At 43.6% G+C, this 144179-nt stretch overlaps 2 protein-coding genes across 2 annotated transcripts; one reads left to right on the top strand and one right to left on the bottom strand.

The window, feature by feature from the left end:
• Positions 1-31522: 31522 nt before the first annotated feature.
• On the top strand, positions 31523-50365 carry galr2b (galanin receptor 2b). The gene is made up of 2 exons (XM_056288603.1): positions 31523-31896; positions 49606-50365. The coding sequence occupies exons 1-2, from the start codon at positions 31523-31525 to the stop codon at positions 50363-50365; spliced, it is 1134 nt and encodes a 377-aa protein (XP_056144578.1).
• A 20881-nt stretch (positions 50366-71246) lies between these two features.
• On the bottom strand, positions 71247-114943 carry axin1 (axin 1). Its single transcript, XM_056288176.1, has 12 exons — positions 114743-114943; positions 110048-111028; positions 94677-94817; positions 92502-92598; positions 88712-88849; positions 82252-82796; positions 81973-82137; positions 81639-81884; positions 79452-79563; positions 76776-76811; positions 75720-75847; positions 71247-71399 (listed from the first exon to the last, which is right to left on the bottom strand). Exons 2-12 carry the CDS (start codon positions 110947-110949, stop codon positions 71273-71275), a joined length of 2637 nt encoding a protein of 878 aa, XP_056144151.1. The 5' UTR covers positions 110950-111028; positions 114743-114943; the 3' UTR covers positions 71247-71272.
• Between the last annotated feature and the right edge of the window lie 29236 nt (positions 114944-144179).

Raw genomic sequence — 144179 nt, 5'->3', positions numbered from 1 at the left:
TTTTGCCCCTTATCTGTTGAGCGCTATCCCTACCGTTGAGTGTTTCTTTTAACAAAGTTATATACACACACACACACACACACACACACACACACACACACACACACACACACACACACACACACACACACACACACACACACACACACACACAGGGTCGACTGGACTCGTTAGCCTTGGTTGGCAGCCAATCTAAGAGTAGGACAACTCTGATTTCAAACCCGGGTAGATGAAGCTCCTTAGCCTTGTCAGGCAGTTCATCTAGGAGAAGGAAAACTGATTTAAAACCTCCGCTGCCTTGCGGGTATACTCGTCTACAGGAAAGGCTTCAGGAAGAAACCCTGAGGAAAAAATCTGCATCCTTCTCCATTGCCAGTCGTCTCACTTAGTCTTGCCACTGGTAATAGGTGGTCTCGGACAAGAGAGTGGGGTTAATGATGCGCAAGTCTTCCTCACTTTAATCATCGTGCAAGTCATCAGTCATTCATCACAGGATGACTAGATGGTCCTCATCGCTGCGACGGATGAATAACAGAATAACAGACACACATGGATAGAGCCATTCGGTCAATAACTATGTTTACAGCAGAAAGATATTTATAAGCGCTGCTTCTGTATGGTGAAGTCCAGAGTTTGTGCAATCTGATGGGAGTCTTAGGAGAGGTGTGGTATAGATCAATACATCACAGGGTCTTGGTTTTATTCTAAATGTTACCAAATATGTTATATTCTGAATGGCATTACATAGGATCTAATCTATCAGATTTACTTGTAGAGACCAATAACTGTACAGTAATGACAAATTTTGAAGGCATTAATGTTGGTGTGCTTCAAACATTTCCCTACCCTTGCAAGAACATTTTAAACAACTTTCTTTACTAATAGCTTGAAAATAAAAAAAACATCACAGATGTTTAGATAGATAGATAGATAGATAGATAGATAGATAGATAGATAGATAGATAGATAGATAGATAGATAGATAGATAGATAGATAGATAGATAGATAGATAGATAGATAGATAGATAGATAGATAGATAGATAGATAGATAGATAGATAGATAGATAGATAGATAGATAGGGCAGCACAGTGGCCCAGTGATTAGCACTGTTGCCTCACAGCAAGAAGGTTCTAGTTCTTGGTGGAGTTTGCATGTTCTCACCGTGTCTGCGTGGGTTTCCTCCGGGTGCTCCAGTTTCCTCCCACCATCAAAAAGACATGCACGTTAGGGTTAAGACTCCTGTCTGTGCCCCTGAGCAAGGCAATGGAAATAAGGACTGGAGTTGGTCCCCAGGTGCTATAGCTGCCCACTTCTCCTATAAAATAGGATGGGTGAAATGCAGAAAACAAATTTCATTGTAACCTACAATGACAAAATCAATGTGCTTTGTTCTTCTTTCTTCAGAATAAAATCTTGTCAATGTCTCTTGGAGAAAACCAAATGTATATAAGCAATACCTTCCTGATAATGACTTCCACTTGCTGTAAAGTGCCATCACGTGTTCAAAGGTAGACAGGAGTTCATCAAAATTAATCAGGCAGCATAAATCAGGCAAAATGGGGTCAGGCATCTTAAACGGGTGTTCAGGGGAAAAAAAACTCAAGAGGACTGGGTTGATGGTGTCCAAAAGGATGGATTTACTGAACAATATATGTCTGAAAATATGTACCAAAAAAAAAAGAAAGAAAAGGAAACAGTTCAGAATAGAAAAAGAAATAAAGTGCACTAGATAAGCAGGCTCAGAATGGTACTATTTACAACGGGTTACAAAGTGCTTCTCACTCAGATGAGACAGCATAGGAAGACACAGGGGCATTTCTAGGCATAGGCAACCTAGGCAGTCGCCTAGGGCACCGCCTGCCCCCCACCCCACCCCTTAAAAAAAAAAAAAAAAAAAAATATATATATATATATATATATATATTAGGGCTGGGACTTTAACGCGTTAATTCGATAATTATTTATAGGAAAAATAACGGCGTTAAAAAAATTAACGCATTTTATCGCATTTTATTTTTACACTCCAGTCAACACGGAACGCTTCTCAGTGCACTCGTGTCTGGCATACGGATTATACCGATGCACCGAGTGACGTCAGTCAAGCGGAAGGCGGAGTAGGTTAGGCTAACAAGTTAGTATGCCAACAACCGATGTGATGGACGACAAGGAAGATACCGCGTTGCTTAGCTCTGTGGATGGGAAATGTACGTTTAAAAAACGGTCGGATGGAAGCCTAGATAAGAGCACTGTTGTGTGCAGACTCTGCAACAAAGACTTTGCATTCCACCGCAGTTATTCAAGCCTCCGGTACCACCTAAATGCGAAACACGTTGCAGCTAGTACGAACACCGGAGCTAATGCTAACGCTAGTGCTCCTAGTACAACCAAGCAGAGTCGCCAACCGACTCTCCACCAGGTGACGGGTTTCAAAGCCAAGATGAGTAAGTCCACGTCTGATAAATTAACAAACTCACTGGCGAAATGGATTGCTGTGGACTGTAGACCACTTTCAGTGGTAGAAGATCAGGGGTTACAAAAAGTACTGTGTTTACAAAACAAACTTTTTTTGAGCAAAATAAACAGGATTTTGTTATTTAAACGTATGTATGTGTCTATTCATTGATTTAGTCATCTACCAAGACCTGTTTGAATTGAAAAATGTTGCTTCTGGTGTCAAATATCGATATGCGATTAAAATGCGATTAATTCATAACAAAGCCCATAATTAATTCGATTAATTTTTTTAATCAAGTCCCACCACTAACATATAAATATATATATGTTAAAAGAAACACTCGATGGTAGGGAAAGTGCTCAACAAATAAGGAGCAAAATAATCCAGTGAGTCAGGTAAATTGTTTATGAGACAGTACAAGCCTGTTTCATGCCATAAGCAATCATCTGTCAACTGATGCATTGCAGTGTATTACTGAGCTTCATGTATGTGCCATTTCTAAGGTCTAATGAGATGTCGAGGAAGTCAATTTGGTTTTTGTTAGCCTCAATTGAAATGTTTAGTCCATTGCTTGCTAATATACTACACTGTGGTGACCCACATCTATATAACTAGAGACATTCACCTAAGAGGTCAGATAATGCACTTCCGCTTCCGGTACACAGTTCGGTGTCGTTGTCAGATTATGACATGCTAAGTTGGAGCTAGTAAACTACCTCGACTACGTCTACTCTCACGTCTCCTGTCTCGTTGTTTTCTAACTCCACAACACACTCTTTTTTTATTCTCTCGACTTCTCTTGCCAGGTTGTTGCAGACTGCCTGCCCGTTGTCCCTATATAGCCTGACATTGATGTCTAGGACCTGTAGATGTGACAACAAGTACAAGCCCACTAGCTCACAAGTCTGTGCCCCATCGAAACTGCCATGGTAACATCGGATTTACTGCTACCTTGCTTTTGCCATGGGTTTCCCTTGTGATATAAAATTGACTCTGGCATGGGCCATTATGTCACTGTCTTGGTTGGATATTGTGGTATATGCTGAGGCAAAATCGATGGCGTTGTCTAGTAGCTCTTTAGTTATTGAGGGGTAAAACTCGCAAATATCAAAGCATATAAACATATAACTGCTCCCAATGGGGCAGAGACTTGAGCTGGTGGGCTTGTACTTGTCGTCGTTCACTTTTTTAGAGTGAATGTTTTTTTTTCCTGACCTTTTTAAAGTCAACAAGAAGATGTATAAAAAGACAAACCAAGTCTTTCTCTTAGATTATAACCAAACTGCTTTTTTTTTTTTTTTAGGGAGTTGTTCCTTATCCGATGAGAGGGTCTAAGGACAGGATGGTTTGTTGCTGTAAAGCCCCCTGAGGTAAATTTGTAATGTGTGATATTGACTTGACTCTTCATCCATCATCTGTCTCCAGCACACTGACTGACGAGGTGGTTTTGAGTGATTCTGTTCATGCGCAGTAAGCCTACCCTACAGTGTGCGCTAAACCAAATTGTACGGACCATTAACCCGCTCTGACTTGAGTATGACGCGTGCGACAGTGCCCAAAGGTACAAATAAAAAAAAGTCTGTTTTAGCCGCGACGACAGGTCTAAATGTTGGTAAGGATATTTCAGCTTTTCTAAAAGTTAGTAGGGACATCCCTACCTAAATCTACGCCTATAGAAGGGAATGATAGAGAAGGTTGATAGCTATCAGATGGAGGCTGCTGAAGTGATGGGCAGGCTGGGTCTTGTTGCAACAGTACCGACACCGAAGATCGTGCGTTACCGTACAAACATTGAGGACTTCACCGACTCCGCCCACATTGCACACGTCACAGCCAACGTTGAAGACGTCGCCGATCTGCAGGCTGCAGTCAGGCGCTTCTCGAACTCGCCACTGCAGGAGCACAACGTGAAATGAACAGAGAAAACCGAACACAGAGCTGATCTGGAAATAGAGGCGAGTAAACTGGCAGCTATGCTTACCGTCACTGCAGCCGGGAGCCTGTTCGGGACTCCCCGCGAGGACGTCTCCTCTCAGTGCTCCGAAGAATGCTGAATCCCAGCTCCCGTGAGCGGCCAGTCCTGTTCGTTGTAGATGGTGTTCAAGTCTTGTTTTTAGTAGAGAGAGAGAGGTGTGTAGAAAAATGCTGTTCCTTCCGCCAAGACTGTGCCATACAGTTCCCTCACTTCTTATTCCCGCAGGTGGTGACCAATTACCAATCAGCCATTCCCGCCAAACGAATGGGCAGGACGTGACGTCATACTCAGGAAACCTGCTGCACTTGGATGTGTAGTTATTTTCCCCTTTTTATCTCCCAGACGTCACACAGCATACAAAACATCATAATAAGTATAGATGTGGAAGCTCATGTTTAAAATCAGCTCTGCACAAAAAATAGACCGGAAGGGGAAAGAAATACCCCCAAAATATATCCGTAACACCGCCCTCGGTGTTTCCCCTTCTGGCGCAGCTCCAGGCAGGGGCCATGGTCCTTGGGCCCATCGGACGCAGCAGACCAGGCTCCCTCAGCCGAGCCAATGCCAGCTCTCCCTGCCAGACACCCTCTACACACCTCCCCGCACTCCACATGAAGACACCAAAAACACCACAGTAAACTCAAGGCGAGGCCGCCGCCAGACCACCCTCGGTGTTATCGGAACTGCCAGTCTGCATGGACAAGCAGTTAGCTTAGCCTGCCCTGCTTCCGCTTCCTGTCAGCCCGCCCTTGGTGTTACCTCCCCTGGCGCAACTCTGGACAGGGCTATAGTCCCTCGGCCCACAGAACACAGCAGACGAAGCTCTCCCAGCCATCAAAAGAAGACAAACCTCAGACGCAGACATGGACAAAGACACTGCATGGATGGTACTGTTCTTCTGTTGAAAAAAAAACACACTTTAAAATCTTATTTTAGCTTTATAGTACAATCATACCTTCCAAACCAGGAAATGTACCCTGTCACATCCCATACTGTTGTTCCTGTGTGCAGTTCCATAGCAGTGGGACATGATAGTACAGGGCCAACTCCCTCCTCTCATTTCTGCCTGTGGGAGATGATGCTTCATGTTGACTTGCTATAGACTAAATTGTTTTAAGTCATGGGAGTAATACAATCAAGGTGTTCTCCTGCAAACTGTTATGAGATAGCTTTATTATTGTGTCCTGGAACACAGCTTCATCTTGAAAATAACCTGAGGATGAGGCGCTTCATCAGTATGGCCAAAGTCTGGTGGGGTTTCATTAAGGTGCTGCACTTTAATATAAGATTCTCCCAGAGCACCCTCCCCTGGTTTCTTGAAGAGATAAGAGATTGATCGCGTGCTTAATAAATGCTTTTGGAGACCATTAATAATGTAGCGTGTGTGTGTGTGTGTGTGGGTGTGTGGGTGTGAGTGTGTTTTCATTTTTCTTATTTATAACACAATGATTATGATAAAGGTGCAGTTTGGTACATGACACAACAGGCTATATTAAGAAAAGTGTGTTCCCATTTCGAGTTTCAGGCTTTATCAGGAAGGGTCATTGAACGGAGGTTGTTGAATGATATTTGACTTTGGTAGGGTATTTCAACTTTTTAGGAAATTTACTTCTACACGAGTTCATTAATACATGAACACCAAGATTGGCTGTCCCAGGCATTGATAGTGTCATAAATGCTGGCTCGAATCTTAAAATCCTGAGGTTGAACGCCAATATTCCATACCCATATAGCAATGTGGCAGTATTTCTTTTGCGTTTCCCTTCTCTACCCTCACTTATTAGTTACAGCAAATGAGGGGCCACCGTAGTAAGACATTGGACCCAACATTTAATGTGTCATGTTGAGGATGGATGTAGATGTGAAAAGGTCATCGCCTGTCACCGGGACATGCTGATTTAGGGCGTGTGTTGATCCTTTAGTGGAGGGATCAATGCTGCGAGATTATTTGTCAGTGCATCACCTGATTATGCACTAACCGAGAACTGATTGTCCAGGCACCGCAGTATCTCCCCATACCATCGCTTTGCAACCCGTCTCTGCAGTGAAGTATGAGCATACGAGTGAATGTGGAGGAGGAGCCCCTAGAGGAGGAGGAGGAGGGGGGGTGTGCGGAGAGTGAGATGCCAGCAGCGCAGGCAGATATCAATGTACAAAGGATCCCTCCTTGGAGGCTGGAGACTGAAGAATAGTATGACCACCTACCACCTTCACACAGCATCTTGTCTGTAACCGTAGCTCGCCCGAACAGGACACTGAATCATCAAAGAACCATCTCCTGATCGGCGTGGTAGGTTGGCTGTTGTATTTCTCCGCCTCATCTGCATGCTGTCTGTGTCATGTATAAACAGAAATCTTTTTAGAGGATCTTATATAATGTTCACTATGCTATTTTCTTAACCCATTACAGTACATTTTCCTTTTGGGGTTTTTTTTCTCACATGCATCGTATTTGAGTATAAGAATTGGAGATGCAAGAGAAAAATGTCACAGAGGGCTCTCCTGGTATCTGAAAGTTGGTGGTCATCAGACTGTTGGGAGTCCCTGCTCGTGTACATCTGACAATCTATTGGAGCTCATTGAAAACAATGCTGAATAGAGTTTTTTTTTATTGATATGTTGCCTCCTTAACTGCCCTTTCATTGTTTTTTTAATTTTGGTTATCTGCTAGGAATATTAAGAGAAATCCTCAGGCATTATCTGTTTCTGTACAAGCTGAGCTGTATCCCAATTACCCATCCCCCTGAGAAACTGTTGTTACTAATCGCCTGTATCACCCTTATCCATTAATGCTAATGATACCTCAACACTCATTACTCCAAACTGGGCTGATTTCCCCAAATCTCACCATGTATTAAGGTATCAGGTCCCTTTGACTGAAGGACAGGTGAGTCGGTCCCGCACATCTGTGCCTGTTTTCTCTGATCACTTGTAGACAATTATTCACTGAATTCCTAATCACGTTCTCTACTGAGAAGAGTCTTGCCCCCTGAAATGTTACCACAGTTTAAAATGAATATAGATGCCTGTTTTTTTTTAGTTGTGGGTATTTTATTTTATTTTATTTTATTTTTGCTTCGTGAGCCAGCTCAAAGGAAGCAGAGCCCATATAAACAAATGTGATGGCTATATCACAGAGCTGTTGTTTCACTGGCAAAATTCCTTCGCTGTCGGAGCCAATGCCATGACCATGATATTACTCTGCCTCCTAAAAGGTTCATTTGCAATGTCAAGGCTTCGTCATCTCAGATTTCAATTGGCAGTATTTTCCCACAGAGCAAGGCATATTTTGTTGTTATGTGTCATTTGTTGGTCCACATTTAAGATTATATACGGATGAGATATTTGCAGGATTTGTACCTTGAGGGATGTTGGATATTTTAACACATTACACATGTTTATATTATGCGGTCAAAATGATTATCAGGATTTGGTTAATTGGTGTCTAATTGTGGTAGTATTAGTATGTTAAAATAACTCACTAAGACAATCAAATCACCTCTAAATGTTGTTATTACTATCAGATAAATATAATTAAGTATATTTTATCTTATAATAATAACAATAATACTAATAAAACTATTACCAATAATGATAATAATTAATGATATAATCCTCATCATCATCATTATTTTTAGCATTGTTGTTTGATATTGGTGCTGTTTTCTTACATCCCCTGGCACACTTAGGACAGCAAATTCTATAATAAAAATGGTGTTTACTCAGTGCAGTCATAAATATTTTTTTTCTGTAGTAATAATTACTTTATAAATAATGTAGTGACAATAAGAGCTATACGAATCACTTTTACTTTTGTTAAGTGATCGTAATAAACAATTGTAATGCACTTGATGCAGGTATAAATTATTGATGTGTTTCACTTGAAGACTTTTAACTGGTATCACAATGAACTTCAGTTCTTCCTTTTTCATCTCAAATGAAATCTTATTTTATAAATTGCTTTAATATTAAGTTATTGCCAACTTTAGCAATTTTCATTGGAAACTTGAAAAAATTTGGTGGATTGACAGAATACCTACGCCTTGCTGCAAAGCTGGCCCTGCCTCAGAGGTGGAAAGAATGAATGTGATTGGTGAGTTAAAATAAAGGCAGCAAAAAGAGCTTGATTGTCAACATGCTAATGGCTTAGCAGCTTGTTCCTATGCCTTCTAATCTGACTTCCTAGCAACTACAGTAGTACGTTTTGTAACACTGTATTGCACAAGTAAGCTAGTTAAATCATAGCCCCATTTAGGACTAGCATAAACCACTACATGGTTGATAGTGCCATGGAAATACATCGAGAATTTCATGGAAAACTCATTTTATGCACTTTGCTGCATTTGTGACAAGGGTTGGGCAAAGCTTCCTTGTCAAAATTTGCCAATAATAACATTTCTGAAATCCTTGAACCCCTTCCTGTTTGCTGAATAAACATAATGTATGAAAATATTTAGAATACAAAATGACATCCCACCTTTGTGTGGCATGTCCAAATACACTTTCAAATGCATCTGTCAATATGGACGCTCCTGTTCCTGTGTACCTCTCGTGTGTCTGGAATGCATTCACCTGAGCTTTCTTGTTCATTATCACCATGGACATCGTACTGGATAAATAAAACGATTTCCTTTAAAAGAGAAACAAGGGACAATAATAAAATGCCTCTCTATGGGAAAGAATGTGTTTGGTGTTCTTCCTGCAGATTTCAGAAAAGAGGTGTAGAAGAACAGGAGCATCCATAATGAGAGATGTAGATTTGGACAAGCCATACAAAGGTGAGATTTTATATATTATTACAAATATGTTTAAACAATATGCTTCAACTGGGTAACAAAGGGGTTCAAAGATTTCAGAAAGCTTAGCAGATTGGCAAATTTCAGTCATGAAACCATACCCAACCCAAGTCAAAAATCCTACAGAATAAAAAAAAAGAGTTTTCCAGGAAATTGTCAATGCATTTCCACAAGACTAGCACCCACACCATAGTACTCCCAAACAGATAGCTAGGTAGCACTTAAGTCTAAAAGAACTTAAGTCTAGCAGTAACCTCTGTCTGCAGTCAGCAGCAGGTCTTAACCTTAACTAGAGCTGTCTCGGTACTACGAAATGCTCTAAAACCAAATCTAAAACTGTTAAAAACACAAAAAGTGTTCATAAAAGAAATCAATTGAGATAAAATTACTCCCTCCAGAATCTTAGATAAAAAAGACAATTTGGAGATTGGTCTGGGGATCTAAATTGGGTTTCCTCAGCAATGGGTGAACAATGGCATGCTTAAAACTGGAAAAGAACCAGATGCAAGAGAATTATTCAAGGGTGAAAATATATCTCCTTGAGCAGCTTAGTAGGAATGATGTCTAAGATGCAGGAGGAGTTCATATTGGAGACTACTCTCTAACACTGAAATAGTAATTGGTTGAAACTACTGGGTAAAAGTGTCTTGATGCATGCTCCATTAATCCAGGTAAGAAAATCAAAGAAGGTTGAATCAGTTCATCTAGATACAATGTTTACTGACATACATTTCATCACTCAATTAAGTGATATCTTCAGTCTAAACTGACTGCAGGTATCCCCACCCCTTATAAACAACACAGTACAATACAGTCCTTAACGACCGAAACCAAGGAGCAGTTTTATATGCAAATATGGGTGTGACCACTGATCATGTGTACTATTTACAGAGGATTAGGGATTGTGGCAATCAAAGCCTTGTACTCACCATATTTGATCATGAACTGGTCATTGGTTTCGGTCGTTATACATCTGTCACCATCTTACAATGCTGTAAGAAAAGGTCAACAAAATCCTTTTCGGTTAATTCAGACTGCTGACAAACTGCATCATTTGTCCCCATATAATAATAATGACAATGGACTTTATTTAGATCGCACCTTTCTGAACAGTGCACAAGGTGCTTTACACAACAGGATAAAATAATGCACATAGTCACGATAAAACAACAAAATACAATAAAAAATATAGGACATAATGCCAGATCCATTCCACAGAACAAGGTAAAATACAGTAAGGATAAAGTCAAAAGTACATAATTAAAATGAAGAGAATTAGAGCCGATAAAACAAAGATTATGTTAAAAACAATTAAAATAAAGTGATGAAAGAAAAATATAAAAATATAAAGAAATACAAATGTAGAATTATAAAAGAATACGATATAAACAATATAAAAATACATAAAAATTGGGCAACAACGGATTTACTATAAAAAAGCCTTCCTGTAAAAGTAAGTTTTAAGAAGTGATTTAAAAGAAGGCATTGAGTTTGCTAGCCTAATGTCCTCAGGTAAGGAGTTCCACAGCTGTGGGGCTCTTACAGAAAATGCCCGGTCGCCTTTAGTAACAAGGCTGGCTGAAGGAATAGTTAAAAAAGACCTGCCCGAGGAGAGCAGGCAGTGACCAGGTCCATGGGGTGTAAGTAAATCAGTGATATGAAGGAGCAAGGCCATATAGGGCTTTAAAAGTAATTAGTAAAAGTTTAAAATCAATCCTTTACCTAAACGGTAGCCAGTGAAGCATAGCAAGAATGGGTGTGATGTGTTCATGTCTCTTGGCATTTGTTAACAGTCTGGCAGCTGAGGTTTGGATGAGCTGGAGGTGGGAGATGGACTTCTGACTGAGCCCTGAATACAGGGCATTACCATAATCCAAAAATCATGAAATGAATGCATGGATGACTTTTTCAAGGTCCGTTCAAGAGATACAATTTTTACCTTTTGGGATGTTCCTAATTTGGCGGAAGCAAGACTGTACTACCTTGGCGGTCTGCATGTCAAAACGGAGCTTGGAGTAAAAAAAAAGACACTCAGATTGTGGGCAGAGTGCCTAACATTGGAGGACAGGTTCCCCAGACTATTTTTCATTTCAGCAGTTAGATTGGGGGGGCCAAATAAAAGGACCTCAAATTTGGACTCATTGAGACGGAGGAAGTTTTGTGACATCCAGCACTTAATATCGGCAAGACAAGCCATAACACGAGAAAGATCATGTGTGTCATTACCAAAAAGCGGGACATAAAGCTGGGTGTTGTCCGCATAACAGTGAAAATTAATATTATGACGATGGATGATCTGACCCAGGAGGAGCATGTAAATGGAAAATAGTAATTGAACAAAAATGGATCCCTGGGGGACACCACATGCTTGGGGGGGATGGGGATGAGGAGAATTCTCCCATTATAACAGAGAAAAATCTGTCAGATAGGTGGGATTGAAACCAGGCAGGAGCAGTATCCTTAATCCCAACATAGTTTTCCAGGCTATTTAAAAGGATATCGTGGTCGACTGTATCAAAAACGGAATTCAGGTCAAGCAGAATTAATGAGCAATAAGTCGTTGGTAACTTTAATGAGAGCTGTTTCTGTACTGTGGTGGATATGGAATTGTGATTGAAACTGCTCGAAAATACTACACCTATTCGTGTGTGATTAGTTGAAGAGCAACAGAGTAAGATTTTAGATAAAAAAGGTAGATTTAAAATTGGTCTAAAATTGATTAAAACAAGAGGGTCGAGAGTATGCTTCTTCAGGAGAGGTCGGACTATTGCATGTTTAAAACTAGGTGGGAACAAACCGGTAGACAGGGAGCAGTTGGTAATGAAGAGAATTCATGGGCCAACAGTGTGAAATACCTCTTTCAGAAATCTAGTGGGGATTGTGTCCAGTTGACGAGAGGAGGCGTTCAAGTGGGAGATTAACTCTTCTAAAAGGGCCCTTTCACACTTATGTTGTTTAGTCCGGACTTTCAGACTTTCCAGAAAAGTCCGAACCAGATTGCCAGGTGTGAAACCTCTTGGACCAGGGTACAGGGATCAAAGACTCGGTCTTTGGTCCAAGCTCAGGAGGTAGTCTCGGTTCAGACCAAGGTTCATGAATGTCTAATGTGAAATCAAAGGTTCGGACTTTCGGATCAATCATAGGAAGTGATAAAACAAACACAAACAGTAACACCTAGCAACAGCGAGCGCGCCTGGCAATAACGAGCGCACCTGGCAACAACGAGCGCACCTGGCGGCAACAATGAGCCAAAAGTTCAAGTCAAGGTCCACTGGTATGAAAGCAAAAGTCCTGAACCTAATGACTACAAAATAACAGATGTGAAAGCACCAGAACCAGACTCTGGTTCAGACCTTGGTTTGGACTTTCAAGTGTGAAAGGGACATAAGTCTAATTGTCATGGTTGTGTGGTCTGGGTCAGCTATGCTCACCTGTCCCTCATTACATGATTGGCTTGCCATGTCTGTTCCTGCGCCTGTGTTGCTCTCGTGAGCCCCATTCCCTTATTTGGCTTGCCATTTGGGTTGCTGCCCCTGATTGCCCCATGATTGTGCAGTGACCTACTTGCAGGTTAGATATTCACCATGCGGGCCAGAGACAGTCCCTTTAAGACAGTGGGCGGGGGTTAGCAAGGGGTATTGTGGGTAGACACGAGGCTGGGGTTTTTAGCAGAAGGAACTGTTGACTTGAGAGTTTTGTTGGAGGAAATAAACGACCCCACGGCTGTGTGGTCAAAAGGAGAAGTGGTATCGTCTCCTTTCTTTCATCCTCCACAATTGCCCTATTTATCTGTTGGCCCCTCTTTTACTCACATGTTCCCCTTTCCCTGATTGGCTTTTCTGTTCCTGCCCTGTCCTGCTCACCTGCGCACAATCTCCCTGATTGGCTCCCCAATGTTATATATTCCCCTTGGTTACCCTGGCTCATTGTTGGTTCGTAAACGTCACATATGTTGACTCTTGGTTGCCGGATGCTTCATGCCCTGTCCCGAGTCCTCCTTGCTGTCTGTAAGTCGTTTGTGTTAATGAAATATTGTTCTAGCCCAGTTTGTCTCCGGTGTCTGCATTTGGGTCCTCTCTTCCTGCTCCCGGTGTAACAAGTACAGACTGACCAACTATGGACCCAGCGAATCTGCTCAGCCTGCCGTTTACTTGGGGGGGGGGGGATTTCAGTGTGTCGAGGGACACTTTCCTGAACGAGGCATCAGGATTCCTTAAGCTCCTCACTGCCATGTAGAAGAGGGACCCTGAGTTTGCCTGGAAACAGCGTTTTTCAGGTGGTGGTACTTTAGTGACCCGGTTCCTGATCCTTCCAGGCCTGGCATCTCAGCCTCCCAGGTTTCCCCAGCATCTCAGCTTCCCAGCATCCGAGAGTGTCCGCTGCCTAGCATCCCAGAATGTCAGCTATCCAGCACCACGCTACGGAGACCCTTCCAATTCCAGTGTGGTGGGCCAGTCCCTGCCCACGCCCAGTCTGCTCCCGAGCTGTCGGCCGCCTTTGCAGATGCCCAGTCTGTTCCTGAGCCATCTTCCGCCTTTGCCGATGCCCAGTGTCTTTGCCGAGCCGTCGGCCACCTTTGCCGATGCCCAGTCAGTGCCCGAGCTGTCGGCCACCTTTGCCGATGCCCTGTCTGTTCCCAAGCCATCGGCTGCCTTTGCCGACGTCCCGCCTGTTCCCGAAACGTCGTCCATCTTTACCAACACCCAGTCTGTTCCCAAGCCATCGGCCACATCTGATACCTGTACCCCGAGCAGTCGCGTCGCCTCTGATGCTTGTACCCTGTGCCCCGACCAGCTGTCCTGCCGCCTCTGGTACCTGTACCCCGAGAGGCGGTCCTGCCTCTGCCCTGTTTCCGTCGCCGACCTCCCAAGCGGCGGTGCTGTCTACGTCACCGACCTCCCAACTAGCTGACCCGTCCACATCACCAGCCTTCAGGTCATCCACCTGCCCGTCCGCTAGAGCTGCTCCGCCCCTAAGTCCTGCATCCTGGTCGCTCTCCAGATCAGTTGCATCCATCGGTCCAGCCCTCAGGCCATCCGCCTGAGATTCCTGGCCTGATTCATCCGCTCCCGGACCCTCCCACAGACCCTCTGTCCACCCTGCTTGGTGCTCCCAGTCCGTTTGTTTGGGACATCTGGAATCCGTCCCTTGGGGGGGGGGGTTCTTTCATGGTTGTCTGGTTTGGGTCAGCTATGCTCACCTGTCCCCTGTTACATGATTTGCTTGCCATGTCTGTTACTGCACCTGTGTTGCCCTCGTGATCTCTATCCCCTTATTTGGCTTGCCATTTGGGTTGCTGCCCGATTGCCCCATTTACCTGATTGCCCCTGCTTTACTCACCTGTTCCGCTTTCCCTGATTGGTTTTTCTTTTCCTGCCCTCACCTGCGGCTAATCTTCCTTATTGGCTCCCCAACGTTATATATTCCTGCCCTGGCTCACTGTCGGTTCATAAACATCATATATGTTGACTCTTGGTGGCCTGACGCTTCATGCCCTATCCTGAGTCTTCCATGCCATCTGTCTCCACTGTCTGCATTTGGGTCCTCTGTCCCTGCTCACAAGAGAAATTTTCTTAAAGCGAGTCAGACTGGCGGAGGGTTCAATGCAAGTGGGGATAATTGCTCATCACCAGTGTAATGTGGCGCCTAATGTCATCTATATTCTTAAAGTGGTGGAGAAACTGCTGGCATTTTTCAATGGATGCATCCAAAAGTTGGCTGGAGGGGGGGTAACCACTGAATTTATAGCCTGATTAGAGCAGCTACCAGCAGTTAAATTAAAAAAGTAGGAATGCCTTGCTTCCTTAACTGCGTTCTGATAAGCCAGCATCACACTATTCGGTCTATTGAGAGATGCCTTGGATTTGTCCTTCTTCAATTTTCCCTCAGCTTTCCTGTACTGCCTCTTTCAATCCCTTGTCTGGTCATTAAGCCAGGGGAGAGTGTTATGTTTGACACGTTTAACTCTGATAGGGGCAATGCCATCGGGGATCGTCTGACAGGTATTATCGAAATTATCCAATAAATCATTTACAGAGAGATCCCTCTGGTTAAGGGTATTACTAGCCGGCGCCAATAACCTTTTTTTTCCTAAAACTACTAGCTGACTTGAAATTAAAAAACCGAGAGCAGATGCAGGTAGATGGCTTGTGAGCAGGGAGCATGAGCAGGGTGTGAAAAATCACAGCTTTGTGATCAGAGACATTAAAATCTAGCAGTTCGGTATTAAGAGAAACATAAGACAACACCAGAACAAGGGTATGGCCCCTTATTGAGTTGGCTCCTTAGCAGATTGTTCAGGATTAAGACTCAAAGAGGTTAATAAAATCAGTGATAAAGCAAGACGTGGAGGAGCAGCAAACATGTATTTTAAAATCACCAATGATAAGAACTCTGTTATATTTGCCCATAATAAAAGAAAGAAGTTCAGAAAATTCTTGAATAAAACTAATGCTAGTCTTAGGTGGTCTATAGATTAGAATACAGAGTATCGGATGGTGGCCATTTAAAAGAAAACCCAGAGATTACCCCACCTCCACGGCCAGACAGCCTTGGTTGATTGAAACAGGAGTAATCGGGGGGCATGTCTCAGTTAGTGGGATAGAGTATCCAGGGCTTAACCAGGACTTAGTAATTAAAAAAAAAAATCAATATTATTGGTCATGATCAAACCTTATTTTTGAACCAAATAATATAGATTACATTTGCAAACCGATTTTATGTCATTTACCATCTATAACAGATCAAAGGACCTAGGACACTTCCCTGTGGCACACCATAGTTGATTTCTCTAGCCTCTGCTAAAGTGCTGTATATGACCAAATCCCCTCACAAACCATTCAGTTGAAGCCCAAAGCTTTTAGTGTATTAGCAGAATCTGATGGTCAACAGATTGGGTTCAGTTATATTATATAACTGGGCCCAGTCTGTTGATTAGGTTCATTATATTATATACTGTTATAACATTATTTTCTTCCATCATTAATCTATTGCATCATAATGTATGTATTCTGTTGAATTTATGACATAATCCACATTACATTTAATTTTGTTGCATTATTTGAAACTAATGTTTGACGTGTTGTTACCAGCTACTACAAAGAAAAAGTTAGATTGTGTGAAAAAATTACTTAAGCTTGTCCAGTATAAACAAATACGCACTTGTAGAAATGTACTGTTGCATATATATTACTTTCTAACATAAATAAAAACTGACTCTTATTTTGAGGTCTTATGTGAGCAGGCTGTCACTACATCTTATAAATTAAAACTAATGCATGCAGTGTACATATAATTGGTGTAACATGTTAGCCTAACATTAAAAAAGTGACATGATTCAGTGCTTGCCAGCCACCTAAACCAATATTGTAAATCCACAATCTCTCTATACCAAAAGAGAATTATGAACAACAAGTTGTATTATGAACAACAAACTAAACAGATTACACATTTGGTTAAAATGTGTAAATGTGTAAAAACACACCAACAAGCTATTTTTAAACTCAAGTGCCTTGAAGTTCAGGGATTTAATAGAATTTAACACAGCACAAATAATGTTCAAAGCAAGCAACAATCTACTACCAAGAAATATACAAAAAATATTCTCAGATAGAGAAGAGGAATATAATTTGAGAGGGAAATCAAACTAAGGAATTACGTGTTCGAATTACTTTGTAGAGCATGGACATTTCAATCTGTGGGGTAAAATTGTGGAACAGTTTGAGCATGGATCTGAAAGTACAAACATTACGTAGTTCAAGAAGAAATACAAAGGTCTGTGTGGGTACCCCTTGTGCTGCCTAAACAGTTCTGACCTGTTGAGGTATGAACTCCACAAGACCTCTGAAGGTGTCCTCTGGTATCTGGCACCAATACATTAGCAGCAGATCCTTTAAGTCCTTTAAACTATGAGGTTGGGCCTCCATGGGTTGACTTGTTTTTTGTTTTTTTTTGTTGTTGTTTTTTCCCAGCACATCCCACAAATGCTTGATCAGATTGAGATCTGGGGAATTTGGAGGCCAAGGTAACACCTTGAACTCTTTGTTATATTCCTTAAATCATTTCTGAACAATTTTTGTAGTGTGGCAGGGCACATTATCCTGCTGAAAGAGGCTACTGCCATCAGGGAATACCATTGCCATGAAGGAGTGTACTTGATCTGCAAAAATGTTTAGGTATCTGGCATGCATCAAAGTGACATCCACATGAATGCCAGGACCCAAGGTTTCCCAGCAGAACATTGCCCAGAGTATCACACTGCTTCCACCGGCTTGCCTTCTTCCCATAGTGCATCCTGGTGCCATCTCTTCCCCAGGTAAATGATTCATAAGCATCCAGCCATCCACATGATGTAAAAGAAAATGTGATTCATCAGATCAGGCCACCTTCTTCCATTGCTCCATGGTCATGTTCTGATGCTCATGTGCCCATTGTAGGCGCTTTCAGTGGTGGACAGAGATACTCATGGGCATTCTAACCGGTCTGCAGCTATGCGCCCCCATACACAGTAAGCTGTGATGAACTGTGTGTTCTGACATCTGTCTATCATAGCAAGCATTAATGTTTTCAGCAATTTGAGCTAGAGTAGCTCTTCTGTGGGTGTAATGAGATAATGTTATTCACCTGTTAGTGGTTTTAAGGTTTTGGCTAATTGGTGTGTATTATAATTTAGGAAGAATGACAGCATTACCTTCACTAAATGAAGGTAATGTGAAACAAGCAAAAATATTAAAATGTGTCAAATTTAATTTAACAAACACCATTTGTTTGTCCAAAAACTCTTAACAGTTTACTTTGGCATAATATGCTAAAAAGAAGACTGCATCTTTAGAACATTTGGCATGGTGGGCATGTCTGGCAAATTGCTTATTTTCTGACACACATATTGATTAAATTATTCTAGTCAGGACTGCAGAAGGAAATGAGTTTGTAAACATTGGCAATACAATAAGCTAGTATAATCTTGCATGACTAGAGTTGTATTAGTTTGTTATATAGCGAATTGTCATTTGGTGAAAATGTCACAGAGGTGACTTTTACCAATTGGCCCAATATAATACAATGATAATATAATATAATGTTCTGCCATACTCCCAAGAGAACATTCAAAAGTCAGACCATCTTAGACAAGATGATGTATTAATCCATGCTAACATTCTGGGGCATTAAGCTGAGGTGTCATTAATCTTTCTGCTCATCTACCAAACTAGCCATTAAAGAGTTCAGTGTGTGAATGCAGGTATGTCAGGGTTATGAAGTGTCACCCTTCATCCCTCAAAAGGGCCATGAAACTCTGGAAAGGCTCAACATCTAGGGAAGTCAGTGGCCTCAGTGAAGATATTTTTCCAGAATTTCTATACAGTATTTCTACTGTATAATGATGTTATCAGTATTTTGGTACTGTATTTAACATATCTGTCACCATTATACCAGTATGCAATTACTACTACTACTCAGTGATGTGCGGCGAGGTCAGTGGGTGGGTAGGCAGTGGGCATTCAGAATCCAAATTCATCCTTTTGTACTCTCTAATGTTTTATAACAATCTGATCTTTCTTTATTCTGTAATGGAAAAATACAAGCTTATACAGGTTCTGCTGTAACCTTTGTACTGAGACAAACAGAGCTAATTGTTTCTAGTTAGACATCATGTACTACTCATGTTTTTGCATATGACTTATGTTTTGACTACAACTGACCCCTTCCGCTGTTGTCGGCATGTCCTTGGTGCTGAGACAGTGGTTGCTTTCTCCATGTTTACCTTAGTCAAGAAGTGCTCTTCCCCACAATAAAGATGGCTGGTACATGGCCTTCCTATGGCAGAAGGGGGAGCAGCTTGCACCTGCAGATGGGGGGGCTGCTCCCTTTGTCTGGTGTCAGCAGAAAACCACATTCCATCCTGATATGCAAGTTGTTTGTCTGACCTTATAAAAAATCATCTATCTAATGCTCTGTCTTATTCCGGCCTTGGCGAGACTGAGACCACGTATATGCAATTTTCTGTGAATTAAACTTAGACAAGACTGACTATTTTCTTTTTATCACAAAGTTTGCCGTGGTAATAATTGCCATTCATAACAGTATAGTGGTGTCCCCGGATTGCATTTCACAGCCTGTATGCTACATGGTTCCGTGTAGACCTCACTTCTACGCCCTTGTCTGTGGACACCAATCCTACATTCAGGCTACACATCAGATCGCGCCCCATTAAATTTATTGAACAGCGGTTGGAGACGAGAAATTAGTGTTTAGGCTCGAGTTTCTGTGAGAACACGTTAGGGGAACCGTGTATGATTCCACCATAGGGATTCCCCCTGCCTCAACCGTCTTAGCATATCTTCCGCTGAGTTTTGGTTTTTTCTTTAACGTTTTTTTCCTGTAATACAGAGATGGTTGCCCCTGAATCTACCAGCATTTCTACTGTCTCTCCTCCGTCTGTAAGAGTTATCATTGGTAAATCCATGTAACTTTTCCCTTTATACATTTCATATGTGGGAATTACATTATCACTCCCAGCCTTATTTTCCACATAGTTCATAGCATTCATTATCTCAAATTGAATTTGGTGTAGGGCTTTACCATCGTGATGTGTAGGCTGATTTTCAGGCATCCAGTCTCAGTGGCTGCCAGCAAGGCTCTCCGTCTCCTTTCTCGACCCTGCCGCTGTTTCACCCCCACCTGTCAATCAGTCCGACACCCCTGGTACTGCGTAGGCATTGGGCTGTTGCCCTTCTCTGTTTGGACAGTCTCTCGCCCAGTGTCCTCTTTGTCCGCAACAGTAGCATTGATCACCATCTGTTCTTCATCTCCCCAGACCTCTGCCATGACCCCCTCGTCCTCGTTCTCACCACCTTCCTCTTCTCCCCCCTCCTGCCTGTGCTTGGTAGGCAGCCAATTGCACCAGCTGGAGTTTGGTGCTCATCAGTTCTTCTTTTTTCACCTTTTTATCTCGCAGGAGTTTTTCTGCATGGACAACATATCACTCTATCTCAAAGAGTCGATTAGTGTCCCATGTAATCCATCTTTACTTCACCTGGTCAGCCAATTCTGCTTTGATACTATTTATGAAGTAATTTCACAAGTGTGCTTCCCATGGTGAGAGTGGGGCATCTCGTCCCATATCATCTGGTCTGGCAATGTGCGGTGTAAGGTGTACAGCTCTGTCAGTCTACACAGGTAATCTCTGACCATTTTGTCATGCTTTTGCCTGTACCCAGAGATCTTTTCCATGTTCATACACACTGGAAACGCAACACAGATGCGCTCGCACAGATCATCAACAGCTCGTCGGTAATCATTATTATCTGCATGAGTGTAGTCTGCATTGGTGGTCCTCAGGTTTCCCTCAGGGTAGCCAGCAGACACCCTCGCCCAGTTGGTGCCCATTTGCGCCATGAGTAAACGATGTAACTCAGTTGTTGTTGGCTTAAATTCTCAACAGAATATCTGGAGCTGTGTTGCAGTTTTTTCTCCACTGTCCGTGACTATGGGGAGATGCACTGCTGCGTCTTTGACATCATTGAATGTCCATGGTCTGTGGATCAGCTGGACTCCTCATTTGTCTCCCGCTAACTCTATCATGGGCATAGTCAGCAAATCATGAAGTTCTACTTTTCTGTCCAGCCAGACTGGAGAGGCGGATTTTGACAGGTTTGGGTAGTAGAATGTTCCTGCCCTCATCTTTGGGGTTGAGCTGGAGGGGTTTGTGGATGAGTTAGTGGGTGGTGGTGCCAAGACAGGTGTTGGCTGAGGTGGGTGTCGGTCTGGGAGGTTGTATGGCGGTGGTGAACCTTCTGCTGCTGGTGGGTTGTCTTGCATAGGGCGGTTGTTCTGAGGGCGTTGCCTTGGCGGGGCCGAGTCCAGATCAGGATCGCACATTTTGGCACACTGAGAGACTGGATTAGTGGCCCCTGCCTGTCGCTGTCTTTCCCTACGTTCAGCTTCTCTTGCCCAACAGTGTAAGGCCTTCCGGTCAAATTTGAACGGGATACATTTATAATTCTTTGATCCCTTCAACCTAGCTTGCATTTCCCTGTCTGCTTTTTCCTTCTCGTCTAATCTTTCTCTTAACAGCCATATTTGATTCAAACTGAATGATCCCTTTTCTTGGAATCTACACTCTTTCCGCATTTGAGCTTGGCTCACCGATCTTTCACTGTAATTCCTTTTCATAAAAATATAATTAAGATGAGCAGGTGGTCGTGGGCTTGGGTTAGTCGATGCCTCGTCTTTTGACTGTCTGGTACCCATTCTGTCTCTTCTTTTCTCTCTCTTTATTTCACACTCTTGCTTAGTGAGGATTCTCTTTTTTTCACACTCCTGCTTGGTGAGGAGTCTCTGTCTCTCTTTTTCCCCCTCTTTTCACTCCTGCTTGTTAATCCTCACCTTATTATTCCTTACTTTTTTCTCTCTCTCTTAAGTGCTTGTTCGATTCACTAGCGGTGATCAGCCCTGATAACGATTAACCCTTGTGTTCTGTTTGGGTCAAAATGACCCATTTGAAATTGCAACTACTAACCATAAACGATATTGGGTATTTCTAGATAAATATTACAATTTTATCGCTATAAAATCCAAAGGTGGCTTGGGTCAATATGACCGGTGAACAATACATCCATTGCTAATTAGTGAACAGAACATGAGGATTAATTAATCAGTATCTACCTGCCCTAGTAATCTTAAATCTCTAGCGGTGATTCAGCCCTGATTATCAGCCCTGATAATCAACGTCTACCTGCCCTAGTAACTTGTCAGTTATACAAAGTTGAACACAATGTAAGAATTTTGTGCATTCTCTCTTTCTCAATTTCTCAATTTTCTGTAAAATAAAATGATCTTACCAGAAAGACAGATCGTAGTTTACCACCTTGTTTTTTTTGTTGTTTTTTGTTTGTTTCTTTCTTTCTTTGAATCAAAGCAGTTAGTGAGTCTGGTCCTCAGGCATCAGGCCCTCACTTCTCTACCCTCTTTGACGGGGAGGTCTCAGACTTCAGGGTACACATGCTCTGTTACCTGCCATGCTGAGTCCCAGAAGCCCCCCTCCACACGAGTGATCCTGCCGACAACGCCAAGTTTGTGGTGGCAAACTTTGTGATAAAAATAAAATAGTCAATCTTGTCTCTATGAGTAAGTTTAATTCACAGAAAATTTCACGTATGTGGTCTCAGTCTCGCCAAGGCCAGAATGAGTTCACAGCATTAGATACAGGATTTTTTATAGGGTCAGACAAACAACTTGCATATCAGGATGGAATGTGGTTTTCTGCTGACACCAGACAAAGGGAACTGCCCCCCCCCCCCATCTTCAGGTGCAAGCTACTCCCCCTTCTGCCTTAGGAAAGCCATGTACCAGCCATCTTTGTTGTGAGGAAGAACACTTCTAGACTAAGGTAAACATGGAGAAAGCAGTCACTGTCTCAGCACCAAGGACATGCTGACAGTAGCAGAAGGGTCAGTTGTAGGCAAAACATAAGTCACATGCAAAACCATGTGAGTAGTACGTGACGGTTTAACTAGAAACAATTGCCTCTGTTTACTGCAGAACCTGTATAAGCTTGTATTTTTCTATTACAATTCCTCCAACAGCCACAGAATTCTAGAATATTGTGCCCCCCTGGCTGAACTACATTCCAAATGAAAACCTAAACAAAACTATTGTCAAAGTATATATGAAGTACTTTTTTCTTATTTTATATGTTTTTTGATAGCTGTGAGATGACTAAGTAACACTACTGCCTCACATCATTACATTACACAGCATTACATCACTAAATCTCAAAAGTGCAGACTGGAGTATTTTTGCACATTCAGCTACCCATGACTCCCATATAGACATTAATGAACAGACATCTGCCATGCTAGCCTACATTAACTTTTTCACTGAGAGTGTCACAACAAAAAAATCCGTCCGCACCTTTCCAAACCTGAAACCTGGATGACCAGTGAGGTCTGGCAGCTGCTGAAAGTCCAGGATGCAGCGTTCAAGTCGGGTAACTGCGAGGCCTATAGCACAGCCAGATCCAACCTCAAAAAGGCCATCAGAACATTCAAACATAACTATTCCCTACGAATAGAGGACCACTTTCATATTAACTCCGATCCCCGGCGAATGTGGCAAGGCATTCGGTCTATCACAGACTACAAAAACTCCAATAGTAGTCCCACTGTCCATGATGCCTCCCTGCTAGATGAGCTAAATCGTTTCTATGCCCGCTTCGACAAGGACAATAATGACCCAGCCACAAAAATCCCCAGCCATCCAGAAAACCAGGTGCTCACTCTATCAATCACAGAGGTCAGAGAATCACTGCACAGAGTCAACACAAGGAAGGCCGCCGGACCGGACAGCATACCTGGTCGGGTCCTCGGGAATGCTCCAACTGGCTGGCTGAGATCTTCACAACTATATTTAACCTCTCACTGTCCCAATCCATAGTCCCGGCATGCTTTAAGACCACCTCTATCATTCCTGTCCCGAAGAAATCAACACCTACATGTCTGAATGACTACTGACCCATACCACTCACCCCTACTGCCATGAAGTGCTGTGTGAGTCTGGTTGTGGCTCACATCAAAAACACTATCCTCCCCACATTCAACCCACATCAGTTTGCCTACCTTCCCAAAAGGTCTACGGTGGATGCCATTGCCACTGCCCTGCACTTTGCTCTGACCCACCTTGAACTTAACAACACATACATCCGGACGCTGTTCATAGATTATAGCTCTGCCTTAAACACTATCATCCCCGCCAAACTAACCACCAAACTCCTCTCCCTTGGCATCAACCCCTCCCTCTGTAACTGGACCCTGGACTTCCTGACCAACAGACCTCAGTCCGTTAGGTTAGGTGACCACACCTCCTCCCACACTGATCCTCAGCACAGGTGCCCTCACGGCTGTGTTCTGAGCCCCCTCCTTTTCTCCCTCTTTACCCACGACTGCCTGCCAATTCATCCTTCAAATGTAATAGTTAAGTTTGCGGATGACACTACAGTCATTGGCCGTATCACCAACAATGATGAGACGGCCTACAGGGACGAGATTCAGCACCTCACATCATGGTGTACCACCAACAATCGGTTCTCAATGTGCAGAAGATGAAGGAGCTGATTGTGGACTTCAGGAGGTGTAGAAGATGCAGCCACTCCCCCATACGCGTCAGTGGGGTGGAAGTGGAGCGTGTCTCCAGTTTTAAATTCCTTGAAGTCCACATCAATAAGGAACTCAAACACGCAGCCCCTTGTGAAAAAGGCCCAACAATGCCTGCATTTCCTTAGGAGGCTGAGTAGCGCCCATCTATCCCTTAAAATTCTCACCAACTTCTACCACTGCACCATAGAGAGCATCCTGACCAGCTGCATCTCAGTGTGGTACGGCAACTACACATCAGTAGACCAGAAAGCTCTGTCACTGGTCATCAAGGTAGCCCAGCATATCACCGGTACCCAGCTCCCAGCCATAAAAGACATTTATCACCAATGCTGCCTTTGAAGGGGTCTCAGCATCAGCAGAGATCCCTCCCACCCCAACCATGGACTGTTCTCCCCCCTGCACTCTGGGAGGCACTAAAGGAGCCTCAGAGCCCACACTACCAGGCTCAAAAACAGCTTCTTTCTCCAAGCTGTTGTTGCTCACCTGAATCTGGCTACCCACTGAATGTCTGTGGATATTGTTGAATATTTTTGTACTCGGGTTCTTTTTTAACTTATTTTTACCTTTTGGTCTTCATCTGTGTATACCTTATACTGTGTTTGCTGTGTTTGTCTATGTCTGTCTTGCACTATTTGGCGAAGCCGCAGACCTTATTTCATTTTTGACATGTGCCTGCACATTGTTTCTAATGACAATAAATTGAAATTGAAATTGAATTGAATTGAATTAACTCCATTTTGGCAGACATACCGCAATACAATATAGCTGTGCTTTGTTGGTTGTGTCAGTGGTCTCACTGACTTGTACAAACACGAAAGGGGCTGCATTTACCTCATCTTGAATGGTTTGTTGAAGAGTATTACTTACTGCAAAGATAAGGTCGTTTTGAATACGGTTCCATGTTCTGGAAAACACTGAGGAAACTTCAAAATGTGTCGCCAACCACTGGTCTTTCTCCACAATGAGGTTTAAGAGCACCACATAGTTTCCCCGGTTTGATGAGTTGGTGCTTTCCTTGTTTCCGCTAAAGGCTAATTCCTGTTTCCCTAAGTAGCATGTATCAAGTCCTTCAGAATCTCACAATTCTTCCTCACCTTCGCATTGTGCGTGGAGACTTGCTGTTTGTTAGCCTCATTTAAAGCTATGTAGATCAGAGTGTAGTTTCCAAAGGTTTTCAGTGCTATTTGATGTTGAATGTGTGAACTGGACCACTCGTGCTTGACTAGCATTGCAGGCAGGTTGTTCAGGTCACAGTAGCTGGGACCTACCCATAAATTGTCCCGCTCTTTGGAAAACAGCAAACAAGGGTGCAGTACAGCCTGTTGGTGGTAGCGCCGGAGCTGCATAGCCACTCTTTCCTTATGTATCACTTGGCTGGAATGATTGGATGATTTTCTGCCCATTACACTGGTGGAGTTCAGGGAGAGCTGGTGTAGGCCTGCCTTGCTTCATGACAAGTCATTTTTGCTGGTAATCCAGTTTATTAAAACTTCGAAGACATACGATGGTCAACATTACTGGTTTCGCTCTGAAGTGTAGCTAAGCTGCTCAAATTCAAATGAGCTAGCTTACTTTATTGATAACACAAATATCTGACATTGTAGCAATTTAGCACTTTGATGGCTCTGATTGGCTCACACTCCTGCTGTAAGCAGTGCTTTTCCTCGTCCGCCGATTTTGCCTTAAGCTACGCAATATGCATGCGCAAAATCCGAAATTCACAATGTTAAAGACAATCCTGAAAAAAGCAGAGCCTACCCTTCCCATTGAAAAAGAATGTGAGCTTGTGTGCAATACACCGTTTCACTCCTAGAACTTTAAGGACTTAAAAAGGGCAAGGGCATAAAAACATCATTAAAAATAAGTTATAATACAGGATACTTGTAACTAGAGTGAGATTTTGATATGTTGTGAATTTGTTGTATGGTTATTTTGATTAAATTATCACAGGATAGACATTGCCTACCCTGACCGCACATCATTGCGTACTACTACTTTCGGCTGCTCCGGTTAGGGGTCGCCACAGCGGATCATCTGTTTCCATCTCTTCCAGTCCTCTGCATCTTCCTCTGTCACACCAGCCACCTGCATGTCTTCCCTCACCACATCCACAAACCTCTTCTTTGGCCTTCCTCTTTTCCTTTTCCCTGGCAGCTCCATATTCAGCATCCTTCTCCCAATATACCCAACATCTCTCCTCCGCACATGTCCAAACTATCTCAATCTTGCCTCTCTTGCTTTGTCTCCAAGCCGTCCAACCTCAGCTGTCCCTCTAATATACGCATTCCTAATCCTGTCCTTCTTCATCACTCCCAAAGAAAATCTTAGCATCTTCAACTCTGCTACCTCCAGCTCCGCCTCCTGTCTTTTCGTCAGTGCCACCGTCTCCAAACCATATAACATAGCTGGTCTCACTACCATCTTTTAAACATTCCCTTTAACTCTTGCTGGTACCCTTCTGTCGCAAATCACTCCTGACACTCTTCTCCACCCACTCCACCTTGCCTGCACTCTCTTCTTCACCTCTCTTCCACACTCCCCGTTATTTTGAAAAGTTGACCCCAAGTATTTAAACTCATATGCCTTCATCACCTCTACTCCTGCATCCTCATCATTCCACTGTCCTCCTTCTGGTTCATACATATGTATTCAGTCTTACTCCTACTGACTTTCATTCCTCTTCTCTCCAGTGCATACCTCCACTTCTCCAGGCTCTCCTCAACCTGCACCCTACTCTCGCTACAGATCACACTGTCATCGGCGAACATCATAGTCCATGGAGACTTCTGCCTGATCTCATCCGTCAACCTGTCCATCACCATTGCAAACAAGAAAGGGCTCAGAGCCGATCCTTGATGTAACCCCACCTCCACCTTGAACCCATCTGTCATTCCAACTGCACACCTCACCACTGTCACACTGCCCTCATACATATCCTGCACCATGCCTACATACTTCTCTGCCACTCCTGACTTCCTCATACAATACCACAACTCCTCTCTCGGCACCCTGTCATATGCTTTCTCTAAATCCACATAGACACAATGTAATTCCTTCTGACCTTCTCCATCAACATTCTCAAAGCAGACATCACATCTGTAGTGATCTTTCGTGGCATGAAACCATACTGCTGCTCACTAATCATCATCTCTCCTCTTAACCTAACTTTTATCACTCTTTCCCATATCTTCATGCTGTGGTCTGATCAACTTTATACCTATGTACTTACTACAGCTCTGCACATCACCCTTGTTCTTGAAAATCGGAACAAGTATGCTTCTTCTCCACTCCTCAGGCATCCTCTCACTTTCCAAGATTGTGTAAAACAGTCTAGTTAAAAACTCCACTGCCATCTCTCCTAATCACTTCCATGCCTCCACAGGTATGTCACCTGGACCAACTTCCTTTCCACTCTTCATCCTCTTCATAGCTGCCCTCACGTCCTCCTTCGAGGGTTTTTCCTGGCTCAAATAAAGGCGGAGGTGGTACCATCCTGATCATGTGCACAAATGTGCATGTGTACCGTGCCTTCAACTGGCTCAAGCAAACACTTTTTCTTTTACAAGCGACGTATTTTATGAATTCTAACAATCTTATGATTGAAGAAAATGACAATTATCACGTTAAAGCATATTTTATTAAAAAAAAAAGCAAAGGTGTCCTGTTCAACATTAAATTAAGTACAACGTAAATGCTAATGTGTAAATTTACACACTTAACAGCAAAGTTGTTTGAAATTGAATCAAATATAACATAAGCTATTGTTTTCATTTAAAGTCCACATGGGCCCTCTTGCAGTGTAATTGAACACACATATAACATAAAAGCCATTACTTTCATTTACACTTTTCACAACTGGAAACTTCTGGAAAATTGCAGCTCTTTCGTCCTCTTTGGCCGTGCCTTTCTGGGTGCACTGTGCTGATTACGATACAGCGCCACCACATTGGTGACGGCATAATGCCACAATGGAAAATTAAAAACATCCACCATGTGCAACGCTCATTCCAAAATAGTGTTTTTCATTAAGACACCCATTGAGAGCTGGAGGCGGGACGGAATTTCACAGAGGCCTCATAATTCTCTATTCAGGAAAAACCCTGTCATCCAACATCATCCAACCTTCTCTCTCTTTTTCTTCATTCATTAGCCCCTCAAAGTACTCCTTCCGCCTTCTCAACACACTCTCCTTAGTGGCTAAACTCTCATACAACTCACTATATGCCTTTTCCTTTGCCACCTCTCTCTTCACTTTATGCTGCGTCTCCTTGTACTCCTGTCTACTTTCTTCATCTCTCTATTCCATATCTTCGGTGCCAACCTCTTCCTCTGTATACTTTGCTGTACTTCTTCATTCCACCACCAAGTCTCCTTGTTTTCCTTCCTCTGTCCAGATGACACAAGTACCTTCCTAGCTGTCACCCTCACTATTTCTGCAGTGGTTGCCCAGCCATCCAGCAACTCTTCACTACCACCTAGAGCCTGCCTTAACTCCTCCCTGAACTCTACACAACAGTCTTCCTTCTTCAACTTCCACCATTTGATCCTTGGCTCTGCCTTCACTCTCTTCCTTTTCTTGGTATACAAAGTCATCCTACAGGCCACCATCCGATGCTGCCTAGTTACATTATCCCGTCACCACCTTGCAGTCTTCAATCCGTTTCAAATCGTGCCTCCTACGTAAGATATAGTCCAACTGTGTACACTTTCCTCCACTTATGTGTCACACTGTATTCCTCCCTTTTCTTGAAATATGTATTCACCACAGCCATTTTCATCCTTTTTGCAAAATCCACCACAATCTGTCCTTCCACATTCCTCTCCTTGACACCATACCTACCCATCACCTCCTCATCACCTCTGTTCGCTTCACCAACATGCCCAATGAAGTCCATTCCAATCACCACTCTCTCCTCCTTAGGTACACTCTCCACCTCTTCATGTAACTTCACTCCTGAATTTTTCTTTCTCTTCCATCTGACACCCAACTTGAGGGGCATATGCGCTGATAACATTCATCAACACACCTTCGATTTCCAGTTTCATACTCATCAATCTGTCCGACACTCTCTTCACCTCCAGCACACTCTTGACATACTCTTCCTTCAGAATTACCCCTACCCCATTTCTCCTCCCATTCGCACCATGGTAGAAGTTTGAACCCTCCTCGGATGCTTCTGGCCTTATTCCCCTTCCACCTGGTCTCTTGCACACACAACAGTGGCAGCTGGCCAGTACAGGGCGCTGGGGCACCGTCCCCTTCAAATATCAAGAGATGAAAATCTACTTAAACATTTTAAATATAATGTTTTTCAGTCTGTAAGCGCCTGTCATCAGCCATTAAATATTGGTTCCAAATGGTATTTGGTTGATTTCTGTCTGAATACATATACTTCCTGGGTGAGGGGCACTGGCCAAACGATACCTTATGTAAGATCTCAAACTTTTGGCGAGCAGGTGACCTGAGGCTGCTGTCTAATTGGTTTCTTCAGATTCTCCATGGGACACAGTTCTGTGCACCCCAGACACTCACACTTTTATTGGCAGTGAATTGGTATTGTTTTAATGCTTTTTGATCTAATGTGATTGGACAATTCTCGTGGTTGTCAATCATGTTCACACCCACCATGATGCCTCATCTTGACTGTCAATCATCCACAGTCTACGAACCCTGATAAAATCCATAGGTTACATTGTCCTTCTTAATAACTCTTGTGATTGTGTGGACATTAAAGCAGCTGTCATGTGTGCTGCGCCAAAGTAAATTGCGCCCCCCCCCCCTAACATTTCTGGCACCAGCCACCACTGACACACAGTATACCTACCTTTCTTCTCTCTATTATATCAGCCAGCTTTACCATAGTGCCAACATTCACAGTCCAGACTCTCACCTCCACACTCTTACTCTTCCGCCTCTCCCGCTGCCTCTGCACATGCCTGCCCCCTCTCCTTCTCCTTCGCCCAACAGTAACATAGTTTACATATGCCAGTATGCAATGGTATCATAATAAATGAAATCACATCAAAATCATTGCATCATTATGTAAAATACAAAAATTATTTTAATTACTATTTTTGCAACAGTGGCTGACAATCTAATAACAAACTTTTGGGGAAAGATTTTATCATACTTGTCATTTTTCACACAGAAAGAGAATTTCAAAATCTGTCAAAAGCTAAAAAACAACCTGTGTATAAAAGTATGGCAAGTTACTGGTCTCCCTGATAAAAATGTATGCAAGTAGAAATTTGAATGACAATTTAAACTAAGATTGTATGCCTTCCTTCAAATCAACAAGTGTAAAAAAAAGCTTAGATTACGGTTTATTCACAATGCAACACTGAGAGTCACCTTAGGACTCTAAAAGCAGACCCATTAGAAATTAGTTTCTACTATTAGTCTACACAGAGAGTCTAAAGTCTAAAATCCTGTTTTTTTAAAAAGCAAATTAAAAACTAACCAGCTTGTGTAATTCTGTGCCTAAAAATATATATAAACACCATACAGTAGTGTCATATAGTATATATAATACAATACTCTAAGTTGAACTGATTCAAGACTTTCTCCAAGATATTGTGTTGAAAAAAATCAACTAACTCTTTAGTGTCTTGATGCATGCTCAATAATCCAGGTAACAGAGTACATCTGTTGCCATTTTATAATGCTCTGATTGCAACTATTTCCCAATCCTCTGTGAATAGTACACATGGCCATCGAAACTCTACTTAATGAGTACACCCATATTTGCACATGAAACTGGTCATTGGTTTCAGTCGTTTACATCTGTCGCCATTTTACAATGCTTGCATTGCAACAGTCCCTAATCCTCTGTGAATAGTACACATGGCCTTTGGAACTCTAGTTATAAAGGTCACACCTGTATTTGCATTTGAAACTGATCGTTGGTTTCGGTCGTTAGGCACTGTATGGTACTGTATTGTTTATAAGGGGTGGGGATACCTGCAGTCAGTGGAGACTGAAGTGTCACTTAGCTGAGTGATGAAATATATCTGTCAATAAACGTATCCAGGTGAAGTGATTCAACCTTCTTTGACTAACCCTTTAGGATAAGTCATAATTTGTCTCCAAGATCTTCACTCATGTGCTTTTTTTAAAATTTTTCTGTTTCAGATTTGCAAAATGTCTGATCTGGAGGAGTTCAGCAAAGTCGTTGGGCAGTCTAATGTATCTGACAGTTACCAGCTGAACCCCACCAGTGTGATTGTGTCCGTGGTGTTCTCCCTCATCTTCCTGCTCGGGACAGTCGGCAACAGCCTTGTGCTTGCTGTGCTGCTGCGCAGCGGCCAGGTTGGCTACAACACCACCAATCTCTTCATACTCAACCTCAGCGTAGCCGATTTCTTCTTCATCATCTTCTGTGTACCTTTCCAAGCCACCATCTACTCTCTGGAGGGTTGGGTGTTTGGCTGCTTCATGTGCAAGGCGGTCCACTTTTTCATCAACCTCACCATGTATGCCAGCAGCTTCACACTCGCTGCAGTGTCAGTTGACAGGTGGGCTTATTTTCAAGTTTTAATCACTAGTTTGAAAATTACAACTAGAATCACGACTCAGTCAGATTCGTCTTCGTGGGAAACATCTAGTTACTTCTGCTGTTATATCTTATTTGCTATTTTTATTTTGTTTAATATCAATCTAATTTTGCCAGACATATAAAAGGTACAGTCCTTAAAGGATAATCCCGTTTTACAAACTAAGTCTTATTTGTGTAGTTTTTGTCTTCATGCACATCAGTTCTGACATCATTTTACTCACCAGCTTCATTGTGGAGATCTTGGACATGAGACCACCGCTGAACACAGCTTTACAATGGCATCTTATGGTGCCATGAAATACAATGTCTGTTCTCATTCACGGACAAGCTAAAGTACTGAAGTCAAGGAATGCTACCTCCTCTCTCTTAGATAAGTTGCAGGTCCTAAGTATGTTATTAATACACAGACTGTAGATTAGTGCGATCACAGTTTGTACAATCAGAGTGTGATTTTGCTCTGTAGTTGTGCTTACATGTTTGATAATATAAGTGACAGAATTACAAGGTCATAGTGATATTTGACAGTGCAAATATTAACTTTTCTCAATAAATGTTTATTTATTCTCATAAATGAGGATATATTAAGGGGATGAAATTTCTACAAATACGGAAGAAATCAAAACCCAGTCCATCCCCAGCCAGAGGACAATAGGGTTGTTAGTCAAAAAGCACCAACAAAAAAGCATATGCATAAGATGGCAGTATACATGGCAGTGTACATGCTGGGTTGTTTTGAAATCACCATCTTTCAACGTTCAACTTGCTGACTTCACTTCACAGTGTAGTATGGTTTACATTGGCTCACATTATTCAATTCAATCAATTCAATTCAATTCAATTCAATTTATTGTCATTAAAACAATGTGTAGGCATACATTAAAAATGAAATGAGGGCTGTGGCTTCACCAAACCGTGCAAGACAGACAGAGACAAACACAGCAAACACGGTATAAGATATACACAAATGAAGACCAAAAGCTAAAAATAAGTTAAAAAAAGAGCAACAGTACAAAATATTTAAAAATATCTACAGACATTCAGTGGGTAGCCAGGTTCGGGTGGGCAACAGCTTGTGGAAAGAAGCTGTTTTTGAGCCTGGTAGTGTGGGCTCTGAGGATCTTGTAGCGCCTCTCAGAGCGCAGGGAGGAGAACAGTCCATGGTTGGGGTGGGTGGGATCTCTGCTGATGCTTAGATCCCTTCGAAGGCAGCGTTTGTGATAAATGTCTTTTATGACTGGGAGCTGGGTACCAGTGATCTGCTGGGCCGCCTTGACAACCCGCTGCAGAGCTTTCTGGTCTACTGAGGTGTAGTTGCCATACCACACTGAGATGCAGCTGGTCAGGATGCTCTCTATGGTGCAGAGGTAGAAGTTGGTGAGAATTTTGGGGATAGACGGGCACTCCTCAGCCTCCTCAGGAAATGTAGGCATTGTTGGACCTTTTCACAAGGGCCTGTGTGTTTAATGTCCAGGAAAGTACCTCGGTGATGTGGACTCCAAGGAATTTAAAGCTGGAGACACGCTCCACTTCCATCCCATTGATGTGTATGGGGGAGTGGCTGCAGCTTCTAGATCTCCTGAAGTCCACAATCAGCTCCTTCGTCTTGTGCACATTGAGGACAAGATTGTTGGTAGTACACCATGATGTGAGGTGCTGAATCTCGTCCCTGTAGGCCATCTTATCATTGTTGGTGATACAGCCAATGACTGTGGTGTCATCTGCAAACTTAACTATAACATTTGAAGGGTGAGTTAACAGGCAGTCATGGGTAAAGAGGGAGAAAAGGAGGGGGCTCAGAACACAGCCTTGAGGGGCACCTGTGCTGAGGGTCAGGGTGGGAGGAGGTGTGGTCACCTAACCTAACTGTTGGTCAGGAAGTCCAGGGTCCAGTTACAGAGGGAGGGGTTGAGGCCAAGGGAGAGGAGTTTGGTGGTTAGTTTGGCAGGGATGATAGTGTTGAAGGCAGAGCTATAATCTGTAAACAGCATCCGGATGTATGTGTTGTTAAGTTCAAGGTGGGTCAGAAAAAAGTGCAGGGCAGTGGCAATGGCATCCTCAGTAGACCTTTTGGGAAGGTAGGCAAACTGATGTGGGTCGAATGTAGGGGAGTAGTGCTTTTGATGTGAGCCAGAACCAGTCTCTCAAAGCACTTCATAGCAATGGGGGTGAGTGCTATGGGTCGGTAGTTATTCAGACATGTAGGTGTTGATTTATTGAATAATAGAGGTGGTCTTAAAGCATGCCGGGACTATGGATTGGGACAGTGAGAGGTTAAATATAGTTGTGAAGATCTCAGCCAGCTGGTCGGCACATTCCCGGAGGACCTGACCTGGTATGCCGTCCGGTCCGGCAGCCTTCCATGTGTTCAATCTGCGCAGTGATTTTCTGACCTCTGCAATCGATAGAGTGAGCACCTGGTTTTCTGGATGGCTGGGGATTTTTGTGGCTGGGTCAGTATGGTCCTTGTCGAAGCGGGCATAGAAATTATTTAACTTGTCTGGCAGGGAGGCATCATGGACAGTGGGACCACTATTGGAGCTTTTGTAGTCTGTGATAGATTGAACGCCTTGCCACATTCGCCAGGGATCGGAGTTATTGTGAAAGTGGTCCTTTATTTGTCGGGAATGTTTATGTTTGGCTGTTCTGATGCCCTTTTTGAGGTTGGATCTGGCTGCGCTGTAGGCCTTACAGTTACCTGACTTGAACGCTGCATCCCGGACATTCAGCAGCTGCCGGACCTCACTGGTCATCCAGGGTTTCTGGTTTGGAAAGGTGCGGACGGATTTTTTTGTTGTGACACTCTCAGTGCAAGAGTTAATGTAGGCTAGTATGGCAGATGTCTGTTCATGAATGTCTATATGGGAGGCATGGGTAGCTGAATGTGCAAAGATACTCCAGTTTGTGTTGTCAAAACAGTCCTGGAGTTCAGACTTCTCCGTCTGGCCAGACAGTTATTGTCTTTACTGCTGGCTTGACCCATTTTATAAGGGGTTTGTAGGCTGGGACCAGGAACAGGCAGAGGTGGTCAGAATGCCCCAGGTGGGGGCAGGGAGTAGTAGCTTTGTATTAGTCCTTAATGCTTGTATAGAGATGATCCAGGGTGTTTTGTCCCCTAGTGGGGCAGGAGACATGCTGATGGAATTTGGCTACAGTGTTAAGATTATGTAACATTTTTGATGTTTTTTATGGAAATTGTTATTATGAGATACCTGGACATGGAACTCTTTAACATGTGAGTGAGTTTTCCATGGAAAATATTTTCTACAACCATGCAAAGCCACACTCAAACAGTAGACAGTGGATCATGCATAACATATTTCATGAAATAGACAATATTCAGAATGCAGAATATAGGATGGTTTGTGACTGAACAGAGGTTTTGCACTTGAACTGACCTCATAGTACTAAATACAAGGAAAAACACAATGGAATGAATGAATGAAGATCAGATGGAAAGGAATTTTAATGGACAGATTTATGTAACCCTTTTCAGTAACTATTTCATTTACTGAAACTGAAAAGCTGCTATTCATAGAGAGACTATTTTGTGGTTGGCAGCATCAAAGAATATCTTCTGTTTTTGAAGGTGGCAAACCGGTCTATGATTCTGTTGTGACCCAGCAGTCCTAGTGTTTTGCTCTCAATTGACATGGCTGCAAGATTGTGAAGCCTCTTCTACCCCATTGTTTTACGCAGCCAGGAGTGCAGCCGGTGCAGTGAAAAAAATCTTTCACAAGAGCAGCTGCTCACAGGTGTTGTTAGGGCAACTTGAATGATTGCCTTTAGAGAGGGAAACATATCTGGATCTAGGAGGTTGTGCACAGCTAACATGTCTTGGGGTGGACATCCAGCCTCTGTTTTGTGGGCAAGAAAGTTTCTGGCCACCAGTACCTCTTCTGCTTTGAGATCACTGTTGTAGTGATTGACAAGCTCAGTTAAATATGACTCACTCAAGAAGTGCTCTGAATTAGGGCTGCATGCCTGGATGCCTTTTAGTAGGCTTGCATCTACACTAGAAAATTGTTGTTCAAGCTCACCAACCATCCTATCCAAGCAGGGGAACAGCAACTCTGTTTTCAAGGTTTCTGAGCTGAACCAATCTGTGCCTGAACCCAAGGTTGTCTCCAACACAAAATCACAAATTTTCCTCTGTTTATGCCTTATTTAGCATCTGGTTCAGGAATATTGTGAGTGTTGCACCGGGCCTTGGTTCTCTCATACAGCTCTGTGGCAAATGCGTCTGTGCGTTTGCCTCTCAGTGTCAGACACAGCTTGTTTGCAGATGACAGCTTCTGCCAGGTCTAAAGTCTCTTTCTGCAGGAACTTGTGAAGTCCCTCAATCACAAAAAGTAGGGACTGAAACATCAGTAGTAAATACACTGTTGAGAACTTGTAAAGCTTCTTTCTCAGACCAACAGCTGTGGGGGATCAAATGGCAGACAGATATTCAAAAATAGCAGGTAAAGTGTCAAGAACTACATTAAGGGTGTGGAGGATTCAAAGCATTTCTGAAGTGGATTCTAGAGCAATGTGTGGTTAACGGAAAAGGCAAAACACAAACTAATTTTTTTCAAAGTATTTACTGAACATTGTACAATTACAAACTAAACTGACACCAGCTGGAAAGTCTGTCTGACAAATTCAATGATGCTTTGTCTGATCACAGTATAAATAGTGTCACTTGAAGAAGATATCCCATGATTTAAGATCCCAGTGTAAGTACAAACATCTGGAACGTTTCAAGGGTCCCATTGACTTCAAATCATGTGTACATGTATGTGCATGTGTGTGCATGTGATGTGTATGTACGTGTACATGTCTATGCATGTGTAGGAGTGTGCATCTGAAACCTGTTACAGCTGGCACCTTGTGTAACCTATGTGTATGTATGGATGTACAAACCCCAATTCCAATGAAGTTGGGACGTTGTATAAAACGTAAATAAAAACAGAATACAATGATTTGCAAATCCTTTTCGACCTATATTCAATTGAATACACTACAAAGACAAGATATTTAATATTCAAACTGAAAAACTTTGTTTTTTTTGCAAATATTCACTCATTTTGAATTTGATGCCTGCAACACGTTCCAAAGAAGCTGGGACAGGGGCATGTTTACCAGTGTTACATCACCTTTCCTTTTAACAACACTCAATAAGCGTTTGGGAACTGAGGACACTAATGTTGAAGCTTTGTAGGTGGAATTCTTTCCCATTCTTGCTTGATGTACGACTTCAGTTGCTCAACAGTCCGGGGTCTCCATTGTTGTATTTTGTGCTTCATAATGCGCCACACATTTTCAATGGGAGACAGGTCTGGACTGCAGGCAGGCCAGTCTAGTACCCGTACTCTTTTACTATGAAGCCATGCTGTTGTAACACGTGCAGAATGTGGCTTGGCATTGTCTTGCTGAAATAAGCAGGGACGTCCCTGAAAAAGACGTCGCTTGAATGGCAGCAAATGTTGCTCCAAAACCTGTATGTACCTTTCAGCATTAATGGTGCCTTCACAGATGTGCAAGTTACCCATGATGCCATGGGCACTAACACACCCCCATACCATCACAGATGCTGGCTTTTGAACTTGGCGCTGATAACAATCTGGATGGTCCTTTTCCTCTTTAGCCCGCAGGACATGACGTCCATGATTTCCAAAAACAATCTGAAATGTGGACTCGTCAGACCACAGCACACTTTTCCACTTTGTGTCAGTCCATCTCAGATGAGCTCGGGGCCCAGAGAAGCCGGCGGCGTTTCTGGGTGTTGTTGATATATGGCTTTCGCTTTGCATGGTAGTTTTAACTTGCACTTGTAGATGTAGCGACGAACTGTGTTAACTGACGATGGTTTTCCGAAGTGCTCCTGAGCCAACGTGGTAGTATCCTTTACAGAATGATGTTGGTTTTAATGCAGTGCCACCTGAGGGATCGAAGGTCACGGGCATTCAATGTTGGTTTTCGGCCTTGCCGCTTACGCGCAGAGATTTCTCCGGATTCTCTGAATCTTTTGATGATATTATGGACTGTAGATGATGAAATCCCTAAATTCCTTGCAGTTGTACTTTGAGAAACGTTGTTCTTAAACTGTTGGACTATTTGCTCACGCAGTTGTTCACAAAGTGGTGAACCTCACCCCATCCTTGCTTGTGAACGACTGAGCCTTTCGGGAATGCTCGTTTTATACCCAATCATGACACTCACCTGTTTCCAATTAACCTGTTCACCTGTGGAATGTTCCAAACAGGTGTTTTTTGAGCATTCCTCAACTTTCCCAGTCTTTTGTTGCCCCTGTCCCAGCTTCTTTGGAACGTGTTGCAGGCATCAAATTCAAAATGAGTGAATATTTGCAAAAAACAATAAACTTTATCAGTTTAACATTAAATATCTTGTCTTTGTAGTGTATTCAATTGATTATAGGTCGAAAAGGATTTGCAAATAATTTTATTCTGTTTTATTCACGTTTTACACAACATCCCGACTTCATTGGAATTGGGGTTTGTATCTATGTATGTATGTATGTATGTATGTATGTATGTATGTATGTATGTATGTATGTATGTATGTATGTATGTATGTATGTATGTATTTATGTATGTATGTATGTATATGTGTGTATGAGAGATGAGAGATGAGAGAGATACTTAATTGATCCCGTGGGGAAATAGGCTCTGCATTTAACCCATCCCACCTATGTAGCTAGGAGCAGTGGGCAGCCACCGTGCAGCACCTGGGTACCAACTCGTTATTTCTTCCCGTTGCCTTGGTCAGGGGCACAGACAGGAGTATAAAGTTTTGTAATTTTTTCAGACTAGGAAAAAAATTCCCCTATGGCCCTTTACCATACCATCCACACACATTGAGAGAGTGTGTGCGGAGCGCACATACACAGAACACCCACCCCAGTATTTAAAAACAGTGAAATTAATATGTTTAATGTGTCCTATTAATCGTATTTATACGAGTATTATTATAATGATCAAGATTTTCATATGAATGCAGTATTATTATTATCAGTATTATTTTCCCATCTTTTTTAAGTTTCCCAAAAACACAGACAAACACACAGACAGAACAAAAACCACTAACACAGACACAGACAAGCACAGACAAAGGCACAGCTGGCACACTGAACCTCAAGTCTCACACCCCATTTACACTTGGTTTTAAAATGTGTTTTTTGCGATGGGATCACAAGTGGACAGCAGTAAATACAAGTGTAAACGACCACCAAAACGTTTTGTGAACCGGTCACTCAAACCACTTGCCGAGGTGGTCTGGGACGCATTTGACCACAGGTTTTTTGTAGTGTAAGCGCTAATGCGTCCCGATGCGTCCCCAACAAGGACGTAACAGGAAAATATGTCATCAATGCAGGATGTGGTGGTTGTTTTGGTAACAGCGCACCACCTTTCAAAAAAATGGAGAGAGAGAGGAGAGTGTACGTGGTTGGGGTACAAGTGAGACGAGATGCCTAATCTCCATTTGGGAAGAAGAATCAGTCCTGTCAGTCGTGCTTGAAACATCTTCACACATTAGCTATTGTTTTCACAGCTAGTCGGCAAATCTGGCACTTGACTAAGGCCCTTTCACCTTGTAGCGGAAGTGACGTAGACAGTAACGAAATCTTCTTTTTCTTCTTCTTCTTCTTCTTCTTCGGAGTAACGAAATCTGATCACAAGTGGTCAGCAGGAAGCATTTGGAGATGCATGATAGACACAGGTGTAAACGGCGATGTATCTTGCTGTCCACTTGTGATCCGATCGCCCAAAACACATTTTAAAACCAAGTGTAAACAGGGTGTCAAATACCATGTTGCAACAGAAAAATCATGTCAAATCTCATTTCTCATTTCTCATTTCTTTGTTGTGTTGCAACAGAAAAACCATGTCGAATCTCAAATACCGTCTCAAATACCGTGTTGCAACACAACCCTAAACTAGTTAATACTCACTACTAGGGCCTAATGATATCTAATCACTGCTGTCATTTGTTACCAGCATCCATAATTAAACAAACTTCATAATCTAATTTGGTTATGCAAATCACCGCTGTTACCAGCATCCATAATTAAACAAACTTAATACAACTATTACAGGTATATTAATCACCGCTGTCCTCTGTTACCAGCATGCATAATTGAAAACGTTCAGTAACACCAAAACACTCTGTAATACACAGTTTTGCAATTTAACCACAAACCACACAGCTCAAATGTCGTCACACAGAGAGAGCACCACAGAGCCCCACAGAGAAATACACACACGACCACAGGAGATTTGTCAAATTAGAGGCTAAAGTCGCCTCTTTTACCTCAATTTAGAGCCAGCAACCTGGGTCGAAGTGCATCATTCCCTGAGGAGACAGCGAGGCCTCTCTGAAGATATTGACGTTTTCACGCTGGGCGCCAATTAATTGTGGAGGATTCAAAGCCTCTCTAAAGTGGACTCTAGAGTAATGCATGGTTAATGGAGAAGGCACAAACTAATTATTTTCAAAGTATTTACTAAACATTGTACAAATACAAACTAAACTGATGCCAGCTGGAAAGTCTGTCTGACAGAAATTCAATGATGCTTTGTCTGATCACGGTATAAATAGTGTCACTTGAAGACGATATCCCATGATTTAAGATCCCGGTGTAAGTACAAACATCTGGAACGTTTCAAGGGTCCCATTGACTTCAAATCATGTGTGCATGTATGTGCATGTGCATGTGTGTGTGTGTGTGTGTGTGAATATACTTGTATGTACGTATGCATGCACACATACATACAAGTATATTCACATGCATGTGCATGAGTGTGCATGTGAATCCTGGTACAACCTTGTGTAACCTATGTGTATGTATGCATGTATGCCTGTATGTGTCTATGTAGGTATGTATGTGCATGTGTATGTGTATGAAGAGAAAAAGAGAGGAGAGAAGATTAGAACTTATATGTGTATCATACAATACATTAAATGAAACCTATAAATCCTCTTCAAGGGATCGCAGCTGGCACGCCCAGCGAGTGGTTGAAAGTTGTACAAGTTCAGCTGATGTCAATCCAAGTTTGGACTGAGCTTCTTTGAACTTGTGGTGGTTAATTAGGGAGGTGCTGAAAAAGGAATAGACACTCTCCAACAAACTGAAAAACTCTGCAGCCTCCAAAACAGCCCTGCAAGTATGGCACAATACCAAGTTCAACTCATGAGCATAACAATGCACATAAATTGCCTCTGGATGCAGCATTCGGAAATTTGCTTGCACACCCCCAGTGGACCCATTCATAATGGCTGCACTATCACATGTTTGTGCGACACATTTAGGTCTGCTAGCCCATTGATTTGGAGCTGCTGCTGCTGCTGCAACTCAGTTGCTATGGACTGGGCATCAAATGACTTCATTTCTTTTAGTGCTAGAAAATGCTCCTTAACTGCCCCCTCTGTAATGTACCTAACACACACAGCCAACTGCTCTGACTGCCCATCCCTGGCCTCATCTACCATAATGGCATACATTGTGGACTTTGTCATCTCAGAGATTATGACATTAGTAATTTCTTGAGCACAACACTCAATCATCTCATTCTGGCATGTTGGGGAGAGATAAGTGGTGTTCGATGGAGGATTGTACTTTTGTAGGAAAGGGTCAAATTCATTCAAAAGTTCCATACATGCAACAAAGTTGCCTCTGATTGTGCTTTCATTAGCTTCATTACGGGCACGAAAAGGGAGTCCCTATCTTCCTAACATGGAGGTGACTGCAACAATTCGCCTAAGATATTCCCTTCTCTCTGCTATCTCGCTTACATGTGCAGATGCTATAATCTGAGCAATGTTTCTCTGACTGCCAGTTGCCTGGTAACTTTGCCATGCTACAACACTGTCTTTATGGGTTTGTGCCATCTCATGCTTTTCAAAGATAAACAGGCCTTTCTTCCAGTTTTTACAGCCATTACTGACCAAAGCATCATGTTTTATGTTTTTGCCAAATATTCGACATGGAAAGCAGAAAGCTGCATTTTGGTTGACAGAGTATTTATCAAACCACCAGTACTGAAATGCCCTGTTCTGTGCACCAAAACTGTCTTGTGGGTAGCTATTCAACTTTACATGTCTGGACCCAGTGTCTTTGTCACCTAAATCATCCCTGTAACTTTTGGAAGGAGTTGCTGCAGCTGCTTGATCACGTTCCCTCTCTATGTCGGTTTCTGTCTCTGGATCCGTTTTCTCGCTTTCATTCAAACAGCTTGCTTCTTGACCCTTTTTTTTCTCAGCCTCTCCTTCTGCATGACCATTTAAGATAAGTCCAAACATTTGATAAAATAATCATTTAATGAATGAAACCATAAAGCCTACTCCATTTTTGCTAAATCACCAAGTTAGTAGATTTCTAAGGCGTAAAGAAAAAGTATCATGGAAGTTTGATTTGTGAACCTCTAAAACAAAAAATGTCATGTAAAATCATTTAGGCTAGTTTATACCTAGTATGAGTAATAGGCATATGTCATAAAATTTAGTATTAATTTTTAACTGAAAGCTTAAACAACTCCCACTCATTTTCTTCTTGATCAATAACCTCCATCAGACCTGCTCCTTCAGCCCTGTCAGTCTCCTCCATCTTCCTTCTCTCCCTCTCCTTGCCTGTTTTTAGTAACACGTTATTGTATTAAACTCAGATTTGCAACAATTCAAGGCTTGATGAGTGATCAATCAGTTTAAATTTGTATTTGCCTGAACTGGCAAAATCTTTTCATCTGACTGGCTTTTAGCGGAGCTGCCTCCTTTTTTGAAGACATTTCGTATATCCTTCTACATGTTGAGGAATTGAGGGATTTTAAATTGCGTTATGATCAACACAATGTGACCTTTTCATTGACGTTAACTGATTATAAACAACAATCTATACCTACTGATATGATTGTTTCGAAATACTTAAGGGGCATGTAAAAGCAAAGAATGTAAAAGCTGTCAGTAACATTATTTCTATCTCTTTCGCCCATTCACACTTTGGCTGGCTGGCTCGTCAGCTAGTTAGTATGTCGTTAATGTTATAAAGCCGATCCCTTTATCTTTTCCTCACTTAAACCTAAATTTAGCTAACGTTAAGCAGGTAACAAATGAGTAACAACTTGATAGCTAGCTACTACTGACCATCATTTGTAACAAATTAATATTGGAGCTAGGTATCTTCACCTGTAACTACTTACTATTTCACTCTGTATATTATGTTTATCTTGGTAAAGTTTTAGCCAACGTCTTGTCACTACTTCAGTGATTTCCCACTACCATTACAGTCTCTACCAAAGATGGTACAGGAATTGCACAGTGGGTAGCACAGCCAATGGAAACACTGGATTAGAGCATCAGAAGCCTCTCCCAGGTCCTAGCGCCCAGTTGGCTAGATACATTGTGAATTTGGAGATGCAATCGCACAATTCGATTGATTTAAAGAAAAATTAATGAGAAAAAAACTTTTGATGATTTAAACTAATAATGTACATTCATTTCGGGGGAGCTAAAGAACTTGGGGGGGGGGGCTTTAGGCTTAGTGACGCCCCTGGCTGTACAAATAAGCTATTTAAAATAAACATAATGAATGGACAAGAAAACTATGAATTAAAAACTGTATGGGGGGTCATAGGATTAGCAGACTGAAAATTAAAATATTGATCTTATAAACCTGGCACCACATAAAGTTTAGTCTCAGTGATGGTCTCATGTCCAAGATCTCCACAATGAACTTAAGTAAAATGATATCATACCTGATATGGATGATTTCAAAAACTACAACAACAAAAAAGATCCACTTTGTAAAAATTTGGAATGATACTTTAAAATCTTTTTTTTAATTATTATTATTTACCAACACCATACTGTTTAGCTACTGTGGTGTTTGACCACTTAATCCTAGAGATCCTTTCAAAATGAAACTGATACTAGTGCAGTGTTTCAGCAGCTTCCCCCACCACTAAGCAAAGAGAAAAGGCTGTGCCTGAGAAGCTACCAATGTAGTATCTGTTGTTCTGTTTGTTAGCCACAATTCCTTTTTAAACTCCCCACCATCTTTCTGGCTGTTATGGTAAGGAAATTAAAGACTGTGCGCTGTCTTCCCAGTAAAGTCTGACCCAACAGCAACTATTAAAATGTTGAACTACAAAAGTCTTCATGGTTTAGATAGCCATTGTCTTAAAGAATCAGTCCTATGAAAATCATGTTTTTCAATCTTGTATTTTTCATCAGAAGGTTTGCTCATGAAAAGTTAGCCAAAATGTCAGAGTTGCCGGTGTTGGGACAGAATGATTTAAGTCCCTTGAGAGACTCTCCTCCTGGTTGGCAACATAATTAGACCGTTAACCAATCTGCTTCTGGCAATAAATTACATAATTTTATACTCTAATTTGATTGGACAATAAATGAACTGTCATCATTAGTGTCAGCTGGTCTGTTTTCAGATAGCTGCCTGGGTAGTAGCAACATCATCCTAATAGCAAGTTAGCTAACTATCAATAAAGAGTCCTTTGAACTCAGGGCGACACCCTCTCAATCTCCTAAGAATTGTCTGTGTTCAGTGATGGGGCAATAAAACAATTATAACAAATCAAATCATACTTCTGAAGCTGAAAATTCAGCAAAAAAAACCATTCCTTACTGAATTAGAATCATTGGACTGGAACTTTAAGCACTAGAAAGTATCAAAGAGAGCGTTTGCTTGCATTAAAATCTTCAGGGCTGTGACTTTAAAAGGTGCTGTGTAAATTTCAAGCTGCTGTGGGTAAATGAACAATTCTGACACACACACACACACACACACACACCCGCTTCCTCCTTCCTTCCCGTCGTAACTGGCAAAATTCATATTGCCGTTGATCATCTATGCATGTAAAAAAAACACACAAAAAAACAAACAAACAATCTCTTAGTCACACCAACACTGCTGTGAAACAATGTTTTTTTTATAGTTGAAAAGCACCAGCATGGTATGTAAGGATATCTGCCCCACATCTGTATGCTGTGGAGAGTAAAATGAATCGCAGTTGTTTATATGTGCATGTAAAAATTAGTTATTTTTCAGTAAATCTCTTAGTTACACCTTACACCAACACTGTTGTCGTGAACTTCGATGGTGTTTTAAGCCCCCAACGTACTCTTCCAGGCAGCACTGCATGGAAGGCACTCCCCGCCCCCAACCGTTTCATCCAGTCACAGCACTGGTTAGGGTTAGGGTTAGCGCCAGTGCTGTGATTGGCTGAAACTGTAGGGGGTGGGGAGTGCCTTCCATGCAGCGTTGCCTTGAAGAGTACGTTGGGGACTTAAAACGCCTTCGAGCTGTCGTGAAGCAACCCCCCCCCTTTTTTTCCCCTCCCCAATTGTGTCCGGCCAATTACCTCACTCTTCCGAGCCGCCCCGGTCGCTGCTCCACCCGCTCTGGGGAGGGTTGCAGACTACCACATGCTTCATCAGATACATCTAGAGTCGCCAGCTGGTTCTTTTCACCTGATAGTGAGGAGTTTCGCCAGGGGGATGTAGCGCATGGGAGGATCATGCTATAAAAAAAATCACGCTATCCCCCCGAACAGGCGCCCCGACCAACCCGAGGAGGCGCTAGTGCGGCGACCAGGACAAATACGCACATCCAGCTTCCCACCCGCAGACATGGCCATTCGTGTCTGTAGGCAATACGGGGATTGGAACCGACGATAGCCGTATTCGTAGGCAACGGAATAGACCACTACGATACCGGGACGCCTGTTGTGAAACACTTTTGTATTTACAAACTAATTATTTATTAAGATGAATGTTATCCAAAGGAGTTGAATCAAGTGCAACTGGACTTGGTATATATCCGTCAAGACGTTTCGCCTCTCATCCAAGAGGCTTCCTCAGTTCGTGCCTGTCTGACTAGACCAAGCTAGTCTGACGGGCTGGTGATGAGACTCAGATACCCGCACCGGATGTGGGTATTTGTCCTGGTCGTTTCACTAGCGCCTCCTTTGGTCGGTAGGGGGACTGTTCAGGAGGGAGGGGTAACTGGGGCTAATAGCGTGATCCTCCCACGTGCTACGTCCCCCTGGTGAAACTCCTCACTGTCAGTGAAAAAGAGACGGCTGGCGAATCTACATGTATCGGAGGAGACATGTGGTAGTCTGAAGCTCTCCCTGGGTCGGCAGAGGGGGTGGAGCAGCGACCGGGCTCGAAAGAGTGGGGTAATTGGCCAGGTAAAATTGGGGAGAAAAAAGGGGGAAATTTTTCAAAATTTTAATTAATTAAAAATAAAAATAAATAAATAAAACGAGGAATTCATCTTAAGTATAACTTTTGAGGGAAATAAATTATTTTATTTTGCACCTTTCAACAAGTTCTGCTGTCATTTTAGTCTTAAATAATTATACATTTTAGTAGTGGTCTTCCCAGTGGCTCCTCTAAAAAACATCTTTAATTAATATCCAGTTTTAAAAGGTCGAAGCCAACATGTTTTTCTTTGAGAAAAAAAAAGTCTGTTCATTCCTTCATTCCACTTATTGCACTGTTATAATTTCTTCAGGCATTGAAGTCGTTGAATCCAGGGCGGTCATGAACACGGTGAACCAGTAGGGGGCAGTAAGCTCCTATGCCCTCTCTATAATACATCTGATGTTTTCATACATCAGATGTATTTTCTTGACAAGATACTTTTTTTTCATTAAAAAAATGTTTTTTTCCATCAGCAGCTATAATGATAAAAGCTCTGCTGGCTAAATAAATAACAACCCATGGGCCTATGTTAAAAGAAGAACTTTAAAGGATAGGCTAACTTTTTTTAAACCCAAAAACTTTGTCAGGCATAATCTAGAATTGTACGGGCAAAACCTCCACCCATCGTTTTCATTATCGAGAAACTCACTACTTTGCTCAATCTTCTTGCTGGCCTTCAAAAAAAAGTCCACTGGGACAATCCTTTAAGCCTTAAGAAACCACGCGGTATCTCCTGTACAGGAGTGCGGAAAAGAGTGAGCATACCCTTTGAAGCCAATTGAATACATTGGGGGCGGCGCAGTGGTTAGAGCGGTCGCCTCACAGTAAGAATGGTAGAGGCTAGTTCCCATCGATGCAGAGAACGGTCAACTGAGCATGCGCAAGTACTCGTTGCCTCCGTTGTTTGGGTAGGTTAAGGTTAAGGTTAGGGCGGGGTTAAAGTTAGCTAATCAGACGCAGAGTAGGGGTGGGTCTTCCTAGAATTCTAGCGCCTGGATGCTACAATGCCTCTACATGGCAGAGGCATTTCGCGCCTGCTCAGTTGACCATTCTCTACTCCATTTCCGTTCTCTGCATCGATGGGAACTAGCCTCTACCCAGTAAGAAGGTCCTGGGTTTGAGCCCTGGGGTAGTTCAACCTTGGGGAATTCATCCCGGGTCGTCCTCTGTGTGGAGTTTGCATGTTCTCCCCGTGTCTGCGTGGGTTTCCTCCAGGGGCTCCGGTTTCCTCCCAAAGACATGTAGGTCAGGTGAATTGGCCAAACTAAATTGTCCCTACGTATAAATGTGTGTGTGATAGTCTGGCGGCCTGTCCAGGATGTCTCCCCGCCTGCTGCCCAAACTGCTGGGATAGGCTCCAGCGACCCTGAGAGCAGGATAAGCAGTTTGGAAAATGGATGGATGGATGAATACATTGAGTCTCATTCATCGTATGTACAAATGTGTTCTTACACACCCATGGGAATTTTTTTTTAGCCCTGAACTTTGTCTCAGAGGCCAGTTCGAACCCGGGTAACCCCTGGATTTAGACACCAACTGGCTAACCCTGATGTCTTTGCAAGCCTGGGTGATGGCTCGTTGCAAGAGGTAGACTATAGACGTTAGGGGGAAGGAATTATAAAATACGGCTTTGCTCTGACTGTCAGACAATCTTGAGAGCTAAAAAATTCCATGGGTGTGTAAGAACAAATATGTAGTATAAACAATCGATGACTGAGGCCCCATGCTTGGTAAGTCACGTGTTACTTGTTCTTAAATTATATTCCTCATCATATGAAATGAAACCCCTCAATATGGTGGCAAGGTAACCAAACCAGCCAATTGCGGTTAATGTGGCTGGCCTTAGCTTGCAGTGGAAATATTTACCTTTTCAAAGATGACAAATACATTTCTAATCTCACAAGCCAGTCAGTGTCATGACTCCCTTTTCACTCTGGAGGGAACAACATCATCTGACTTTCAGGGTTAATGGATTTCCTGTTTAAAAAACGAGCACCAGCTTAACGTGCAGTTAAAACCTCAAGCAGCAACCATAGCACAAGTAGCCAGTGCATAGTGCACACGTCCATTCCTTCAATGGAAATCATTTGCTGCCACAGTGTGCTTTTGGTACTGGTGCTGTAGCAATAGTCATAAAACAACAGACGGTTGTCTGTTATTAAACAAGTGTGGCTAATTAAAGGGAACACTGCAAAACTGTCTTGTAGATGCAGTGTCAGGAGAAGAAAAACAAAACAAGTGTGTCTGGTGCACACACAACCAAGGCTAGTTAGCTGCAGTGTTCTGCAAGCTAGCATAAAGAGGATTTGTTTTCACCCGTTTGAGAGGTGGAAGATGAACAGTAAATCCCAATTCTTGTGCAGTGTGGGCTGCAAGCTGAGACAGTCACTGATAAATAATCCAATACAAAAATGAATAAACAACTCAGGGAATTTCAGCATTATTCATGAAGCCCCACACATCCATGTTAATATTTTTTTTCTGATACTAAAACACAGTTGTGATAAAGTTTGATGAATCATTGACTTCTGTGCGCAAAATAAAGAATTTAAGCAGTCTTTACAAGGTTTCCACCAATGATGAAATGAAAGCACCTGATATATAGAATTTGGCCCAGCTGAGTCTGGTTGACTACAACCTGTGTGCTGTCGCCACAAGCTTGCATTTAAATGGTAAGGGAATGGAAATGCATAATACCCCAGTCTTAGAAATGGCTATAATGTGTTATGTTGATTACAACAAATAAATTTGAAGCTGTCTGTTGCGATGTGGAGATTTCACAATAATGCCCCCCTCACCTTTTTTTCTCCCTGATTGTACCCCGGCCAATTACCCCACTCTTCCGAGCCGTCCCGGTTGCTGCTGCACCCCCTCTGCCGATCCGGGGGGGGCTGCAGACTACTACATGCCTCCTCCGATACATGTGGAGTCGCCAGCCGCTTCTTTTTACCTGACAGTGAGAAGTTTCGCCAGGGGGACATAGCGCGTGGGAGGATCACGCTATTTCCGCCAGTTCCCCCTCCCCCCCACCGAACAGGCGCCTCGCCCGACCAGAGGAGGCGCTAGTGCAGCGACCAGGACACATACCCACATCCGGCTTCCCACCCGCAGACACGGCCAGTTGTGCCTGTAGGGACGCCCGACCACGGGGACACGGTAACATTGGGGATTTGAACCGGCGATCCCTGTGTTGGCAGGCAATGGAATAGACCGCCATACGCTGCCCGGACACCCCCCAATAATGATTTTCTTTTTCAGCACTGTTTCTTCTTGGTTCTTAATGTTAGACATGTTGGCATAGTATGTTGCCTGGGTTGCAACTCAGCACTGAATTCTTTGTCAGTTTGGCATCATTTTCTCTTCTCGTGCTCTGTTAACTTAATCAATAATCAGTTCTTTATCTATTCTTTCTCTCAAGTTGCTAATTCCTTCTTCTTCTTCTTCTTTGTAGGTACCTGGCCATTCGATACCCACTGCGCTCCAGAGAGCTGAGGACCCCTTGTAACGCGGTGGTTGCCATGGGGGTCATCTGGGGTCTTTCTCTAGTGTTTGCAGGCCCTTACCTCAGCTACTATGATCTGATCGAGTTTGACAACAGCATTGTTTGTATCCCAGGATGGGAGGAACAAAACCGCAAAGTGCTGGACACGTGTACCTTCATGTTCGGCTACGTCATCCCTGTACTCATTGTCAGCCTGTCCTACACCAGAACCATCAAGTACCTTTGGACCGCCGTGGACCCTTTAGACGGCATGTCCGAGTCCAAGAGGGCCAAACGCAAAGTCACGAAAATGATCATCATTGTCACCGTGCTCTTTTGTCTCTGCTGGCTGCCGTACCACGTGGTGATCTTGTGCTACCTATACGGAGACTTTCCATTTAACCAGACCACGTATGCTTTCCGGATCCTCTCCCATTGCATGGCTTATGCCAACTCCTGCCTCAACCCTATCGTGTACGCCCTGGTGTCCAAGCACTTCCGCAAGGGTTTCAAGAAGGTGTTCAGCTGCATCCTCAGTAAAAACGGCAGGAACAAGGTTCACGTAGTTCACGTGGCCAACACTGTGCCCGGATTTGAAGCCGGCTCCACAGAGGTTTCCCAGATGCATGAGAACGCGCGACAGAACGATTGTGAAATGATCAACAGGCCAATCGTGGAGCCGAGAGAAGCCGTGGTGACGTTGAACCTGCCATTTCAGAGGCAGCCCTGACAACTGATTCAGCACTGTGAAAGGATTCGGTTCAGGTTGCCTTATGAGAAAAGACGTTGCGGCTCAGACGCCAAAAGCAATTCTACACAGCACATCAAAATGTATCGCACCTTTCTGTGGCAAATTGTGAGAGGAGATGGAAAGATTAAGAGTGTGTATATATATATATATATGTAAAGGAGTGAGTTATATGTTTGCCAACAGATGGCGTTCGTGTGGTTTATTCTCTTCTTTCATTCTCTGTCGTAGTCGTGAGGTATGTTTTTGGTCCTCCGCAGACACCGTAGTTTAGTTTTGTTGGCGTTTCTAAGGGGATAAATAAGAGCAATCAGTTCTGCCTCAACGGCCACCTGGAGTCTCGTTCCCTGTCTGTTTTTCCGGCCCTGGTACGCATCACCTAACACAACAGAACCCTTACTGGGGCTCACCGCCTGAAAGACAGGATTACGTCTTTGGTGCCGTGACCCGGATGGTGGTTTACAAGAGAAGGAGCAGACGATTTGTAGACTGCACCACCATCGGCTATATCCTTTTTTGTTTTTTTGTTTTTGTTTGTTTGTTTTTTGTGGGTTTGTGTTTTTTTTGTTTTTTTTTGTTTGTTTTTTTTTGTTTTAGTATTGAAGCACTCGGTGTTGCAATTGTTTTTAAAGAATTATACTGTGAAAAAAAATATTTTGCGCTTTGAAAACTATACTCAATTCAAAGTTGAATTAATTGTGCACATACTGTGGTGCTTGTGTTGGTGCTTTTACTGTATTGTTTGTATCCCTCCCAGCCAGCTCATAACACAACACTAATATATCCTCTCACACTCCTCCATCTCTACATTACCTCAAAATTCAAACATGCATCCCTGCTGCCCCTTGTCAACTATTCCTGCTGCAGTGAGGCAGAACCTATACCACTCGACAGCACTGAGGGCTGACCCTGATGAGATAATTCATGTTCCAGACCAAATAATAATTAGCATAGAGGAGGAGTACAGTCCCCATGAGTCCTTGCAACATCACCTTCAGCACCCTCAGTTAAGCCAGACACCATGAGATGGCCCCCTCAAGTAAACAACCTGCATGAACCACTGGGGGTCTTTTACATCCTAGTATACTCATCCCGCCAGCAACCGATCATGTCCCCACAACCCCCAGCCATACCTCCATTCCCACTAACAATGTAAGTGTTCAAGGCCCAGCCACAACAATACATGCACCCGGGGTCAATGAGTATGCCTCTCTGACTCCATCAGTCCCCCTTCATATTCATCCAGCCACCACAGCCATGACATCCAGTTCTATAATTCCTGATGATCCCAGGCTGTGGCAGCCACCACAAGCTTATATGCCCCCAGGAATTGACTCATTACCTGCCCTTGTGCCTTCAACAAATGCCCTACAACTTAATAGGCATGGCCCCCTAGTGAGCATCCAGAGCACTACAGAAACAGTGCCTATCCAAGCTGCAAACCACGACTCCCATCCCACAGATCCCATACTCCCTCACCTATCATATGGGATGCCCACCCCGTCGTCCTCAGTATGCCATCCACAGGTAGTAGGGCAACCTTCTCCAGCCTTTGTCCCCCATTGTGTCCCAATACACAAGCAAACCAGCACATCCCTCAAATGCAGATCAACCATTTGCTTTCCCCTTCAGCCACCTTGAACCGTGTCCAAGCTGACTGTTTTGGATCACAAGCTGTTCAACCACTCCCTTATCACAGGCAGGCCATGATGCAATCCCTCTCCTTCCCCCACATGGCTTCTGATAGGCCGACTACATTTTCCCTGTCCAACCCATGTATGGTGGTTTCCTCCAGACACATCGGGTAACAAATATTCACGTGTTCAGTGGGGGCTCTGAGTGCAAAATCTTGATTGAAGACCGGATCTGAGACATGCAGTATCTTCTTGACGCTTGGGGGGGGGGGGGGGCTACCACCACCACACCTCAGTTTTGCAACTGTTGTGCAGCACCTGAGTGGTGAGGCTAGGAGATGGGTCTTAAATCTCTCTCCACCTGAAAAAATTCCCGAGATGGCTTTCAATGAGCTGAGAGCAGAATACGGTGACATGATACGATTCCTTGACCCCCTAGCTTACTTTTATGAGAGGAGCCAACGCACAGGGGAGTCAGCGTGTTCCTATGCAATTATTTTGGAAGTAACACTGGGCGAGGTGGAAGAGGCTCACAATGATAGCCAGCCTTTTCCAGACTGTGATGCTAAATTGAATAGGCAGTGCATGAGAGGGCTGACTGATGAGGAAGTATAATATGAGAATTGCCCCCATGAAACCAAGACTATTGAGTTTTACAGAACTGCAAGTTGAGCTTAGGAAACCTGTCAGAGAAACAGAAAGATTTAATCTCCAACACCAACAGAAGAAGGCGTTCAGCCAGGTCCAGGTTACTGGGAGGAAACATCAAAGTGGACCAAGGGACAGAGCTGATACAGGAAAGCAGAAGAAAGAATATCTGGAATGGCTCCAGTTGGTATTTGACAGGCTGTGTGAACATGGTCTAAAGCTGAAGCCTTCAAATTGCCACCTCATGAGGAAGGAGGTCCAGTATCTGGGACACCTGGTGTCCTCGGAGGGAATTCATACAGACCCAGCAAAAATAAGCAAGGTGAAGAACTGGCCGCAACCCACTAGCCATAAGGAGATCTTGCTGTTTTTGGGTTTTGCATGATACTACATGCGGTTTGTGGAAGGTTATGCTAAGCTTGCTGCACCCCTGTATCGTCTCAACTCTGGCGACCCCAAAAAGAAAAAAAGGGGGGGTTACCTTCTGCTCCTGAGCCCCCCTTTCTCTGGACTGAGGAATGCATGGAGGCATTTTGCATTCTCAAAGATAAACTCACATTGGCTCCGTTGTTGGGCTACCCCAACTACAATTTGCCATTCTTGTTTCAGACAGATGCCTCTGGAGAAGCTTTCGGTGCTGTCCTGGCACAGGTTCAATGTGGGACTGAGAAGGTGATAGCATATGCCAGTAGCAGATTGAGCCTAGCAGAAACTTGTTACCGAGCTGACAAGCTAGAATTTTTAGCACTTAACCAGGATGTGTGTAAAACACTTCAGTCATGCCCTCAGAGAGTAAGGTTGAGACAAGCAAAAGGGCTGCTGGTGGAACCGGACCAGATGCAGGATGGTGACGCATTGTGTCAAGCTGGGGCAGCTACCCAAACCTCTGGACCCAAACATCAACATGAACCGTATGCAGGTGTCGGAACGGAATCGCTTCCTTCAATGACCAAACAGGAAATCAGAGCAGGACAGAAAGATGATCCCATCATAGGGCCAGTTCTGCACTACAGAACATTGAGCGCCAAGCCTGGTAGGAAAGAAAGAGAGAACTGGGGAGAGTGAGCCTCTCTCCTCCTAAAAGAGTGGAAGAGGTTGATGGTAAAAGATGGTACCCTATATAGCAGAGTCCAGGATGGTCTGAAGGGAGTCACTGAACAGTTAGTGCTGCCTCAGAAGATACAGAGGATGGTAAATATAGCTCTACATGATGAATCAGGCTACCTTGGATTCGAGCGGACATTCACTCTGATTCGAGAACGTTTTTACTTGCCCGGGATGTTTCAAGATATTAAAGTGTGGTGCGAGCAGTGTGAGCATTGCTGCCTCAGGAAGACCCCCACAGCAGGCCTCAGAGCTCCCTTTGTCAGCATACATACCAATGCCCCCGTGGAGCCCGTTTGTATTGATTTCCTGACACCTGGAAAAGTCTGTTGGCGGGGTTGAAAATTTGCTGGTAGTCACCGACCATTTTTCCCGTTTTGCCCAGGCCTACCTGACTAAGGACCAGAAGGCAACGACAGTGGCCAGGGTGTTGTGGAGAAATTTCTTCTGCCATTTGGGATTTCCAGCAAAGCTCCATGCTGATCAGGGGCGAAACTGTGAGAGCACAGTGGTAAGAGATCTTTACAAGATCACTGGCATCACCAAAACACGTACCAGTCCATACCACCCTCAGGGAAATGGAACCACTGAGAGGTTCAGTCATCCTCTGCTGAACATGCTGGGCACCTTGGACCCCCACTTGAAGCCTCGCTGGCATGAGCATGTCGATGCACTGACACAAGCCTATAACTGTACCCAACATGACTCCATTGGCTACAGCCATACTATCTGATGTATGACAAACATCCTAGACTTCCAGTCGATCTCGTGTTTGATCTGACATTAAATGACCCTCTGTGTGAGTACAACAACTATTTTCAAATTCTTCAAGACTGCCTGAAATATGCTCATGATCAGGCTAACAAGAGCTCTAGACATGCGAAGGAACAACAAAAGAAACACTATGACCACAGTGTAAAGAACCACACCTTTGAACCAGGGGACTGAGTCCTGATTAAAGTTTGCCAAGTTGAAGGCAGACATAATTTGGAGGACAGGTGGGAATCACAGCCCTATGTCATACTTAAGAAACAGCCTGGTGTCCCAGTATATGTGGTTCAGTCAAAGAATTGGGAGAAAGAAAGGGTGGTCCATCGAAATTTCTCACCCAGTGCATGTTTCTTCCAATGGGGTCCGAGCAGACAGGTGAAAGGGGAGAGTCTGATAAGGAGGCCAGGGCATCGGGCAGTGAGTCAGATGGAGAAAACGTGGAAAAAGGGAATGGGGATGAGGATGAGGATCATGACACGGAATAGCTGGAGGAAACGGTTGAGAAAGACAGTGAAGGAGAACAGGGGGACGGGAACCTAGGGAGTTTATTACCGAGGCACAGAAGGAAAATGACTCCCCTCGGTTTAGGGGTGTCCCACCATCAGAACCAGTGCATGCCAGTAGAAACCCCCCTAGGGCTAGGCACCCACCTAAAAGACTGTCCTATCAATTGAGAGCCATGGAACATGAATCAGTTCAGCAGAAGAATGATCGGGGTCGGAAGATATGACAGAGAAGCAAACGGAAGCTGAGCTCCAGTGGCAGAGAGTGACAAGCACCCACTCAGTCATTCATATTCACTCATTCACACAGTGACAAGCATTCACTCACACATTTGCTGCCACGCTAGTACTATTGTTTATGGTTATGATTTCATAATGTATAGTTATGGTAATTGTGGACTTTTAATATCTGATGTCTGAGACGCCATCAAACAAAGAGGGGGTAGATGTAAAAGAGTGAGTGATGTGTTTGCCAGCAGATGGAGTTCGTGCCCCCGTGTATTTCTTTTATGCTATGCCGTAGGCTTTGAGTATTTTTTGTTTTGTTTTGTTCCTCCGCAGACACCGTAGAGTAGTTGTATTCGGTGTTTTTAAGAAAATAAAATGAGAGCAATCTCTTCTGCCACAACCTGGAGTCATGTTCCCTGTTCGGGGGGCAGCCTGGGAACCGCCTCAACCAGGACACGAACTTGGATCTTGCGCACCACGGGCGACAACGTTAACCAGTCGACTAGAGGGTCCGACCCGCTAACCAAGAGCTCGCGAGTCTATTTATCCGTGCACGTTACTTTATATACTTTATATATATATATATATATATATATATATATATATATATATATATATATATATGCGGAATATCAATATAGATGTAGGGGAAAAAAACTTTAGCAGCTGATGAGTGCGCAGTGCACGAAACAAGCTTGTATTGCTATGTATTAACGTTTTTTTTCCTGCATCTATCTATATATATATATAGCAATGGAAAAATGCTGTTGCTGTATCTGTATTTTGCATCATTTGTATTCAGTGCATGTTTCTCTTCAGTGTTAAAAGTATATTTGAAAAGAAATGATCTATCAGAGTGCTCTTTATCATTCCAGAGTTGTTTAAATACGATCCCTTACAAAGTAACTTTAGTCAAAACCACATATAATCCTGAATATCGTCCTCTGTTTTGCTATGAGCTTGTGTCCTACCTCAATCCCCTGAGAACTAATTTTAGAAAATAATATTTCTATTCACACCGAACAATTTTCTTCTAATGCGTTTACTGTGGTTTTGCCCTATGCTTTTGTGTGGCTATTGTATTGTCTCTATTGCTTTTTGTTCTGTGTCTTGATGTAGACTTTTCAAGCATAAAGGGAAAAAGCCTGTACAACTAATAAGCTATATTTCCAGAGGATGTGAAAGGGGGGGGGGATCATATGTATTTAACTATATATTTACCAAATGTTTTTGAAAACGATGTAATGCACATTTAAATTACTATATTAAATATTTTCTGCTCTGACATTTAGTGGACATTCACACATTTTATTTATCATTAAATTCATCTTTAAGAGCGTGACCGGGCTTTCAGTCCTACCTAAAACGACCATAGGTGGTCACAATGACTGCCCACGGTTTTTAAACTCTATATTCTGTTGTGATAAATACCCAGTTGAGATATTAATGCGTTGCATATGTTAGTATGTCTGTTATGAAACTAACGGACACCAAAGTTCACATTTTAACAAGTATAATACTATTTCTAAACAATTTAAACTTCAGAGAGACATGGTCGAACTTGAATAAAAAATTTGAAAAAGTGTAAATAAACCTGGACAACAAAACGGAAAACACATATAGTTAATCTAACAAACGTAACTGAAAATAAATATTAAAACAGTCCCAAACAACGACCCGAACTTAAAAACTACGAGAACGACCATGGGCGGTCATTTGGACCGCCACGGTTTTAGTATGTCTGTTAAGAAACTTACTGACACCAAAATTAACATTTTAACCACTTTAATACTATTTTTCAATCAATTTAAAATTGCTGCTGTCCAACACCTGTAAATAAATACTGCAACGCGTCAGTGGTAGTCATGGTGTGTCTGTAACGGCGTCTGTACCCAGACATGTTGGCAATAATAAAAAATCAAATTTAGACTATTTCTCTGCACTGGAGATAGCTAGTTTTTTTTCTGGGACAGAGCAATGAACTTCGCGAAAGAAATGACGCGACCAAAACACGTCATGAATTGCATGACGCACGCGATCACGCGCAAATTACGAGACGGTCATGTTGACCGTTCATTGTCGTTTTAGCTATATCTTATCATAACTTTTTTGGGGGGCGATTGATCTAAACTCATTTTAATGCAATTATATGCACTTTTGGGAGAATTCAGGGAGCGGCAGGTCTGCACCTTTTTTTCCCTTCTATTCACCCCCCCCTCCCCCACCCCCACAGTTATTAAACTTTGAAAACCCAAAACGGCCATGATGACCGTCTTGGTCATTCTAGTGTTAAGGGCTACTATTTTATGATTTTACCAAAAAAAAATCAAAACAAAATTTAATGATACCAAAGATCTATTGTTAACAGAGTCTGTAGTAATTTGAACTCGTTTTCTCATAAGGCTAAAGGGTTTCTTTTGACCACCAGCTGTTCAATAACATGGCACAACATAATCTACACAAACTGTGATGGGTCCTTAGGGTAATGAACTCACCGGACAACACAAAATTCTATTTTGGGGTTTTTATTCTGAATGCTGCCTCACTTCAATAGGAGGACAGCGGTCGATAGGAGAATAGAAAGAAATGGATCACGACTGCATGAAAATAAAATACAAAAAAATGTACCCAAAGGAAAAAATATACAAATGAAAAATATACAAATGAAATACAGTACTGGGCTTTTGCAGCCACGTTTCAAGATGGTCTCCTCGGCGTGGCTGGCCAAGAACAGCTACAGCAAAACTGTCTACCCCGATGCAGACTGCTATGCATCTCTGTCCACCATGCTTCACCCCGTCCTCGCTCTGACTGACACTAGGCGTCGCTCGTGTGACGTTATAACCCTGAGTCGAGCTTAATCTCTTAAAGGGGCAGTACAGAATTACATTTCACTGCAGGAAGAAAGATCGGTTCTTTACCACCCAGCTACAAAACTATAATCTAATCTAATCTAATCTATTTTCTACTACTACTACTACTACTACTACTACTTTCACCTCGTCCCATTAGGAGTCGCCACAGCGGATCATCCGTTTCCATTTCTTCCTGTCTTCTGCATCTTCCTCTGTCACAACAGCCACCTGCATGTCTTCCCTCGCCACATCCATAAACCTCCTCTTTGGCCTTCCTCTTTTCCTCTTTCCTGGCAGCATTCTTCTCCCAATATACCCAGCATCTCTCCTCCACACATTTCCAAGCCATCTCAATCTTGCCTCTCTCGCTTTGTCTCCAAACCGTCCAACCTGAGCTGTCCCTCTAATATAATCGTTCCTAATCCTGTCCTTCTTCGTCACGCCCAGTGAAAATCTTAGCATCTTCAACTCTGCCACCTCCAGCTCCGCCTCCTGTCTTTTCGTCAGCACCACTGTCTCCAAACCAAAAATCATAGCTGGTCTCACAACCATCTTGTAAACCTTCCCTTTAATTATTGCTGGTACCCTTCTGTCGCAAATCACTCCTGACACTCTTCTCCACCCACTCCACCCTGCCTGCATTCTCTTCTTCAGCTCTCTCCTGCACTCTCTGTTACTTTGGACAGTTGACCCCAACTATTTAAACTCGTATGCCTTTGTCATCTCCACTCCTTGCATCTTCACCATTCCACTGTCCTCCCTTTCATTCATGCGTATTCCGTCTTGCTCCTATTGATTTTCATTCCTCTTCTCTCCAGTGCATACTTCCACCTCTCCAGGCTCTCCTCAACCTGCACCCTACTCTCGCTACAGATCACAATGTCATCCGCGAACATCATCGTCCACGGAGACTCCTGCCTGATCTTGTCCGTCAACCTGTCCATCACCATTGCAAACAAGAAAGGGCTCAGAGCTGAGCCTTGACGTAATCCCACCTCCACCTTGAACCCATCTGTCATTCCAATCGCACACCTCACCATTGTCACACTTCCCTCATACATGTCCTGCACCACTCCTTCATACTTCTCTGCAACTACCGACCTCCTCCTCAGCACCCTGTCATAGGCTTTCTCTAAATCCAAAAAGACAATGTACCTCCTTCTGGCCCTCTCTATACTTCTCAATCAACATTCTCAAAGCAAACATCGCATCAGTGGTGCTCTTTCGTGGCATGAAACCATACTGCTGCTAGCTAATTGTCACCTCTCCTCTTACCCTAGCTTCTATTACTCTATCCCATATCTTCATGCTGTGGCTGATCAACTTTATACCTCTATAATTGCTCACTCGAATCTACTCTAAATACGCCGTCCAAAAAAACAAATCCTCGTTCTCTTGGCTAAGCTACATTTCCGGGGGTGGAAATGACGTCCCCACAACATTAGCACAGAGGATTTCATGGACGACAATAAATCAAACTTATAACATTCAAAGTCGCTTTACAATAAACGGGGTGAAACAAGACAACAGATAAACATAACACAGACCTACAGGGGTGGATGGGAAGGGGGGGCTACGAGAGGGAGAAGCAGCAGCCACACAAGATGCCAGCAGTACTCACCGACTTAAACAGATACAAAAGGGCAAGAAAACAAAAACAAAAACAACAGCACTGTAGACGTTGATTTTCTGTAGGGGTTTACTCCCATAGCCTATTCCTCTCCCGAGGTATCCACTAGGCAGTGGCACTAGTTAACCCATAGCTGGGGGCTGGTTCTTGGGCATTAGGGAATATCCACACACCGGTGGGCCTGCGTACCGCACATCTAGGGGCCAGACCTCCTCCGAGTCCCTTGTAGTTCAGCCAGGGTCCAATGTGTACCCAGTTACCGTGTGTCACCACGAGGAGACGCTACATAGGGCTCGCTGTTGGAGAGGCTATGTACTGGCAGGGAGAGACTTAGGCGCTTGGCTCTCCTGTTCACATTTCTGATAGCCAGCAGTGAAGGTTGAGAGTGAGACGTGACAGACACACAACACTACACGAACACACTAGATGCTTCACAGCAACCCCACTTCTTACACAAGAATGTCAGACACAATACAGAAGCTAGCATGCAGCAATGTGTTGTGTTACACGTAGGCGCTGTGGGAAAGACTTTATTGCTTCAAATCCCCTACGTTACTCATCAGAACTGTTTGCAGTGATCATGTTTTTCATGCATCTTGTATGAAGCACCCGGTAATCTCTGCTTTTATGTGAAGGGCTATGTCAATCAGGATCATCCTTATTATTATTAGGAGTAGTAGGTGGGTTAGTGTTTTTTGGTCCACTTTGTTTTCGTGGGGTAATTTTGTGTTACCAACATTATGGAAAAAGCAAGCTCGAATGAAACATAAATAGTGGATCCAATGGGATACCATCTCAGAGGGTTCCCCTTACATTTTGGTCAAGACTGAGACAGGGTCATGGTCAAGGTCACCAGAAAAGTGAAACTTTTTGATTTGTCTTGGCCAGAAATTATCCAATTTTCTTGAAACAATATATATATATAGGTTTATCCATTGCTGTAGTAAAAACTGTGTTATTTTGATGGTCGATGTTTAGGAGTCAAGGTCATCCGTCAAAATTATATATATTCCAGTAGAACTCAGAAATGGATGAAGACATGTACTTAATTACTTTTATCTACAAAGATTCCGTTTTATATGCTTTCATTTTATACAATGCCCTATCACTTTGAGTTTCCTTTAAGGTGGAGGAGGTCGTCCTGTCCAACACCACTTGTTTTGTTTATTTCCTATAGTAGCATGGCAGTTGTAATAGTGGCAGAAACTCTTGGAGCAAACCAAGACAGGAGTTGTTTTTTTCTTCTTTGAAACTAAATCATAAATCAACAACATAAACTAGTATAAGGGGGCGTCCGGGTAGTGTACCGGTCTATTTCGTTGCCTACAAACATTAGGGATCGCAGGTTCGAATCCCCGTGTTACCACTGGCTTGGTCGGCCGTCCCTACAGACACAATTGGCCGTGTCTGCGGGTGGGAAGCTGGATGTGGGTGTATGTCCTGGTCACTGCACTCGCGCCTCCTCTGGTCGGTCGGGGCGCCTGTTCGGAGGAGGGGGGGATATCGTGATCCTTCCACGCGCTTCGTCCCCCTGGCGAAACTCATCGCTGGCAGGTGAAAAGAAGCGGCTGACGACTCCACATATATCGGAGGAGGCATGTGGTAGTCGGAAGCCCTCCCCGGATCGGCAGAGATGGGGGTGCAACAACCGGAACAGCTCGGAAGAGCGGTGTAATTGGCCGGGTACAACTGGGGAGAAAAAGGGGGGGACAAAAAACAACATAAACTGTAAACTGAATCACTGAGAGTTTGGCATGCTGATGTAACCACATTCACCCTATTTAAGCAATTGAACTTGTACTGTGTACCCCTCTGACATGTACTGTCTAGTGTGTGGGAAGAGCTAATCCACTTCTGTCTGTTCCAGAGAGGCAGAAACATCATCAGAGATCATTTCCACACATTTATCTTTTGCATGTTCTGTTCATTCAAACGTTGTTTGGTGTACTTTTCGCTTTTGGAACTAGTGGCAAAGAATATTAATGAGGGCTTCACAAGACAGCGGGGTCCCCCAGAGGAGCCCTCATCCCTGGGATGTGAGGCAAGAGGAGGAGACATTTGCATAAACCTTCATGTCTTCACTGAAAAAGGAAACCCTAATGCACAAGTAAGTCTCTTGTGGTGGTAAACTCTTAGTTGCTGTTGCAAACCAGTTGTCAGGTATTTGACAACTAGTTGTCAGTCCTATTCACTCAACTTGCAACAGACATTCAGGACCAATAAGTTGTGTTTAAATCAACATATAATAGCATAGAGTATCCTGTTATGGCAATACCTTCAAATGCATACAATGTCCTAGTCTGAATAGTATGCAAGCACTATGTCTTTGTACATTTCTGCTGTTTGGTGTTAAGGCCTCTGAGTCTTAAGACTCTTATCTACAGTTTATTTAGTATATCCAACTTCAGATTCTGTCTCTGAAGCTCATCCTGCTCATTGACTAAACAGCACATTAATGTGTTTTAGGAATTAGGTTTTGTTCTTTAAGATGATCAATACTGTCAGTTGATGACGCTATTGGAGTGAAAATGAGTATTGACTAATACTACACGCCAGCAGTGTTACCAAAATCTGTCTGGGCATTTGAAAAATTACATTCGAGTTCTTTGAACAGTGTGGCCTGGTTTCTTTATTTTCACGGCAATATTAGCAAGCAAGCAAGTTTTATTTATATAGCACATTTCGTACACATGGCAATTCAGTGTGCTTTGCACAAATAAACAGAAAAGGAACACCCATATAAAATATATTCAAAAGAGAGTAAATAAAAACAAATAGGAACAATCATATATAAAATATAATTAAAAGAGTACAAAGTACAAGGCTCAGTGTTTTCGGTTTTTATTTTTCAAAGCCATCCAGCATGCCCAATTTCGCCACAAGAGGACACTGTTACATAACCTCACATGAACAGGAACAACTTTTGGATCCGTGGGAACATAAAATACGGCTGAAAATCAGTTTTAACCGATCTGCTCCTTTTAAAAAACCTGGGTATTTTTCGGTGAAAATCGGTAAAAACCGAAAATGCAGGGCTTCGACTTTGAAATACTAATTAAAAAGAGTAATATAATTAAAACACAGGTACTATGAAAAGAAAATACAAAATACAAAAAAAAATGGAATAAAAACATAGTCACTTCCCCACCGGGAGTGACTAGAGATCTACTTCCAGAATTAAAGAGCAGTAGGAATAACGTGCAGGTTTTAATGCTCAATCATAGGCACAAGAGAAAAAAAGAAATGTTTTTAACCTAGATTTAAAAATTGCTATATTTGGGGCGCATCTAAGCTCTTCTGGTAGTTTGTTCCAGTTGCATACAGCATAACAGCTAAATGCTGCTCCACCGTGTTTGGTTTGGACTCTTGGCTGAACTAACTCACCTGAGTTCATGGATCTTAGAGCCCTACCCAGTTTATACTCTTCAAGCCATAGCCATAGCCGTAATTTTCAATACGGGTTTCTAAAATGATAAGCAAACATCACTGGCAACGCTAACTGCTGATTGCAGTCCACTCCCCTATACAAAATCACTACTTTATAAAGCATTGATCAAGTTATATGGGTCATGAATAACAACACACAACTTACAGCTCCACAAGGTATATACGTATAACTTTGTTAAAAGAAACACTCAATGGAAATGAAAGTGCTCAACAAATGAGGAACAAAATAATCAAGTGACTCAAGTAAATTCTTTATGAGACAGTACAAGCCTGTTTCATAATAATAATAATAATAATAATAATATATCCATCCATCCATTATCTTAACCGCTTATCCTGCTCTCAGGGTCACAGGGATGGTGGAGCCTATTCCGGCAGTCATTGGGCGGCAGGCGGGGAGACACCCTGGACAGGCAGCCAGGCCATCATGGCCATAATAATAATAATAATAATAACAATAATAATAATAGTATATGCACAGTACATCTGTGGCCATGAAAGCATTTGAGCGCATCATTCTGTCACACTTGAAATCTTGCATCTCCCCAATGATGGACCCATATCAATTTGCCTATCAAGCCAACCGGTCTGTTGAGGACGCAGTTAGCATAGCGCTCTACCATGCCCTGCAACACCTGGAATCACCAAACACCTACACACGCATCCTGTTCAGAGACTTTAGTTCCACCTTCAACTCCATCAACCCACTCAAACTGTTTACCATACTCTTGGATATGAATATCGACCTAGCCATATGGCACTTGATTCGGAGCTTCCTGTGGAACAGGCCACAGAGGGTGAAGGTTAATAACCTAACCTCACACCCTCTTACCCTCAGTACAAGTGCTCCTCAGGGCTGTGTTCTCTCCCCCGGCTAACTCTGTGAAAATAATAAAATACGCAGATGACACAGCCATTGTAGGCCTAATCTCCAACAATGATGACACCCAGTACCGCACTGCAGTAGACCAAGCTGTCACTTGGTGTGCAAACAACAACCTCCTGCTTAATACAGTCAAAACCCAAGAACTCATTATTGACTTCCGATACATGCCGAATCCTAAAACACCCATATAAATGAACGGAGACCCCATCGCCACCACCGGCTCTTTTAAATTCCTTGTAACATATACAGCAATAACCTGAAGTGGAAAACTAACACAGAACACATCACTGCAAAAGCTCAACAACGACTTGACTTTCTTAGGCAGCTTAAAAAAACCGGATCAAACATCACCTGCTTGTTCTGTTTTACTCAGCCATTACTGAATCCATCATAACATCTTCTGTTACAGTATGGTATGGCGACACGGACAGTCATACATGGAAAAAACTGCAGCGGATTGTCAACAAGGCATCCAAAATCATAGGCAACCCAATCCCCTCAGTTGAATCTCTACATACTAACCAGACTGTAAAGCGAACAAAGAAGATCATCTCTGACCCCTCACATCCTGCTCATCACCTCTTTCAGATCCTTCCCTCAGGGAGGCGCTACAGGTCACTGTCCACTAAGACTAAACGCTTCACAAACAGTTTTTTCCCCCTAGCCATCAGGACTCTGAATTCCTCCCTATAGTCCCCTACTCACACACCATTGGCACAAATCCCGTCATTCACCTAATTGTTATGCGTGATGTGTTTGTTTCTGCTATTGTGTAACTATATTGTTTTTGATAATATGTGGAGTGTCTGTTGTTGTCCATGTATGTATTGTGCTGCAGAGTTTGTGCACGAAAAACCATTTCTACCGGCCTTGGTCGTGTGGCTAATAAAACAATCTAATCTAATCTAATATATATGTGTGTGTGTTTATATATATATATATATATATATATATATATATATATATATATATATATATAAAACTTTGTTTAAAGAAACACTCAACGGTACGGAAAGTGCTCAACAAATGAGCAAAATAATCCAGTGACTCAGGTAAATTCATATATATACAAGTATATTCATATATATATACATATATACACACACACATACATATACACATATGTATACATATACATATACGTATACATATAATATATGTATATATACACATATACACACACACATATATATGTGTGTGTATATATATATATATATATGTGTGTGTGTGTGTGTATATATATATACGTATACATATAAATATATGTATATGTATGTGTGTATATATATAACATTTCCTATACTCCTCTCAATACAGGACATCGACTGGGATTTCTCTGTTCATACAATATTAAACCTGTTGCTATAGTTTATAGGACACAGACAGTGACTGGCATTTCAGTTTGTATCATCATAAATAGGTTTGTTCTGTCATTTGGCTGGGAGAGCGTGAAATAGTTGTAAATATTATATTAGTTGAATTAAGACTGCCCTCTTCAGGTCATAGCAGGAAGTCACTACTGCAGCCTGCATCCGTCCAGCCCCTCCACGGAAAACATTACTATGACCTCCGATGTCAACCTTACTGGCACTGTTGGGCTGTGTTAATTCTGAAATTGCATTGGATTTGGAATTAAGCTTTCAGAGAAATATCAATTTGACCAAGTATAGGAAAAGTGCGTTCAAATAAAAGTCAACAGTCAGGCAAAAATGAAATGTTGAAAAAGAGGACACACCATGTCTATGTAAGCATACATGAGAAGACTTCTCCTGGATGGCCACCTTGCCTTGGTGGAGAAGCTTGCGTGTACCAGTGATACCAAAAGCTATGCCGTCCGGAGCTTGGCTCCTGGTAGGGGTCACCCAAGGCTGATAGGTCAAGGAGGAGGTTCCAGACGAAGCTTGATCCAACAAAGACCTCAACGGTGGAACTGGCGGAGGATGTCTCCAGGTCACAACGACAGTGAAGGGGGATGAAGGCTGCAAAAGAGGGTGGTGCCCAAATCGTCCTTGTTCTCCATTTCATTGGACTCTGGCCACCCCCTGCCAAGGACCGTGTGGTGGCTGCAGGTGCCTCAGCCACTCCACGTAAAATGCTGTCATGCGCAGGCATCGTCCCATTATGCGGCTCCATGATCAGCCTCTGCACCCACCTGAGGACCCAGAGGGAGGACGGTCCTACTCGACCCCGAGTGGCCGGCAATGATGATGACATGAGAAGAAATTTGATCAAATTACACTCGACACTCAAAAGCTCTGGTTTACTGCATGTGTTTATTGTCAAAGTACCTTTAACGATGTCTACACTAGTTAGCAAAAAGAAACAGGTCCATGGTACTGAATGTGCTGATCAGGCTGCTGGTTGATGACGTTTTAAATAGTACATATTTACATAGAAAAGACACAACTGCAACAAACATAAAAAAACACCCTTGCACAAAATGTCTAAAAAAATGTCACATAAAGCTAGTCCCTGTAATTACGAAACCATCTGGTTGGGGGGGGGGGATCACATAGCAGGCATCATCAAGATTGAAATAAAGGCACTCTGATGTTTATCATACACATTTCATTGATCTTAAATAAGGGGAAATCACTTTGGGGGCTTTCACAGTAAGAGTCATCTCAGATCCCATAACAAACAACAAACAATAAACATAAGGATAAAACGGATGACGGCTTCTACAAACTTCAAAGGTCATTGACTCAAAATCTGATTATAAAACATGACGAGAGGCCAAGACACATGTTAAAATTATTCAATTAGAAATGTGCACCTAAATAAATACAAAACCAGCATCTCTGAAAAGGAGACATTTCTTACATTAGATAACTATGCAACACAACACTCCGATTTTAAAGGTCCACTCGTAAAGTTTATCAGACTCAATAATTACAATAAAAAAAGGCGGTCATTACTGCATGCCTCCCTGTGGACTCCAGCGCAGTTGGACAAGGTGCACAAAGATGGCGGCCTGCAGGATTTCAAATCATTTGGTCTTTTCAGCCCATCCTGTTGTGCAATTTGCACCAGTGGTGGAATGGAACCTATTAAACCCCCCATCATATTCAATACACCTCCTCTGGTTTTGGACATGTGTGCACATTATTTTTGTGATAAGTGGTGATTTGAGAAATGACAATTAATGCTTAGGTGCGAGTCTTCTCATAAGTACAGTAGCTAAACTGTCAAGTAAAGTAAGACGTGAATGAACTCAGTAAAACACCACAGAGAACTCTGAGCGACCTCTCAGTCGGGGCTGATTAGCTTAACATTCAGTAGTCTTATTCACCAACTGTCATCCAGATATGTATGTCACCTCCGAGTGCAGAACGCTCTGAGTAGGCGTAAATAAATCAACAAACTAGTGACGTTCGTGTCCATTTTGAGTTCTATGTATGCAGCTTTTCTTTACAATGAATTACAACACCAGATGATTTCACCAGAGAGGGGGAAACAATCCGTGAAGTCAACAAGTGTATATTTTATTACACTGGCAATGGCCAGTAGTTGGAAACCATCAAAATCATTCATTCATTTTACCCACTTAATCCAGTTCAGGGTGATGGGTGGCTGGAGCCCAATCTAGCCCCCCCCCCACACACACACACCCCATTCATATCTGGACCTGATAGAGTCCATACATGGACAATTTAGAGTCTCCAAACCACCTAAAACTGTTGGAGAGGGGGATGTGATTTAGATTGTCTTTCAGTTTTTTCCTTGCATCACTGAAAATGTAATGCACCGTGAACATTGTGAACTGTTCCGCCTCGTATATTCAACCATTTTTTCAGATAGATTACATACCGGCAAAAGCTGACATTGAAAACCGTTATTTTAGGGTGCCTTCGCACGTCGGGCTGAAGGCTGCTATCTTCTGCACCTGGTCCATAAACACATTCTGTCATATTCTGTGCAAGAGCTTCAACTACGACACAGACTTGGACAATCAGATATCAAACAATGAGCATTATCACAAAATGATGAAGAGTACCCATGAGAGAAGGTGAAAAAAGATAGATGGAGAAGATAAGGGCAACATTAACTACCTATACCGTTTTCTCTTTGGTGTAATGTGACCTATCAAAAAAGTTGATTGTTTTGCACTAAACAATTCATTCCTACCACCAGGCACCAAATTTAGCTATATTAAGCTATGGAAGGCTACACGTTATAAATCAGTTTCAATGGCTGCCCTCTTAAATGGCTCAACACCCAATTAATCATTCCCGTTTCAGATGACTCAATATGTCCGCTAGTGTACGTAATGCAAAATCACCTCAGGCATCACAGAATACAAATAGGTATTGATGTTTAACATTAAATTTGAAGGAGCCATTTCCTATCATTGCATTGAACAACTGGAACAACTGGAGGAAGGCAATGTGAGACCATATGGTAGCGAATTCAGGGGGAAACCAGGACGCACTAACCAGTCAACTAAAGGGTCAGACCCGTTAGCCAGCGAGTCCAGTCATTCATGGTCGTTACACCCCCCCCCCCTTTCGGCAAGTGTGTCCCCCGCGCTTCAGCACATCAGCTCCCTCACGCCTCTGGGTGCACGCGCTTCCGATGGCCTCACCATCCCACTTCTGACACCAATGTAGCGAATTCAGGGGCAGCCGGGAAGCGAACCCGGGACGCCTGCGTTAACCAGTCGAATAAAGGGTCCAACTCGTTAGCCAACCGGCTAGCGAGTCTACTAATTCATGATCGTTACAATGTGTGGTCTGGAGGGAATTAATAACAGGTCAGCTAATCATGTGGTTCATGGTAAACCCGTGGTCTGTGTTGGAGAGCCCTGGGATACCTGATCTAAACATCAACATGACGTTTCAGCATCCGCTAGCACTCACAGCTCCCATGGACCAATAAATCTGCGTTGTTATACAACTTCAGATGATGCACCAGTCTACTGAGCCATCTGATAGACTCTCGGCCAGTATAAAAACACTCGTCATAATATTCCCTTAACGTGGCGGTTGTGGACGTCCCATACAGATGCTGTAAAGCGGCTCTTCCAACGAACTCAGGGGGAGCTGAAACATAGCTTGTCTTTGCATACCGAACCTCAATAAATGTTACCATCAAAGAAAACAGGAAGCACTTTTTGGGGGGAAAATAAACGGTACCGGAATGATCAGTTAAGGGCATCTTCGAGAAGTCGTTCATTTTCATGACTTTATCAACACTGACTATGATTACATGCAGCCTTACAATCCACTAACAGCCTTTTTAGCTGAAAACCAAACCTGCAGGAGAACGCAGATAGGCGTTGCGTGTCCGATTGTACTTCACTACAAAAGCATTTCTGTGCACAACTTCCATGTTGTCCCCGGCGACATTTTTTTTTCTTTTTTGACCCCCCCTTTTTTTCCCTCCCCAATGGTATTTGGCCAATTACCCCACTCTTCATAGCTGTTCCGATCCCTGCTCCACCCCCTCTGTTCCACCCCAGGGAGGGCTGCAGACTACCACATGCCTCCTCCAATGCATCTCTCCTCCGATGCATGTGGAGTCGCCAGCCGTTTCTTTTCACCTGACAGTGAGGAGTTTCACCAGGGGGGCGTAGAGCGTGGGAGTATCACGCTATTCCTCCCAGTTCCCCCTCCCCCTCAAACAGGCACCTCCACCGACCAGAGGAGGCACTAGTGCAGCGACCAGGACACATACCACATCCAGCTTCCCACCAGCAGACACGGCCAATTGTGACTGTAGGGACGCCCAACCAAGCCGGAGGTAACACGGGGATTCGAACTGGCGATCCCCGTGTTGGCAGGCAACGGGATATACCATCACGCCACCCGGACGCCCATTCACTCCCAACATTTAGATTACAAAAAGCGTTTCTACTTCGCTTAAAAAACAAAGAAATGCTGTTAGGGTATTTTGAACGACTGGGGCAAGCTGTCTGCCAACTGCAAACGGCTTTGCATAGATATTCAAATTACAGTTTGCATCCGTCAACTTTGATTGAGTTTCTACATCTATTGAGACACCTTAGGCTGAAGAAACCATTTTTAAACTTTTTAAACGCCACGTAACACATTGAAGTCAAAAGGGAAAATAAAAAAAGCGCATGCCCAAAACCGTCTGGGCATCGTGCTAATGTAAACTGTGCCCGGCCGTCAGGACATGACTTGTTTCATGCGTGTTGAATCAAAGGCCATTCTCTTCAGAGCTAAATCGGGCTGGGTGGGGATGGTGCAGAGGAAACCTGTTTAATTTCAGTCACCGGCTACATTTAGCCCTGTGATCATACCTAGCCACAGTCTACTGCGATTTCCTCATGTGCATGGTCAATTTCACGGGGCGGGGCTGTTAAATCACAATTCTGCTTGTTCTGCCAACATGTAAACATAGTCAGTCATGTATAATACACAGGAAGTGCAGCCCGACTGCTTCCCATTTCCAAGAGTACTGGTAAGGTGAGTGTTAAAAGCACTTGGTAGAGCATGGACATACGTTTGAAAAGGCTGTTACCATGTACTAGAAAACAAACAGAAAACAAACAAACAAACACAAAAATGAAAACCCAGCCCTGTCAAAGATCTTGATTGAGTTGATCTGGGACGATGCCCCTATTCTAGTAAGACTGAAAACAACAGAGTTTTTATTTAAATACTTAAATAGATATAAAACTTTGTTACTTTTTTTTAAACGGACAAACTGTACACATCTGGTACCAATACATATAAAAATTACAAGTGTGGTTACTTTAGAAAGGATACCTTCTGATACATCATATCAAAAATATGTCGCTTTATTAGCAGATTTATAGTTCCTCTATCTGGTCAGACTTTACAATGCTACATGACTCTCCACGAACATCACGAGGTCTTCTCTTCCAGACCGGCTCCTTGTACCCGTGACCGCGGCGGTGGCTCTGAGTACATTGTTAAGGACTACAAAATCCTTAAAAGTCACACGGCGGCCACAGTGACCCCGCCGTCAACGCCTTCTCTTATCTCACTGCCTTCCACCTCCACATCCATTTCTTCTGTATTGCTTTCTCCACCGTCACTTCAGCTTCCACTAAGCACTTCCTGTTTGCCATCCGACAGCTCCTCATCCCATCTCAGACTGCCTTCACACATGCCCATGCACACGGACATACACACACACACACACACACACACACACACACACGTGCGCGCATCTCCTTTTCTCGAACTTCTCTTCAATCAACTTTTTCAACTTTCCCGATGATCTTCTCCTCAAAGATGGGGAGGACAGCATCATCTTCACGTACCTCTTCGAACACCACTCCGCAGTCAAACTCATCGCTTACCTTCTTGAAATAATACCTGCAATTGGTTGGGTAAAAAAAGCAAAAGTGGTGAGGCTGAAGTTGGAGGGGTTAACTTCACAGTCATGAATGCATTATGAAAAAAACACATGTTCGTGTACCAGTTATTTTCAAGTCGTTCAAGGCGAAAGCTCAAAATGCTAAGACAACGGCATCAGCAAACCTAACCATCTACACAAACCCAAAATTGTATTTTAGCTGGTTACATTAAATGGCTTTCATTCTTGTAAAGAACAATCCATTGTCAATCCACAACCAGAACCACAGCCTGGTGTAGAAGATGTCTTTACATTTAGAAAGGTGGCTTGTTAATGATGCTCAAACCCTCTTGAATATACACATGTCCAAATCACGTCAGATCACAAGGGAATATTAGCACATAGAACAGGACAGAATAGGCTGGTGGATAAGAACAACTCAAAATGTGTGACAACTTGAGGAAAATGTTCTTAATGATGTGGCGTGTTGAAAGCTGTCTCTCCTTGCCTTCACACTGGTCATAAATAATGAAAGTCTGTCTGCACATTATGCAGAGCATGAAGGTGCATCACTTGTTAAGTCAGTGTTCATACTGTCTTTAGGGATAGTCATACATGTCGCCTATGTTATGCCTTCAGTGGGTGATGGTGGGTGGTGGGAAGATGGCGGCGCAAACTCACAATTGTGGCGGCCTCACCCAGTACTGACTATGCAGTGTCTTTGTCCATGTCTACATCTGCGTCTAAGTTTGTGTTATCATGTAACATTTTTATTTTGATCGTCGATTTTTTATTTTTATTTTTTGTTTAATGGCTGGGAGAGTGCTCCCTGTTCTCCCTGTGTCTGCGTGGGTTTCCTCCGGGTGCTCCGGTTTCCTCCCACAGTCCAAAGACGTGTAGATCAGGTGAATCAGCCCTTCTAAATTGTCCCTAGGTGTGAGTGTGTCAGCCCTGTGATGGCCTGGTGGCCTATTGAGGGTGTCTCCCCGCCTGCCGCCCAATGACTGCTGGGATAGGCTCCAGCATCCTGCGACCCTAATTAGGTTAAGTGGCTTGGATGATGGATGGATGGCTGGGAGAGCTGGGGTTGGATCAGCTGAAAGAGGTTGGTCTGCTGTGTCCTGTGGGCCCAGGGACCACGGCCCTGACCAGAGCTGTGCCCGAGAGGAAACACTGAGGCGGTCTGGCGGCGGCCTTGCCTAGCGTCGACTGTGCAGTGTTTCTGTCTGCGTCTGCGTTTGTGTCATCGTGTGGAGTGCAGGGAGGCGTGTCAAAGGTGTCTGGCTGGAAGAGCTGGTGTTGGATCGGCTGAGGGGGCCAGGTCTGCTGCGTCCTGTGGGACCAAGGACCACGGCCCTGCACTTAGCTGCGCCCGAATAGGAAACACCGAGGGTAGTCTGAGAGGATGCGGAAGTGGGGCATGCTAAGCTAACTAATAGCCCATTCAGACCGGCAGTTCCGACAGTCATCCTGGCTGGCGTTTGTTCTCTTGACAGAGGAATTTTTTGGACTGTGTTGCACTGGGTGGACTGTGTTGTTAACTATTTGTGTTTGTTTGTTTTTTTTTTTGCTTTGTTCTCTGTTTTTGGTGGTGTCATTTTGGGGACATTTTGGATGTGTGTTTTTGTCTTTTGTGTGTATTGCTGAATGTTATCAGCACATATGCCCCACAAGTTGGGTGTGAGATGGAAGAGAAAGACGATTCTGGAGTGATTTGGATGACATGGTGGAGAGGGTAGCCAAGGAGGAGAGAGTGGTGATTGGAGCGGACTTCAATGGGCATGTTGGTGAAGGAAACAGAGGTGTTGAGGAGGTGATGGGTAGGTATGGTGTCAAGGAGAGAAATGTGGAAGGACAGATGGTGGTGGATTTTGCGAAAAGGATGGAAATGGCTGTGGTGAATACATATTTCAAGAAGAGGGAGGAACACAGAGTGACATACAAGAGTGGAGGAAAGTGCACACAAGTGGACTATATTTTATGTAGAAGGCGCGATCTGAGAGGGATTGGAGACTGCAAGGTGGTGACAGGGGAGAATGTAGCTAGGCAGCATCAGATAGTGGACTGTAAGATGACTTTGAAGACCAAGAAGAGGAAGCGAGTGAAGGAACAGCCAAAGATCAAATGCTGGAAGTTGAAGAAGGAAGGCTGTTGTGTGGAGTTCAGGCAGGAGTTAAGACAGGCACTGGGTGATAGTGAAGAGTTGCCGGATGGCTGGGCAACCACTGCAGAAATAGTGAGGAAGACAGCTAGGAAGGTACTTGGTGTGTTATCAGGACAGAGGAAGGAAAACAAGGAGACTTGGTGGTGGAATGAGGAAGTACAGCAAATTATACAGAGGAAGAGGTTGGCAAAGAAGAAGTGGGATAGTCAGAGAGATGAAGAAAGCAGACAGGAGTACAAGGAGATGCAGTACAAAGTGAAGAGAGAGGTGGCAAAGGCAAACGAAAAGGCGTATGGTGAGTTGTATGACAGGTTAGACACTAAGGAAGGAGAAAAGGACTTGTACCGATTGGCTAGACAGAGGGACCGAGCTGCGAAGGATGTGCAGCAAGTTAGGGTGATCAAGGATAGCGATGGAAATGTGCTGATAAGCAAGGAGAGTGTGCTGAGAAGGTGGAAGGAATACTTTGAGGGGCTGATGAATGAAGAAAATGAGAGAGAGAAAAGGTTGGATGATGTAGGGATAGTGAATCAGGAAGTGTGGTGGATTAGCAAAGAGGAGGAGAGGGCAGCTATGAAGAAGATGAGGAGTGGAAAGGTAGTTGGTCCTGATGACGTACCTGTGGAGGCATGGAGGTGTTTAGGAGAGATGGCAGTGGGGTTTTTAATTAGATTGTTTAACACAATCTTGGTAGGTGAGAGGATGTCTGAGAAGTGGAGAAGAAGCATACCAGTACCGATTTTCAAGAACAAGGGTGATGTGCAGAGCTGTAGCAACTACAAAGGTATAAAGTTGATCAGCCACAGCATGAAAATATGGGAAAGAGTAATAGAAGCGAGGTTAAGAGGAGAGGTGACGATTAGCGAGCAACGGTATGGTTTCATGCCATGAAAGAACACTGCAGATGCGATGTTTGCTTTGAGAATGTTGATTGAGAAGTATAGAGAAGGCCAGAAGGAGTTACATTGTGTCTTTGTGGATTTAGAGAAAGCCTATGACAGGGTGCCGAGAGAGGAGGTGTGGTATTGTATGAGGAAGTCGGGAGTTGCAGAGAAGTATGTAGGAGAGGTGCAGGATATGTATGAGGGGAGTGTGACAATGTGTGCGGTTGGAACGACAGATGGGTTCAAGGTGGAGGTGGGATTACATCAAGGATTAGCTCTGAGCCCTTTCTTGTTTGCAATGGTGATGGACAGGTTGACGAACATGATCAGGCAGGAGTCTCCGTGGATGATGTTCGCGGATTACATTGTGATCTGTAGTGAGAGTAGGGTGCAGGTTGAGGACAGCCTGGAGAGGTGGAGGTATGCACTGGAGAGAAGAGGAATGAAAGTCAATAGGATCAAGACGGAATACCTATGTGTGAATGAGAGGGAGGACAGTGGAATGGTCAGGATGCAAGGAGTAGAGGTGACGAGTTTAAATACTTGGGGTCATCTGTCCAAAGTAACGGGGAGTGCAGGAGAGAGGTGAAGAAGAGAGTGCAGGCAGGGTGGAGTGGGTGGAGAAGGTAGCAGCAAGAGTTAAAGGGAAGGTTTACAAAATGGTTGTGAGACTAGCTATGTTATATGGTTTGGAGACTGGCACTGACGAAAAGACAAGACGTGGAGCTGGAGGTGGCAGAGTTGAAAATGCTGAAATTTTCATTGGGAGTGATGAAGAAGGACAGGATTGGGGATGAGTATATTAGAGAGACAGCTCAGGTTGGATGGTTTGGAGACATGTGTGGAGGAGAGATTCTGGGTATATTGGAAGAAGGATGCTGAATTTTGAGCTGCCAGGGAAGAGGAAAAGAGGAAGGGCAAAGAAGAGTTTTATGGATGTGGTGAGGGAGGGCATGCAGGTGGCTGGTGTGACAGAGGAAGATGCAAAGGACGGAAGAAATGGATATGGACGATCCTCTGTGGCGACCCCTAACGGGAGCAGCCGAAGGTAGTAGTAGTAGTAGTAGTAGTAGTAGTAGTAGTAGTAGTAGTAGTAGTAGTAGTAGTTTTTGTCTTTTGTGTTGCACTGCTGTGGGCTGGGAGAAATAACATTTTGTTTCTTTGTGTACGCAAGTACATGTAAGAAATGACAATAAATTGTTCCTGATTCATCTGCCCTGCAGGCTGATGAAGAGCCTGTGGTAGTGGATAAGGACTTTTGGATCATGAGATGCATGAGACGTGACACCCACCTGTAGTTCCCTTTCTTTGTTAGGAGCTCCTTAAACTGGCCCAGTGAGACAATCCTTCCTTTGACAGACGTTCGATACGGTATAGGCTCTCCACAAAAGTAGTAGGCCACAGTGATGTTCTCACAAGGCTGCTTCCTGGGACCCTTATGTCTGCCAAACAACAGGGAAGAAAAATCATTTTTCCCTCCCTCTGGTCATTAATTTCTCAATGAAAAAGTATACACTTGTGCTCGGGGACACACTAGAACTCTCTATAAATATCATTGTCTAATTTAGAGATTATCACCGATGGGTTTATGTAACATTTTCACCTGGTCAATATGTCAGACACTATTGTTGCTGATCAGGTTTTAGTGCAGGGTCAAATGCATAACTACACATCTTGCAGCTTAGCAAATAATTGTCAGGACACATGACAATCAAACCAATATGTGCATTTGTATGTAAACGCAAGATCTGGCAAAGAAAACAACCATGGTGTAATCCTGTTGCATAGTTAGGTCAGTGTTTGAGGCTGCTTTAAAAAAAAAACAGATTTGTGACATGGTTTGAGAAAAAAAGCAAAGGACGAAATGGACATAAATGACATTAAAATATCAACAAGCGAGGACTATATTGCACATCTGAGGCCACAATGTGTGCGTGTGTGTGTGTGTGTGTGTGTGTGTGTGTGTGTGTGTGACATAAGCTGCACAGCAGAGCAAGACTCTGATGAGGAAGAAAATACATTACAGACTATAAAGAAGGCAGCAAAAAGAAAGGGATGCCTGGTCAGTAAGGCAGCAGTTCAGGTGAACTTAAAGTTGCATTAAAGTGGCTCTTGCATCTGGAGTTAAATACGGAGGTGATATCCGACTCCCTGCCATTGGCTGAAGCTTGTGTTAAGTGACTCCTACTAGAAGATGTTGTCTTGCCAGGCGCGGTAAGTCCTGAGAAGAAGATTTGACCGCCGATTGATTACTGCAGAACGTTTGCACATCGAGATGTCAATGATTTCACATTGTTTTGGTCAAATCAACAAAAAAAAAATTCTCCCCTTTTTCTCCCGAATTGTACTTGGCCAATTACCCCACCCGGTCGCTGCTCCACCCTCTCCGCTGATCCGAGGAGGGCTGCAGACTACCACATTCCTCCACCGATACATGTGGAGTTGCCAGTCGCTTCTTTTCACCTGACAGTGAGGAGTTTTGCCAGGGGGATGTAGCGCGTGGGAGGATCACACTATTCCCCCCAGTCTCCCCTCCCCCGAATAGGCTCTTCAACCGACCACAGGAGGCGCTAGTGCAGTGACCAGGACACATACCCACATCCGGCTTCCCACCCACAGACACAGCCAATTGTGTCTGTAGGGACGCCCGATCAAGGCAGAGGTAACACGTGGATTTGAACAGGCGATCCCCGAGTTGGTAGGCAATGGAATCGGCCTCAATGCTACCCAGATGCCCTTGGTCAGATCAAATTAATCACAACATTAAAAGTCTGCATCTCGTCCTGGTGAGTGGTTTAACTCTCAGTAACATCACAGGCAAGCTGTGCACTTCTGCAGGTTTGATTCTGAGAGTGGACAACTTACCAGTTACTTGGGGTCTCAGATCTGCGTATATTTCTTGCTAACAGTAACGGGATGCAATGGTTACGAACAGTTCCAACTATGTCCTACCACCAATAGTTTTGGGATGAACATTCAGCACAACAGGAAAAAAAAAAAGAAAACGGCACATTTCCAACTAGGTGATGTCCACTAAATGAGTTATAAAGCAGATTACTGCAGGCGTACATATGGTAATAAAAGTGCACAAATACCACACAGTCACAATGATTTCACATGCTCTTTCAATGGGGAAAAACAGAAGGTTTTTTTAATTGAAAATTGTCTATGTGTTAAACAAATCAGTATAAATAAGAATCAACAGTTTAAGTATTTAGAGTTATTATTCATTATTTCAATATTGTTTTTCCCCTATGCTGTCATTTTATTGTTAGTTTTAAAATAGCATAGAGGTTTCTGCAGCCATATATTTAGTGATGATGGTTAAATAACTGGCAGAACTGTGGTGCAATGATTAGCGCAGTCGCCTCACAGCAAGAAGGTCCTGGATTCGAGCCCCGGGGTAGTCCAACCTTGGGGGGCCGTCCCGGGTCGTCCTCTGTGTGGAGTTTGCATGTTCTGCCCGTATCTGCATGGGCTTCCTCCAGGTGCTCTGGTTTCCTCCCACAGTCCAAAGACATGTAGGTCAGGTGAACCGGCCCGTACTAAATTGCTACTAGGTATGAATGTGTGTGTATGTCGGCCCTGTGTGATGACCTGGCAGCCTGTCCAGGGTGTGTCCCCGCCTGCTGCCCAATGACTGCTGGGAAAAGCTCCAGCATCCCTGTGATCCTGAAAGCAGGATAAGCGGTTCGGATAATGGATGGATGGATGGATGGATAATTAACTACTTACAAGTCGTCATAGTTTTCAAAACCTTTAATCCTTCAGCACACACAGTCCCTGTTGTTCTGTTTATGGTGCATCTGCATTAAGACACTGTACTTTTACAGGCTATGATGTGATGCAAGTCAAGAGGGGCATGTGCAGGTTTCCAGATGCATAGTGTTTCTCAGCCCCTCCCGGGCCTGATGGGCAGCTACACCCACTGGCTATATCAGGGGATTCACCTTTCATCTGCCTCTCACACACTTCCCTTATTGCACTTCATCTCTAAAGTACTCATCAGAGGAGCCAGTGAAACAGATTTCTGACAGACAACCCCTCTCACATAACGAGATGAATCTAATTGCACTCGCTTAAAAATTGGGCAAGTCTCTCCTCATTCACCCAGATACTATCTCTTTCCACTGAAAACTACCAGCAGGGACTTCTCACCACATATTAAGGATGTTGGTTTAAAGGAAAAGTCAAATTTGTTCCCGAAATAATAGTATTATAATTAAAAATTTAGCAACATCCCCCCCCCTTTTTCTCCTTGATTGTATCCGGCTATTTACCCAACTTGTTCGAGCCGTTCTGGTCACTGCTCCACCCCCTCTGCCAATCTGGGGATAGCCGCAGACTACCATATGTCTCCTCCGATACATGTGGAGTCGCCAGCCGCTCTTTTCACCTGACAGTGGGGAGTTTCACCAGGGGGACGTAGCGCGTGGGAGGATCACGCTATTCCCCCCAGTTCCCCTTCTCCCCCAAACAGGTGACCCGACCAACCAGAGGAGGCGCTACTGTAGCGACCAGGACACATACCCACATCTGGATTCCCACCCACAGACACAGCCAACTGTGTCTGTAGGGACGCCCGACCAAGCCGGAGGTAACACGTGGATTCAAACCGGCGATCCCCATGCTGGTAGGCAACGGAATAGACTGCTACGCTACCTGGATGCCCTTAGCAACATTATTTAATTAAATAATGGAACTGCAACATTCAACCTATTCTGCATGCACACAAAATTTGTTGAGGCTACCTCGGTCAATGTCACATGGAGAACCCAAATCTTATATGGGTGTATAACCTCTTGAAACCTTGAAACAACCATACTATATATACATCTGCAAATGCACCCTGCAGACATACATACAGCACTTTGTCAGTTATGGCTGTGGGGAGTGAGGTGAGGCGGGGGGTGTCATGAATCATGGAATGGGGGTTAAGAAAACCTGTGGGAGGGTGGGTGGGGTGGGAGGGTTGGTGGGTAGATCGGTTGGTTGGGGAGGAACACTGACAGAACACAGCGGACGTACTCGGACTCGGAGAGCTCACTGTCAGAGACGGCAGGCACCACGCAGAGCGGAGGGAACAATGCGGGCCTGACAGCCGTGCGACCCCTCTGGATCACCTCCATGACATACCTGAGGGACCGAACAACCCCAGCAGTTAGACATGGACGGGCCTAGGGGTGCAGGAGGTGATGCAAGCCAGAGAACAAACTAACAGCAAAACATCATGTGCGCCATGTATTGGATGATGCATGATGATGTATGACAAAAAAGAAAAGTGTGCTCCTTGGTGATCTCCAACCAGATACATGTGTCCCATGTGGGCTCAGGCCCTGATCCCAGTAACCTGGGCTCGAGTCTGGTAAACGCCTCTGCAACATGTTTTTTTTTAAATTATCTCCTCTCCTTACTCTGTTCTTAACATGTTCCTTTTGTAACCCGTCTACAGAAGAGAAACATTGTACAAAATATAACTCAGTCCACTACCAAGGTCTGTCCATTTTCCTCATTCATCAAAGACTACCAGTTTTTTTGCTGAGTTAATATACCTTAAGTAAAATTACAGCTTTTTTTTTTGGTTGGCTAACAAATCAAATTATTTTGCACAAAGTCAAAAATTCTCAGTATTTGGTATGTCCACCATTTGCTTTAATTACAGCTGGGATTCTGTCTGACGCTGAATCTGCAGTTGTCCCCTCCCCCCTTTTCTCCGCAATCATACCTGGTCAATTATCCCACTCTTCGGAGCCGTCCCGGCCACTGCTCCACCCCTTCTGCTGATCCGGGGAGGGCTGCAGACTACCACATGCCTCCTCCTTCTTTTCACCTGACAGTGAGGAGTTTCACCAGGGGGACATAGCATGTGGGAGGATCACGCTAATCCCCCCAGTCCCCCCCCCCGAACAGGCACCTCAACCAACCAGAGGAGGTGCTAGTGCAGCGACCAGGACACATACCCACATCTGGCTGCCCACCCAGACATGGCCAATTGTGTCTGTAGGGATACCCGACCAAGCCAGAGTTAACATGGGAATTCAATCCGGCGATCCCTGTGTTGGTAGGCAACGGAATAGACTGCTACGCCACCCGGACGCCCCGACACTTGGTTTCTCAACATTTCTGTAGTGTGCATTATACTGCCCCTTTACAAATGTTCAATTTAGCTGCAGCATTGCGCTGGGATCGTCCATCATCACTCAACACAACAATTTGCCCTCTGACTACTTTGTTAAGCTCTGTCGACATAATTGTAATAAACTGCCAAAACCTTTTCAAAAAGGGTGTCCTTTTTTTAAATCAAAGCCACTACTGCAACAACAATAAAACACAGATTATTTCAATATCTGCTATTAGTTACTGCAAAACCCAAAGAACTCACTCTTTGTATTAGGAGTATCTGTGTATTAAAACTTAAATGAAAAATAAAGTGTCACAACATGTTGAGGAAATTAAAGGAAATGGTGAGCAAGCAAAATATGTGGAGATTTCAATTTCATACCATACTTTCTCAAACACACACACACACACACACACATATATATATATATATATATATATATATATATATATATATATATATACTGTATATATCAGTATTTTATGTAATATTTTTGAATAACACATTACATGTTTCAGATATATCAACTATGCAAAAATGTTGTATTAGTTTTCGATGAATGATGAAAACAAATATAGATCTTGGTACTGGACTCAGACTTCTCAACCTCGATGTCTGCTTGTCTGTCTGCCTGTTTATATGTAATAAAACAACCCAAAAGTAGATTTGGTTATATAACCACTGGCATGAATGGCACACATTTTGCCATGTACCACTTAACCAGAGGTACAATAAGTGTGCAGACTGGGTTCCAAGGTCTTGCTCAAAGGGGCCATTTGACAGGACAAATGGCTGCTCGCAGTCTGAAGCAAAGAACCTGCTACTTTTATATTATCTATATTATATTGCTTTATTACTGCTTTGGCCCATTAAGGGTAGCAATTTTGCTCAGAGATGTTTTGCAATACCTTATTTTTTCAACAACGTAAAAATGTAATTTCAGCAAAGGATGGACAGTGAATTTCTTTAATAATCGAGTAAAATGGTCTCAGCTGGAGAACGTGAATTGAATGGATGAGCAACACAGGAAACTTTGATGCTTCAGTGGTGAAACAGAAACATGTGCATCCTCAACAGACAACCTTTTTACCTTTGCTTTGGTTGCAAGACTCCAGACTTAATCTTCTCCTCCTCAAGCCGTCGGCGTGCCTCCTCCAGCTGGGTGAGGGGGTTGGGGGCTGGGTTTGGAGGCATGGTGGGGTCCTGGATGAAAGGGTGAGACGGCTGCACATTGTTCCGCAGCTGAGCACTGACCCATGGGTGCACTGCGCCTGGTCGCTCCACTGAACTGAGACGAGACACGTCATGGCCGGCGGTCTTCTTCGACCCTGTCGTGCTCCTGAAATGCGCGGAAGAGTCACCCGTTGTTGACCTTTTAAACCCTAAAAATAAGTGAACTCAACCGTCCACAGGTTTTCACTCACCCATATGGGCTCCTCTTGTGGCGAACAGTCTCTTTCTCCCCCTCCATCATCCACATGAGGATCTTCTGGTTTCTCTCCATCTCCTCTGGAAGCAGCGTCCCATCATAGGCACGTGGCTCCTCACCTTTCTTGAACGCTTTTTTACATTGTGTGCCACCTTTGCTACTTAACATTGGAAGGAAACAAGTAATGATTAAAAAAAATGTTTAAAAAAAAACTTGACATGCATTGTAAAAAGAATAGACATAACGGTACTCTTTGTTTGGGTGTAAGTCATACCTGTAGCCAACAGGGTCCATTGGACTGGAGCTCGTGCCGTCAGCATAGTTGCGAGACTTTGACCCGTAATGGTTCTGCTCCACACCTGAGGGAAAGCCGCCATGCACTCTCACAGCCGCCTCGATCTCCATCTGCTCTTTGGGCTTTCCTCCCGCCATGTGATGGATGTGGTGCAGGTGTTTGTGATGGTGCTGGTGGCTCATCTCTCCCTTGATGCCATGCCTTACAGGATATTTACCCTGGCCCGACAACAGTGGCGTCCCGTGTCCGATTGCTTTGCCGCCTGAGAGACCGTCCGGGGAGCGCGACTTGGGGGAATGGCGGCCTGTGCCTGGTGACTGACAACCCGGAGTCTTCATGACTCTTTTGACGTGGTCGTCCAGGATGCTCTCGGGGTTCTCCTCATGAGCATCTCTCAGCAAAAGGCCGTTGTAGCTTGTGTCAGCATAGCGAGCGTTATAATGCTGGGAATAAGCACTGGAGGGGAACCTGTGACTGGACAGTGAAGTGGGTGTGGAGATGTCAACGTCATCACCCTCTTCTTCCTGTTTTAAAGATGTACATGAGTCTATTTAACATGAGAAAAATTCTACCAGAAAAAAAGTTTAAAGAGTAGAGGGAGTAGAATTTGAGGACCCTGTGTACATTCGATGTTCTGCACTTATCATTTTTTCCTCAAAAGACAAAATATTTGAATTAGAACTTCATCTTTTCACTTTCAACAGCTGAACATGAATGTCCTAATACAAAGTGGGCACAATCTGCTGCTGTTCTCTCAGACGGCTGCACAACTACAACGTGTACTGATTTCAGCCAGCAGGTGGCAGATTTTCACCGTGTGCTGATGCCTGGTGAGCAGTTCCCACTGCAGAGGTTTAGAAGTATAGCAAGAATGGGACCTCATCAGTCACATTTTGGGTTATTGTATGTGCGCAGCAAACTTTCGGTTTGTTTTACAATCGAGAGCAGGGAATTTAACCCCAACAATGACTTGTCATGACGCATACACTACCGTTCAAAAGTTTGGGATCACCCAAACAATTTTGTGTTTTCCATGAAAAGTCACACTTATTCACCACCATATGTTGTGAAATGAATAGAAAATAGAGTCAAGACATTGACAAGGTTAGAAATAATGATTTGTATTTGAAATAAGATTTTTTTTACATCAAACTTTGCTTTCGTCAAAGAATCCTCCATTTGCAGCAATTACAGCATTGCAGACCTTTGGCATTCTAGCTGTTAATTTGTTGAGGTAATCTGGAGAAATTGCACCCCACGCTTCCAGAAGCAGCTCCCACAAGTTGGATTGGTTGGATGGGCACTTCTTTGAGCAGATTGAGTTTCTGGAGCATCACATTTGTGGGGTCAATTAGACGCCCAAAATGGCCAGAAAAAGAGAACTTTCATCTGAAACTCGACAGTCTATTCTTGTTCTTAGAAATGAAGGCTATTCCATGCGAGAAATTGCTAAGAAATTGAAGATTTCCTACACCGGTGTGTACTACTCCCTTCAGAGGACAGCACAAACAGGCTCTAACCAGAGTAGAAAAAGAAGTGGGAGGCCGCGTTACACAACTGAGCAAGAAGATAAGTACATTAGAGTCTCTAGTTTGAGAAACAGACGCCTCACAGGTCCCCAACTGGCATCTTCATCAAATAGTACCTGTTAGAGCCTGTTTGTGCTGTCCTCTGAAGGGAGTAGTACACACCGGTGTAGGAAATCTTCAATTTCTTAGCAATTTCTCGCATGGAATAGCCTTCATTTCTAAGAACAAGAATAGACTGTCGAGTTTCAGATGAAAGTTCTCTTTTTCTGGCCATTTTGAGCGTTTAATTGACCCCACAAATGTGATGCTCCAGAAACTCAATCTGCTCAAAGAAGTGCCCATCCAACCAATCCAACTTGTGGGAGCTGCTTCTGGAAGCGTGGGGTGCAATTTCTCCAGATTACCTCAACAAATTAACAGCTAGAATGCCAAAGGTCTGCAATGCTGTAATTGCTGCAAATGGAGGATTCTTTGACGAAAGCAAAGTTTGATGTAAAAAAAATCTTATTTCAAATACAAATCATTATTTCTAACCTTGTCAATGTCTTGACTCTATTTTCTATTCATTTCACAACATATGGTGGTGAATAAGTGTGACTTTTCATGGAAAACACGAAATTGTTTGGGTGATCCCAAACTTTTGAACGGTAGTGTATGTCACACTGAGCTATTGTGACATATCTGTAAGTTTCACATGTACATCTTAGGTCTTGATCTTCAATGAAGCGAGTCTGCAGCCTTGATGGAAGACAGAAGATAATTCCATCATTTTGAAGTGAGAAAAGTCTGTATCTAAAAATAATCTGTCCTATTTATTGTGAGATATTATAAGATGTATTGGACAAATTACTGACAACTGGCATTGGAACAAATAATCATTATTATCATCATTACATTTATATAGCGCATTTCTAGACACCCAAAGCGCTTAAAATGGATCTGAACTACAATAAAATGCATTTGTAATTTTGTCCAAGATTAGATAATAAACCAGTCACCAGACAGGTACAATCAGAAGTGGTCAGAAATAAATTTGGCCATGTTTTCCTGTCCATTTGTGGCTATTATTTAAGCAAAAAAACATTGAAAAAAAGTTTTTTGTTTTTTTTCTCCGATCACTGTATTTGTCCTCTTGGTAAATTGATTTGGAACTGAGTAAAAATAATGGGAATAATGCTTAACAGAAATTATTAACAATGATGCATATGAACTCTTTTCAAATCTTTCCAATGTGTGACTATATCATTGTTTAAAACTATACAGTCACAATTACAATAAAACAAGCAGATTAACTTTCTATGTACTGTATCTGAGGTGTTGTACAGATTTATTCTGTAGATACAGGTGTATGTTTTAAACATTTGGATCTTGGGATGGAGCCAAATTATAAATGTGACTTTAATAATATTGACATGTGCATGCATAACAGCAGGTACTGACGTCTATGTTAGCTGAGTACATTAGGAGATATTCATAGCTGCCTTCATTTCAGCATATCTCTGCCCCAGTTGACCCCATCCTCTACCCTCTCTTCCAAATGACACCATTTCAACAAGGAAGTCCTTGGCAAACAAGACAGTGGATAATTTATGGGTGGACATTTATAACTCAGCAGGCAGCAGCCACCTAAATGATCATTGGGAATGTTATGATGAGGGTTAAACTCGGCTTGATCCCCAATAGTGTGCCTTCAGCATTTGAAACAAACATCAGCTGATTCCACTCACCTTCATCCCTGAGGGGGGAGAAAGTGGCTGGTGAAATTAGCCTGTGTGATGCTTGACTAGAATAAAAACCTGCATACAACACATGAGCCTTGATAGCACAAGAATGGGGACGACTGATATCACCGGTTAGGGCAGATCTCACGACGTCTCCTCACTGCGAGTGGCCTGCACTGCACATGTTCAGTCCCAATTACCTCATTTGCACCAAATAAAGGTCCAATTCAGACAAGCACCAACCATTCTGCTGAGTCTAGACATTAATGTGAGGCAGTCGTTCAGGTTCAGCTTTTTGTTGACCGATGGGCTAATGCTCTCGAGCATGTGAATTATCATGTGCGTAGCTGGAGTACAATGACAACTGACCCAACGTGAAGCAGCAAATTCCATTCACCATACAGTGGTGCAACTGGTCCACAGCAGTAAGCAGTCATTCATGATTAACATTCTGTCGGCACACCAGAAACATTTTATATCCATAACATGTGGACGTTCTTCAGATGGTGGACTTTTTTGGTTGTGTCTTTGGACTGTGGCAGGAAACCAGAGCACCTGGAGGAAACCCACGCAGACACGGGGAGAACATACAAACTCCACACAGAGGATGACCTGGGACGACCCCCAAGATTGGACTACCGCGAGGCTCAAACCTAGGACCTTCTTCCTGTGAGGTAACCACACTAACCACTGTGCCACCTGCCGCCCTCATTGCCACAATATTCTACAGTAATTCTGATCGTCTGTCTGACAGGAGCATGGACACATCAGCATCAGGTCTCAAGCTTTTTTCCTGCTGGAGTTGTTCACAACACTGAATGTTTTTGCCACTGCAGCAGTGTCTGTCCCAGTCAAACCATTTCAATAATTGTACATGAAAGCTGGAGAGCATCTTGAACCATGGTACAGATGACAGTTAGTATTATGCAACCTGACTCCATGAACCAGATGAATAAAATAACAATCTATTAATGCAGAAATGCTACAGATTGCAGCTTTAACCCACCAACCCTAAAATGTATAAATTTTTCTAGTACCTCTAGTATTTGAGATATTTAAACTGAGAATTTGTGTTTTTATTCAAACACATTTAAAGGCAAAAGAGTCAGCCAGATACCGAGAATATACTGAGCCATATGCTCAAAATACTCTACAGAGTAAACCAAGGATTTTCTTATCTGTTCCAGTCCTTGCACATAGGGTGGGTAATGACTCTCTGAAGCTGAATAATGGGGTTGAATATCACTTGATAAAAACAGTGACATTTCTTGCACGGCTCCAGCTTTCAGTAAAAGAAAAAGTTCCTTGATTGTTGCTCCTTTGTTTGGAGGGCCAAATCAGAAATGATCTGCCTTGGCTTTGTTTACTGAGGGAAATTTCATTTGTGGTACCGGCAAGCATCTTATCACCGTCCAAGTGACATCAAAAAGTCAGTACACTACTCCTGGCTTACAAGGGAATGAGTGTGCAGGTACTCCGTCTGATGCCGGAGACAAAGTGATGGCATCACAGCCAAATCACTAACAGGCCAAGGACAGAATTCCCTCATGCTCTATTCTCTAATTCTGTACTCTTAATACATTTTATAATTCCATTATAATTCTGTTATCCTCTTTCAATGTTGTATTCTGTAAATTGTGTAAACAAAACATCCATTGCATGTTGTCCGTCTAGGGAGAGAGATCCCTCCTCCGTTGCTCTCCCTGAGGTTTCTTCCTATTTTTTCTCCCTGTTAAAAGGTTGTGTTTTTTTTTAGGGAGTTGTTCCTTATCTGATGCAACGGTCTAAGGACAGGATGTTGTGTTGCTGTTGAGCTCCCTGGTGCAAATTTGTAATTTGTGATAATGGGCTATACAAATAAAATTGACTTGGCTTGACTCTAAACAATTTATGCTCTTCTTTCCCACTTTATGGCCTCATTAGTTTTTATCAAGTCCTTGTTGTGCTTGCTTAAGAGCTATGATCAGACATACATCCGGGATATTCCAAAGTTTTGAGGAAATTTCAAAAATTCCAACCACAGCTTTAGAGACAAATCTAAACGGGGCAACACAGCCGAGGCACGACATAGCAGAATTGTGAACAGCAGCGGCAGAGACAGAGTCATAAATCTGGCAACCTGGAGAGATTTCTGTGACCTGCACCATATAACTGTTTATGTGTGGCGTTCTTGACACAACCAACTGCATCACAGAGTCCATCGGTGGTTACAACTCTGCTGCATCCTTCAGACGTGAAGCCCCCTTGGGGCAGTCTCCAAACCTGTGTTAGGACTAGATGCTTTTTGGATAGTCCCACCATTTTTGAAACTGCTCTTAACAAGAAGGAGGCCAGATCCTTTCTACCAATGAGGATCAACGTGATCAATTCATGAGACTGCTGTGTCTTGTGAGGCTGAAGGGAAAAAAAAATCCATCCAGCCATTATCCAAACCACTTATCCTGGTCTGAGGGTCGTGGGGATGCTGGAGCCTATCCCAGCAGTCACTGGGCGGCAGGCGGGGAGACAGCCTGGACAGGCTGCCAGGCCCACAAAGGGCCGACACACACACACACACACACACACACACACACACACACACACACACACACACACACACACACACACACACACACACACACACACACACACACACACACACACACACACACATTTACACCTAGGGACAATTTAGTACGGCCGATTCACCTGACCTGCATGTCTTTGCACTGTGGGGAGGAAACCAGAGCACCCGGAGGAAACCCACACAGATACAGGGAGAACATGCAAACTCCACACAGAGGATGCCCTGGGATGATCCCCAAGGCTGGACAATGCTGGGGTTTGAACCCAGGCCCTTCTTGCTGTGATGCGACCGTGCCAACCATGGAAAAAAGTTCTGTGTATGATATTCAGAGAAGGTTGAATCAGTTCATCTGGATACAACGTTTATTGACAGATACGTTTGAGTGATGAAACGTATCTGTCAATAAACGTTGTATCCATCACTCAGTTGAGTGATGAAATGTATCTGTCAATAAATGTTGTATCCAGATGAACTGATTCAACCTTCTTTTAGTTTCTTACCTGGATTATTGAGCATGTATCAAGACACCTGTACATGATAAGATACAGACATTGGTACAGAGATGGGCTTTCATGACGACAACAACAACATGGAAAGCAGCAAAGAGAAAAGTAGGGGCATACCAATCGTACTCTCTTCAGTCGCTCCTCCAGCTTCTCCTGAGCCTCCCTCTCTCTCAGAACGCCTTCCAGTCTGCTGATGAGCTCTGCAGCAAACCTCCCCGGCTCCACATGGATATCCTTTGGTATACGGTTTGTGCGCTGGGGGAAGAGACGTGTGACACACATCAATAGCATTCAATGATCTACGGATGAGAGGGTGTCATCTATTGTCGTTCAAGGCATCCTTGACCTCTTTTTCCACTGTGTGAATTGAATGCAAAGCGCATTTGAGACTGTAGCTGTGATTTACAGCTATAAAAATAAACTTGGCCTGACTTGACTTCCCTCTCGATGTTTGCATTGTTATCACTGGTGTCTGAACACAGGGCCAGCATGGGGGCTTTTTTTCTGCCTTGACCTCCACGAGTTGTTCTTTTGTGACAATAACAAAAGAGTAAAATACAATGGAAAGTGCAAGTATGAGTGAAGATTGTGCAGTTGGGAACAAGTCAAACAAGTTAGAGGGATTCTAAATCAAAGTCAAGTACTCATTAATATGCCTTATATTAAATACTGATGAAGCTTGTTTTTGTCAGATTCGCTGGTGAGTTTTTTTTCCAGTGAAAAGACTTGGGGCTGTCTATTCCACTATCACAGCAATGTTGAATAAATATTTCATAGGTACCTTAACAAGACAGCTTCGATAACATTTCCATAACCTACTTGCACCCTTGATCCATGGCCAAAGATCTGCAACATTTTGGCGACACAACTGTTTATACATTAACAGCATTGTCATATCAAAACCTTGACTTTGGCACTACAGGCTGCTGCCCAGCTATTGAGCAACTTGATCAGGGAAGGGGCAACCGAACAGAGGAGGGTGTCATTTACATTGAGGACATTTTATTCAGTGTTTGACAGACCTCCAATAGTACGTGGACTCATATTACCAGAAATAGAGCTACAAAACACAGAACACAAGTCACCTATATGAAGGGAAGAGAGGCTTTTTTTCTGGTTACAAGGATTATATAGCTAAATTAATAGCAATATACTCAAAAGACTGTTAACAGTCAGAAAATCCAAACAAATGTAGTATCATTGAGCACATTTACAGTTAAAATGTGATGCATTTAAGTTTTTATTTGAATTTTGGTTAAAATGCAGGATTTTGGTATAGGCTGATCAAAATTCTCAGGCCTGGTGCACACCGCGAACCTTTCTCTGTGCATGATGGCTACCTAGCTGAACTGCTGCAGCCTGCATGCACTGCTGCTGCCAACCATGTCTTTTACATTGAGTTTGCCTTTGATAATGGCCATCAATAAGAAAATGTTTCATTTAATTTCATACATTTCATTTATATTTGTTTTAGACACATGTTGCCTCCACTTTCTCCTAACACCCCGTTGCTAAAATGGTTAAAAAAAAATCTCATCTCATCTCATCTCATCATCACCCTCCGCTTCTCTGGGGTCGGGTCACAGTGGCAGCAAGCTAAGTAGGGCACTCCAGACATCCCTCCTCCAGCAACGCCCTCCAGCTCCTCTAAGGGGATCCCAAGACGTTCCCAGGCCAGATTGGACATGTAGTTCCTCCAGCAAATTCTGGGTCTACTCCGGGGTCTCGCCCCCAGTTGAACTTGCCCGGAAAACCTCCAAAGGAAGGCACCCGAGAGGCATCCTAATCAGATGCCCGAAACACCTAACTGGCTCTTTTTGACGCGAAGGAGCAGAGGCTCTACTCCAAGCTCCCTCCGGATGTCCGAGCTCCACACCCTATCTCTAAGGCTGAGCCCAGACACCCTACGGAGGAAACTCATTTCAGTCACTTGTATCCGCGATCTCACCCTTTCGGTCACTACCCAAAGCTCATGACCATAGGTGAGGGTTGGAATGAAGACTGACTGGTAAATTGAGAGCTTTGCCTCCTGGCTAAGCTCCCTCTTCACCACAACGGTCCAGTACAACGTCAGCATTACACCTGATGCTGCACCAATCCACCAGTCAATATCCTGCTTCATCCTACCCTCACTCGTGAACAAGACCCCGAGATACTTTAACTCCTTCACTTGAGGCAAAAACTCATCCCCAACCCGGAGGGAGCAATCCACCATTTTTCGGTATAGAACCATGGCCTTAGACTTGGAGGTACTGACTCTCATCCCAGCTATTTCACACTCAGCTGCAAACCACCCCAGTGCGTGCTGGAGGTCACGTTCTGATGAAGCCAACAAAGCCAGATCATCTACTAAGAGCAGAGATGCAATTCTGAGGTTCCCAAAATGGACACACTCCTCACCTTGGCTGCACCTTGAGATCCTGTCCATGAATAACACAAACAGAATCGGAGACAAGAGACAACCTTGGCGGAGTCTGACATCCACCGAAAACGTGTTTGACTTTGTGCCGAGAATGCGGGCATGGCTCTCACTTTGGTTATACAAGGATTGGATGGCTTGTAGCAACTGCCCCAGTATCCCATACTCCTAAAAAAATATTTATTTATCTTTTCATGTCTGTGACATAGTCTACAGATATAGACATTATTGAAACTATAGTGAAAGATGTTGGTTTTTGTAATAAGGCGCTTGTATTATGTCAACATGACTATCAACAGATAATTTTCACTGTCTACTTTTGCTCGAGAACTGCATGCCTCACGCAGAGAAAATAGGCTTGATGGCGAAACTCTAGATGATGCATCGCTGCGGCGTGGCTTGAGCCGGGCCTGAGCCGCGCTGCTCATTGCGTCCACATGAAAAGCAAGAGGTTCCATGCTGCTCAGGTGGGCGGTGTGGCCCGGGCCTTAGGGTCATTTCCGCATGCAGACACATAACACCCCTTATTTAACAGGTACCAGATGATAAAAAAAAGCTGCCAGTAAGGACTGAAGCCAACAGCTGGCAGTAAATTGGAAACCCTGAATCCAACAGGTTTACTCCCTAGTTTATTCCCTCCCAAATAATACAACAAATAATCAACTTACACAGATAACAGTCTGAAGCTGATGTTCTTCACCATCACTCCTGTTACCATTCTGTGACGGTGACAATCAAGAGCAGCTCACTACGGAGAGAACTAAAGTTCCTCTGCTGGAGATTCAAAACAATAGATCTTACCATCATCACTCCTTTCATCACCACTTGCAACTGAACTTAGAAATATGATTAATTTATCGGGGCAAGGAAAGGGCAAGGCTTTGCTATGGAGATTTTACTCCATCACGCAGTCGATGCATGCATCCTAATCGGATGCAAAGTGCTGAGTTTTAATTTGACTCTTAATGCCACAGACCAATTAGGGCTGAAGTTTTCCTCCAGAGAGAGAGAGAGCGAGCGAGAGAGAGAGAGAGAGAGAGAGAGAGAGAGAGAGAGAGAGAGAGAGAGAGAGAGAGAGGAGAGAGAGAGAGAGAGAGAGAGAGAGAGAGAGAGAGAGAGAGAGAGAGAGAGAGAGAGAGAGAGAGAGAGAGAGAGAGAGAGAGAGAGAGAGAGAGAGAGAGAGAGAGAGAGAGAGAGAGAAGGCTGCAGAAGGAGGTATGGGGCCGTCACTGAGAAAACACTCATATCAGCTAGACATCAGCACACACACACAGCTGGAGAGAGCATCAAGCAGCACATAGACAGCCTTCTCTTTCACCAGCAGCTATTCTTTCACTCCATCACAGGGCATGCCGCACAGCCGAGCTTAAATATGCACTTCTCCAGCAGTGGAGGAAAATAACGCAGGAACGAGACGGTTAGAAAGGGAGAGAGTAGTGTAGGGGCAGAAATAGAGAGGGAAGGGGAAATAATCCAAGAATAACTTACTGGAATATGAGGTAGTGGCACTCGCCCATTTGCTTTGGCACTTTCGTGCATCTCCCGGCGATGCTGTTTGCGGTATCTGTAGGGTGGAACCCCATCTCTGGAATAAACAACAAAGACATTTTTCATGAAACGTACTCATGAATAACCAAAGAAGGCATCTTTGAAGTTTACTGTGAGAGCTCTTAACCAGCATTCTCTCATAAAGCTGAACACACGGAAAGTCTTGATTCATCAAAATATCCAGCAGAGTGCACATCCACCAGACTATCCATTCTTTGAGAGTTTATTATAATCCTCGTGCACTACAAGCAGTGTGGCAGATTGCGGTAACAGTGTTGACAACACCGGCCAGGAATCCGATGAGGTCCGACTGGTGGTGGTCATGCTGGTTTAATATCTTCCTGTGCTTCTAAGTGTTGCAGCTAGTAGCTGATAGCGGCCTCTAATCCATTCCGCTTCAAACCAACTTCTGTCAAGTTGGGCGAGCTTTGAAGCATGACTCCCTAATGACATCCCCGACTTTGAAAAACTTACAAAATAAATAAGTAAATGGACCTAAAAAAAAAACAAAAAAAAAAACACATGGGGCATCTGGGTAGCATAGCGATCTGTTCCGTTGCCTACCAACACGGGGATCGCCGGTTCGAATCCCCGTGTTACCTCCGGCTTGGTCAGGTGTCCCTACAGACACAATTGGCCGTGTCTGCGGGTGGGAAGCCGGATGTAGGTATGTGTCCTGGTCGCTGCACTAGCGCCTGCTCTGGTTGGTCAAGGCACCTGTTTGGGGGGGAGGGGGAACTGGGGGAAAAGCGTGATCCTCCCATGCACTGCGTCCCCCTGGCGAAACTCCTCACTGTCAGGTCAAATGAAGCGGCTGGTGACTCCACATGTATCGGAGGAAGCATGCGGTAGTCTGCAGCCGTTCCCAGATCAGCAAAGGGGGGTGGAGCAGCGACTGGGATGACTCAGAAGAGTGGGGTAAATAGCCGGATACAACTGGGGAGAAAAATGGGAAGAAAAAAAACAAAAGCCAGTATATCCTTTCACATTCAACAAGGGAATGTACCTACGGCATAAAAGGAGACAAATGACCCCCGCAGTCCTAATAGAGAAGTAAGGCTTTTTCTTTTTCCAACCATTTTCAATCAGTTGTTCTGAAGTGTATGCATAATAACCGACCATGCATGCGCTTCTGTTTTCAGCAGTCGTGGTTTGAAGGAATTAAAAGTCTGCTGCCCATTGCACCACAGGGTTGAATGTCCCATAATTGTCACCGCAAACAAAAATGTACAGTTTTGACGGGCGGGACCGCAGAGTGGATGTTTATTGTTGGATTTTCTTTTACTGGCTGCTCCTGTGGTCGGTGCGTATAGGGCCGCGGGATATGAGACAACTGTTTTCCCATATCGCACTTGATGGATGGCGACCTGACAAAGCTTTGGGAAACTGGCAAGCGTGACGAGACAGTTTTTACCTGATAAGGGGGAAGTGGCAGGATTGTACAGATAAATCTGATATAGTTTGAATTTTCATGCAAATTTTCATCCAGAAGTACAGGATGACACAAACAACACGAAAATGTTCAGTTCCCCAGGAATGCGGCTTGACTTAAATTCAAAACTGAGGATATGGATATCTTGCTGCATGGATGAGAGAGACATTTTTTCATTTCAGCAGGGTTTCAACATTTTCTCCAACAGACAGCTAGTATGTCCACTTGGTATGATGTGGTTGACCTGCAACCAACCACGGAAAATATCTCAGTATTGTGAATTGAGGCCGTCTTTTATTGTAAATATACACGTAAAACATGGTGTTGCAGTCAAGGACATAGCTGCTGCCTTTACAAATATTATTACAAAAAATGAGAGTAGAGGCAGGCATGTAGTGAGGACCTCCTGGCTGGTCCTCACTTCTTCAAGGATCTATTTTAGGGTTAGGACTTGGGTTTAGGGGTAGGGTTAGGATTAAGATTAGGATTAGGCTAGGTTAAGGTTAAGGTTAGGCATGTGGTGCAGATGGTTAAGGTTAGAGTTAGAAGTTAGGGAAGGAATGTAGTCAGTGAGGGTCCTCACAAGCATAGAAAAGCAAACGTGTGTGTGTGTGTGTGTGTGTGTGTGTGTGTGTGTGTGTGTGTGTGTGTGTGTGTGTGTGTGTACAGAGGGAAATACATACACACTGCTGTCGGTGAGGGAAAGGGTGTCGGCGTCGCTGGACATACTCTGCTGCTCGCTGTCATTGGCGCTGGTGGCCGGAGCCACAGCGTAACCCCTGTTGACATAATACGGGTTGATGGGCTCCCGCCACGATGCATGTCTGAAAATCAAACACAGCCGTGAAAAAAAAACAGTTGAGATATATCCTTTTTCTGTGACAGATGTGGCATTTATTTATCATAGACGACTAATGTATACAATGTTGAAAACACGTTGTATCTGATTTTAAGAGGGGAGGAAGTCACTGTGTGCCATTTCCTCTAAACCCAAAACTGAGACCAAATTAAGATCTGTTAGGCCATATCTCTTATACATGAGCTCACAGACTCCATGGCAAAATTCTATATTTGTGATTAAATTGATAAAAGAATATGTTTGTTAGACACGAACTGGGATTGAGCATGGCCCCTACAGTCCAAAATACTGAAATAAATAAAAGTAGGCCAATGGATGAATGAATGAATGAATGAATGAATGAATGAATCAATCAATCAATCAAGTAAACCTTATCCCAGTATTACAATTTAAGGGAGATTTAATAAGTTACAGCTGTATTTTCTCCCCAATTGTATCCGGCCAACTGCCCCACTCTTCTCCCGGTCTCTGCTCCACCCCCTCTGCCGATCCAGAGAGGGCTGCAGACTACCACATGCCTCCTCCGATACAGTTGGAGTCACCAGCCGCTTCTTTTCACCTTACAGTGAGGAGTTTCACCAGGGGGATGTAGCGCATTGGAGGATCATGCTATTCCCCTCCCCCTGAACAGGTGCCCTGACCAACTAGAGGAGGCGCTAGTGCAGCGACCAGGACACATACCCACATCCAGTTTCCTGCCTGCAGACTCGGCCAATTTGTTTCTGTAGGGACGCCCGACATAGCTGGAGGTAACGCAGGGATTTGAACCGGCGATCCCGTGTTGGTAGGCAACGGAATAGACCGCCACACCACCCGGACACCCCTAAGCTGTATTTTAATAAGACTCAAAAGCTTCAAGTCCCCTAGGAAAATCCATGCCAAGCCCAAGGACACCATTACTAATGGGCATGAACATTAAATATACATTTTAAGAAAAATATGGGTTTCTTTTGAATATAGCCTCGGTTTCTTTTCTTTCTCCTTTTCGAAATAGCAACGGTGTAGTTTATGATAGTGTAGCCACGCGCTTGTTCTCCTCTGTGCAGCACTCATATCATGCTGACACCCCTCCGAGTGTGACGAGGCGTAGGCAGGTTGTGCTTGGCGCGCACACACACACACACACACACACACACACACACACACACACACACACACACACACACGTTATGGATCTCAGTGGACCTCTCCTCTTTATCTTCAAACTGGAGCCCCTGAGGGTGTCGACTATTTACGCTCTCTTCTTGTTTAGTAAACCGGAAGCTACCAATGTGTTTTCCAAAAAAAGCCCCCAAACTAATTACGGTTTGTAATTCATGGTAGAAGTTTGGGCTAATGATTTGTGATATCAGGCTATACAAATAAAATCAACTTGACTTCACATAATGATGGTTTTTTTTGTTTTTTTAATTTCAAACAAGCATAAAGGGCCAGCTGGGGACGCCCCGGTGGCTCATCCGGTAGAGTGGTACCACATAAGGCTGAGTCCTTACCGCAGCTGCCTGGGTTTGAATCAGGCTCGGGCCTTTTACTGCATATCATCCCCTGTCTCTCCCTTGCCTTTACTGTCTCTCTCTCTACTATCACAATCCAATAAAAAGGTGGAAAATGCCACACACACAAAAAAAAACACTAACCTTAAAAAAAAAAAGCTTATAGTGTCATCTAAATATGAGGGTTTAGCTTACTGGGAACAAGAAATAAAAGTTAAGTAACATTTCTCTGGGCAAGAATTTTCCCAGTTAATCCATCAATTGATGCAGGAGTGCTGATACAGTTCCTTGTACAGTGCTGCCCTGTGACAGTGTCCTTCACCTTCTACATCAACACGAGTAATGACAACCTCACAGGACAACACTGAACAGTACTGAACTGATATCAAAATTGACATCCTATCTGCCCACCATCCATTAGCTGAACCGCTTATCCTATTCTCAGGGATGCTGGAGCCTATTCCAGCAGTCATTGGGCGGCAGGCGGGGAGCCACCCTGGACAGGCTGCCAGGCCATCACAGGGCCGACACACACACACACACACACACACACACACACACACACACACACACACACACACACACACACACACACACACACACACACACACACACACACACACACACACACACACACACACACACACATTCATACCTAGGGACAATTTAGTACGGCCAATTCACCTGACCTACATGTCTTTGGACTGTGGGAGGAAACCAGAGCCCCCGGAGGAAACCCACACAGACATGGGGAGAACATGCAAACTCCACACAGAGGACGACCCGGGACGACCCACCAAGGTTGGACTACCCGGGGCTCGAACCCAGGACCTTCTTGCTAACCACTGCGCCACCGTGCTGAACCACTGCACCACCGTGCCTACCAATCGGCAAAAACCAAGACAATAAGAACGACGACAACTGTAATAGATAATAATTAATAATGATCATAATAATAGAGGCTGCTCACATCAAGTTCTTTGCACCCCAGTCAGAAACAGCCATGTCACTTAGTTCAAAAAAATAAAAACAAGGTCACCATAAACATGTCACACACACACACACACACACACACACACACACACACACACACACACACACACACACACACACACACACACACACACTCACTGACCTCTCAGTTACAATGTGACCGATAACAAGTGGTTTATAGTTTTATGAGATAACATACAGTTCATCTGGTGGTTGAAACATCAGGTGTGACGTGGCGCATGTGACTGATGAGGATGAGGGTGACTAACTACAGTGATTACAACTAGCTCTTTGCCACTGCCGCTCCCGAAAGGCATGGAAATATATTCACGAAAAGGCCCTGATGAAAACATGTTTGTTTTGTTTTTTTCCAACACCCACATATAACAAGTGTGTGGCAATTTGCATTTACCCAGAATAAAAATACCCAGAGCATCTGGAAAATAATAGTAAAATAAATAAAAGTACTGTTGGAGGGGAAAAGTACATGTAATAACCTTAGTCTAACTTTACTTGTATATTTTTTTAAAGAGAGAAACCATCAGGATTTGATATAAATTGTATAAAATCAACTCTTTACCCTTGCGGAGGTGCTGAGAGGGACATGGGAGTTTGACCAGCCAGTCTACATGTGTTTTGTGGACTTGGAGAAGGCTTATGACCGAGTACCCCGGGGCACTCTGTGGCGGGTACTGAGGGAGTATGGGGTACCGGGGCAGTTGCTGCAAGCCATCCAGTCCTTGCATAACCAAAGTGAGAGCTGTGTCCGCATTCTCGGTACAAAGTCAAACACATTTTCGGGGGGTGTCGGACTCCGCCAAGGTTGTCCCTTGTCTCCAATTCTGTTTGTGACATTCATGGACAGGATGTCAAGGCGCAGCCACGGTGAGGAATGTGTCCATTTTGGGAACCTCAGAATTGCATCTCTGCTCTTCACAGATGATGTGGTTTTGTTGGCTTCATCAGAACACGACCTCCAGCACGCACTGGGGCGGTTTGCAGCTGAGTGTGAAATGGCCGGGATGAGAGTCAGCACGGGCGGCATGGTAGCGCAGTGGTTAGCGCAGTCACCTCACAGCAAGAAGGTCCTGGGTTCGAACCCCGGGGTTGTCCAACCTTGGAGGCCGTCCTCTATGCGGAGTTTGCATGTTCTCCCCGTGTCTGTGTGGGTTTCCTTCCGCAGTCTAAAGACATGTAGGTCAGGTGAATCAGTTGTACTAAATTATCCCTAGGTGTGAATGTGTGTGTGTGTGTGTGTGTGTGTGTGTGTGTGTGTGTGTGTGTGTGTGTGTGTGTGTGTGTGTGTGTGTGTGTGTGTGTGTGTGTGGGCCCTGTGATGGCCTGGTGGCCTGCCCAGGGTGTCTCCCCGCCTGCCGCCCAGTGACTGCTGGGATAGACTCCAGCATCCCTGTGAACCTGAGTAAGGATAAGCGGTTTGGATAATGGATGGATGGATGGAGAATCAGCACCTCCAAGTCTGAGGCCATGGTTCTCTACCAGAAAAAGATGGATTGCTCCCTCTGGGTTGGGGATGAGTTGTTGACTCAAGTGAAGGAGTTCTAATATCTCTGAGCCTTGTTCACGTGTGAGGGTAGGATGGGCGGGAGATTGACAGGGGGATTGGTGCAGCATCAGCAATAATGTGGATGTTGTACTGGACTATTGTGGTGAAGAGGGAGCTGAGCCAGAAGGCAAGCTCTCAATTTACCAGTCAGTCTTCGTTTCAATCCTCACCTATGGTCATGAGCTTTGGGTAGTGACCAAAAGGGTGAGATTGCAGATACAAGCGGCTGAAATTAGTTTCCTTCGTAGGGTGTCTGTGCTCAGCCTTTGAGATAGGGTGAGGAGCTCGGACATCTGGAGGGAGCTCAGAGTAGAGCCACTGCTCCTTCACGTCAAAAGAAGCCAGTTGAGGTGGTTTAGTTATCTGATTGGGATGCCTCATGGGCGCCTTCCTTTGGAGGCACGTCCAACTGGGAGGAGACCTCAGGGTAGACCCAGAACTTGCTGGAGGGACTACATGTCCAATCTGGCCTAGGAACGCCTTGGGATCCCTCAGGAGGATATGGAGGGTGTTGCTTGGGAGAGGGATGTCTGGAGTGCCCTACTTTGCCTGCCACTGCGACCCGCCCCGGAAAAGCGGCTGATGATGAGATGAGAAGAGATGTATAAGACCTGTCCTAGTGATGTGAATATACGAGTTATGTGTAGAAATATACAGTCGGTCAACATAATTTCATCAGTGAGCAGTGGAAGGTGTTCCCTTATTTATGCCCCGTGTGACTGTCTCATCCATATACACAGACCCCACTGGTTACCAGTGTGGCCTCTCCGTTTTGTTATTTCACATTCAAATGAAGTCCCATTATTCACGGTTTCGTGGGAGTCTATGACAGGCGCTTGATAGGCGAGACATCTTTAAATTATGTTTATCAAAACAGGACTACAAAGGCTGTTAATTAAGCCTTTAAAGAACAAGCGGCTCATATTTTTTGAAAATCTCAGCCCAGGAAAACAGAAAACCATAGGTCATTCCCTCTCAAGTCGTTAAGCTTTTAAAACTGATCAGAGAGAAAGATTAATGTCCTTAGTAGCCTGTCTTTGCCAAGATTAGACACAGATAATGTAAAATTTAGTCTTGCAGAAACCCCCAGTGGATAACCCTAAAAGACTATTTAAAATGAAATGTGATTTTCTGTAACTCTAGCCAAATTCTTGATTATTCAAGTAATTATTTAAAGAAATAACACACTCCCAGATTGAGTTTCCCTGATAGTTAGGGTCATGTAAGGACAAGGCCTCCGGAGGGGTGTGTGTGTGTGTGTGTGTGTGTGTGGGCGGGGGGGGGGGGGTGTTGGTATCCTTCAGACATCCGTGGCAGTAGTGACGGTGTCGTGTCCGTGGCTCAGGGTCATAATAGGACGCCTCTTGATGAGAGGATGGGATTAAATTTAAATGACACGACAGCAGTTGAAAAGGCATCATCAAGTAGTGTGAAAAAACAATAACAGTGAGTTTAAAGCCCTCCACCCCTCATACGTACTTCTGGCAAATTTTCCCAGAGGGGGTGTGGGGGGGGGGTTGCTGCTTTTTCAACTCAAGGTTTTGTCTCAGACTCGTACATAAAGTAGGTCAACTTCCAAAGGATACCACTGCTCATCTTAAATCACTGCACCACAGCAAATGGGGGGTTTGGTATAAAAAGTAATATGTACACAAGGGGAGAATAAATTACTAAATAAATCTACAATCAAATGAGCAAAATTAGTGATAACCGAGCCAAAGTAAGATTGAATAACATCCTCTTATACTGGGATCTTTACACATTTCCCAGACCAGTACAACAGACAACATGTGTCCTGAAACTTTGTTGATATTACTCCAGGTAACAATGTAGAACATAAAATTATACACTCATAACAGGTTGAAGTTAACAGATATCCATTTAACAATGATTAGTCAGAATCAGAAAGACTCTTATTGCCATGTGCAATTACATGCACTACGAATATTACCTGGTGTTGGTGTGATTAAGAATACAAGAAAAGTAGTCTTAAATATAATATAAAGTGTGTGATACACACACACACACACACACACACATAAAACAGATCTAAAAACTATAAACAGTAAAAAGTAAAGTAAAAGAACGATTTTATGTGCAGATCACAATAGTTGCATGTTCAGTAGTTTTGCAAAGCCAGCTGGGGAGTTTAGCTCACATGTGGGTGAGAATGATGGGACAGGTTCTCATATATTTCTGAGCGAATCCAGCACCTCATGCAGGCTGAGAGTAAACTGAGTTCATCGGTGGTTCGTAAACGGTGACAAGATTTTGCGTTCTCTGAGTCCAGAGTTTGGTAGAGAAATCATGTATTGCCAGAAGATTTCTTAACACTTAATGGTGTAATGTGTACACCTATGTACGCATTTGGAAAAATTTTCTTTATTTTATCAGTGCTTACCGATGGGAAATTTAACAGATAGATACACTGACCGATTTTACCCGTGCTTGGGTAATTTGCTAAGGCCCTACAGAACGCATCCCGCCTACAAATGTATAATTAATTATATTTGATTGTGATCTTTCTTGTCACGCAAGATACCTTACATTAGGGTGTGCATCTCACCGCTGAGGCCGATTTGATTCATATCTTAATATGTGATCAATAATCTGATGCATCGACATACATTTTTTTCCAGCTGAAAGATTGATACTAAGGTTGCACAATACTGATTTCGTTGTCAATGTCTGATAAGTGATCATTTCCATGATCATGTTGGCCAACACCAATATTTTTCATCCCATTCTAATACCACCATGTGTCTTACCTTCCATCAGTGATGGTTGCCTATTAGTGTGCTGAAGATGTAATGCTTGGTGCAGATGCAGACGTCTAAAAAACACTGCTTTATTAGCACCTGTCCTGGTTTGATACTAAACACTACAATGTATCTAAGTGTCTGTGTGTGAGTGAAGAAGACAAGTACAAATTCAACTGAAATGGAAAAAAACATGTAAAATTCATTTTGGCAAAATGTTTTTAAGTATTTTTTGCTTTTGTTCTACAACAGGTTGATCCTAGAAACCTTCTCTGTGACATGCTGAGTATCACATTTTTGCCTCAGGTGAAAATATGTTTTTTGTCAAAAGGGGGAAGGAACTCTTCTCCCTTCATTCATCACCAAATGTTTTTAGAAACAAACATAAAATTAAGTATTAACTTTATCCATTCCAAATAAGCTAGTAAGGGCGCATCCGAGTAGTGTAGTGGTCTATTCCATTGCCTTCCAACATCGGGATCGGTGGTTCGAATTCTCATGTTACCTCCGGCTTGGTCAGGCATCCCTACAGAAACAATTAGCCGTGTCTATGGATGGGAAGCTGGATGTGGGTATTTTTCCTGGTCGCTACACTAGCGCCTCCTCTGGTCGGTTGGGGCACCTGTTGGGGGGGGGGCTGGGGGAATAGCGTGATCCTCCCACGCGCTACATCCCCCTGATGAAACTCCTCACTGTCACTGTCAGGTGAAAAGAAGCAGCTGGTGACTCCACATGTATCGGAGGAGGCATGTGGTAGTCTGCAGCCCTCCCCAGATCGGCAGAGGGGGGTGGAGCAGATGGCTCGGAAGAGTGGGGTAATTGGCCAGATACAATTGGGGAGAAAAAGAGGGAAAAACAAAAATAGGCTAGTAAATGTCACACTGAAAAAGAAGTAGGAGATAGGGGGACTTTCTTTCCATCAATGTCTGCTGTTGCTGTTGGCACGTTATCATTAATGCATCATCATATCTGTGTGACATATCAGCCATCATTTTGATATACTGTAACACATTTTTCAGCCATTATTGGATGACACCAATAGGTTGACCGATACAGCATGCAAACCTGATACGATAAAATTCAGCCCTTTCTGGATTCAATGCAATATGTTGTGATATGATGCCAATAAATACAGTGCAATGCAACAGTGCAAACAGATCCATTTCTATTGTACTAATGCTGTAATTTTGTTGCTGGCTGCAAGAAGTAATCCTAACAGGTATATATATATGATGGACTGGTGGCCTGTCCAGGCTGTTACCCCGCCTGCCGCCCAATGACTGCTAGGATAGGCTCCAGCATCCCCGTGACCCTGAGTGCAGGATAAGCGGTTTGGATAATGGGTGGATGGATGGATTTAAATACACACATACCTGCTCAATATAGATCTGCTCAATTGAGAGATGGGAGAGGGAGAGAAGAATGGTGTTAACATCCTATTTGGAATCTCATTTTTTGGCAGTAAAACACCAAAATCAGTGCAACCCATAAAAAGTCAGCTAACACTCGTGATGTCTAAGTGTTTGGTGGGTTATTATACATTTCCTCATTGTCGGTCAATGAGAGAAACACATGAAAAGTTAGTTGAATTTGAGCGAGGGGCGGGGTCTCCTGACGACAGGCAGCAACACAAGCATACTGGGAGAGATAGCTTTGGAGAAAGCACAAGACATGATGCTAAAGAATAAAAGATAAGTGTGTTCAGGCACTACTGACATATTGAAGCCCACATTGATTTTTTTGGAATTCACTCCCGACTTCTGCCTGACACAAGCTGTCTGAATCACTGCCGTCATGTCTTTAACGTTAAGCCTAGTGCATCAGTTCCAATCGGTTAATCATCACCCACATAAGAAAATGGACCAAAATTAACAAAGCACATCAAAAAGAGGGGACTATTGCATAACAGTGGGCAAAAAGGGGGAACCTGAGAGTAAATTGTAGACAAGAATGAATATTACATTGCATTGTTGTGCTTAAAAGATTTAAAACTGTTTTTTTCCCTACAAATTTAATTGGATTAATCAAAATAATTGATAGGTTACTCGAGTACCAAATTTTTCATTAGTGACAGCTTTAAACCCTTATCTACTACTACTACTACTACTACTACTACTTTCGGCTGCTCCCGTTAGGGGTCGCCACAGCGGATCATCCATTTCCATTCTTCCTGTCCTCTGCATCTTCCTCTGTCACACCAGCCACCTGCATGTCCTCCCTCACCACATCCATAATAAACCTCATCTTTATCCTTCCTCTTTTCCTCTTCACTGGCAGCTCCAAATTCAGCATCCTTCTCCCAATATACCCAGAAGCTCTCCTCCACACGTGTCCAAGCAATCGCAATCTTGCCTCCCTTGCTTTGTCTCCAAACCGTCCAACCTGAGCAGTCCCGCTAATATACTCATTCCTAATCCTGTCCTTCTTCATCAATTCCAATGAACATTTCAGCATTTTCAACTCTGCCACCTCCAGCTCCGCCTCGTCTTTTCGTCAGTGCCACTGTCTCCAAACCATATAACATAGCTGGTCTCACAACCATCTTGTAAACCTTCCCTTTAACTCTTGCTGGTACCCTTCTGTTGCAAATCACTCCTGACACTCTTCTCGACCCACTCCACCCTGCCTGCACGCTCTTCTTCACCTCTCTTCCGCAAGCCCCTTTACTTTGGACAGTTGACCCCAGGTATTTAAACTCATATGTCTTCGTCACCTCCACTCCTTGCATCCTCACCATTCCACTGTCCTCCCTCTCATTCATGCATATATGTATTCCATCTTGCTCCGACTGACTTTCATTCCTCTTCTCTCCAGTGCATACCTCCACCTCTCCAGGCTCTCCTCAACCTGCACCCTACTCTCACTACAGATCACAAAGTGTTCTGCAAACATCATAGCCCACGGACACTCCTGCCCGATCTCGTCCTTCAACCTATCCATCACCATTGCAAGCAAGAAAGGGCTCAGAACCGATCCTTGATGTAATCCAACCTCCACCTTGAACCCATCTGTCATTCCAACCGCACACCTCACCACTGTCACACTCCCCTCATACATATCCTGCACCACTCCTACATACTTCTCTGCAACTCCCGACTTCCTCATACAATACCACACCTCCTTTCTCAGCACCCTGTCATAGGCTTTCTCTAAATCCACAAAGATGCAATGTAACTCCTTCTGGCCTTCTCTATACTTCTCAATCAACATTCTCAAAGCAAACATTGCGTCTGTGGTGCTCTTTCGTGGCATGAAACCATACTGCTGCTCGCTAATCGTCACCTCTCCTCTTAACCTAGCTTCTATTACTCTTTCCCATACCTTCATGCTGTGGCTGATCAACTTTATACCTCTGTAGTTGCTACAGTTCTGCACATCGCCCTTATTCTTGAAAATCAGTACCAGTATGCTTCTTCTCCACTCCTCAGGCATCATCTCACTTTCCAAGATTGTGTTAAACAATCTAGTTAAAAACCCCACTGCCATCTCTCCTAAACACCTCAATGCCTCCACAGGTATGTCATCTGGACCAACTGCATTTCCACTCTTCAGCCTCTTCATAGCTGCGCTCAGTTTCTCCTTGCTAATCCACTGTACTTCCTGATTCACTATCCCTACATCATCCAACATTTTCTCTCTCTCATTTTCTTCATTCATCAGCCCCTCAAAGTACTCCTTCCACCTTCTCAACACACTCTCACTTGTCAGCACATTTCCATCTCTATCCTTGATTGCCCTAACCTGCTGCACATCCTTCCCAGCTCGGTCCCTCTGTCTAGCCAATCGGTACAAGTCATTTTCTCCTTCCTTAGTGTCTAACCTCTCGTGCAACTCAACATACACCTTTGCCTTTGCCACCTCTCTCTTCACTTTGTACTGCATCTCCTTGTACTCCTGTCTGCTTTCTTCATCTCTCTGACTATTCCACTTCTTCTTTGCCAACCTCTTCCTCTGTATAATTTGCTGTACTTCCTCATTCCACCACCAAGTCTCCCTATCTTCCTTCCTCTGTCCTGATGACACACCAAGTACCTTCCTAGCTGTCTCCCTCACTATTTCTGCAATGGTTGCCCAGCCATCCAGCAACTCTTCCCTACCACCAAGTGCCTATTTTAACTCCTCCCTGAACTCCACACAACAGTCTTCCTTCTTCAACTTCCACCATTTGATCCTTGGCTCTGCCTTCACTCTCTTCCTCTTCTTGGTTTCCAAAGTCATCATACAGACCACCATCTGATGCTGCCTAGCTACGTTCTCCCTTGTCACCACCTTGCAGCCTCCAATCCCTTTCAGATCGCGCCTTCTATATAAGATATAGTCCACCTGTGTGCACTTTCCTCCCCTCTTCTACGTCACCCTGTGTTCCTCCCTCTTCTTGAAATATGCTCTAAAACCTTATACTAATAATAATGATAATAATAATAATAATAATAATAACTGCAGCCTGTCCAGGGTGTCTCCCTGCCTGCTGCCCAATGACTGCTGGGATAGGCTCCAGCATCCCCGCGACCCTGACAGCAGGATAAGCGGCTTGGATAATGGATGCGTGGATAATAATAATCAAATTGAGTTTGTATAGCGCTTATCATCTGTGGAGACAGATCTCGAAGCGCTTCACAGATAAAAGACTAGTAAAAAGAAAAAAAATATAATAAACTAAAAAGTAAAAAGATAAAAGAGGGGGAATAAAACCAGGGTGTACCGCTGTAAAAGATAGAAATAATTATCAAACTTACCACGCTTTTATGGTCAAGCTGACAGAATAGGATCACAAATGGATGGGCCGACACCAATTCTCTATGGCTGTACCACTACTCCCCACAAATCCAGAGAAGCTGTCTGCACATCTCACTGATTACATAAAGATAGGTAATAGCATATAGTTCATTACCTGACGCTCAAATAACCATAATAACTTCTCTTCAACAACAAAAAGTAAGGCCTGTTGTAAAATTATCTCCATTCAAAACCCTAATTACGTTTTAATGTAAAGGTACCTCATAGATTTTATATGAAAGCAAACTTTTCAGAAATGTATTCCTAAAATGCACAGGTGAACAAATCCAAACGCTGCATTCTGTTATTTCAACTTCATACTTACAGACTACAAACCACAAAAATAAAGTTTGCTGCATGCTAACAACATTACCTAGAGATGGAAAATTTAAAAGGAAAACAACTATTGGGGGTATACAATAACGCGTAGATGGGTTATTTTTATTTTTTTTGTACTACTTTATTAATTCCCATAGGGAGAAATTCTTTCTCTGCATTTAACCCATCACAGCTGTGTAGCTAAGAGCAGTGGGCAGCCGCTGTGTAGCACCCGGGGACCAACTCCAGTTCGTCTTGCCATGCCTTGGTCAAGGGCACAGACAGGAGTATTAACCCTAACATGCATGTCTTTTTGATGGTGGGGGAAACTGGAGCACCCGCAGAAAACCCACCACAGACACGGGGAAAACATGCAAACTCCACACAGAGGACGACCTGGGATGACCCCCAAGGTTGGCCAACCACAGGGTTTGAACCCAGGACCTTCTTGCTGTGAGGCGGCAGTGCTGACCACCGGGCCACCGTGCGCCCCTATACTAGTCTATAAAATTATGATAACTCATTACTACTCCAGTAATTTGATAATGACATACACTAAAACAGTCAGTTCTGTGATCACATTACAAGACTTTTCAAATTGTACTTGTGGGTGAAATCAAAATAAAATTGATGAAATTCATGTAAATGAACAGTCTTGTGAAAATCTCTTGGTTTGCTGTTGGGGAGGAGTATGTACAAAGAAGCATGCAATGGTTGGGGGAAAAAAACTCCGCGGTGGATCTGAAACAACACCACACAACCTCAAAATATGCATGGCTTGCAGCATGAATTGACCAAAACAAATTACAGCTGGATAGCCAATGATTATTAGACTAAATACTCAGAATGATCAAAGGTGACCATGCATTTTTTGCCAGAACATGAGACATCTCTTGTAAAATAAAATGTATGTTTGGGCATCCTGGAGGCATGAGCCAACATGCAGTGTAGACCACTGGGTTTGAACCTGGCCTGGGATCTACGTTGCATATCTTTCCCCCTCACTCTTTACCCTACAGTTCATGTCTGTCTGAACAGCTGCAGCACACTTCAAACAAGCTGCTGTTCGGAGCGTCAGAGTCGGAAAGCTCCTTTCAGAAACATTCAGATTGGGGAGTCCTGCATCCAAATACTTGTGTACTTTTCCGATACAGACATTTTGAAGTATGCGCCTGCTTTCCGCAGGGTTTGGCCAGGTGTGCTTGGGCATGAAAATGAGATGCTCTCCATAAATAGCTTCGACGGAAATCTCAAGAGTGTCTGGCTTTCATACGCATTTATTTGACTCAGATTGCAAAACATCCCATTTACAATCCCACCCCTCTCCATGAGGGACATCTTATTTATTTTAAAAATCATCCTAATTATTGCTGGAGTGATTTTTTTTTTATCCGAATCAAGCTGTTGCAATTAAAGCTGCATATATCTGGTGATATTATGCAACTCCTGTTTTTCTTTAATATCGCAGTACATATCGATACACACACACACACACACACACACACACACACACACACACACACACACACACACACACACACACACATATAAATATATACTAAGCACAAAAAGTAAGGAAATTTGTGTTTGGTAGATTATTTCTTTGTTGTAACAATGCTTCTTGGCAATAAATCTTATACCGTTGGAAAGCCTGTTTATTTCTCTTTTAAATGGTGCCACATTTGTAAGGAACATGCATTTGTGGGATGAGCAGCAGAGCTGAGTATGTGGGTTGCGCCCATGAAAAATTTGCCAAATCTTCTCTGCCAATGCCAAACAGCTTATTTTGCTGTTGCTATTGACTCTTGTTTTGAGCTTCTAGTACTTCAGGTGCTGACAATCAGGTGCCTTATATAAGATTTATTGCCAAGAAGTATTGTTACAACAAAGAGATAATCTATCAAACAAAAATATCCTTACTTTTTGTGCTAAGTTTATATACATATATATATATAACTTTTTAAAAGCAACACTCACTGGTAGGGAAACTGCTCAACAAATAAGGAGCAAAGTAATCCAGTGAGTCAAGAAAATTCTTTATGAGACAGTACAAGCTTGTTTCATGCCTTAAGCAATCATCACCTGTCAATAAAGCTCTACTGTCAATAAAGCTTTATTGACAGCTGATGATTGCTTATGGCATGAAACAGGCTTGTACTGTCTCAAAGAATCGACTCACTGGATTATATATATATACACACACACACAGACACACACACACACACACACACACATACATATAACAATGTCAGCTTTTTCCAATATCTTTTAGCCGTAAGTTGTCGTAATACTTTGGCAGCTGATGCACTGTCATGACTTAACGCCTTCCTCTTTCTATTAAAAAAAGAAGAAAAAAAAATATTTCTAAGTCTATATTTGAACACAGCTGCACGGCATGCTATGCCACATAGTGCTCTCGTGAAACTCAGTGATGAGATGATGACATGACTTGAGTCAGAAATATTAAGAAGACAAGAAGTCAATAGAATTCTATCAAAATTTCCTTGACTTGTGAGGATGATGAAACAAGTTACACTTCTCCGGGCTGAGCACTTCAACAGTTAGGCGAAACAGATGTTTATAAATGTGTGCAAAACATCGTGTAATGAAAAATGGCAATATTTCCCACCATTTGATGACAACAACAACAACAACACATAGACTCCAAGACACGGGGTGAATGTAGGTGAGAGGAAGAAAATCTGTGCTCCTGCTGAGTAGGCAGAAGATACCACAATACCAGTGACTAAAAAGTTAATTGTTTCATGAACTGATGGGAAATGATTGCCGTTGGAAAAACGATAACCTCTGCTCTCAGACGGGTGTATTTTCATGGCTTAACGGCTTGGTTGGTAACAGTTACAACTGGAAATTGATTTGACCAGAGGGCATGATCTAGCGCCTATAGAATAGTTTGAGAATTTCTTTCATCAGTGTTCTCCTATGAGAGAACATATCACTCACAGCGTATCTGCAGTGGAAACACAGAGACCTCTTTAGCTGCACCTTCTGACAGGACTCAAAGGAGTTCCGGCAACCTCTGGCATCCCCTCACCATAGCAGTCACGGAAACTTAAAAAGTTTCTTTCTACACACTGTGTTCCTCTTTATCTTGAGCTGTCTGTGTTGCTAAACTCAGACTATCTTTTCATCTCAAACTTCAGGCAGCGCTCACAAGGGAGCCTGTAGCTCAGGTTTATTTCTAATTCAGCGCTTTCAGAAAAAAGAAGAGAAAAAAAATGTCTGAGGCAGAAGAGGTTTTTATTTTGTAAGCTGGGTGGGGGGGGTTTACCTGTACTCATGACTGTCCTGGAATCTGGAGCTGCCGGCTGCACGCTGGGGTGCCATCTCCATGAGCAACTTATGCGTGAGCAGGTTGCTTGGTATGGGGTCGCACTCGGGCTGCTCCTCCAGCCCTTGATCGCACCTCCATTCCTCGTCTTCGTTTAACGTTGGAAGGTACCCCGACAAAATGTTTCCGTTCCCAGAGCCGCCGCAGCTTTGGTCGCTGTACAGCTTGGGGCTCTCTCCCCCTGTCCTAGTATATTCCAAATAAATGTCCGACTTAAGAAACAACGGGTAGGTGTTCTCCTCCATCATAGACTGAATCTCAGTCTGAGCCTGGTCAAACATAGCCGGGTCAATGTGGAGCTTCATCACGCAGTCTTTGATGAAGCATTTTGTGGGTGGTTTGATCTGCCTCGAGACAATGCCATTGCTGTCCAGGATGTATTTCTTATAGATCGCTTTTGCCAGTTTGAGCTTCTTCTCCTCGTTAGTCTCATTAGCCTCGAGCTTGCGAAAGCCACTGCACGCAAACCAAAAGTCCAACATATCCGCACATTTTTCCTGTTTGAGGAACGTCCTAAACAGGTGAATGCCATCCTGGTCATCCAGGAGGGAATGGAGAGACTCTGCCCACTTCAGGTAGGGTGGCGTCGGGGATGCACTGCCCTCCGGCTCATAGCCCAGGTCCAAGTCGGGCCGTCTGGGCGTCGCAACCGAGGCCTCGCTTTTGAGACTCTCGTTCTTTGAGGAGTAGGCAAGGCTGCTGCTGTGCTGGCGTCCCTCAGTGCACACCAGCTCACCCTCCTCTCCGGGGACAGGGGGTCTGGGTGCATCCTCAGTGAAGCTGCCCCCCAGGTCCACCGAGTAGCACCCTTTGTTGCTGATGCTCATAGTCATGGCGTCCATGCACTGCCGCCCTGTAGAGCGCACACTGCAGAACAGTCAGATCCAGACCTCCAGTTACAAAAGTGTGAACAAAATTTTCCTGCAAGAGGAAAAAAAAAACATAGTGAGATACAACTTAAAAAGAAATCATCCAAATACAGACAATATACCTTCATAGGCCACAATCAGGAAAATCCTTAAATTCATTCTCAAAGACTTGGAAAAAAATACAGCTGTTCCACGAACATTTTCTTTAATAGTGCAAGGCTTAGGATCAAAATGGCACCAAACTCATTAACATTTGAGCTCGGAGAAACTGAGAGTTTCACAGGATGATCCATAACAATACCGCCTCAAACTGTACTGGATATAAATCAGGCACCACCTGGAGATGAATACTAATCAAGCTGCACTAAATTTCTCTGACACTGAAATAGTCATGTGGCCAGATACTGACTAGCAATTTTAAATCATAATCAGCACAGTCTTGATCCAGTTGGGGTGAGGCACACTAATCCTCAACACTAGCTAGATTGGAGACCTCCACACTTAATGTAATAATAATGATAACAACAATAACAACAACAACTCTCCATACAGAAGTCGATGGGGGTCCTAGAGCTGGTAGGGATTAAGGATGTTTCGCTCAAGGACACTTCCTATTTATTCCCTATGTGTCGGTTCTAGTCTCTCGCACTAATCTAATGTACAATTGTCCCCCCTCTTTGTCTTTCGACTATACACTACTCAAGGTGATATGAAAACTGGATTTAGTTTGCTCCAGGTAGTGGGTGCTTGTTACAGTTTAGCTGCCTGTTTCCAAACTTCATCACAGCATTGCAAAACCCAAACGGATCTTTCATTTCTTTTTCTATCCATCCATCCATTATCCAAACCGCTTATCCTGCTCTCAGGGTCTCGGGGATGCTGAAGCTTATCCGTGCAGTCATTGGGCGGCAGGTGGGGAGACAGCCTGTACAGGCCGCAGGCCATCACAGGGCCCACACACACACACCTAAGGACAATTTAGTATGGCCGATTCACCTGACCTACATGTCTTTGGATTGTGGGAGGAACGCGGAGCACCCGGAGGAAACCCACGCAGACACGGGAGAAGATGCAAACTCCACACAGAGGAAGACCCGGGACGACCCCCAAGGTTGGACTACCCCGGGGGCTCGAACCCAGGACCTTCTTGCTGTGAGGCAACTGTGCTAACCAATCTGCCACCGTGCCGCCGCTTTTTCTATCTAAAATGAAAATCAGTTATGTCACTGCGTAGCTTACAAACAGATTAATAACCCAATCATAATCCAATAAAGGTATTATTCCAACTTTATAAACAGCCATCAGATTATCTTTTTGGGGGTTATGTTGAAATTGAGGTAATAATAATTTGTTCAGTTACATCAGCCTAGATTTTTATTCATTCACTTGATTTAGTAACCCATGTAAATGGCTTAGTCAGTTTATAACTAGCTTTTTAAACTGCACATATGAATGGCCACGAAATACAGTGGACAGAATGTTGTTTGAACAATATAGACATGGCAGAAATAATGTGTTTTTAGGGAGAGTTGAAACACAAATAAGCCAGTTAGTTAGGTTAGGTCCATGTTCAGTCATCTAGAGCATTTTAATCAATAACATTAGGCCGTGGCAGCATCAGCAATCTGAACAGTAAACAAGAGAACCACTTCCATTTGAACTTTTATCACAAATAAAGTTTACAAAAAAAAGACATGCCCGGAGAGAGGTGGGGGCTTCTCTTGATAGTTTTCTAATATGATCATAAGTTATGATCATAGGTTATACGCTTGAAAAAAAATGGTAGAGATGACTTGGCCAGACTCCCTAATAAACGTACAAAATTTACAAAGAAAGATCTTGTCACATTGCTTTTTAAGGCATCCTTTTGTGCCCCCTGACCATTCATGTCTTTTCCAGTCTTTATTTGTGATAACAGTTGATGAAGCCTTTCACTTGTTTACTGACAGAACTGCAGATGCTGACATGGCCTACAATGAATGCAGTGCTGATGCTGAGTTTGCGTTGGTTTGCTTCCATACAGAATGGCAAGTAGGAATGCTCATGTTATAGTGTTCTGCAATAATGTGCAAAAATAAATAAATAAATAAATAAGAAAAATACAAAGACAGGTGCAGAAAGTGATCCGACAAGCTTGTTTGAGAACTGTCACTGTCACCATCAGGCAGTGACAACAGGAAGTACCGGAAGAACCAATGAACCATGGACTGGTTATTAAAACAATCAATGCATACCTGGGTTAAAGAGAAATTGGGTTATTTCGACTATATAGCCAATTTAAACGAACTATTGCGTTTAACTGATTACTCCCTCTTATCAGGTTATTGGTTTCCATGCTAAATGACTCACTATAGGATGGCGGGAAAGCAGATGACTGACAAGTGCAAGTAGTCTGGAAAGCAAGTGAGGCGGTGACCATTAAGAGATAATGAGGAGCAGTTGGATCTATGATCAGTAAATGGTAAAAAAAAATAGAAAAGAGAGATATATGTATACATTAACATGTTTTAAATTATATTGCTCTTTCCTAAATTGATTGTCCTGCGTCCCTTAATCAATGAGTGAGGTTTTAGACGTCTCATAATACGTTTATGTCTTACATGAAAACATTTTCTTCTCATATTAAAAAAAGAAGATGAATTTCATTTTCTGTCACTGGATTAGGATCATTTTCAATTACATTTCTCACTTCCTGTTTAGGCCACGCCCACTCTGTTTTGTTCCACATTGAGCCAAATTATAAATACATTCAAATACACCCGAACCTCTGCGTGCTTCTCATATGTGGACACGTGCGGGAAAACACAGGTCCTGGTCCGGAGTTGAGTCAGTCTTGGTGAGTAGTCGCCCTTTTAATAAAATGGGCCGGTTTCAACTCCACCCTATCCCATGCCCGGTTTCTCCGCATCGAAATTAAAATGATAAGGGACTAATCCCCTGGTTGAGATAGCAGGGATAGGCTACACGAAATGTCCCCACTTGCTCTCCCAACACGGCTCAAATAATACATCACATTAACCGTGAAAACAGCAACTCCTGACTGAATCACAAACTGTAGGCTTTAAGTGATTATTCTTATATATATTTATATATATATATATATATATATATATATATAAAACTCTTAACTGAGGATATCAGTGCTCCGTGCAAACATGCATTTTTGTTTGCCCGTTTATCTGCTTATTGGCTACGCCTGCATCGCCTAACAACGTTGTATTTTGGACAAGCAGTAAGTAGCTCGGTGTGTGTGTGAACTGTAGTAGCTACACCACCCCTTTGCTCCTTTGAAGTGAGCCTCCCATCACATTCATGTCTTGGCCTCTCCAGAATGAGCTGTACAGCAGCAGCGGGTGGGGGAGGGGAGCAAGAAACAAACTCCGTACACACACACACACACACACACGTACATACATACACACACACACACACACACACAGCGAGAAAGAGAGAGAGACATGCATACACACACATGCATACACATACACACAGCCAGGCCCTTCAGCAGCCCATCGACAAGTGCATAACTTTGCAACAGTATTTACGCATTAATATCCGTACCATCTCCGCTAACGGGATCCAAGGAACTACGTAAAATAGTGACACCGCGATCATTTCTATTCCCGCTATGAGACGAGGAGGTTAGAGAGCGATCACGCTCGGTTTCGGAATTGACTCACACACGGTAAAGCCACGGCACATATCTCCCGACTACCGCAATCCCAATCCCCGGGCTAGGGAAGGAAAAAAGTGACATATACTTCACCTGTGAAAATCTTCTCGCCACTTTCGGGCGCATCGGGAATTCGAAGGGGCGCAGGCCACCGCGGAGGGTGTCATGGATGCGAATTTGCAAGAGTTTAAAAAAAACAAAGAAAACAGTCCGCTCTCCACCTTTCCATGGCTGTCTCTCACACTGTCTGTGTGTGTGTGTGTGTATGTGTGCGAGTGTGTATGTGTGTATGCTTGTATGTGTGTGCGTGTGTAGTGTGCCTCGGTATGGGAGCTATAGCGCCTCATGCGTCCGCAACATATATTACCGCTCTTTGAACGCTACGTTTAATAACTGCTGGTACCTTACTCCCTACTTCGGACACAACCCCGCGCGCGGGCGTGCACACGCATATATACACACACACAAGTAGATCTCATCAAACCACATCAACAATCAAGTCTGTTTCTCAAGGCCAAATCCAATAACTGACCTTTAATGTACCAAATTTATCCTATTACTTTTAAGGAATAATCATCTTCGTAAAAAAAAAAGACTCACTTGCGTGTAAGCACTGTGAATAATAATAATAATAATAATAATAATAATAATAATAGCCCACACATTACGACGAGTACTGTCAATCAAGTGACATCTGCCCTATAGTGCCTCAGTTTGGACCCGGCTCTACAGGATGTAAAACAGGAAACGCAACAGAAATAATAATAATAATAATAATGTTACTTATATAGCACGTTTCTAAAAAAAATGCCACAAAGTCCAAAACCAGACAAGGCAAAAACAAGAGTAAGACCAAACAAGTAAGAGCAAACACAAAAACTGCATAAATAAAAACAAAGTATGTTGACAGCTCAGCACTTTTTGAGAATAAGTCACAGGTTTCTAAGGGGTGGCTGTAAGTTTCTTTGCCTCCACACCTTCAATGCCAGAAACAACAAATAGCTAGTAGTTTGTGAAAACGCTGATTTTGGAAAAATACTAAAATAATGATTAAAAATATAGAAAATGTGAATAGACCTAACTATTTCAAATAGATTCTATAAGTAAAACCTGAGCTGCATTACACGACTGGCCTTCTCACGCCCTACATGTGACAGATGAATGAAGAGAGAAATGGACACGACTAAATAGGTTTCATAAATTCAAATTAAATGCACACATGTCACCATCCTTGGGAAAAAAACACTCACTGACCTTTGGCAGTATGGTTTACTTATGGCGATACTTCAATAAAGCACAAATAATGGTATTTCAAATACAAAGATGTACTTCGCAGTATTGCACATTTCTCATAAGCAAGCCATTTTCAGACTACTTAGCATTTTTTCTCTGAGGTGACATGACATGCATGTCCTTGTCTTTTAACCAAAATAAAGTGAAAGAATTCAAGGTGAAAAAAGTAAATACATATGAAACTGACAAAGTTTCATATGAAATCTAATTCTATCAATCTATATCTATCGTTTTATGAATAAATATTTTGAGTGGATTTTGTATTATCTGTTTATCTGATATTAAACATGCATAGATATCCATATTAAGAGTCCTAATCTAAAATGAATACTGTATTTCCTGAAATAAAAGCCGGTACTCAATTAAAAGCCATGTTTCCAATAATGGCAGGGGGCATGGTTGACACGAACAAATAAAGTCTGGTGTTACATCAAAATATGTGATCTCTACCCTTAAACGCTCTATGCCCCACCCCCCAGGATCTAATACTGAACTTAACCACACCAAACCTACATCTAACATCAGCTGTATCCAACCCAATACCTAAAATAAACCATTTTGAACTTTATGCCTAAATTTAACCTTATCTAAACTGTCGTTTCCTGGCTGAAAGAGTATTTTTGACGGGTCACAGATTTTGGTGTAACACCGGCCCCAAATACAGGCCGGTAGTGATGCACAGGTCAGGGTGTTTTAATACCCGCACCCACCCGACCTGTTATGAGAGCCAATATGCATTAACCACCCAAACCCGACTCGACCCGACCCGACCCGCAAACCTCCTAATTTAGCCTAGGCTACAGCAAAATGAGCGGTGTTGCACTATTTTGTTTTTGGGCTGTTTGCCCAGTATTACACTGGTTAGTAGTACTGATAGTAGTACACTGATTGCAAGGCATACATAGTCTATTGTATATTAGCCTAATAGCGTCTGGGTCTAGGCTGCTAATGAACAGATGAATTGTTCCAGATGGTGTCCGTTATTGTTGAGTAGCAGCAAAACAAAGTAACCCTTCATTAAAGACATGAACTCTGTCTCCATCTTTCTCACTCGCTCTCACGCACACGCACACGCACACGCACGCACACACACACACACACACACAAGCCTATTCTTTCTGACCAAATAAAGCGTTTGGCGGTGGAAACAAAAGCTACAGTTACCACTTAGGGAAAAATCTTATAGATGAAGCCTCAACACTCTAACACAAGCCTCTTCTTTCTGACCAAAAAATAAAAAAAGCGTTATTAGGTGAAGCCTCAATGCTCCAAAACATGTGCACTGACCAAAATCACAATTAGAAATTGATGAAGAAGCTGCTTGCATGCGTGTGTGTGTGTGTTTGAGGGGGGGGGGGGGGTGGACGAAGTAATGCACAGCCTAGCCTATAGCATGCAATATTTCTGTAAGTTATCTAGAACTTACTCAGAGCGCCGCTTTGTCACTTTCTGACCGGCCTGCCCGAGCCTGTTATATTTTCTAGTAAGCTTACCCAATCCCGCCTGACCCGTGGGTCAACCCGTGGAACCCACAGGTTGTGGGTCAACCCGCGCATCACTACAGGCTGGGAATAAAACAAGGGTGGATCAACTACACTTAGCACAAAAAGTAAGGAAATTTGTGTTTGGTAGATTATTTCTTTGTTGTAACGATGCTTATTGGCAATTAATCTTATACCGTTGGAAAGCTTGTTTATTTCCCTTTTAAATGGTGCCACATTTGTAAGGAACATGCATTTGTGGGATGAGCAGCAGAGCTGAGTATGTGGGTTGTGCCCATGAAAAATTTGCCAAATCTTCTCTGCCAATGCCAAACAGCTAATTTTGCCGTTGCTATTGACTCTTGTTTTGAGCTTCTGGTACCCCAGGTGCTGACAATCATGTGCCTGATATAAGATTTATTGCCAGAAGCATTGTTACAACAAAGAAATAATCTACCAAACACAAATTTCCTTACTTTTTGTGCTAAATTTAGTAATGTACAAGTGCCACAAGATGGCAGTAGCTACATTTGAAGTACCATATGGGACCAGTGCAAGTGGCTGAATTTTCCACAACACAGTAGAGAGCGAGCTTGAACAGCATGGTACTCAGATGGAAATTTATGTCAAATTCAAGGAGAGTGTGTTGTGGTATGCAGACAATTCAGGAGAGAAAGCTGCAAGGTACTTTGACATTGACCCGAAAAGAGTCAGGTACTGGATAAAACAGAAAAATGAGCTGCTGTTAGCTGAAAAGAGGAGAGCATGGCTAGCTGTGGGAGAGAGAACATTAGCTTGGAGCTAGGCTAGGGAGAAAGCTTTAAAAGTGGATTTACTCAATGCGGGACAAACATGGTTTGTTATTAACAGCCTAATGCAGTAATGAAAACTTAACTGAGCAAATGGAAGCAGATCAGAAAGCATATAAGCAAATAAACTTATCAAACAGAGGGAATTAGAAATGAAGACCTAACTCTAATAAAAGCCTGACTCTAATAAAGGCCTGGTACCCTCCACAGTAGAGGCAAATAAAGGGGGCCCTGGCCACTATTTGAGGAAATACTGTATATATCTTAGATTATGAAACCCCTTGCAGGTCACATGACTACAATATTTATGTCTTTGCAAGCATTTGATAAGTAGATACTTCAAAGTAAAATGATGGGGACAATGCTGATTTAAATGTAGATAAGCATATTTTTACCTTAAGTTTGAACTTCTGCCTCATGCATCCTCCAAATGTAAATCCATTTATTGAGGGTCCCATTGCAAGGTCACTTAACAAATCACACTCCAGTAAATGTGACACTCCGCTTACACCAATCAAATGTGAGCGCCCTGCCAAAGGAGAACGATGCCATAATAGACTGTCTTTTCCATCCATTTGGTCCTGAAAAGTAAAAAGATTTTTTTTTCAGAGTCATATCAAGTGCTATATCACATATGTACAAAGATGACAGTCTTTTTTTTTTCTTTTTGGAGAAAGATACACGTTTAGAAGGTGAACAAATAGTCAAGTATCGTCTAAAAAAAATGACCAAAGGAGAAAATGAATTATAGATTAAAATTTTATCAACTTTGTGTTTTTGTTGTTTTTTTTTTGTGCTTTGTTTTTGTGTGACTTTTAATGTTCTGTTGATGAAGATGCTTTTAATTCTATGTTTATGTTAAAATACACAAAAAATTTACGTATTGCTCTTCTTCCAAAGACTTAAAATACAGGACTCCAATGACGTAAACTCCCAACGGTTCCAAAATTAGCGTAACACCTCATGCAGGTTCTGCACAGTAGTTTGTTTCATGACAAACTGAAATGTAAAGTTACTGTAAGTCCTAGCTACCTGCAGAGTTGAACCTCAAAACACATTTCAGCGCATTCTATGAACAAATCAAATGAGAAAGAACATGCTGTTGTATTGTGGCATGGCGGTTGGTGGTGTCATGACAGAAAATTAGCTAGTTGTTAGTATATTAAATTCTATCATATTCAACACAATGAGCACAGGCAAGTGGCTCATGAGACAATAAATTTCCAAATGATGCAATCAAAATTTGTATCACTGTAAATCCAGTGCTTTATTTTTTAAGTTGTATCTACAGTATGAATGAAATGCAGTTAATAGATCGTTAAAGCCACACTCGTTGACTGCTGCCTCACATTCTATTGATCCATTATCAGGCCACCATCAGCTTAGTTTATAAAATGATCTAGCAGACTGATACTTCCTTCACTCTGAAATATGCTATTGTCTGACCCTTAAACAATGACAACCCTTAAAACACGATTTTAATTATTATTTTGAGACAACAATATGCCCAACATTTTAATAATAATAATAATAATTATTATTATTATTATTATTATTATTATTAATGTTATTGTTATTACAATGAGGATGATGGTGATGATGATAATAATAATAATATTACGTTTTAATTTTGGGCACCTTTCAGAGCACTCAAGGACACCTTACAGAACACAGTTCAAAAAAACAAACAAACATACAAACAAACAAACAAAAAAGCAAGGAGCGCTGTATCAGACAACATAAAATCAAAACAAAGCAGGGTAGACAATAAAAAAGTTAATACAACAGATAAGTATAAAATCGTAATCTGCACAAAACTCAATGAAGCGTGGATCAGACTGAATATGCCAGTTTGAAAAGGTACGTTTTGATATGGGATTTGAAGGTTGAAAGAGAGTCAATGTTGTGGATGTTTTGTGGGAGAGAGGTCCATAGGCGGGGGGCAGAATGACTGAAGGTTCTAGACACCATGGCAGTCAAGCGGGCCAATGGTGTAGTGAGTTGGAGAGCAGAAGAGCATCTGAGAGTACAGGAGGGTGTGCGGATATGAAGGAGTTCAGAAAGATATGAAGTAGCTAGGTTATTGAGGGCCTTAAAGGTGAGAAGCAGTATTTTGAAGTCAATACAATATTTAACAGGGAGCCAATGGAGTTACTGGAGAACAGGAGTGATAGGATCTATGGAAGGAGTTCTGGTAATGATAGGGGCAGCTGAATTCTGGACTCATTCAAGTTATGAAGACACTTGAGGGGAAGACCAAAGAGGATATAATTGCAGTAGTCAATACGGGATGTAACCAGGGTGTGAATGAGTATGGCGGTGCTGTTAAGTGTAAGTGACGGGCGAGGATGATTAATATTGTGTAGGTGGAAGTATGCAAACCGAGTAACATTGTTGATGTGAGCTTCAAAAGATAATGTGCTGTCCAAGCTGACACCCAGACTCTTAACCTGAGGCGATGGAGGAACTATAGAATTGTCAATAGTTAGGAAAAGACTATCAAGTTTAGCCAAAGTAGATTTAGTACCTACTAAGAGGACCTCGGTTTTATGTTTGAGGAAGTGGTATGAAAACCAGGATTTAATTTCTAGTAAGCAGTCAGAAAGGAAAGTGGCGGAAGAGTGGAGGTAGGTGTGGTGGATAGATAAAGCTGGGTCTCATCTGTGTAGCAGTGAAATTTAATGCCAAATTTCCTGAAAATGTGGCCAAGAGGTAATAGGTAAATAATAAATAGGAGAGGTCCCAATACAGAGCCCTGGGGAACACCAGTAGTAACAGGAAAGGACTGTGATCTCAAATGTTTAAGTTGGACAAACTTAGTGCGGCCAGAGAGCTATGGTCTAAACCAGTCAAGGGGGGTGCCAGTTATTCCAATGGAAGTTAATCTCTCTAGGAGGATGTTATGTGAGATGGCATCAAAGGCTGAACACGGGTCAAGAAGGACAAGTATGTGAAAAGCCCAGTCAGCTGCCATCAACAGATCATCATCATTTTGATGGTCAGATAAATTAATGGATTTATCTCTAATAGATTATATGAATTTTATAAAATTTATTCAGTCAATATCTTAAATGTTTGCATCCCTGACTGAGATTTTCCTGCTTTTCCTTTGCTCTGGGACAGCTTTACCTATCTCCTTGAAAATTGTATTGTTTCATAATAGCCAGAGGCAAAAAAAAGATTGCTCTGTCTTTGAATCTGTGCTGTTATACAACATTGAGGATTGATTGTCTTTTGTTTGGTTCTGTTTTTACAACTATTAATACATACGTTCACAAATTTATTTCCACTGTAAACAGTTTTGGTTTAGGCTTTTGCATGGTAAATAACATACAACATGTAACAAGATGTAATATGTAAAACCTAATACACAAGAAATAGTGTGTTTACAGGCTTGATACTCCAGCCTCTAGTTTTGGAGTACAGGTGTTTCTACCAACAGTCATTGCTGCCTGATAGGATAGTAAATATTTATTCTTTAGCTTAAGGCCTGAATCTTACGGCATGGATTCTTTGGTCAGTTTTAGTCCCACATTGGTCAAAAGCTCTGAGAGGAAGATCCTCAGCAAATGGCTTGGCCTGCCACTAAGCCTGGGCAGTATTGTTTTGAATGGGCAAATTCAAGCTGAAACTCTATGTAAGAAACAGAGTAAAACGTAAGAAATCACCCGTGCAGCAGGTGGTATGGCAGTACAGATAATCCACTGACTAGGGCTGCAGTCTCTCTAGCTGACATAGAGGTGAGGACCGGGAAGGATATCGGATGCCGTTCAGCTGGTTGAGTCACAGCTGTATCACAGCATGACATTTGGGTGAACAGCATCCAGTTATGTACAGGATTTGGAAGTTGTTCAGCAGCTCGAAAGCTGTCAGTATACTTACTGTATATTTGGTTTTAGAGTAATTGAAACCTGTACCCCAACTGAAAATGTTGCAACGATGAAAGTGTTTGTATATGTATCATGACTTTGTATTGTTTATTTACCACAATATTGTAGCGAATACGGGGGGCAGTCCGAGATACCGTCGCCACAGCCGGGACGCGAACCCGTATCTCCTGCACCGCAAGCGACAACGTTAACCAGTCGACTAAAGGGCAAGCGACAACGTTAACCAGTCGACTAAAGGGTCCGACCCGTTAGTGAAGGACCAACGTGTCTACTTATCCATGCACGTTACACTATCCCCCCTCCTTCGGGAAGCGCGTCCCCGCGCTTAAGCATATCAGCTCCTTCACGCCTCAGGGCGCCTACGCTTCCGATGGCCTTACGGTCGCTCCATCCCACTTCTGACACCAATGTAGCGAATTCGGGGGGCAGACTGGGAGACCGTCGCCACAGCCGGGATGCGAACCCGTATCTCCCGCTCCGCAAGCGACAACGTTAACCAGTCGACTAAAGGGTCCGACCCGTTAGTTACAGACCAACGTGTCTACTTATCCATGCACGTTACTATTGTATTTAGAAATCACGTCAGGACACAGCGCTGTCGCTCGACACAACCTCTACGTTGCATTCTTTATTTAGACTGACACAGCATCACAGGCAGACCCGATCAAACAACCCAGAGCCCGCAGGCATCACCAATCGATCCCAGCACAATAGAACAGCACCAAATCAAATGCAGCACTGTCGATGTGTGCAGACATAACACACCCCCCGCCCCCCGGCAGGATTTCAAACATGAAAGGTTGACACAAAGTCCTCTAGGTGGCCAGGGCGTAAACGTGTGCGAACAGGTCGCGGGGCGGCCTGCGGCTGGGCAGGCCGAGGTGGGGAGGGAGAAGGCAGGGGAAGCTGAGGCCCAGGAATGTCTGGGGCCCGTGTAGGAGCTGCATGAAGCCCCGGGGCGTCTCGCCATGCTGAGGGAATGGCTAAGGTTGTGTCACCAGCTGTGTGTGGCGGAGCTGACACCTTCCGTAGACGACTGGAGTGCCACCGAGTGCCATCGCTGAGGAGGTAAGTGGCTGGGCCCAGCTGACGGGTGACTTGGAGAGGAGAGGACCAGTATGAAGCCATTCTATTGTCCCTGTGGGGCCTGTGGACCCTGACCCAGTCTGACACATTGATGTCTGGCACCCTGGTTCGTTTTGACTGGTCAAACCGTTGCTTCATCCGCGTCTGCTGACGAGTGACTGAGGCTCTGACCCCAGAGGGAGGTGCCTGGGGTGTGGAGGGGCGGAGCCTGTCAAGGGGCATGCACAGTTCCCGGCCTAGCATGAGAGAGGCTGGGGAGACGCCTGTGGTCGAGTGCTGTGTGGCCCGATCGTGCAGCAGAGTGTGACGGATGGCCTGCGTGAAAGAGCACCCTTGGGCCATGTGTGCTTTGAGGCCGTTCTTCAGTGACTGGTGAAAACGTTCAACGACGCCATTGGCCTGGGGGTGGTAGTACGCAGTGCGTATATGACGGCTGCCCTTGCTTTCGAGATAAGCAGTGAACTCAGCAGAGACCAGCTGAGGGCCGTTATCAGTGGTGATGGTCTTTGGGAGGCCCCAGCGAGAGAAAAGAGAGTCCAGGAAGTCGATGATGAGCTGTGAGGTCACAGTGCCGCAAGTGGTGAGTTCAGGCCATTTTGAGTGTAGATCATAGGCGACCACCATGAAGCGTTGGTGGTGGGGAACTCCATGGATCTCACCACAAATGTCCAACTGCAGGTGTTCCCAGGGCTGAGAGGGCCAGGCGAGAGGTTGCAGGGGTGGGGGAGCCTGGTGGCCAGTCTTGCCACTCACAAGGCAGGCAGAACAGTCCTTCACCAGAGCCTCAATATCTCTGTCTATCCCCGGCCACCACACCAGGTCTCGGCAGCGCTGTTTCAGTTTCACAATGCCCAGGTGGCCTTCATGCGCCATATTCAAAACACGTACACGGAGAGCAGCTGGGACCACTGTGCAAAACCCACGTGCCACGCAGGTGTCGTTCCAGCAAGAGAGCTCCTGTCTGACTCGGGCGAATGCAGCCAGCTCCTCTGGGACCTTGTGAGGCCAGCCGTTCTGGATGTAGGTGCGGAGCTGGGAGAGGACAGGGTCCTGTTCGGAGGCTGCCCTCAGCTTCTGCAGAGAGACAGTGGCCTGAAGGGGTGTGTGTAGCATTTGGACAATGTCCTTTTCCACACAGTCAGTGTCCGTCTGTGGAGCTGGGGTGGAGACAGAGCGATAGAGCAGGTCGGCGACAACATTGTCTCTGCCTGGGGTGAACTGCAGGCTGAAGTTGTACTGGCGGAGGCGGTCAGACCAGCGGTGCAACCTCAGGGGTTTGTGGCCTGTCCCAGATGTGGACAGCAGCGCTGTCAAGGCCTGGTGATCTGTCCTGAGGGTGAAGGAGCGGCCATAGAGGTAGAGGTGCCACCTTTCACAAGCCCAGATACAGGCTAACGCCTCACGCTCACCCACGGAGTACCGCTGCTCGGTCAGGTTGAGGGCACGGGAGGCGAAGGCGATGGGCTTCTCCACACCGTTCTGGGTTTGAGACAGCACAGCCCCTATCGCTGTGGCTGATGCGTCACAGGTCACAAAGGTGGAGCTGGAGATGTCGAAGTGAGCCAACACTGGTGGTGAAGTCAGTTGAGTCTTGAGATCACGCACAGCGTCACTGCATGCCTTTGACCACACCCATGGCTCGTCCTTACGCAGCAGCTGGCGCAGGGGGGCTGTGGTCGCAGAGTACTGGGGAAGAAACCTCAGGTAGTAACTTGTCATACCCAGGAAGGAGGCGACCTGGGCGGCCGAGCTGGGCTCAGGGATGGCCTGAATGGCGTCCACGTTGGATTGTAGTGGAGTTACACCGCTCGCTGACAGCCGGAACCCCACGAACTCGATGACTGGCACAGAGAGGACACATTTCTCAGCATTGAGAGTTAGCTTGTGCTTGGACAGGGCTGCGAAGACCATGTTGAGGCGCTTGTCGTGGATTTCACTGGTGGGCCCATGTACCACTATATCGTCCAGATAAATGGCCACGCCCAGTATGCCAGCCAGCACGGAGACCATGATTTTCTGGAAGCAGCTAGGGGCGGAGCTGAGACCGAAAGGCATCCTGGTGTAGCGAAACACTCCTGCATGTGTCACAAAGGCTGTGAGGTTTCGGCTGCTGGGGTGGAGGGGCACCTGTAAGTACCCCTGTCTGAGGTCGAGCTTGGAGAACACCTCAGAGCCATATAACTGAGCAGTGAGTTCTTCTGAGATGGGCAGTGGATACTTATCACGGACCACTGCCTTATTTACTGCACGTAGATCGACGCAGACACGCAGGCCCCCCGACTTCTTCTTAGCCACCACGGGGTTTGAGACCCAAGGTGGCGCGTCCACCGGTTCAATGATGCCATCTTCCAGCAGTTGCTGCAGCTGGGCGGAGACCCCATCACGGAGAGCCAACGGGATGCGGCGCAGTGGTTGGATGACAGATTTCACAGCAGGGTTGAGGAGAGGTTGATGGGCGAAGGCGGAGAGGCAGCCCAGCCCCATAAACAGCGATGGCCACTTCTGCTGCCAAGGCGTGGCAACAGTCAGGATTGCTGCCCCCCTTGTGTCTAAGAGGGAGAACCCCAGAGCGGAGAACAGGTCCAGGCCCATCAGGTTGACCCCACGGCGTGCCACATGAAAAACTGCATTGGGCACCAGCTTGGTTCCATAGCGGACAGTCACTTGGAGAGAGCCAACCAGATCGATTTTGGAGTCACCATACCCACAGAGGACAGCTGAGGGTGCGGACAGTGGCAGTGAACCGAAAAATTGACTGTAGGTATCAACATTCAGGAGAGACACACCTGCACCAGTGTCCAACAGCAGGGGGATGCACACATCATTAATGTTGACTGTGCATGATTTGAATGACACTGGCCCAGAGCTCACCTTGTGAATGACGGCGGTTGAAGACTGGGGGGTGTGGCCCTCTGACCCAGCCGGGGAAGATCGACAGACGTTGGCAAAGTGATTTTGCTTACCGCAGCTACGGCATGTCTGGCCACGGGCAGGGCAGTTCTGAGCCCTTGAAACATGAGACCGAGATCCACAGTTACCACAGGACTGTTGAGGGCGGGGTCGAGAACGCCGTCGTTGCAGCTGCAAGACGTCCCCAGTGGAGTCGGCGCCCGCCTCGCTCTGGCTGGGTTGCGTCCCGAGGGGCAGCCGTGAGTAGAGGGAGGAGTCGTTGGCAGCTTGACTGGAGGTGGCCACTTGCTGTGTATTTAGCACAGCAGCACACTCAGCTGCTCCCTCAACCTGTAGTGCGATGGTAATTGCTCTGGACAGCAGCAGATCGTCTTTTTCCAGCAGGAGAGTCTCACGCACCTTTGCGTTGTTGGTGTGTTCGATAAGCTGGTCGCGAACCATCTCGTCCTGAAGCGCGCCAAACTTGCATGAGCTAGCTAGCCCTCGCAAATTAGCTACATACTGCTGCACAGACTCACCAGGCAGTTGGTGTCGCTGACGGAATATAAATCGCCGAAGGAGGGCACTCTGTGGAGCAGCGAAATGGGTGCTCATAAGTCCCACAGCTTCGTCAAAGTTTGTGACGTTCCCCAGAGTCCCGAGCACACGATGACCCTCTGCTCCCAAGCAGTGTAGCAACAGAGCCGCTTCCTAGCCTGGCTCACGTCGTCGAGCCCTGAGGCGATGATGTAATTTTCAAAACTATGTAGCCAGCGAGTCCATGGTACCGGAGGCTCGCCAGGTAATGCCAGGAAGGGGGCAGGTGGTGGGAGAGAGATAGCAGCCATCCTCGTCGCCAATATTGTATTTAGAAATCACGTCAGGACACAGCGCTGTCGCTCGACACAACCTCTACGTTGCATTCTTTATTTAGACTGACACAGCATCACAGGCAGACCCGATCAAACAACCCAGAGCCCGCAGGCATCACCAATCGATCCCAGCACAATAGAACAGCACCAAATCAAATGCAGCACTGTCGATGTGTGCAGACATAACAGTTACACTACCCCTCTCCTTCGGGAAGCGCGTCCCCGCGCTCAAACATAGTTCCTTCACCCCTCAGGACGCCTACGCTTCCGATGGCCTTTCGGTCGCTCCATCCCACTTCTGACACCAATGTAGCGAATTCGGGGGGCAGATTGGGAGACCGTCGCCACAGCCGGGATGCGAACCCGTATTTCCCGCTCCGCAAGCGACAACGTTAACCAGTCGACTAAAGGGCCCGACCCGTTAGTCAAGGACCAACGTGTCTACTTATCCATGCACGTTACAATATGGTTAGCGCAGAGATGTTAACATAGGAAATTGTGCAGAGATAGATATGGAGATGCTTCTGTGCCAACAGAAACCACTCATTGGATATGGAAAAAAAAACAATTGCAAACAATCACAGAGAATTGCACCAGTTCAGAGAGCAAACTTGTGCTCACTGTGGGGCCTGATGCCAACGCAGTGCTTCCTCTGTTCCGTGAAATGTGTCATGCCCGCAATAACAAGACCACCTTTGACTATACAACAAACTGATCCCAAAAAAAACCTGTAGCGAATTCGGGGGGCAGTCCGAGATACCGTCGCCACAGCCGGGACGCGAATCCCTATCTCCTGCACCACAAGAGACAACGTTAACCAGTCGACTAAAGGGTCCGACCCGTTAGTTAAGGACCAACGTGTCTACTTATCCATGCACGTTACAAAACTTTGCCATTTTAATTTTAAGTCATCAAGATCCTTATTACACAATACCTTTTTCAGTCCACTCACAACAAAACAAATTCATTATCGAGACATCTACGGCACATAGGCCATTTTCATCTGACATTTGAAAGCCCCGGAAGAGGGACGCTACTGGTGGACGTCACAGCCTGTTGTTGTGGGCTTTTGTAATAACGGTCGTTGAAAGTAATGTTATCAACTCACGTCTTGGGATGGAATGGAAAAAGTTAAATTGGTGGAAAAAGTCAAGAGAGCTACAAGCAACACTGATGCACTCTGAGATTAGTTGAAATCGTTTAGTAGCTAACAGAGATTGGGAATTTGAGGACTTGAGACTTGCTCTACTAACACCGATAAAAGACTCGACTTGACTTTGACTTGGTATCCATGCCTTGAGACTTGACTTAGAGTTGAGACAGATGACTCCGAAGGACTTGCCTTTTTTAAGTTAAATATTGTTTTCTAGATATTGAGAACTTACGTTTTGTTTTTGAAACACGATTGGGTGATTTCGAGAGCAATGGGAACAAACCTGGCAACCTACTAGGACGCGGCAGACCCCCGTGGGTCAACGCAGAGGCAGCACCTTTGAGGGACCGAGTCCAAAAATAATAGTTTGAATAAAAGCATTATATTGTGGGTGGCTGTAGTAAGAGAGGACAGCGGTATGCAAGATCTGCAACTCAAAAATCAGTCACACGACCACCACAACATCCAATTTCATCTGTCACTACAAACCCCACAAAGAAAGGTACGTGAATGTGCCTTTTTAGCGAGCTTATTGGCTGGTCAAACGGGTCAAACGTTAGCTAGAACGCTAAAGTCTGCTAACACTAACATAGCTTAAATTTGACGTAGCTAGTAAGCTAACGTTAAGTTTAAGCGGGCTTCGAATTGATTATATATTTTATTGAGAAGACATAACTTATGTTAATGTTAAGATTTATAATGGACTGACACTTCCCATGCATTTTTTTTTTTGCAAATACAATGTATAAATTGCTATTCACATTGTGTCTTTAGGCAGCAAGATTGCTAGCAGTGTAATTCCACTTCCCATGTGTGTGATGCAGTATCTAGACAGGGATGAATTGGCGTTCAAGGTCCGTCAAATTTGAATGAAAATGTTTAATTTTCTTCATATTTGTTAAAAAGAGAAAGATCTAACTAAGCAGTCTTCGCCATATGATGTGTTTGGTTTGGGAATATTCCCACTAGCTAGCATCTTTGCCACAAAGTTAAAGGGATATATGTTCCCATAGAGATACAAAGAGTGAACCCTAATGAACAATTCCTTTGTTCATGTCCTGACGCCATGTGTGGCAGGTGATCTTTTATAACGTGCGACTGACTGTTCTTATCCGTTCTCATGTGTATACCGCCACCTAGAGGCTCCGGTTTATTCTGTTTATAGGTTTCAGATCCTTATCATGACTTATTCAAACTATTAAAGTATAATGGTTTTATTATGCCACTAAATACTGACATTACTAAACATTACATCAAACCATGAAAACTTATTCAAACTATTCAAGTTTGAATTCAACTATTCAAGCTATAATGGTTTTAGTATGCCACAAAATGGCATTCTCCAAGCATGTCTGACTTTTATGGGACATGCTAGTCATCTTATTTTGTCCTGTCCATATCCACACTAGCTAGCATCTTTGCCACAAAGTTAAAGGGATATTTCACTTTAAAATAACTTGTCAAGTTTAAACAGTCTTCTAAGTGTATCTACAAATACGCTACCAACCACTGCTGTCCCTGTGAACCGCTGTCAATACCACCATTCCTCCCAGGTGTCAGGCTCCTCATGACATGGTTTGATGTAATGTTTAGTAATGTCAATACTTAGTGGCATATTAAAACCATTATACTTCAGTAGTTTGAATAAGTTTTCATGGTTTGATGTAATGTCAATATTTAGTGGCATACTAAAACTATTATACTTGAATAGTTTAAATACATTTTCATGTTTCTGAAGCAATGTTTAGTAATGTGAGTACTGTTTACATTTTAGGTTATATATTTTTATTTATTTTTATATACTTTTTTATTTGAAACACTATTCAGTTGTATTTGGCTTTGATGCAATACTTTTTGTTCACAGAAACGGTGAAATAGGGAAATAATGACAGTGTCATATGAGAAGCACCTTAGGCAGATGTGTTAATAGGCCAAGGAGAAATGGTGTGACCCTCCTAAAGGGGGTAAGTAAGCAGTAAGTAAGCAGTTGTAAGCAGGCTGCAATAGTTAAACAGTTTTTGTTAATGTTGAAATAAAACTCAACGTTGCATGACTGCTGTCCTTTAACTGATTTAAATGTGGAAACTGGGGTAGATCATCAGAATTTCATATGACTTGACTTGTGACTTGCTTGACCTGAGCAATGACTTGTCTTGCTTGACTTATAGCAGGGACTTGACTTGACTTGCTTGATTCTCATCACAGTAACTTGGGACTTGCTTGAGACTTGAAGGTTAAGACTTGAAACTTGTTTGTGACTTGCACATGTGTGACTTACTCCCACCTCTGGCAGCTAGTATCATGCTAGATGCATAAAAGGCACATGTGCTAGCTAGCTAGCATGTGGTTTTTAATGTGAAAGTATTTGTGTTGCGATTCTGTACTGTTGCTATTGATTGATGAATATTTTTCCAAGGATCAAAACCAGACAAAAATTAGGATTATAAAGGATGAGAGGACTATGCAACTTTTCCTCATGACAGCTGAGGGTTTTACACATGGGTTACTACCCACCCGATATGAGTGAGTAAACTTATCATTGTTTCTAATAATTTGAGATTTACAAAAAGTTAAAAAGACAAATGTATTCTTAACTTTTTAATTTGTACTATGTGTTCATGGGCTCCCAGAGAAGGTCTATATGTGATTTTTTTTTTAAACCTGTTTATAACATGGATGCAGGTTCATATTCAAGAATATAGCAGTGCTTCATATTCATCGGTTTGGGTTGTCGGTTTGAAGATCACGTCGACATTACAGAGGTTCCACGATCAAAGTGTGTATGTGTGTGTGTTTGTGTGAATGAATGAGCTTGAGATGTAAGTGGTTATATATGTGTTTTGTGCTATAGAGCAGTTTCTCAATCTGGTCCTCGGGTAGCCCTTTGGGAATAGCACAAACCCCTTTGTGTGCTAGTGCCATAGACATCCATCGATAATAGTCTCTTAAACTAGCCTATCTCTATCTCTTCCACAATATTCTAATGCTCCAGAAAGTCTGTCATCCAGCCCCTTCAAAACTGAGGAGACGTACAGAAACTTCCCTGTTGGCAATGTAAGCAGTTGCATCATGAGAGTAGCTATCATTAGGTTTGTGTCTAAATGCAACCCCAGATTTTCTATCTGCTGGCTAGGGAAAGGGTTGCTCTTTTACTCGTTCACCCTGAAGCACAGAAGAGTGAGATGCTCCACCACTGCTCTGGTATGAAGCTTTGTTAATGTTCTGATGTGCTCAGTATTAGGATCTCATCCAGATAGAACAATTTCCTTATTTCTTGGCAATGAATTGGAGCCAGTGCCATTTCCACGCATTTGGATAAGGTGCGTGGAGTACAAGAGTAATTGAAGGAAATTCTCTGGTACCCGCATGCTCTCTTCAAACACAGGAATTTTCTGTATCGTGGGAAAATCAGGACATGGAAATAAACATCTTTCAGATCTATGGATACTAACCAGTCCCCTTGCTGAAAATACTGAATCAGTTTCCTAATTGTAAGCATTCTGAATTCCACTTATTACAATCAACTGATTGAGCAAATGGAGAACCAGAATAGATTGCACATGTCCCATCTTTTGGAAACCAGGAAGTAGCGTTGGAAAATTTGTTTCTCCGTGTTCTGTTGGGAAATGGCAGATATAGCCCCCTTTGCCAACAGCTCTTGTCTGTCTTGAGACAGTCTGGGACCATCGTTGGATCTGCTAGTTCAGTGTGGACCATTCCCTTGAAAAAGTCAAAGTATCTTTACTGTCCCTTGCAGGGAAATTAGTTTCAGCAAGTATAAAAACTCTCACACAAAGACAAAACATATAAACACCAAGGTGGAATTGACAACAGGACATAGTGGGCAAGGAGAACCAAAGTAGGTCAAATATAAAATATATAAATATAAAATAAAAAGGAGATGAGAGGGATAGGGTCCCCATTTGAACTGGAGTGTTTAACCAAGCCAGTGTGTTGTCTAACCACTGCTACATTTTACATCCCTCGCCAAACTGCATTGCACTCAGAGTGGTTGTGTATTCAGCTGAGGAGGGTTTCTAATAAAAATTGTGAAGTTGGAGTTTGCCCTTGCCACCATTGTTGCTGGCTGTGCTGCAACAACCCAATGGGGGCCTGTCACGAAAGGTCTGGTCAAACACAGACAGCACATGGATGAGAAGAATTCACTGTATTTGAGAAGGCAGAGTTCACACTATATGTATTTCAGTGCTGTGATTAGTGTGGGTGGTGTAGACTCTGTCATTCTCCACCACTGAGGCAGCATAGCAAGTGAAGTCCAGAGAGCAGACCAAATTGAAGCCAGGACATGCAACCAGAGGGTGGACCTGTTTGAGGCTGGCCACTGCTAGCCTCAGTATGGGGAGCAGCAAGCCATAATACGTGAAAGGCAGCGGGCATGGCGAGGCATAGACTCTGAGAAGCGTTAACCACTGAAGAAGCCACATGCTTAACTTGAAGAAAATCTCCGGCATATGAAACAGAAACAACCATGGGGATTTGAACCGGCGATCCCCGTGTTGGTACAACATAACTACTATTTTTAAATGATGAATTAAGAGTTGGCTAACAAGATTTATTTGTGATGTATCGATACCTGAGCACCAGGGGTTCGTACACCATCATTGCCAACACCTTACGACTTCGGTTCTCTACTTTGGCAGGGAGTTTGAAAGAGACGTGATGCAAATTGGGTGTGCCTGAAGGAGGTCTTCATGCCAGTTCCTTACTGAGGAGATGTGGAGGAATACTGCTGAGAGGTTTCATGAGAAATAGAAGCTTCAGAATTGCATGCGTGCTCTGGGTGGGGAACATGCTGCCATTCAGGTACCAGCAAATTCTGGCTCTCTGTTTTTTTAATTATAAGGGCACTTTTCTGTGGTCTTGTTTGTGCTTGTGGATGCCATATACCCTTCCCTTGCAAATGATTTGGGGATCTACGAAAGTATCAGTGATGGGGGTAATCCTTGGTAATTCAGTGTTGGGAAATACCACAGAAGTGTAGTTAATATTTCACCAGCACAATGCTTACCTGAAGACAGGAAAATCTTTAACTACAGCATCTCTAGAGCATGCCGAATTTCTGAGAACTGCTTTAGCATTCTAACCCAAAGGTGAAGAATTTGTGAACAACGCATACAAGTTAAGTAGACTTTTAGAGTCCTAAACAACTGGAGGAAAGACTTTGCAATGAGTCTTAATGATTTAGGACTGACTTCTGCAGATTTCAGTCATAGACAAGCATGTTTGTTTCAACTGTAACTGTGTTCACACACAATTGCTAACAAGCACAGGCTTATCCAGATTCAGACCTGCCAACATGTACGCATTTCTCGTACTCGGCACGCATTTTGACCCTTAAGTACGCTTGTACGATTCACTGCTCTCCAGGTACGCATTTTGTTGCATCTCGCATTTCGCCGGTTTCAGTTTCTATGCATTCTATGAAGTTGATTCTGCCGCTGAGCCACAGCAATCTATGTAAGTGGAGTGAACTTTCGGCCAATCAAAGCGCAGTATTTGAACCCACTCGCCCACCTGCCCCTCCTAGCAAATGCTTCGCGCGTTCAATTCAATTCAGTGCCTCTGCCTCAAGCAAGATCCCTCTTCAGCCGCTTGCTCGTCACTGCTATTCGCCTGCATCCCTGTTTCTCACCGTTCTAGGTCAGTGGTTCTCACCAGTGCAAACAGCATTGAAAAGATAATAAGTTACCATTCATCTATACGATGTCGTGTGTGTGTTGCAAATAGTAGGCTAACCGCCACGTTTCCCCTTATCCATTAGCCCACAGACAAAAACTGTAGGCTTGCGTGCCATGGAGAAGGAGAAGTTTCGGCTCTTCCAGTCCACCACCTTGAACGTGGTATTGTGGCGAACGTTGAAATAACGGCAAAGGTAACCTTGCAGCCCCTTTATTGAACTCACGCAGAAACAAGAACTTATGAGAAATGTGATGCAATACATGGCCTTCATCTACTCGAACAACAAAGTTGTTCAGGGTTTCAGTACCAAGGTTACACAAAACAACAGAATGACAACTGCAATTACACCACAACAAATAGTAATCACATAAACACATAAAACCACATAAAACACTTACAAACTATTTAATAACAACTGACAATCTGCACACAATGCCTGATGGGTAAAACAGGACAGCACAATTCTGACGGGGTAGCGACTTCGCTCCAGTATTCTGACCAAAAGGGCTGATGACGCTTAGTAGTCCATGGGCCAGAGCCCAAAATTTCCTATTTCGGTACACTCAAGGTGGCAAAACTTACTTATAATTTTTGAAAGGATCCATGTCTGTAGATGATATTTTGGTATGATAACCATTCCTGAGTGGCAGCTGTATCACAGTTATCAGCTCATGAAGTTAACCACCCCCTAAAGTAAATTGCATTTTAGACGCTGGTGCATATCCTGGTTTAGCCTCATGGTCAGGACATTTTTCAATGTTCTATAATATTGTCTTTGGTATCATTTTAAAGGGAACCTTCTTAGCTTTCATTCAAGCCCTGTTGTGGATATTTCTCACAAATATAGAGGTCACTTGAGCTCTTCAACCCGTCAATAACACACATCTTTCTGCAATGTTCGCCTAAACTATATACTTTCTTTTAGCCCTGTGGCATCTAGGAATATCAGGGACACAAAACACAAAAACTGGAATACTCACAGGACTGTAAAGATTCAGGAAATGTATAATATACCCATACTATTTCATTGTGTGAGGTGATTGTGAACCTTTAATTAGAAGGGCATTATTACTAAGAAACTAACTAGACCAAAGCCAGTTAGTCCATGGGTCAGACCAGATATCGATATCACCCATGGTGACACAACTTCACTGGTGCCATTTTATTTGGTACACTAACAGAAGTAAAATAATACATGATAACCTTTCCAAATGAGCAGCTATTTCATTTTTCTTTCAGGAAACCTGTTTCTGTGCCTCTCACGATTGTGTATTTGCCCAGATTTTTACAAATATAGCATTTCAACACCCCTGGTACTGATTAGCCTAGCTTAAACTCTGGGACAGTTCTTAGTTGGCCAACAACCAAGGATACCAGTACTGTGTACTTCCATTCATTGTGCTAAGCTAGGCTAACGTGCAGCCAGATAGCTTTCTACTAAACACATATAGAGGAAACTGGTATCTATCTTCTTGTCTCACTCTGGAGACGATTGTAAGCTAATTTCCCATAATGTTAGCATGTTCTTTTAATGTATATGTTAATATGATTAGTTAAAGTGGCTACGAGGAACTTTCATCTTGTGTTGATTTTAGCGGCCTCATGTGGACAAAATACAGCTGTTGCATAGCAACTAGGTAATGTATCTATTTGTGGCTATGTGAGATAAATAATGGTAATATGACGCTGGTGAAGCAAAGTAAACTTTGTTTTAGTAGTGTTCATACACCTAAGTTACATGTATTTGTTTGTATGTGGCAGGTGAAAACTGACTGAATATGGCCACTGGTGAACAAGCAAGTTTTTACCCAATACCAAAGCGCCCACGGGTGGAGTGCATTATCCACTGTTCTGATGATACAGATAAGCTGGTTTCACTACAAAGTGTCGACTCATGGAGAACTCTGCTCAGGGCAGCTCAGATACGAAATCATGCACCAGTTTTGAAACTGGCAAAAGACATTCCTGAGGGACAGATTCCAGCAATCTACTACCACAGAAAGTGTCGCAGTATCTTCACTATGAAGCAAATTTTTGATGGCCTCCTTGCAAAAGAAAATAAAAGTTGTGTCTCTGCTGAAGAGAAACAATCTAAGAGAGTAGCTCGACATGCTCCAAGTACATCTAGGACTTATGATGCAGAGTGCATATTTTGTCAGAAAAACAGCAAATATTCCAAGAGACAGAATACGAGAGAAGTACTGGTGCAGTGTCGAGAACTGCGAGCTGATGCAAAGATCAGGAGTGCAGCCACAAAGAAAAGGGACAGCAGAATCCTTGCCATTGTGAGTAGAGACCTTGTAGCAGCTGAAGGGCACTACCACAGGTCATGCTATAGACTTTACACCAAAGAAGAGGTTTCCAAAGGAGAGGTTGCCAGCAATGAAGATGATGATGCTGCAGCCCAGTATGAAGCTGCTGTGAATAAGGCATACAATGAGCTGTTCCTCTTCATCAGGATGGAGCTTTTTGGCAATCCTCAAGTGATGACAATGACTGATCTCTCTTCTAGACTGGTAGCTTCAATGAACTCCCAAGGCATTGCCCAAGTCAAGGAATCAACCAAGAAGCACATAAGGCGAAACCTGGAGAGTGAGTTTGCTGGAGCCTTGCAGATATTCCCTGATGAGAAAGGAAAATTCCTCCTCTATCCCGATAACTTGTCCATGAGGGAACTTGCCAAAGAAAATCAGTCTCTCAAAAGGGAGCTGCAGACCCTGAAAAGTGTCAGTGCACAAGATGTTATAGCCAAAGCAGCCATCAAATTGAGAGCAGACATTAAAAGTCAAGATGTTCCTCAAACCTGGCCGCCTGAAGTCAAACCAGAAGCAGAATGTCCTACCATTCCAGAGTCGCTCATTATCTTCCTGTACTCTCTACTCACAGGCTCAAATGATCCTGATCATGCATCCCAGAGAGTGCAGTGCCTTCTGCAGTCATTTGGCCATGACATAGTATATGCAGTGACATGTGGAAATACCAAGCCTTCCAAGCACATTGTTCTGCCATTCAGTGTCAAATCGTTGACAGGAAATGTAGAGTTGATAAACATCCTCAACCGACTTGGTCACAGTGTGTCCTATTCACAGATGGAAGAGATCAACACTGCCCTGTGTCTCCAGAAACTCTCATCATCAGGGAGTGGCATTGCCCTTCCAGCTAACATCCATCCTGGCATATTCACAACTTTAGCCTGGGACAATATCGACCGTCTTGAAGAAACTGTCAGTGGTGAGGGAACATCTCACAGAGTCAATGGGATTGCTGTGCAAGCAAAGCCAGTCAACCCACTTCCTGTCCAACCCATGCCCACTGTTCCCAAAACAAAGAAGAGAAGCATTGATGGACCCCCACCAATGTTACCAACTTACAATGCTGGACAACGGGTAGGGCCACCACAAAGCAAAAAGTCAGATGCCGATACTGCAGCCAATACTAAGCTTGCCAGAGAGAAAAACCTTCTTTGGGTCCTAGCACGCATGTCACAACAAGAAGAACAGTCAGTCAGCAGCTGGACAGGCTTCAACATCCTGACTCGAGGAGAGATGACGGTCATCCCCGACAATATAGGCTATCTGCCTACCATCAATGCTCCAGCGACACAAATGTCTACTGTCAACGAGGTGCTTAACCAGTCACTGAGCATCATGCAGTGCTTAGGCCTGAGGAAGATTGTCTGTGTCTTTGACCAAGCCCTGTATGCGAAGGCTGTCGAGATCACATGGAAACACCATGACAAGTTCCATGATATCATCGTTAGGCTCGGGGTATTCCACACCATCTGCACACTGCTGGCAATAATAGGAAAGCGTTTCCAAGATGCTGGACTCAAAGACCTCTGCATTGAGTCTGGCATGATTGCAGAAGGCTCAATTGCTGGTGTTATGGATGGCCGCAAGTACAACAGGGCAGTGCGACTACACAAACTCCTGTATGAGGCTCTCATGCGACTGACCTTGAATGGTTTCCTGTCCTGGTTGGAAGAAACTCACAGGAATGACATGGTTCACCTGAATGAGACACTGAAGACCATTGACAGCCTTGGGAAAGAAGTCTCACAACATGCTTTGAAGGAGGTCCTCGAGAACAGCTCTTGTACACGCATCATGGATCTATTTGAAGTCTACCGTGAGTTCCTTAGAGGTGGAAACGGCAGCCTCTCGAACTTCTGGATGTCCTATTTGGACATGGTTGAAATCTTGTTGGGGCTCATCTGAGCATCCAGAGAGGGAGACTGGATGCTACACTTGGCTAGCATTCGAGCAATGATCCCATGGTGCTTTGCTTATGACAGGATGAATTATGCACGCTACCTCCCCTACTACTACGCCCAGAAGTCTGAGCTGCCCATCACACACCCAGATGTGTACACAGAATTCATGGAAGGAGGCTTCTCAGTCCAACTGGGCTCCACCAATCCCTTTGGCCGAATCCCTGTTGACCAAGCTATAGAAGAAACGGTGAACAAAGACACCCAAACAGCTGGAGGGACAAAGGGATTCAGCTTGAAGCCAGGAGCTGTGACCAAATATTATCTCACAGCTGAGTATAGAAGCATGTACCTCAGACAGCTGAGAGACCTGACAGGTCAAGGCAGGTGCAAATGGTCTCATCCAGATCTACAGAGTCCAAGGATCAAGAGAGATGAAGCAGATGTCCAGTCTCTCATGGACCTTATGGAGAATAACTGGCTCAATCCTATGTCCCCTGATGAGATTGATTTGGTTAGCCTCTCCACTGGCAACATGGCTCCACCTGATGTGACCATAGATCTCTTGAGAGCTCTTGAGAAAGGAGAAGAGGCCTACCAAGCATTCCAGCAAACAAGGTTAGATGCAGACCCACCACCTGTGAAATTCCACGACAAGATGACCAAGCAAAGTCTGAAAACATTCTCCAATGTCAGCACAAAACAAGCTCATGGAAAGAAAGCACAGGATGTGGTTCTGAAGGCAGATAGAAACCTTTTCAGTCACATGATCCTGGTGGCTGAAAGCAGGAAAGTGAATCTGAAGGATGTCCTTGCCTACCCATTGGGCCCACTACCATGGGCACTGGCAAATGCTGATGGGTCCTTACGAAAAACAAACAAGGCTGCACTTGCCAGAGAGCTTGAAAAGAATGTATCTCCTGCAGAAGACATCCCAATCCCATCTACTTCCATCATTGATGGGATGAGCCTGGTCCAAAAAATGAATGGCAACAACAAAACCTTTGCACAGGTGGCAGAGTCAGCCTTGACCCAGGTCCTCCATGAGGGAGAACAGAGTGGGAGGATTGATGTTGTTTTTGATGTCTATCACCAGACTTCGATCAAAGATGCTGAACGACTGAACCGGGGTGGAGACATCACTCTCCTGTACAAGAATCTTGCAGGGGGACACCACGTCCAGCAATGGAGAAAATTTCTGTGCAGTTCCTCCAACAAGACCAGTCTCATCAAGTTTCTGGTGGAAGAGTGGAAACTCCCACGATACAGAGCTATGCTGCATGGCAAGGTGTTGTACATGACCTGTGAGGAAACCTGCTACAAGTTGACAGAAGATGGGTGTGAGGAAGCAGCAGAACTGCACTCCACACATGAAGAAGCTGACACCCGTCTGCTCCTGCATGCATTGCATGCAGCAAATGCGGGCTCAAAGTCAGTTATCATCACAGCTGAGGACACTGATGTCATGGTGCTTTGTCTTGGCTTCCAGAAAGACATCACCTGTCCCATCTACCAGAAGTGTGGGACTCAGAACCGCACACGGTTTGTCGACATCACCAAACTGGCAAGTTCACTTGGAGACAGCATCTGTGACAGCCTAATTGGCTTACATGCCTTCACAGGCTGCGACACTGTCAGTGCATTCGCTGGTTGAGGGAAGCTGAATGCCCTGAAGATAGTGAGAAAGCACACTTCCTGCCAAGAGACTTTTAGTCAACTGGGACAGACATGGAATGTGAGTGATGAGCTGTTCCAGAAAATTGAGCAGTTCACCTGTCGGATGTATGTTGCTAATAGCAGCACTGCTGAGGTGAACAAACTGCGTTACCAGCTCTTCTGCACCAAAAGGGGCGAGGTTGAGTCCAGCCAGCTGCCACCATGTAGAGACTGTCTCTTTATGCATGTTCAATGAGCCAACTATCAGGCAGCAATATGGAAGTGCTGTCTGCAGGCTAACCCTGTGGTGCCAAGCCCTACTGAGTATGGATGGACAGACGATGAAGGCAAGCTGGCCATTTACTGGATGCGCTCCCCACCTGCACCAGATGTGGTCTTGGAAATGCTAACATGCAAGTGTGTGCATTCATGCAAAATGCCAAGCTGCATGTGCCTGTCAAATGGACTTCCATGCACAGACATGTGCAGGTTACAGACCTGCAGTAACCAAAAACAGCAGGATGGTCCAGAACTGGACTTTGAACTTGGGGAGTCAGATGATGAGAGAAACGAGCAGTTTGATGAATGACAGTGTGATGATTCTGATGGTATTACTGTGGTAGTAGTCTATTGATGCACAGGATGTTGATTCTGGACTTGGTTACCCAGAGCTTGATAACAATAATGTAACCATATTCACATATACCCATTACCCTACCCATTACCATTACATATACCCACTAATGATATGGGATTACATGTATCATTGACTAAGTATATGTAAATGTCAATGTTGTTTAAAATATTAAAATAGTTCATTACCTCACTATGGTATTCCTTTTTATCATGTATTTTGATTGTGTATTTAAACAAATGTATAGAGACCAGTTTGTGACCTAACTGGCTTTGGTCTAGTTCTCATTTAAGGCTCACAACCACCTCACACAATGAAATAGTATGGGTATATTATACATTTCCTGAATCTTTACAGTCCTGTGAGTATTCCAGTTTTTGTGTTTTGTGTCCCTGATATTCCTAGATGCCACAGGGCTAAAAGAAAGTATATAGTTTAGGCGAAAATTGCAGAAAGATGTGTGTTATTGACGGGTTGAAGAGCTCAAGTGACCTCTATATTTGTGAGAAATATCCACAACAGGGCTTGAATGAAAGCTAAGAAGGTCCCCTTTAAAATGATACCAAAGACAATATTATAGAACATTGAAAAATGTCCTGACCATGAGGCTAAACCAGGATATGCACCAGCGTCTAAAATGCAATTTAGTTTAGCGGGTGGTTAACTTCATGAGCTGATAACTGTGATACAGCTGCCACTCAGGAATGGTTATCATACCAAAATATCATCTACAGACATGGATCCTTTCAAAATTATAAGTAAGTTTTGCCACCTTGAGTGTACCGAAATATCGTCTGGCCCATGGACTATAGACAGAACTAGGTTTGTTGGAGTCAGGAGGGAGGAAACTTTTTGAAAACCTCTCCACTGTAATGCTTGGTGTGTGTTCGATTTTTCACAGTAACGCAGACTGTGAAAGGATCTTCAGCTTGGTCACTAAAAATAAAACACAATGTCGTGCTAGCCTGAGCACAGAGATGCTCAGTTCTCTGGTGACACGAAAAGTCATGATTGCCTCCAAAGGCAGCACGTGTTACAAAGAGATTTTCAGTGACGCAGTACTTAAAAAAGCCAAATCTGCAACCTTCAACAAGTTGCACTAGTTTCACTATGCATGGAAAATTTGAATCTTTTTCATTGTTTGTTTTTAGCAAACTGATTTTGATATGGATTACTGCTGGTTTTGCACATTTATTTAATGTTTTGATTTATTTATTTACAAATAATGTCCTCAGTTTACTTTTAGAAGTTTCCATGGGCTACACCTCCTGTACAACACTTGTACAGCTGTTCTGACAATAAATCTCGATTGGTGAAAGTATATTATGTGTATATTATGGTGTTAGGTATCTCAGTGGTGGTGGGTGAGCAACGGTGGAGCGTACATTGGTGGTGGGCTATCAGGTGCACACACGGGGGGGGGGTGATTGGTGTTGGGGGTAGTACTCATAAAATTTCTTCAAGGTTGACAGGTCTGCAGATTCCAGACTTAAATCAAACATGTTTGATGTTATCATGACCGATCCGACTGCTCAAAGGCTTGATCAGAAGGTGATCGATGTGAATCGTAAACTAGATAGCTTGCTAAATTTCCATGATGACCTGCCCTATTTTGCGCAGACTCGTGCACTCTCCAATCTTGAAAATCAGTCATCATGGCCAAATTGGTATTATAATCAGCCTTTAAATAATGTAGTGTATTCCTGCCTTTACCTATGCTGATGCTGACAGTATTATCAGGGCTGCCTTTATTCTCCACAACTACCTTGAACCCCCTGGAACAGAGGAGCAGCCTAGACCACAGAATAACCTCATTGAGGAAGGTGCCAATGGTAAGTGCCCATGTGGCTGTTGACATTGACGTTCAGGACCAGGCATTATTTCAAATGCCCTTAGTCTGATATGATATAATTTAACAAAAATTTCACACTCTACTCATATCTTGGTCGACCAGATGATACGCTATGCCGTAGACGTGATGTAAATTGCAGTGATGGCTTTTACAAAGGGAATGTTGGTGAAGACAAATAATTGAAAGTAAATGAGCCTATTCTTTCAGTCAAAACAAACTTTAACATCCATCCATTATGCAAAGTGCTTATCCTGCTCTCAGGGTCACAGGGATGCTGGAGCCTATCCCAGCAGTCATTGGGCAGCAGGCGGGGAGATACCTGGGACAGGCCTTGAAGAACCTGATAATGTAATAAATCCCCGATAATGTAATAACCCTGATAATGTAATAAAAAATGCACTTGAGGCCATTGAAAATGCAATAAAACCTGATTATGTAATAACGTCCTGATAATGTAATAAAGTGCATTTCCCGATAATGTAATAAACTATATATCATAGCTAACCCTAACCCTAAACCCTAACCCTAACCCTAAACCCTAACCCTAATAACATCCCGTTAATGTAACACATTATTACATTATTGGTAAGAAGTTTATTACATTATTGGGACATGCACTTTATTACATTATCAGGAAGTTATTACATTATCAGCTTTTATTGCATTTTCAATGGACTCAAGAGCAGATTTTTGTTACATTATCGGGGTTATTACATTATTGGGAATTTATTACATTATCAGGTTCTACAGGCCTCCAGGCCATCACAGGGCTGACACACACACACACACACACACACACACACATACACACACACACACATCTAGTATGGCTGATTCACCTGACCTACATGTCTTTGGACTGTGGGAGGAAACCGGAGCACCCGGAGGAAACCCATGCAGACACGGGGAGAACATGCAAATTCCACACAGAAGACGACCTGGGACGACCCCTAAGGTCGGACTACCCCGGGGCTCGAACCCGGGATCTTCTTGCTGTGAGGCGACTGCACTAACCACTGCACCACTGTGCCACCAACTTTAACATCTTTTTTTTTCTAGCAACAATATCCTTATTTGTCTCTCAAAACAAAGTCTGGAACAGAAACTTCTCAATTTCTATCAGCCTGTGTTGATACTATGCAGTGTAATAACCAATTTTTTTTGTACAAAACTAATGGCAAGGCTTTGTGTTTGTACAGGGCATGGGATGAGAGATGGCTGATGAGATGAAGGAGGAGGGCTAACTGGTCCAAAATCAGCTGTATGCAGTAGTTGTTGAAATTAAATTTTCACATCGGATCGTTGCTGAGGGGACAACCTTTCAGTGAGGGGGCCAAACTAAGTAAAAGTGAAGTAATGTGAGTATTGTATTGTTCCTCCTCTCTGTGCTGCTGGCATGTAATCTTTCTATGCCTTTCCCTGGCATCTTTTGCCTCTAGGTACATCTCCAGGATGTCTTGTGGTTCCCTGCCCATCTTCTGTTGCTCATTGCTTGTGTTGATGCTCTTGTTCCCTGCACCTTCTCTGTCATCATCTGGCTCTGTGCCCTCATCAGGCTTCATATTTCTATGCCCACTATTCAAAATAATTGTGATATTCAGTAACATGAATGGATAGGCTTAATGATTAAATTCAAACACCAGGCAGAAAGTACATATTTGTTTTGATCTGATTTCATCTACCTGTGATACCTTATGTGATCTGTACGTGAAACCAGCAACTCCATAACCTTCATCAACTTACATAATTTTCTTTCCTGCTCCCCACCCTCTATCTAATGACACTGTCATGGCACTTTCTCCATATTTTTTAACCTCATCTACTGCAGAGAACAGACATTTTGATATGCTCGCTTAGCCCTCATAGATAACATGGGCATTGTCAGCATTGACTTTTCTGGTAATGCAAATGCTCAACTAGCTTTTCAGTGATGCTCTGTCATAGATCATCTTCAAATTTAGCATTGATTTAACTGCTTTCTCTTTTGTCATATGACTTTAATGCT

This window comes from Lampris incognitus, chromosome 10, assembly GCF_029633865.1.
Source record: "Lampris incognitus isolate fLamInc1 chromosome 10, fLamInc1.hap2, whole genome shotgun sequence".
In the NCBI taxonomy this organism is placed as follows: Eukaryota; Metazoa; Chordata; class Actinopteri; order Lampriformes; family Lampridae; genus Lampris; species Lampris incognitus.
Note: the sequence above shows the minus strand (reverse complement) of the source record. Positions and strands in the feature narration are given on the sequence as shown.

Bases quoted from the DNA above. Each gene is read 5' to 3' on its own strand.
- galr2b (XM_056288603.1), top strand. From the start codon at position 31,523: ATGTCTGATCTGGAGGAGTTCAGCAAAGTCGTTGGGCAGTCTAATGTA. The intron at 31,897-49,605 runs GTGGGCTTATTT...TCTTCTTTGTAG, and splicing joins GCTGCAGTGTCAGTTGACAG to GTACCTGGCCATTCGATACC.
- axin1 (XM_056288176.1), bottom strand. From the start codon at position 110,949: ATGGACGCCATGACTATGAGCATCAGCAACAAAGGGTGCTACTCGGTG. The intron at 82,797-88,711 runs GTATGCCCCTAC...TCTTTAAAACAG, and splicing joins GACTGAAGAGAGTACGATTG to GAAGAAGAGGGTGATGACGT. The intron at 76,812-79,451 runs GTCCGCTGTGTT...GGATCAGCGGAG, and splicing joins AGCTCTCCGAGTCCGAGTAC to AGGGTGGAGCAGCGACCGGG.